Source organism: Mangifera indica, chromosome 13 (assembly GCF_011075055.1).
Source record: "Mangifera indica cultivar Alphonso chromosome 13, CATAS_Mindica_2.1, whole genome shotgun sequence".
NCBI classification, from domain to species: Eukaryota; Viridiplantae; Streptophyta; class Magnoliopsida; order Sapindales; family Anacardiaceae; genus Mangifera; species Mangifera indica.
Genome location: NC_058149.1, coordinates 9,693,913 through 9,807,542, shown reverse-complemented (window position 1 = coordinate 9,807,542; position 113,630 = coordinate 9,693,913). Strand labels below are relative to the sequence as shown.

General features: G+C 32.1%; 11 protein-coding genes across 21 annotated transcripts; 5 read left to right on the top strand and 6 right to left on the bottom strand.

The window, feature by feature from the left end:
- Positions 1-13,282: 13,282 nt before the first annotated feature.
- Positions 13,283-15,897, bottom strand: LOC123194092 (GDSL esterase/lipase 5-like). The gene is made up of 5 exons (XM_044607238.1): positions 15,492-15,897; positions 15,295-15,413; positions 14,983-15,213; positions 14,358-14,619; positions 13,283-13,660 (listed from the first exon to the last, which is right to left on the bottom strand). The coding sequence occupies exons 1-5, from the start codon at positions 15,757-15,759 to the stop codon at positions 13,371-13,373; spliced, it is 1,170 nt and encodes a 389-aa protein (XP_044463173.1). The 5' UTR covers positions 15,760-15,897; the 3' UTR covers positions 13,283-13,370.
- Positions 15,898-19,406: 3,509 nt separating this feature from the next.
- On the bottom strand, positions 19,407-22,012 carry LOC123194831 (GDSL esterase/lipase 5-like). The gene is made up of 5 exons (XM_044608267.1): positions 21,620-22,012; positions 21,423-21,541; positions 21,104-21,334; positions 20,536-20,797; positions 19,407-19,741 (listed from the first exon to the last, which is right to left on the bottom strand). Exons 1-5 carry the CDS (start codon positions 21,885-21,887, stop codon positions 19,449-19,451), a joined length of 1,173 nt encoding a protein of 390 aa, XP_044464202.1. The 5' UTR covers positions 21,888-22,012; the 3' UTR covers positions 19,407-19,448.
- A 603-nt stretch (positions 22,013-22,615) lies between these two features.
- On the top strand, positions 22,616-27,686 carry LOC123194830 (suppressor of mec-8 and unc-52 protein homolog 2). The gene is made up of 11 exons (XM_044608266.1): positions 22,616-22,779; positions 22,877-23,017; positions 23,105-23,154; positions 23,541-23,655; positions 24,030-24,078; positions 24,179-24,268; positions 24,953-25,021; positions 25,121-25,244; positions 25,958-26,316; positions 26,529-26,912; positions 27,209-27,686. The coding sequence occupies exons 1-11, from the start codon at positions 22,733-22,735 to the stop codon at positions 27,479-27,481; spliced, it is 1,701 nt and encodes a 566-aa protein (XP_044464201.1). The 5' UTR covers positions 22,616-22,732; the 3' UTR covers positions 27,482-27,686.
- Positions 27,687-29,492: 1,806 nt separating this feature from the next.
- On the top strand, positions 29,493-33,813 carry LOC123195279. Of its 4 annotated transcripts, none has more exons than XM_044608931.1 (5): positions 29,493-29,655; positions 30,772-31,683; positions 31,940-32,140; positions 32,308-32,515; positions 33,413-33,813. In XM_044608931.1, exons 2-5 carry the CDS (start codon positions 30,826-30,828, stop codon positions 33,598-33,600), a joined length of 1,455 nt encoding a protein of 484 aa, XP_044464866.1. In that variant the 5' UTR covers positions 29,493-29,655; positions 30,772-30,825; the 3' UTR covers positions 33,601-33,813. The 4 variants fall into 4 exon arrangements, with proteins under 4 accessions (XP_044464866.1, XP_044464868.1, XP_044464867.1 ...); XM_044608933.1 differs by having other exon boundaries at positions 29,495-29,655; positions 32,320-32,515; XM_044608932.1 differs by having other exon boundaries at positions 29,497-29,655; positions 33,416-33,813.
- A 1,262-nt stretch (positions 33,814-35,075) lies between these two features.
- On the top strand, positions 35,076-38,607 carry LOC123194122 (E3 ubiquitin-protein ligase RNF144A-like). Of its 2 annotated transcripts, none has more exons than XM_044607282.1 (5): positions 35,076-35,314; positions 35,647-35,769; positions 35,856-35,910; positions 36,086-36,888; positions 38,399-38,607. In XM_044607282.1, the coding sequence occupies exons 2-5, from the start codon at positions 35,648-35,650 to the stop codon at positions 38,484-38,486; spliced, it is 1,068 nt and encodes a 355-aa protein (XP_044463217.1). In that variant the 5' UTR covers positions 35,076-35,314; position 35,647; the 3' UTR covers positions 38,487-38,607. The 2 variants fall into 2 exon arrangements, with proteins under 2 accessions (XP_044463217.1, XP_044463216.1); XM_044607281.1 differs by having other exon boundaries at positions 35,077-35,314; positions 35,644-35,769.
- A 1,069-nt stretch (positions 38,608-39,676) lies between these two features.
- Positions 39,677-43,935, top strand: LOC123194617. 3 transcript variants are annotated; one of them, XM_044607909.1, is made up of 10 exons: positions 39,679-39,982; positions 40,079-40,162; positions 40,821-41,438; positions 41,508-41,692; positions 41,945-42,022; positions 42,140-42,241; positions 42,405-42,470; positions 42,924-42,989; positions 43,158-43,226; positions 43,526-43,935. In XM_044607909.1, the coding sequence occupies exons 3-10, from the start codon at positions 40,964-40,966 to the stop codon at positions 43,793-43,795; spliced, it is 1,311 nt and encodes a 436-aa protein (XP_044463844.1). In that variant the 5' UTR covers positions 39,679-39,982; positions 40,079-40,162; positions 40,821-40,963; the 3' UTR covers positions 43,796-43,935. The 3 variants fall into 3 exon arrangements, with proteins under 3 accessions (XP_044463843.1, XP_044463842.1, XP_044463844.1); XM_044607908.1 differs by having other exon boundaries at positions 39,677-39,982; positions 40,827-41,692; XM_044607907.1 differs by having other exon boundaries at positions 39,677-39,982; positions 40,821-41,692.
- Positions 43,264-53,719, bottom strand: LOC123194615 (AT-rich interactive domain-containing protein 4-like). 2 transcript variants are annotated; one of them, XM_044607906.1, is made up of 16 exons: positions 52,560-53,719; positions 52,264-52,455; positions 51,523-51,576; positions 51,250-51,338; positions 50,546-50,819; positions 50,385-50,441; positions 48,463-48,494; positions 48,150-48,285; positions 47,884-48,057; positions 46,761-47,309; positions 46,010-46,147; positions 45,838-45,936; positions 44,483-44,583; positions 44,296-44,386; positions 44,072-44,189; positions 43,264-43,755 (listed from the first exon to the last, which is right to left on the bottom strand). In XM_044607906.1, the coding sequence occupies exons 1-15, from the start codon at positions 52,710-52,712 to the stop codon at positions 44,094-44,096; spliced, it is 2,235 nt and encodes a 744-aa protein (XP_044463841.1). In that variant the 5' UTR covers positions 52,713-53,719; the 3' UTR covers positions 43,264-43,755; positions 44,072-44,093. The 2 variants fall into 2 exon arrangements, with proteins under 2 accessions (XP_044463841.1, XP_044463840.1); XM_044607905.1 differs by lacking the exon at positions 43,264-43,755 and having other exon boundaries at positions 43,871-44,189.
- A 6,802-nt stretch (positions 53,720-60,521) lies between these two features.
- On the top strand, positions 60,522-71,505 carry LOC123194070 (1-phosphatidylinositol-3-phosphate 5-kinase FAB1A). Of its 4 annotated transcripts, none has more exons than XM_044607204.1 (15): positions 60,522-60,776; positions 61,011-61,073; positions 61,567-62,251; positions 62,408-62,446; positions 62,543-63,268; positions 63,972-64,125; positions 64,303-64,647; positions 65,050-65,919; positions 66,046-66,377; positions 67,185-67,308; positions 67,397-67,561; positions 67,792-69,282; positions 69,751-70,017; positions 70,436-70,812; positions 70,975-71,505. In XM_044607204.1, exons 3-14 carry the CDS (start codon positions 61,626-61,628, stop codon positions 70,763-70,765), a joined length of 5,469 nt encoding a protein of 1,822 aa, XP_044463139.1. In that variant the 5' UTR covers positions 60,522-60,776; positions 61,011-61,073; positions 61,567-61,625; the 3' UTR covers positions 70,766-70,812; positions 70,975-71,505. The 4 variants fall into 4 exon arrangements, with proteins under 4 accessions (XP_044463139.1, XP_044463140.1, XP_044463141.1 ...); XM_044607205.1 differs by having other exon boundaries at positions 70,972-71,505; XM_044607206.1 differs by lacking the exon at positions 61,011-61,073.
- A 1,369-nt stretch (positions 71,506-72,874) lies between these two features.
- LOC123194379 (DNA repair protein RAD51 homolog) lies at positions 72,875-76,720 on the bottom strand. Its single transcript, XM_044607569.1, has 9 exons — positions 76,490-76,720; positions 75,231-75,375; positions 75,013-75,123; positions 74,775-74,866; positions 74,299-74,393; positions 74,109-74,222; positions 73,529-73,658; positions 73,314-73,435; positions 72,875-73,241 (listed from the first exon to the last, which is right to left on the bottom strand). Exons 1-9 carry the CDS (start codon positions 76,595-76,597, stop codon positions 73,118-73,120), a joined length of 1,041 nt encoding a protein of 346 aa, XP_044463504.1. The 5' UTR covers positions 76,598-76,720; the 3' UTR covers positions 72,875-73,117.
- Positions 76,721-85,180: 8,460 nt separating this feature from the next.
- On the bottom strand, positions 85,181-88,659 carry LOC123194257 (pectinesterase). The gene is made up of 3 exons (XM_044607414.1): positions 88,296-88,659; positions 87,475-88,071; positions 85,181-86,209 (listed from the first exon to the last, which is right to left on the bottom strand). Exons 1-3 carry the CDS (start codon positions 88,612-88,614, stop codon positions 85,518-85,520), a joined length of 1,608 nt encoding a protein of 535 aa, XP_044463349.1. The 5' UTR covers positions 88,615-88,659; the 3' UTR covers positions 85,181-85,517.
- An 18,774-nt stretch (positions 88,660-107,433) lies between these two features.
- Positions 107,434-111,674, bottom strand: LOC123195311 (putative pectinesterase/pectinesterase inhibitor 45). The gene is made up of 3 exons (XM_044608998.1): positions 110,645-111,674; positions 109,209-109,369; positions 107,434-108,220 (listed from the first exon to the last, which is right to left on the bottom strand). Exons 1-3 carry the CDS (start codon positions 111,577-111,579, stop codon positions 107,532-107,534), a joined length of 1,785 nt encoding a protein of 594 aa, XP_044464933.1. The 5' UTR covers positions 111,580-111,674; the 3' UTR covers positions 107,434-107,531.
- Positions 111,675-113,630: the final 1,956 nt, after the last annotated feature.

Here is a 113,630-nt window from a genome sequence, read left to right as displayed (position 1 = left end):
ATGTCTATTTATTTGATACCGTTTAGTCAAATAGATTACTTGTCATGGAAGAGTTTTTAAAAAGAACCGTATGTTCGAATATGTTTAGAATGCATGTCTATACACTTTATTATAGTTGGACAAATTATAAAAGGCACATTATCCCTCTAATGGGAAGGATTTTCCCTAATTATTGTATCACAATCTTATCCATTTGAGAGCAAGGGAGAAAGAAAGAAATCTGACTTGGTTTTCAGGTGGTGGGAGAGGTTTTCTAGTGAAGGTCAATCGGAGGATGACGACTTCAAATCTTCTTGCATAGGTGACTGGGTCTGCCTCTATATACATACATACATACATACATACATACATACATATACATATATATATATATATATATATATATATATATAAAATGATTTTTGCTAATGGTTTGTGTATGTTTGTTGGCGTGAACAAGTAACGTATTATCTGTGATGTTGAAGTCTTATTTGTATACACTCAAAAGCGTAAAGACATTTTAGAATATATAGGATAATGCTGGAAAAATTGTAGGTGCGAAATCTGATATAGAATGGACTAAATATAGGGTTGTGGACAGACTTGCATAGTTGTCTCAAGGATAGACACAATCGTAACACGTCCATAATTTTATTATCCATATGTTAAGTACAATTGTGCATAAAAATGTGCATACTCATATGCTTATTATTTATCTAGGTTCTTTGACAATTGGCAAATGTTCGGGTCAAGAACATGCATGATCGTTCATGTCATGTAAATCAGGACACAATTGACTACTAAAATATTTTGATCTAAGCTTTTTATTGAAATATTGATCAAAATATTTTGATTTAAAAAACAAATAAACTTATATTTATTTTACTATTTATATTTCAATCTTTCTCTTTATTGGGGATAATAATTTGAGTCTAACTTTAGGGATCTCGACTATTACCGACCCTAATGAGGAGGGGATTCTCTGATAGAAAAGAGGAAGGAGACAGGGACGAGGACGAAGATGAAAAAAATCTCAACAATCGGGGACGGCCCGAAGATGAGGATACATGTGTTCCCTCCTCACCTCGCCCCATTCTCATCCCTATCCCCATCCTTTTATATTAATCTATTTATTTAAAATACTAATATATTTTTTATAGTTTTAAATTATTTATGTTTTTAAAATTTATTTAGGTTTTTGTTATATATATTAAAGTAATTAATATATTATATTTGTGATATTTGAAATAGCGGCTTAATTTTAATTTTACTTAATTATATTATTTAACATATTTGTATTGTGTATAAAAGATAAAAAAAATATTTCTTTTTTTACAGGTACGGGGAGGGGATTTTTTTTCTGCGGAGATGAAGAGGAGATTTTTCTTTACGGGAAGAGGATGAGGAATCATTTTTATTCCCGTAACAAGGACAGAGATTGATATTCCTTATGGGGACGGGGACGGGGACGAGGATGGGGACGGGGATTGAGATCCCCTCCTCACCCCTCTCCGTTATCATCCCTACTCTTTATCGAATCGTTCTTAGGAGAACGAAGAATTGTAATAATTAAAAAGGAAAATGAATATCAATTATTCAAGAGTTCAATTTTGATATGTGTAAGTAAAATTTTGTTATATTTAAGTTTGCTACGTTCATATAGAAATCAGTTCCCTGATTTTCTCATCCATCACTCCATATTAATCATTTACATGTCAAATATAAATATAACTATATCCAAATGCTGGGCGTCATCAAATAATCATAAACGTCAATCCCCAAATCCTAAATACAATGTAACAAAACCAAATAATAATAAAATGTCCAAATACATAGTTAAGCATGTAAACATAATGAAATGACAATAATGCCCCTTATATAAGCCCACGGTACTTGACCATTTAGCATCAATGTCGACACGATTACCTATCACTTGCACAACAAAAAAAGAGGGAATTGAATGAGTGACAATACGAGTTCATCAATTGTTATAGGTTTACGTGAATTCAATGTTAAAATATTCAAAGAAGATCCCCCTTTATATAGCAAGTATGTCTAATTACCTTTATTAGTCAAATCTATGCGGTTAATAAGCATAAAAGGTCATTTCCATGAGCCCAAAAAATGATCATGGTCAAGTCTGCCATTACTATCATGTCTCCTAAATGTCACAGAATACCTCATATACAAAGAATTTCTTGGAAACTTTGCAAGTGCCCTTCCCATACGACTAGAATAAGCTATACAATTTATTTGTTTAATCATTTTACACACAAAATTAGGGGGCACTTTCTCCTTGACCTTTTATTATTCCAATAATTTTATTTAAATTTTTGATTGTGTTATAATTTTATTTCAAGTTAAAGTTAGAGAAAATGCATGACAACGTAATTCTGGTATATACATTCTAATGAAGGATGCAAATGATACTTGGTCTTTAAGATGCTCTCATTTATAAAAACAGTCGCTTTCACATAATAACACTAGTCATACTTCATGGAAAAGGAACGACTAATTAACGAAACCTACAAAAGAAATGCAAACTCACAATTGCAAAGGGCTATATAGAATCAAGCACAAGAGTAAAGAAATAAGACATTACCCTCATTCCATCCTCCATTACATGTTGCAATTTTGTAGGAGCTGTCATACCATGATCTCTTACCCATTCAATCTTAAGAATTACATTCTTGCATCATTTCTACAACAAGATAAATGCTATAGACTAATTCTTTGTTGTGCCCAAAAGGCCAATGAGAGGAAGACCAAGATGGAGGAATGGGACTACCTAACCTATTTGTAGGTGTAGTTTCCCTATAGCCACTTCCACACATACAAAGTAGACATTCTTTCTCCCGCATTCCTTTAAAAGGAGGTTCTAGCAAATCTATATTGTCAACCTCAGGCCTACATTCCTAAACTGTGGCTTATGTTCTGGAGGTTTAGACTTCTAGATGATGGATTCGATTGAACTCTCTCAACTACAAATTGCTTACCTAATCACAATAGTTGTTCATTAGAATCCTCATAGCTAAAGCAATGTTTAGATTTCTAGCAAAAATCGACATAAAGAAAGAAAAAACTACAAAGTAAACAACTTACTACGACACTTTCATGTAACGCTAATAGTTACATTATAAGGTTATTTTAGTCATTTTATGTTTAATATATGTCTACGGATTGAAAAATGGCTAACAATAGAAAAAAAAATGATTCAAACAGAACATAAATCTCAATTGTGATATAAAATCATCTTGATTCGTTTGGGAACCAGCATCATTGTATCATTTCACAATGAGCTCGTATTCTCTTTCATAAATTAAGAATACATCTATAATACTCAAGGTGTATGAGACATTAATCCTAGTAAATTTTGGTCTCCATTTAATTATTTTAATCATTACAGTTTACACCTTTAATCTTACAAACTAGCATTCAAGCCCCAATGGTTTCAAAAATTATTTTTTGGTTCACATTTTTGTCAACATGATTAAAATCACATTTTGAGCTAAAGCAAGGATGTGCAACCCATCAAAGTTGGGACTCATGCACACAAGACATTACTAGAATGAGACGGTATGGTTCGAAGGCTTATCTTATTCCAATAGCAACCCTAAATGTGCATAACGATGCATAATGAAGACGATTTCACATGATAATGCGAAACCTAAGCTATACAATCAGAATTTTCACAACCTGCATACTTTACAATTCATCCAACAAAATTAATGGCATAGAATTGAATAATTTGACAACAAAATTTACGTTCTATTATCTAAAATAAACATACAACAATATATCCATCGATCATTACAAAATTTTATGATTTGATCTCAAAATTGTATATACTAAAACATGTTATTAATCAAACAATCAAGATTGAAATTTTGCAATACAATGATGGTGAGAATTATATGCTCACATAAGCGATTGTTTTGAATACATTCGTATTATTGATATTTTCTTGACCAAAGACATGGATAACATGACGAAGACTATCATAATGTTAAACAACTCTATTAAAAAGTGGGAATAAATTTCACATGTCAAAACTATTCATGAATAATTAAGTGTAATGTATAGGTATACGTTGTATAGATGTGCCCACTGAACATACCTGTCAAATGGATTTTCTATCAATGGTTACTTTAATATATATAAAATTTATCATTTTAACAAACCAGGTATATTTAACAATTAGGCATGGCCCAAGGGGGGTTGTCTTGACCCATTATCATGTGTAATTTCAATATTTAAAACACTGGAAGCTAAAAAATGATTTAGAATTTCTGTCAGGTCTATGCTAAAATAATAAAATATTATTAAATAATTAATTATTATTTTATTTTTAATTTAAAATTATTTAATTATATAATAATATATTATTATTTATATATAAAATTATAAATAAAATTATATATATTTATTTTAAATATATAAATAAATTATATATTATATGATTAAGTATTATTTTATTTTTAATTTAAAATTAATTAATTATATAATAATATATATATAAAATATATATCTACTTTTATATATTTAAAATAAATATATAATTAATAAAATTATATATATAATTTGTGCATAGGAAATTGTCCCATTTTGAAAGATTTCTAATTTATTTATAAGGGAAAAGGACTATCTTTCACCCAAGTTTTAGTTTTATCTCAAAAGTATACTCACGTCTAATAAAAAATTTAAACACCCACCTATATCGAAATCATCATTAAGTTTTTCGTTAAATATAGGAGTAAAACTGTCATTTTACTATTTACAATCAAGTTATATAATTTTATCACATTTTCCTTCTTTGATTTTAAAAATTAACTTTTACCCTCACCCCTAAACTTTGAAAAGTGACTTTCACTCCCCCCCCCCCAAATCTCTAATTTTTTTTTCACTTTCCCTCCGGTCACTGACGATGACGTAACTGAAGGAAGAGTGATGAGCGTCGTCTAGATCTGGATGACACTTGTTAGCTTTCACTGGACAACGCTCCTACACTTGTTGTCCAGATCTGGACGATGTTTTATTGTCTAGATCTAGATGACGGTCATCCTTCTTGGACGATGATCGACCTCTGGACGAAAACTTCTCTTTTATCATCAGAGAAAGTAGCGGCATTTCAAGGGGAAAAAGTGAATTTTTTAAAACTTAATTCAGAGGACAAATGTTAGTTTTTCAAATTAAAGGAGAAAAAATGAGATAAAATTTTAATTATTTTATATTACTAATAAAATAACATATTTACCCCTTAACTCTAATAGAAAATATATGAGTGAATCCAAATAGATTAAACTTTAGGTGAATATTTAAATTTTTTAACAGAGATAGGGATACTTTTGAGTTTAGGCAAAAATTTGGGCTTTCCCTTATTTATAAATTTGTATTATAGGATTTCATGCAATTTAATGTACTAAATCCCGGGATTCTGACCTGTCGCTTTTTGGAGTTAGAGAATATGCCATTAGGGGTACAAGTAGCCGCGTGGCATGTACCGTCTGCCGTATCGTTAATCACATTCACATCTAATAATAATAATAATACAAAAAATATCCCCATTATTTAAATTTCCCGACGGCACACGTGTAAAATTACTGTGGTTAAGGCAGGCGGTCAACGAATTGATATGTTTGAAGTTTTGCTTTTGCAGGAAATTACATGATTATTTTATTTGTTTCTCACGAAACGTCCGCCTCATTAGCTGGGATCACCTGCCAATCATTCGGTTTTTTAAAATTGTCAATAAAATAATATTTTAATATTTTTATTATATTTAATTAAATAAAATAATTATTTATAATTATTAATTTTTATTAAATATAACAATAATTTATATATTTTTAAATTTTTTTAAAAATTTCAGAATTTTTTAAAACTAAATTAAAAAAACGGATTCAAAAATTCTCACAATAAACTGAAAAAATATATTTTAGATGTTCTCATCCACAGAAATATATTATACTGGCGAAAAAGCTGAAAATATCTTGTGGCTAAAATTGGAACAAATGACATCACATATGTCGGCATGTGACAGGGTTTCTAGAGGAAGGTTCTAGAAGAGAGCTGATGTTGTGAAACAAGTCAATACAGGTCAAATCATAATTTGGACATGTGGAAGTTGAGCACCAAATTAACCAAGTTAAATGCACGTGGATAAGCATTGACATTTTGTAGTACTAAGTAATAGGCTCGTGTTAAGGATGATGCATTGACATTTTGATAGCTAACGAGCTGCTAACAGCCTAACACAATAAAAAAATTAGGCCAAATGACTATTTCCCACCCAATGTTTGATGCAATTCCTTTCTCATCTGTTAATTATCAAAAATCTAAATATCAATTTTTTATTAATTTTGGATGTTATTACCAAAGATAAAATTATTATTTAGAAAATTTATTTAAACTCATAATTAGGATTATCTCTAAGTTTTAAAATTTTTATTTTTGTCTTCTAAACTTTCCGAATCCCCACCCCCTCCCCAAAAAAATCTAGGATTCCAACTCTTTATCTTTTACATTTTTAAGCTGCCCCTGCTTTCTAAAATCTCTCAATTTTCATGCTCTCTTTGATTTCAGTTTTCAAAGCAACTCAAACGTCGTTCTCCCTTTGTCATTGATGTCCTCTTCTGTCGAGACCAAGCCACCGCTGTAGTATCCTCCCTTCATCGAGTGACGAAGCCCACTAACAATGACATTTGTTCATCTCCAGATGAAAACACAATTCGTTTCATATGAAAAAACCCTAAGAGACATCATCGTTGTATGATCTAAAATTGCATATGAAAAATGTCGAGAGAAACTGTTTGAAATCACATCTTTGTTGCCATCTGGAATCATGTCTTCGTCAATTGGTGATGGTCAGTGAAGGGAGGATGCGATGGCGCCTTGGTCTCGGCAAAGAAAGATGTTGGCGATGGAGGGAGAACGATGTCAAAGCTGCTCTAAAAATTGAAATCAAATAAGGGGTGAAATTGAGAATTTTCATAAGGCAAGGGCAACTGTAAATGGGTAAAAGATAAAGAAATTGGAACCTAGACTTGGGGGAGGGGAGAAGTATTTTTTTTTAACTTGGAAAATATAAACTTAGAGGGTAAAAATAAAAATTTCAAAACTTAAGGGTAATTCTAATTATGAGTTTAAATAAATTTTTTAAATGATATTTTATCTTTGACAATAATAACAAAAATTAACAGAATAATGGATATCTAAGTTTTCAAAAGTTAACAGATGAAAGATTGGGTTTGCTACAAACCTTGCATGGGAAATAGTCATTTGGCCAAAAAATTATTAATTCTGTCAACTTTTACATTTTAACTCTATTGTATTTTTATTAAAGAAAATTAAATTAAGTATCCACTTTTGCATACCTCAAAGCAAAATTGCTTTTTTTGAACAACTTAAATTAATTACCCAAAATTAAAATTACTTAATCAAAATTTCCAAATATTTTTGTAAATGTGTACACTGAATTTGCGAGAACTCGTGGTTTGTAGAAATGATGAATATTTGTTTATTTAGGGGGTATTTGTCAATTCATAATATTTAGATATATTAGTTTAGTGTTGATAAAAGTGGGTAAATTTGCTTTATACACTTGATTTTTTGGTATTTAATTTAATTACCTTTTTATAAATGTTCTTAATTTCAATTTGCTTGTTTATATAATTATTATATTATGCACACAAAAAGATTTTTTTTCCATTTGTTCTGAGTCTTTAATAATAAATTTTCTCCTACAAATTTTAAAATTTTCATCATGATCTAATAACTTTTTAGAATGATTTTTTCTATCCAAACTTTAATGAAATAATAATTTTTTGCCCGTTGAATTAAAATTTTTTATTTTCCCACTTGTTTGTTGATTATGATAGTGTAAATGGTTAATTAGAAGGGCTAAAAGGTTATGGAGAGTAGTGATGAGTCAGTTTGGCCCAGAAAAAAAAACATAAAAATGAAATTTTTATTAGAGAGAAGAAGAGAAAATAACAAATATTTGACAACTGATAGTGAAAATGACATAAGGAGAGATCGAAAGCAAAAATGAATGAGTAATTAAAAAGATGAGCATAAATGTAAAATTTTCGTAAAAGAAAGAGGTTACTAATAATTGTTGGTATCGTTGATGAAGATGACAAATTTTTGTTAGAGAGCGCTAACTATGTTTGATGATGTTGGTGGTAAATATGACAAGAAAAAAAGAAATAAAAAATAATAAAGAAAAATAATATTTTAAAAAAATAAAAAATCATAAATTAAAAATTATTGGATAACAAATGGTCAACTAAAATCTCCATTTTAATAGGGTCATTTTCATAATTTCAAAAATAATAAGGACATATTAAATCTTGAAAGCATTTTTGTCCTTACACTAACAAAAGACAACACAATAATTTATACTGAAACCAAATGAAATTCACTGATAGTAATTTGCTCTTCTAATTAAACTTGCTTTTTGAATCCATTTTTTGCTTCATGACAAAAAGGAGGAGAATTATGAAGTTTTGTGTTGAATTGTCTTGCTTATAGGGGTGAAATATGCATATTTTAAACTAAATGAAAATGTATTAGTGTAAAAGGAAGCTTGCATAACTTAAAAGACTCATTTTACTTACATTGTCACTAATAGAAAATGAGAGATTGTTAACTTTTATGTACTTTGATGAGACAAATCAAGTAAATGATTATAAATTAGATTGACATTACTTAAAACATGACTTATTCAAACAAGAAACACTAGGTTTTGTTTGATAATGTAAAACAAATTGATAATGCAAAACATGACTTTTATGTTTGACTAATTTATTCAAACAATAAATTAGATTGACATTATCCAAAATATATCATTAGTTTGATAATGCAAAAATGGTTCAAAAAGTGTATGGAACACCTGGTTTATCAAAAAGAAACATCTGTTTTACTTCTACATTACTTATTCAAACAAGAAACGATCTTCTTTTCTTGGTCATTCAAGATTCTAAATTGAAGAATGACCAAGACAATCCTATTCTAGAAGAATGGAATAGGATTGCCTAAATTGAAGAATGAAGAATGGAACACCAGTTCACGACATCAAACACCTATTATAGAAGATTTCAAGTTAAAAACAACTATTTTAGCCTTTGCCTAAGACTGAAGAAGTCAAGATCAAGTTTAAAATTTCTGTTTTATATGACGAATGTCTGTTTTAGCTAAAAAAAAAATTAGGAATAAGCTTGTCAAAGAAGTTGTTCAAGGGTTTGGAAAATTTTGAGGAAAATTGAAGTGCAAGTTTAGAATGCTTGTTCCATAATTTGAACACTTGTCCCCAAAGGCAATCCTCAAGTCATTCCATAAAGAATGTAACTATTCTTAAAACTATTCATTAGTCTATCAAAGTTGGATAATTTCAGTTGAACATAAAACATCTATTCCAAAGAACTTGAATATTCGTTCTAAATGTAAGAAGACAAAAGTTTTATCTGATAGAGTTTAGAATTATTGAAAAAACTTTCAATATATCAAAAACTTTTTTTTAGGAAAACTTGTTCCAAGAAAGGGAACAACTATTCCTCAAACTATGTAGAACAAATTCATAGAGCTTTTTAATGATATTGACTTAAATTTCAATTCAAATGGTTAGTTTGCATCATTATTTGAACATTCAATATAAAAGCAAGCTTTGGAAGCACATTTAAGGGCTAGGATTCATAGGAAAAGTTTATACAATGTAAAGTGCATCAATTCTAAGTTCAAAGCTCATAATCTTCAACCATTTAATTTACAACATTTATATTTTTTTAGATTGCTTGATTAAATTTTATTCTATATTTAAATTTTAATTCCAAGTTGATATTACAAAATTCCTATTCACCCTTCTCTAGTAGTACACTAGCATTTTTAGTTACAAAAAATTAGAAAACAAAGATGAAGATGAAAGGCTTTTATCATTCCACTTTTGCCATTTAGGTGCATAGTGAATTACTTTTATGCCATTTTACATTAATAGTTCAAGGTAAAAATTGAATGATAGCTTAAAAAATGTTGTTTTTAAAGTTGGAGGATGGAAAATGTTATTAAGCAAAGTATGAATGGGGACAATTTATTTTTCCTAATATCAGTAACGTAACATTTACAAATTGATATAATACAACTCTTTTTGGCACATTATTTATCTATATTAATTAGTATTTACTAAATTATTTGTGTATAAGAATTCAATTAGGGATGACAATTTGAGCCCGATTTTAGGGGTCTTGACCCTAATGGGGAGGGGATTTCCCAATAGAAACGGGGAAGGGGACGGGGGCAGGGATGAAAAAAATTCCTGCAATTGGGGACGGGCTGGGGATGGAGATACATGTGTCCCCTCCCCGCCCCGCCCTCATCCCCATCCCCATCCCCATATCTTTATATTAATATATTTATTTAAAATACTAATATATTTTTTATAGTTTTAAATTATTTATGTTTTTCAAATTTATTTATGCTTTTGTTGTATATATTAAAGTAGATAATATATTATATTTGTGATATTTGAAATAGTTGGTTAATTTTATCTAATTATATTATTTAATATATTTATATTGTGTTTAAAAAGTAAAAAAAAAGAATTTTTTTTTACGGGTAAGAAGAGGGCATTTTTCCTTGCGGGGATGGAGAAGGGATGGGGAGGGGATTTTTCTTTGCGGGGAGGGGACGGGGAATCATTTTCATCCCCATAGCGAGGACGGGTCGGGGATGGAGATTGATATCCCCTATGGGAACGGGGACGAGGATTGAGATCCCCTCCCTGCCCTTCTCTGTTGCCATCCCTAAATTCAACTATTTATTTTAGGCCAAATGTCTAATCCCACACAAGGTTTGATGAAACACCGAGCCCACCCCTTAAGTTTGATAAAGTCAATTTTACACCCATCTATTAAATTTTTTAACAAATTTTGTAAACCTTTTGATAAAATTACTTAAAAATAAAAATAAAGTCTCAAACTAAATAGCACTTTACTACCAAAATTTTATCAAATAATCTTATACCCTAATTTATATTAATTTCAACTAAGAATTTTAAAAAATTATTTGTACAAATATAGATAGGGGTGTCAATGAGATATAATCATATGATTAAGGGTAAATTATAATTTTTAAAAATATTAATGGCATTAATGATTTTTAAGGAGGGTATTTTAAATTTGAAAAAAGCTTAGGGGTATTTTTGAAATTTTTTAAAATTTAATATGCTCCTTATTAGTTTCAAACTTAATAGTTACACCAAAAAAAAAAAAAAAACAATAAAAAAGGGATGTAAAATATATGGGGTGAATGTAATAATTTTTAAAACAAAATAAGAAAAATATTCATTCACCCTTGATAAATTTTAAAAAAATAATATTGACACTCAACAATACACAATTATTATAATATTTGAATAAAATGGTATAATAATTTTTAACATCAATAAAACTATGCATATACACTTTTAATTAGATACGTTAATTGGACCAAGCTAAATAGAGGCCAAGCCCGAAGTACAAAAAAAAAAGTCCGACATAAAAAGACCCGACTTGATACTGTAGCATACCAGGTTTAAGGCTTTAATATTAAGCCCATGAGTTAGCCTTGCCCGACCTGATATTGTATATAGGGTTGGACTCGAGCCGAGCCAGCTCGACTTGGCTCAGTTTGAGCCCGAAACGAGCCGGGCTCTGCTCGGCTCGATCGAGCTCGAGCTGGCTCTAGTTGGCTTGATAGATTTTTTTTTTTTAAATTTTTTATACAAAACGACGTCGTTTTGATCTATATATATAAAAAACGATATCGTTTTGATATGAAAAATGAGTCGAATCGAGCCGTAAACGAGCTGAACTCGAGCTGACCATAAATAAACCGAATCGAGCCCGAGCTGGCTGCGAGCCGAGCTTGGCTCGGCTCGAATCCAACCCTAACTGTATATAACTGCTAGCCGAGCAAGCTTCTGCCAAGGCAGAGGCAGAAATGGCAGAAGCCGTTGGCCTCTGCTTAATTTTTTTTATTTTTTAATTTATTTATTTATAGATAAATCCATTTTATTTTCTTTCATTTTCACTTTTATTTACAAATTTTTTAATCTCTCAATCTCAATTATTTCATTATATTTTCAATCTCATTTTCTTTTATTAACTCTCTTTCAAAAAATATCTGAATTCGTAAATAATAATTCTTTATATTTATAATTTTATTTTTATTTTTATTTTATCATTACAAAATATTATAAAATATCTGAATTCACAAATAATAATTCTTTATCTTTGAAGAATTCAGAGATTTAGATATAGAATACGAGTAGATAAATGTTATATAGTAGATATATTTTATTTAAGTTTTGTAATTTATACAATATGTAAATTAATTTATTTATATTATTTTATCAATTTATAATATTTTTCATCATGTAATTACAATAATCTTCTACCACAAGTGAGAGATTATAAATAAAATATTCGTAATACTGTTATCGGTTTTAATAATTAAAAAATAATTTGTGTTTAAAATTTTTCATTAAAATTTTTAAAAAAATTGATTAAATAGGCCGGCCCGACCTGACCCAATTAAGGCCCATTATTATATGGGTTGGATCTTTATATATTAATGGGCCAACCTAGCTCGAAGGCCCATTATTGTTTGGGCCTCAGACCCGACCCATTATCCCAATGGGCCAAGCCAAGGCCGACCTGACCTAACCTATTGACACCACTATTTTTAATATACAAATTAAGCACACAAATAATATGTTATCATCTGATTAAATAATTTTGAAATAAAAATAAAATAACACTCAATTTTATGAGGTCACATCATCTGTATATTTAAATTATATATTAAAAATATTTACATATAATATTACTCTTTAGCTATTAAAATTAATAGTTAACTTTGATAGAAAAGTGTGAAATTAACTTTTTCAAACATAAAAAAAAGTAAGAATCCGCCATTTTATCAACCCTTGGATGGGAAATAGTCATGTGGCCTTTATTTATATGTAGCATTATCTTTATATTAATTAACTTATATAACTTGTCTTTGTTCATTAACTTTCCACTCAATAATTCAATCATCAATATTCAATGATAATGTCGTATTCACAAATAAACCTACTCTTAGATGCTTTTGTTAAAATAATAATAGTTCAAATCTTAAATAATTAAATAAATAAATCATAACCACTATTATCTTACTCATTTAAAAGAAAATAAACTCATTATACGAACAAATTTATATATAAATAATAATAATATATTATTCATTGATTGAATTGATTTTAAATTAAAAATAAAATAACACTTAATTATATGATAATATTTTTATTTATATTCATTGTTTAAACATAAAGTGTTATTCAAATGTGCTAAATAAACAGTGGAAGCCATATAATATTAAAATTGGGAAATGTATCCATGAGGTTGAGGGGCATCAACAACATCGGCAATGGTGGGAAAGAAGAGATCCCGGAGATTGAATGGCCCCACAGAAGAAGAGGGTCCGTCCCAGAGGGTTTTTGCGAACTGCTCATGGATTTTCTCTGTTAGGTGGAAAGAGTCCCACCAAATATGATCATCAGGATTATCACACAAATCGTATGAACTTGTATTCTTGCTGCCGCCACAGGTGAACGTTCCCCTGTATGGCCCGGAACCGCAGCAAGCATTTACTCCGTCCTTAAAACCTGAAAATATTCTAAAATTTTGCAGAACGTACATATACCAACTTCAACATACAAAATAAAATATTTCAACCCATTTTTTCGTCAATCGTGAATAATTTAACAATTAGGGATGACAACTACAAAGATTCCCATTTATTACTTGCTCAGTTGGTTAGGGGCCAATCACCCTAATCTCTATCCCTCTCCCTTCCTCGTCCCCTCTTCATCCCCATCCTGAGATGATGGGGATCTCATCCCCTCCCAATTAAGAAAACATCTTTCCTTTTTCTCTCCCCATTTCTTTCCCTCATATCTCACACGAAAAATAATAAAATATTTATTAGATTTAAACATATAATAATTCAAAACTTTTAATAGTGATTCAATATAGAAGGGTATAAGAAATATATAAGAGAAGGAAAGAACTGGGAAAGAGAGACGGCTTGGGATGTCTTTATCCCTATTCCCACTCCATCCTTACCTACATGAATTTTAGCTATCCCCGTCTTTATAGAAAATTCTCTACATATTTGAAAAAAGACAGGCTGAATATCCAATTTCACAAGCTGAACTGTCATATTTGGCTCTTAGAATGAAAAAAGTTTCAAAAAAACCTAATCAACAATTATAGTTATAATCTAATGTTTTTTAATAGACATGTTACGAGAAATGCTCCTATTTTTGTTTAAGATAAGATCAATGAAGAATTAATACATACCATAGTTGCCAGGGTTGTTCATTCTGTCTTCAAGCCAGTTGTAGAAGTTGGCGTTGGAATATTTGAAGTCTTTGAAAATATATGCTAGGCTTGAGAGGATTCCTTTTAAAGCATTGTTATGTGCTTCTGCTAAAGAGGATGCTGCTTCATAGCAACCACCTTCACTTTCTTTATTGAGGTTCAAAGCTCTCCAGGATGGCATGCACCCTAATGGAGATACGCTCATAAACCCAAATTTTCTACCTCCTTTTTTATACAGCAGCTGATTATATGAGAAAATATTCAACAAAAACAAATTGCAAAGGCCTTAATATAACAGAAAAAAATCCAACTAAAAAGTCTATCCTGCTGGGAACCCTGCCAATTTCACAGACAATGATTTAATCCATAATCATTGCATCGGATAATCAAGAGTTTCATTTTGTTGTAGCATCTCACTAATCAATCCCACATTAATCAATACAGTTTTTTCACAAGAGAGAGATTATATTAGTTAAACCCTGAGCTTTCACATGGATCCTTTTGTTTAACCACTTAAGTCAAGCTAACCCTGGGTCTGTCTATTCCTGTTATTTGCCTAAACCGGCAAAACAACTTTCTCAATGTTATGTATTAGAAAGCTTACTTGGATTACTTCTGTTAAGTTGCCTATGACCATGGAAAGATAATCTTCCGGTTGATAATCTTGTTGCATTTTGGGGTTATCCAGATAGCCACCCATATAATCATTGCTTCCAATACTGATGAAATAAACAGCTCCTGATATAAGTTTCTCAGCTTCTGCTTCTCCTAGCTTTTCAGTTAAGGACTTCTTCACCTCTTCAAAATTCTTCAATTGTGTACGAAGATCAATCACCTTACAGTGACAGCACCAACATAAATACAAAAAGTTCAAAAGTATATGAATATTCAAGTTATTTGAGTTCTGTATAAATACCAAACCCTGATGGGTTTCAGGAAGTACACCAGCTCCACCAGCAGCGAAGTTAACACCATTGATATAATCAGCCGAGGGTTCTAAAAAGGGAGGAATCAATGGCAAATTTGCGTAGCTCGCTGAACAAAGGGAAGATTAATTAAAAATTAGCAATTAACTATAGTTAATCTTCCAAGCAAAAGGTGTTTAAAAGATACCGATAAAATCAACAATCACGCGACCGTCAGAGAAGCGACCCGTTGGTCCACCAAAGAAGCCGTTCTGGCCATAGGGCTTGAAATTTGCTGGGTTTTCAGGCATGGTGTTGATGTAATTGTTGTTTCCAGCATCTACAGTGGAGTCTCCAAAGACGAAGAGGGCGTTTGTCTTCTCCAGAGAACTACCTGATGAAGCCTTCACACTGATTAACAATAACAGAATTACACATCCACTGAAGAGTTCTAAGCGGAAAACTAGCCTTGCCATTGGGTTTATCGGAGGTTCAATATTAGGTGATCAGGTCTCATTCTATACATAAACCGGCTGCACTAAAGTTTCGAAAGGCGATTATTTGACAGGAATGAGACAATTTTGAAATAAAATAACGTCAATAATATGATTATTTAAATTATATAAAAAAAAATAGTGTATAAATAGTAGTAATCTTTTTGCTAAAGGGCCTTCATGGCTTTGTCATTCTTTACCTACTAATAGAGATGACAATTTAGACCCGATTTTAGGGGCCCTGACCCTCCCCGACCCTAACGGGAAGGGGATTCTCCGATAAAAACGGAAAAAGGGGCGGGGATGGGGATGAAAAAAATCCCCGTAGTCGGGGACGGGTCGGGGACGAGGATACATATGTCCCCGCCCCACCCCGCCCCTCCCCTCCCCTCCCCGCCCCGCCCCGCCCTGCCCCTCCCCTCCCCTCCCCTCCCCGGCCCGGCCCATCCCCTCCCCGGTCCGCCCCACCCCTTAAATCTAATATATTAATATAATAATTTCTAAACTATTAAATTCTAGAAATTTTTATATTATGATTTATTAAAACTATAATTTTAATTTTACAAATTTTTGAATTATCAATTATCAGCTTTTACTAATTTCTGAACTATCAATCCAACATATTAAAAAAACTCCAGAATCTCATTATCATAAAATACAAATGCACCAAATTAATTTTATTTCAACTTTAAAACTTAGTTAGTCAATCCACCAGGTTTTACACAAAAAAAAACAAATTATAAACTTGATAAAATCAATTGAAGTGAATGAAAAGTGTTAAATTTAATGTTATTATAAAATTACCCTAAATCACATACATGAAGAGCTACTAATGAAGAGATTGATTATTGCATATTGTTAGATTTTATGAAAACTTTGTATTTGAACTAAAATAATAATGAATATTTTGTAGCTCTTGTAGCAAGTGATATTTTGGGAAAATATGATTTATTTTATTTATTGAAATACATAAAGGAATTAAAATTTATATTTATGGGTATTGGGAGGGGATTTTTTCCCGCGGGGACGGGGCGGGGATGGGGAGGGGATTTTTCCTCACGGGGACGGGGCGGGGATGGGGAGGGGATTTTTCCCCGCGGGGACGGGGAGGGGATGAGGAGGGGATTTTCCTTCGCGGGGAGGGGACAGAGATTATTTTTTATTCCCGTAACGGGGACGGGGCGGGGACGGGGACGGGGATTGATATCCCCTCCCCGCCCCTCCTCATTGCCATCCCTACCTACTAACATGTAGTCGTCAATTTAAAAAAGTTTATTTTATGGCCAAATGACTATTTCCCACCCAAGGTTTGATGTTTTCTCAAGTTTCCACCCTTTAACTATGGAAACACCAAACACCCACTCATGACCGGTTAGATTTAACAAAACTCTAACAGTGGTAAGGGTAAAATCGTTATTTTCTCTATAATATTAAAAATAAACTAAAATAGAATCTATTTTGCCCCTCTAAACTTTAAAAACTAAAATTTTCCCCCAGCCTAAGTTTTAAAAAATCGCAGTTTCACCCTAGGGTTTAGTTTTGAAATCTCCGGCGACATCTCCGACTCTATTGCCGACGGTCTCTCCCTCCTAAAGTATCCTCTCCTTCCGACAATCTCTTTCCTCCCATTTGGACGCCCCATCGGAGTCAGAGAAGTCGTGGAAGATGAAGTCCTTCGTCTTCCCAGTCGTCGTCTTCTTCATCTTCCAACTGCGATCGAGCTTAATGACGAAGTTCTTCGTCTTCCTAGTCGTCGTCGTCTTCATCTTCTAACTACGATGAAAACAACTGCGATCGTCGTCGTCTTCATCTTCATCTGGGAAGACGATTTCTCTTCCCAGACGACTTCTCTCTTCGTCGGATGCATAGTACAAGAGTTGAGAGGGGCCGTCGGTGGAAGAGAAACCGTCGGGAGGGAAAGACGGCCAGTGATGGCGCCGGAGAAAGTGAAAGGGTTTGGAAATAAACCCTAGGGGGGGAATGTGATATTTTCAAACTTAGCTTAGGAAAAAATGTTAGTTTTTAAACTTTTAGGGGGGAAAATGAGATTAAATTTACCACCGTTAGGGTTTTGTTAAATCTAACCAGTCATGAGTGGGTGTTTAGTGTTTTCATAGTTAAAAGGTGGAAACTTGAGAAAACATCAAACCTTGGGTGAGAAATAGTCATTTGGCCTTATTTTATCATAAATATAGGGCCAAAAGACTTGTTCCTGCCATGGTATAGTGAAATTTGAAAGTTTCACTTTTTAATTTTTAGAACCTTAAAAACTTATTTATAAATTAATTTTTGTTAAAAATTTTAATTAAGATTAGACGTAAAATCGTTATTTATTAAAAAAATTTAAAAAATTAAAATTTTATCATATTTTTCTCTTTATATTTAAAAAACTCACATTTCATCTCTATCTAAAATTTGAAAAGTTATATTTTTATCTTTAGGTTTTTTTCTCCTTCTCCTTTGGTGACAGTCTCCTCTTCGACCATCGGTTGGCTTCCCACCATCTTCAAGGTTGGTTGATCTTCTCTTTTTAGTGGCCAATCTTTTGTCTTCAATGACCAAGTTTGTCGGACTTCGTTTCTGGAGATGCTGATCTTAAGATGTAATTTTTGTCGACCAAGGCAATTAACTGAAGAAAATGGCCGAACGAAGACACATGTGGTTCCTCTCAAGCTGGCTGGACGATTCTATGGTGGCTGATTTCTGCCAAACAAAGACAACTCATCTTTGTCCAACTGAAATTAGTCGTCGAAAAGAGAAGATCAACTAACCTTGAAGATCGTGGGAAGCCGTATCTAGTGGTGAAAGGGTAACTTTTCAAACTTTGAATAGAAGAAATTGTTAGATTTTTAAACTTGAAGAAGAAAATATAATAAAATTTTAATTTTTTAATAAATTAATGATTTTACCCCTAACTCTAACTAAAATTTTTAACAAAATTTGACTCATAAGTGAATGTTTAGATTTTTGAAAATTGAAAAGCAAAAAGTTTGGGTTTTCACCATACATGGGGTGGGATCAAGTCTTTTGGCCTAAACATAAATCTAATCTTTTCTGTGACTCGAGTTTAGTTCTAAACATACAATACGAAATGGATGTGGACATTAATTTTCATTCCACAATTTAATAAACAATATTCAATGATAATGTCGTATTCACATACAAACCTACCCTTGGATGCTTTTTTTATAAATAATAAAAGTTCAAATCTTAAATAAATAAATAAATCCTACCCACTGATCATCCTACTCGTTTAAAAGAAACAATAAAACTATGTGTACCCACTTTGGGTACACAAATGTATATACATTTATATGTGTCATCATATGATTGAATGATTTTGAATTAAGAATAAAACAATAACTAATCATATGATGATACATATGAGTGTATATACATTTGTGTACCCAAAATAGGTACATATAGTATTGCTCTAAAAGAAAAGGCCTCCCCCGTCATTCCACAGGTCAATTATTCGATTGTAACTGTTATAATAAAAATATACCTATAAATTTATATATAAATGATAATATATTATATAATTATATAATTTTAAATTATAAATAAATTAATATTTAATTATATAATAATATATTGTTATTATTTATATATAAACTAACACTCCAATATTTAGGTGCCTTCGTCAAATAAACAGTAAAAGCAATATACCATTAAAACTGAGAATGGTATGAGCGAGGTTGAGGAGAATCAACAGCATCAGCAATGGTGGTGGTGATGAAGAGATCCCGAAGATTGAATGGCCCTATAGAAGAAGAGGGTCCATCCCAGAGAGCCTTTGCTAACTGCTCGTGGATTCTCTCTGTTGGGTGGAAAGAGTCCCACCAAACATGATCATCAGGACTGTCACATAAATAATACTCACTCATATTCTTGTTGCCGCCACAGGTGAACATTCCCCTGTATGGCCCATATCCGCAACAAGCATTTACTCCCTCCTTAAAACCTGAAAAGATTTTCTAAAATTTTACATATATCTACATCAAACATATAAAATAGTAATTTTATATCTATAGACTTTAAACTTATAAATATATACATATTTATATATATTATTTTATTTTTATTTTAAAATAATTTAATTATTTAATAACACATAAATATGTATTTATTTATATACTTTAAGTGCTTATAATTTTATTGCATATAAAATAAAGAGCGATATTACATATACACATTTTCAGTACATAAAATTGATATACAGATTATATGTTATCATATGATTGAATGTTATTTTATCTTTAATTAAAAATTATCTAATATATGAATATACATTATTCATATATGTATTTTGTATATCAAAATATATATACATAGTTTTATAATAAAACAAAATCTAATTAATAACGATGTATTATCATGTAATTGAATAGTTAAAAATTAAAGATAAAATAATATCTAATAACATAACAATATATCATTATTTATGCACAAAATTATTTACTTAATTTTATTCATTCATTTTTTTACCCATCTTTTCGCCAATAATGAATAAGTCAATAATCAGGATGACATCTACAAAAAAGAATATTCAACAACCCGGAACCAGATTCCTCTTTCAGATAAGTTTTTGCCTACCGGAATGTCAAACTCCCATTTATCACTTGCTCTTGGAATGAAAAGTTCCAGAACAAACTAATCAGTAAATATAGTCATAATCTAATGTTTTTTAATAGAAAAAGTTACCAGAAATGCACCTATTTTCGTTTAAGATGAGATCAATGAAGAATTAATACATACCATAGTTGCCAGGGTTGTTCATTCTGTCTTCAAGCCAGTTGTAGAAGTTGGCGTTGGAATATTTGAAGTCTTTAAAAATATATTCTAGGGTTGTGAGGATTCCTTTTAAAGCATTGTTATGTGCTTCTGCTAAAGCAGAAGCTGCTTCAAAGCAACCACCTTCACTTTCTTTATTGAGGTTCAAAGCTCTCAAGGCTGGCAAGCACCCTAATGGAGATAAGCCCAGAAACCCAAATTTTCTACCTCCTTTTTGATACAACACCTGATTATATAAGAAAATATTCAACAAAAGCAAATTGAAAAAGGCATTAATATAACGGAAAAAAAAAAAAAAAAAGCCTCATATTTACATTTGCTTAACCCAACATAAATGCTTTTTCAATATTGCCACAGGTAACTTGAGTGGTAATAGCAGAAACTTTATGTATAAAATGATACAAGTTTAAGTCTTCAATTTGAGGTTTTCCCTATTCGATTTGCTTGATTCCCCTAATGTGACAATTTGATTTGAATAGAATCCCTCGTTAAAAAAAAAAAAAATCTCAAAATCATGTGCTAGAAAGCTTACTTGGATTGCTTCTGTTAAGTTGCCTATGACCATGGAAAGATAATCTTCCGGTTGATAATCTTGTTGCATTTTGGGGTTATCCAGATAGCCACCCATATAATCATTGCTTCCAATACTGATGAAATAAACAGCTTCTGATATAAGTACCTTTGCTTCTGCTTCTCCACGGTTTTCAGTTAAGGTCTTCTTCACCTTCTCAAAATACTTCAATTGTGTAGGAAGATCAATCACCTTGCAGTGACAGCACCAATATAAATACAAAAAGTTCAAAAGTATGTAGATATTCAAGTTAAAAGTAACTTGAGTTCTGTGAAAATACCAAACCCTGATGGGTTTCAGGAAGTACACCGGCTCCACCAGAAGCAAAGTTAACACCATTGATATAATCAGAGGAGGGCTCTAAAAACGGAGGAATCAATGGCAAATTTGCGTAACTCGCTGAACAAAGGGAAGATTAATTAAAAATTAGCAATTATCTACAGTTAATCTTCCAAGCAAAAGGTGTTTAAGAGATACCGATAAAATCAACAATCACGCGACCGTCAGAGAAGCGACCCGTTGGTCCACCAAAGAAGCCGTTCTGGCCATAGGGCTTGAAATTTGCTTGGTTTTCAGGGGTGGTTTTAATGTAATTGTTGTTTCCAGTATCTACAGTGGAGTCTCCAAAGATGAAGAAGGCACTAGTCTTCTCCAGAGAACTACCTGATGAAGCCTTCACACTGACAAACAGTAACAGAATTACACATCTGTTCAAGAATTCTGAGCGGAAAACTAGCCTTGCCATTGGGTTTATCAGTGCTTCAATGTCAGGTGATATCGTCTATTCATATACTGTCTGTACTGAAGTCTCAGAAAGCGATTATTTAAAAGCAATGGGACGATTTTGACGCGCTTTGTATTGTTCAGCATTCAATATTCCATTACTCTGAGTAGTGGCCAACCAGGATTTTTGTTAGGCCTACATGGCTCCGTCATTCTTTACCAATTAACATAAAAAAAATTTAACTTTACCTTAAATATCAAAATTTTTAAAATTGGATTAGTGATGGAATTGATTGTCTTACTGATTCACAGTTGAATGGGTGGACTGTCATGAGCTTTCTATTTTTGCAGAATTCATCAGGCCACAACCAATTAAAAAAACAGAAAAAGAAGATAAGGAGCAGCTGAAAATAAAACTTTCCATTAAACCTGAAGGAAAGAAAGAAAGAATACAAACGTTTGATGCTTGTTTGGGAAACTGTTGGAGGGTGACAAATAGTTGACAATACAAAGAAAAAGAAATGGATCAACATTGAGCACAAAAAATTTGCAGATATGAAGAGTATCTGCAAATTGGACTGGGCCCAATTCTCTTAGTTGGGCTCCGTCTGTAAACGAAAATCCTGGAGTCCTGGGCTCTAAGCTATCATTGGAGGCTGCCTTTCGTAGCAGATATGAAGAGATAAACGAGTTATTTTGTCTCATCATGTGAGCGCACGTGGCACGGTAGCGAGGCTATTTTTGGAATTCAGTATTACCTCCAAATCTTCTCGTCGCTCGTCTTTGCCTGTGAAGTCTCCCTCCCTCTGTAACTCTCTAAACCCTAACGAGAATAGCTAGCTGGGATAACACTAAAGATTCTCTCCAATGACGTCTGCTAAGAAATATTACAAGGAGAAAATCACCCGTCGCAAGTAATGGATTTTCTTAACTTTCAATTTTCTTTATTTTTTAATAAATGATAAAAGATTTCTGTTCGCTTATATAAGAATTTGAAATAAATTTGTGCAGAGAGGAGAAACCGGAGGAGCCGGAGCAACCGAAATATCGGGACCGAGCTAAGGAGCGAAGAGAGGATCAGAATCCTGATTATGAACCTACAGAATTGGGCTCGTTTCACGCTGTCGCTCCTCCCGGCACAGTTGATCTTCGGTTGGACCCCGTTGTCCCCTACTGAATTAACGCAATTATATTTATTTTTTTGCTGTAAACTATATGAATGTGCTTTAAAATTCGTAGGTCGGCTGATGCTAACAAATTATCCATCGAGAAGAGCAAGTACCTTGGAGGTTAGTGTTTCTTAAGCCTTTTTATTGATTTTGGGCTTCTAGATTTGTATACCGTTCTATGTAGGGTAGCAAAATGGCAGTGGCCTTCGTACGGCCCGCTGTGATAAGAATATTGTTATCATACAAACATTTACTGTTGTTTTCTTTGTTAAATGACATTACATTGTTTTACATTACGAGATGTAATGGTGGCTTACTGAACTGAAATTCATTGATTTCTTGTTATGTAAAAGTTAGTTAGCTTCAAGTGAAATAATGTGATGTAGAAATAAAAATTGGTAATTACTGTCTGTGGAGGGCAAGATATGGAGCAATTGTTCAAATTTATAATGCTAATTTTCATAGTATTTTTTTCTTTTTTAAATGACTGGATGTATCTCAATCAGGTGATGTGGAGCACACACATTTGGTGAAAGGGTTGGATTATGCATTACTTAACAAAGTGAGAAGTGAGATTGACAAGAAGCCCGATGCTGGAGATGATGCTGATGGAAAGTCAAGGTAACTAAATTTAAATAAAGTGTCTTTGACTTCCAAATTTGAGTTTTGAGTAGATGGTCATTTGTCTAATTGTGTTACACTTTAAGGATGTATTGACTGATGCAATTTTCATCTTTTGTTACCATCTTCTACCTTATTACCCCTGATAATTAAAATTATGGTATAGGTTTAAACATTATAATTTATAATAATATAAAACAATTTAACAGTGCCTGTTTTGACTTTGGAGGTTGAATCATGGTCAAGATATTTATTCATATCTGGGGTAATGGACTGGGGATGGCAAAATATATCAAATATGTCTTTTCTATTAATTTTGTAATTTAGTTCTGTCTACTCTTTCATTTACCTGTGATTTATCATTTTACTGGCAGAGCTTCAAAAGAAGACAACAAAGTGTCATTTCGAACTGCAATTGCCAAGGTTCATTTCTCTATTTAGAACTTAGCTTTAAAATAAGAAGTTTCTTAGTCTATGACGTTGCATAAATTCTTTGTAATAATGACCTATTTGCCTTCTTTAGTCAGTGTATCAATCTATAGTCAAGCCTCAAATTGTTATCAAGACGAATGAGATGTTCCTTCCAGGACGAATGTCATTTATATTTAACATGGTAAGAACTCCCTCCCTCCCATGCTTATTGTTTAATAGCAGTTGTTTAGCTGTTCTACTTTATGAATCTATGGTCGTTGACAAACTTGTGGTCTTTTTGGGCAGCTCATGCAGTTTTGTTCTTTTCAGATATGAATCTTATCATTTTGATCATAAAACAATCATCGTAATCTTTCTTTGGAAGTTGCTTGAAGTTGGTTTCTACCGTGCTATATTCCAACTTTTAACAATTGGAAGAATTTCTCTGGTTGATTGATCTTAAATTTGGGTGTGTTGCTGAGTTTAATGTATTTGGTAATGCAAATGGTGTTCCAATTGTTAGTTGATTTATTTCAAGGATTAGGTGGCCACATTTTGCATGATCCCACTGGCCATCTTTTTCTTTGGTGTTTCACCAAGATTTTTTATATGCAAAACCAGTGAAGATGTAGCCTGTTTAAGTGTTGATTTTCCCTGTAAACTAGGACCAAATATGGTTGAACTTTTAAATGTTGGATGTACTCTCTGAAGATTATTTATTTTTATTCGTAAGTTGGATAAAAGCATGCAAATTAAGCGTGTGGAGTTGTAGTAAGTATGAGCCTAGACTTAGTTATGTGTTTTTGCTTTTCTGACTATGTTTGAGAGTCATGTAAAGCTAGTTTTCTGACTTAAATTTGTCTTTTTTTTTTTCCTCACAATATAGGAGGGTGGATACTCTAGTGATATACCAACTACCTTGCAAAGGAGTAAAGCTGATTGTCCTGTTCCAGATGTCTGTAAAATTTCCACCCTTTTCTGTTAGGGTTTTTTTCAAGATGTATTAGTTCTAATGCTGAATGCTTGCTGATTTTGGTTTCTATTTACCATGTAGGAAATGGTCACTGTTGGTGTTGATGGTTCTGTGCTAGATCGAATTGCTAAAATCATGACATATCTTCGCCTTGGATCATCTGGAAAGGTTCTCAAGAAGAAAAAGAAGGAAAGAGATGCAAAAGGTAATGGTTCTCTTTGCTTTTTGTCGTAAGTAGCTGACACCATTTCTGGGCATTTCATTTAGGATCTTCATATAGTTTGGTGCACAATAGAAGAAGCTTTACTCTATAGTAGGTTGGATTCAATCCAAGCTGATTGAGCTTGAAGTTGAACTAAGATCAAACGAACGAAGTTGGAGCTTAGGAATGGGCTCGTTTTTATGAACAGGCCAAGTTTGAGCTAGTTCAGACTGAATCCAAAGTTATTATTATTTTTTTTTTAAGCCAAGTTTGAGCCTTAGCTTTTCGATTTGAAGCTGGTTTTTTTGGATTTGAGTCGATCTCGATTTGAAGCCCTACTTTAAAGAACTTGAAGCTATAAATCAGAAACATAAAATTTTAAAACATTTCATTGTATTTAATTCCTTGATGAGGAAGAAAAATGTCATTTTGGTGTTGTGCCTAAGAGACTGGGGATGTGCTTGAAGTAGCAGGGGCGTTAAAGTAATTGACTTTTTGCTTATAAAAATATTGAGTCTTTTAGATAATGCACATCCAGCAAAGCTTAATGACTCTGGCTGGTAGCATTCTGGTTAAGACTGAGAAAGAAATCTAAATCTGTAATCATTATTGGGATATTGCTATTTTCATCTTAGACATACTGTGGTATGCCAATCTTCTATAATTTGTGTGCCCAAGTTTGATTTTCTCAATATTGTCTAAATTTTCTGCTACAGGAAAGACTACAACTGTTATTGGTAATGAATATGATGAAGATGATAAGCCATTAAAACCTAATGGTGGGGTACTAAATAATAGAACTGAAAGAGAGATCTTGCCACCGCCTCCACCGCTTCCCAGGAAAAGTCATGTTGATTCAAGAGAGAAGCAAGGCCCAGCTGTTGCCAGGGCAGAAGAAGAAGATATATTTGTGGGCGATGGTATTTACTATGAGGTTCCTGGTAAGGACATCAGCCAAAGCCCTGTTTCTGAGGATATGGAAGAGTCTCCTCGAAATAAGGAAAAAGTTTCCTACTTCAATGAACCTGCTTATGGTCCAGCTCCACCTGCTGCACCTCAAGGCTGGCAAGATATGGTAAGCTGATACTCCCATTCATTTATCATTCCAGGTGTGTAAGCTAGTTGGTAGTAATTGACATTTTAATCACAACACTGGGGGAAAGAAATAGTATAAAAATTTGAAGCTACTGCACGTTAGTTGTGCCTTGTAATAATTATTGACTGTCTTTTCTGCTATGATTTTTTTCCTCTTCTTTTTTCTCTGCATTGACTCTTTTAAAACCTCAGAATGGATATGATGCCATGCAAGCACAAGTTTTGGCTAGTGGCTACCAGGGAGAGTGGCAGGACTACCAATATGCTGAACAATTGGCTTATCCTGAACAATACCTACAACCAGACATGCAGGGTTATGATATTCAACCAGGTTTGAATATGCCTCAAGATCCACGCTTCATGACTCAAGAAGAGAAGGATCGGGGCTTAGGTTCTGTGTTCAAGCGAGATGATCAAAGGCTTCAACAATTGAGAGAGAAGGATGCCCGAGAGAAGGATCCCAACTTCATCTCCGAAAGTTATTCTGAATGTTATCCTGGGTATCAAGAATATAACCGTGAGATTGTGGACAGTGATGATGAAGATGACTTGTCAAAAATGGATATGGGAGGGAGGGTAAGTGTTCTCTTTGTAGGGAATTCTTATGCATGATGTCTTTACTTTCATTTGAGTTGATGGTTTGGCATGGAATAAATGCATTTGGAAAAGAAAAGAGCAAGGCTTATAGCAGCTCTTCTAAGTCTTCAATCCATAAGAATTACAATATCTTAAAAGGAGCTACATAAGAGACTGCTAGTGTGAATAAAAGACATTTTATATTTTTACTCATCATCTCTTAATAGTTTACTCAAAATGTTTTGACTTGAAAAAAGTAATTGGTATAATAACATTTTCTAAATATTTTTCTACAGGCGAAGGGTCGTCTTCATAGGTGGGACTTTGAGACAGAAGAGGAATGGGCAACATACAATGAGCAGAAGGAAGCCATGCCAAAGGCTGCCTTTCAGTTTGGTGTGAAAATGCAAGACGGGCGGAAGACACGAAAACAGAACAAGGACCAGAAACTTAACAATGAGCTGCACAAGATTAATAAGATATTGTCTAGAAAGAAGATGGAGAAAGAAGGAAGTGAAGGGGGCCATCATGATGATGATTTACAGCCTGTAAAAAAGGCTCGAGTATGAATTAGACAGATGTTTGACTCTAATATGTAACTGTGAAAATCTTTATATGGATCCTAGAACTTGCAGCATTCTCATAAACTGCAATCTGTCTTCATTTGTTCATAAAACTGAAGCAACAGAAAAATTTAGGAAGCACGTGTGTCTGCTCTTTTAAATTGATATATAGTTTTGCAGGTGTGAAGAATCTTGTATGATTTTTTGACAATGAATTTTTCTGGGTTTTTTTCTTTTTTTTAAGGGCAAGGATGCTAATAAATTTTTTATTTTCCTTTTCCTCGGAAGATAAATACTTAATTTGAAGAGTTGCTGATGGATGAATGGATTGAACAATTAAATGAAGAGGCCACCATGATCAGTAGTTGAATTGGTGCCCGAACTGTACAAGATGGTTAGGTTACAGATTCCTGAATTTTTCTGATTAGAAATTAAATGAAGACTCCACTGCACCACATATAGTCCATACTTCTCGTGATTAGAAATTGTAGTAAGTAGGCAGAAATGATACTTGATATATGAATCCAAATTTCTAATAAATAAATTTAAAAAAATCTCGAAAGTCAACCTTATGGGTATGACTAGACGTTACCAATAGAGGACAATTACAAGTACTCTTCAGTTCGAAGCTTTAAAGAGTTGAATACTAAAACCAATTGATAGCAAGCAAATAATTTCAAATCTATAGAAGATGTTTCGCGGTTGTCAAAGAAGGTCTCAGATCGGATCTCACACTGCATCATCTTCATTACTCAACTTAAATGAAGTATTGTCATTCATTTTCAAAATCATGGGTCAAGACATGAAGAAAATGAAGTATTGTCATTCATCCTCAAAATCATGGGTCAAAGGCCTGAAGAAAAGGGAGGATTCAAAGGTATATTTTCCTCTCAAAATTTGTATACAAGGAAGAAGAAGATGAGAGGAGAGTGAGAGAGATGTGAAAATATGGATAGATTATTAGAGATTATTATATCTTTCTTGTACTGCATAAAAATCAAATAGAATGCCATGGAGGTAGGCATTTAGATCATCACCCGAACCATGCAAAAATTTCAGTGTTGCATCTTTGTCTCTTACCTATCTTCATTTATCTTAATATTTATTCTCATTTACTTGTAGCAAATTTACTCGAGCTTTCTTAATCACTAATAATTGTTATCATATCTTTATTTCATACAAGATTCTAAAAGTTATTATTTGAGCAAATAATAATTATAATTTTGGTTTAATAAAACTAAATAATTTCATAATTTCATAACTATTTAAAAATGAACTTAAGTAATTATTAAAGAATTAGTTAAATACACTTAAAAATTATAATTTAGATAGACAGTATTAGTATGGGCTGCAAGATTTAACTGACTTTTAAAAGAGATCTAATTATCTACTATACAAAAGTCATAATTTGAATAAACGGTATCAAAATTTCTTTCAATGTGTTGAGAATGGAGGTGGAAAAAGATAATGAAAGGGGAGGGAGAAGTAAAAAGGAATGGAGGAGGAAAAAAAAAAAAAAGAAGAGAAGGATTTTTTAAAAAATAAAGTAAAATTATCATTATAACCTTAATATATTATAAGAAAATTACAGTCGAAATTAACTATTTTTATTAAAAAAATAGTTTTACCAATTTTAAAAAATGAGAAATATTATTTTATCAAAGTTTGGGTGAAAAATTTTATAGTTTAAACTATAAGTACTAAATATCGTTTTAAGTGTTGTTTGGTGATAATTAATAAATTTGTGTAACCTTTGTAATAAAGGTATTATTATATATACATAAATGATATATTATCATATAATTATATTATATTATATTTTTAATTTAAAATTATTTAATTATATAATAATATATCATTTATATATATAAATTATATTTAAAAAAAATGTGTTATGATAAGATCCTGTTTTGTTGTGTTGTCTCTGTAAGCCCATGAACCAGGCCTGCTGTAATCCCAGCTCGGAGCCCAATTTTCATTTTGTTTTATTTCAAGGATTAATGGCACAGGCGGCTGTATTTCCATTATCTTTTAAAATTGAAAGAGTTCCGTGCGACTGAGGATTAAATTTTCCTTGTATCTTTCTCTCTGTTCTGCTACCTCTTCTTTGTTGTCTCTTCTTTCGTACAATTGAAGACTCAAAATCGAAGCTCGAATTCCAACGCCAAATAGACGGAAAGGTTAGTATATGATCATCCTTATATCCTCAATTATTACTTGTGATTTTTTTTATTAAATCTGAAATTTTGGTTGAGAATCCTAGACGAGGGTAACATCTAGAAGCTTTAATTGGAAGCAATTTTTACTTCAGATTAACATAATTATCTCCTCTATATCTTTTCTGATTGAAAATCACTCGCACTTTTATGAGAATTGCATTTTATGCGATTATAAACCACGAATTTTAATTATAAGTTTATGTTCTTTCATTCCCTGTCTTGTGTAAATAATATTGCTACAAACTTTGTGAATGAAATAAATGAAAATTTAATTCTTGCAGATGCTTAATGTGACTAACTGCAGTTTTTTTTTTTTTTTATACACACTGAAATTGCATATTCGGGATGCCTTTTTCTCCCTGAATGTTTATGTTTCATGCTGTGTTGTATGTGATTCGTTTTATTGTGTTTTCTATAAATTTCAACTAATGTATTTTGTTGCTGGAATTTTTCTGCAAAGTAGCATGGAAACTCACAATGGGGTGCGTTTCCACGTTTCAGAAATGTTTCTGTTTCTGAAACTCTCTGAAACTTGTAGGAAACGTTTCGGGTCATTTTAAAATTTTTGAAAAATTTTGAAATGCATTTCTTTTAAAAGAAAAATAATGGAATCGATTGAACACGCATCTTTTGTATTTTCAAACTAGAAATGTCTTTAAATCTCATATTGAATTCATCTCCTCTCCATTCTTCGATGTGTTACTCATCTCCTACTTAGCATATTATATAGATTAATGTGTATTGTTATTTTTTTCTTAAATATCTACATGTGTTTGCTCAAGAATAATTTACAATAGGTTTTATGATTCTATTTTATAGTATTTTTTCTCTTCATTTTGTTTATTAATTATTTCTATATTATCTAAGTTTATATGTTTTTGTTATAAAAAATTTGGTATTTATAAAAAAATCCTTATATTTTTCATATTTATAAGTTTCTTCACGTTTCCGTTTCTTATATTTTTTAAAAAATACATTTCTACGTTTCTGTTTCTGCGTTTCCACGTTTCTCCGTTTTCGTTTCCGTGCTACATAGTTTTTCTGAGCAGCTGATATGGTACCTCTTTCAATTTGCAGTGAAACTTGTGTGGCGTTTGATCATTAATCATTTGATTGCATGTGGTCTGCTGCATGGCGATAAATGATGATAGAGTTGTATATTCTTCCCTTCCTAAGATGGAAAAAAGGGAGGATAGTAAGTTCCCATATAGGGAACCTGTATGGGATGTGTTGGAAGACAAGAAAACCTACCTAAAAGACAAAAAATTCACCAAACAAGATTATACATACCAGTTTCCACGTCAATCTGAAGACTTCATTGATGAAGGATATGATTCAGGTGAGGATCAATGTTATGCCATGCAAAGTAATAATATGCCTCCTGAGGTAAACTTGAAAAATGTGCTGAATGGGATATTTGCAATCATAACTGGGCAAAACAAAGCTCCAAGTGTTTCCACAACTCAGGAAGAGCCCACTTCAAATGTTTCATTTCTTGGATCTGGGAAGAATGGTGATACAGACTTGCACTCCTCGGTGTACATACCAAGTGCACCACCACTTCTTGAGCCTGATGGAATTAAATGTACTGCTTACAAAGAGGTTTTGGAAGCTGATCCACCGGAGTGGCTTCCTGATAGTTCCACTACCGTTTGCATGCAGTGCACTGCTCCATTTACTGCACTTACACGTGGTAGACATCATTGTCGGTTTTGTGGAGGGATATTCTGTAGAGCATGCACCAAGGGCAGGTGTTTGTTACCTGTGAAGTTTAGGGAACGAAATCCTCAGAGGGTTTGTGATGCCTGCTATGATAGACTTGATCCTTTGCAAGGAATTCTTATTAACTCTATCAGCAATGCTGTGCAAGCGGCAAAACATGATGTGACGGATTGGACGTGTGCAAGGGGATGGCTTAATCTTCCAGTTGGTTTGTCTATGGAATATGAGATATACAAAGCTTCTAATGCATTAAGAAGCTACTGCCAGGTGAAGTTTCTGGTTTTCATTGAATTGTATATTACTATGGTCTTGTCTTCTTACTGTTCTTAGATATGATGGATTCATTTTGTTAATTCTAATTGTAATTGGTCTAGGTCTTAATTCCACATGAGAATTCTGTTTTTCTTTTTTTTTGTGACAGGTTTTTTTTTTCTTGTTGCAAGATTTGGTGCTTCAGCGTACAAAAACTATTTACACTTATATCTTTTTGCTAAATAATATCCTATATTTGTTGATATGACAGGTTGCTGCATTGAATTCTGAGAGGTCCATACCTATAGCTGTTCTGAAAGAAGCCAAAGGCCTTGCTATCTTAACAGTTGCTAAAGCTGGTGTGCTCGTTTCTTACAAACTTGGCACTGGTTTGGTTGTTGCTAGAAGGTCAGATGGCTCCTGGTCTGCTCCATCAGCTGTAATGTCAGCTGGTTTAGGATGGGGTGCTCAGGTAAATATTTTAGTGGGTCAGAATTCCTTGAGTATGTACTGTTTCTATAATTGAGATCAGTATTTATATGGCCAAGGCAAGTTAAAAAATAAATGTATATGTTTCAATTTTTTTTTTTTGTGTGTAAAAAATAAATGTATGTATCCTGTTTTGAATTGATTTATTAGTCTATTTGTCAGATTGGTGGTGAACTCATGGACTTTATAATCGTGCTCCATGATTTAAAAGCTGTGAAGACATTTTGTAGTCGCATGCATTTTTCTCTTGGTGCCGGTTGCAGTGCTGCAGCAGGACCGGTTGGGAGAGTGCTGGAAGCAGATATTCGGGCTGGAGACAGAGGTTCTGGCATGTGTTATACTTACAGTTGTAGCAAAGGTATTGTATCCCTATTGGCAACTTTGTTGTTAAGTAGAATTACTATCTTTTACTTTGGGTGATATAAAAATTTGATGATGATTGTATTAGTAAAAGTTGAGGACAGACATTCTTTGGAGGGTGAGCCATAAAACTTGTTTGGAGTTGTTAGTTTCTGATATTGATTACAATTTGCACCATTTTTGGAAAGTTCTTTTTAAATTTGTTTCAAGTTTCTGACATTTAGCATTTACTAGTCGAAGAGCTGTGTTTTGGGTATTCTATGATGAGAGACCAGGGTTCTTTTGCACATATTTATTTTTTAATTAGACTGTTGTGTATAGATTTTTCGGGTTTTTAAACCATCTAACTTTTGTGTATAGTAGTCAAATGAACTTAATTAGGATTATTCTTGTATAAGTTAAATGAAATTAATTTACCACAATTAGATCTTAGAACTAAGCAGATTAAAAAAATTGCTTTCGATAGATGTTTATATTTACAAAATCTAATTTATTAGGGATCCATGGTTGATGTGACAATTCTGCTGGATTCATTTCCTGGCGTTGTTTTGCCATCTGCATACTTTAGCAAAACCCTTTTTGTATTTGTAGTTGGTGGGAGCATTCATTCGATTAGTGTTACCATCACATTTTATGAGGGATGCTTGGTGTGTATTACAATTCTTCTGGATGCATGTCATGCCACTGTTATGTCTATAGATACCATAGATACATTTTTGCTGGTGGTTGTTAGAAGTATGTGTCAACTTAGGGCTAATTATTGCTGAACATTCTGTTAAGTAATACAAAATTCATTTGGTGATTTATGAGCTTGATCATTCTGATATTTCTTCTTTCTCTAATGTATTTCTGCTTCATTACTGACCCACATGATGCTTATGTTGTTCAAAATTAACAGGAGCATTTGTTGGAGTGTCGCTTGAAGGGAACATTGTCGTGACGAGGATGGATACGAATCTACGGTTTTATGGTGATCCTTATCTGACTACTGCAGACATTCTACTCGGGACATTGGACAGGCCGAAAGCTGCTGAGCCTTTGTATGGAGCCCTTGAAGATCTTTATTCCAGTCTAGGCTGTTAGTTTTAGCTTTCGGCTGCACTTTTACTGGGTGTGGCACTAGTCTGCTGAATTCTGAAATTAATTCATTACCCAATATGTGATCAAATCTGTAATTATAAATCTAAAATTGATGGGAAAATATAGTTTAAGGAGAGACCAATGATGGTCCATATGTATTTATGTTGTTTGAAAATTGAAATTAATATAAATTTGATTATAAAATTATTTAATAAACTTTGAGGGTAAAATGTCCTTTAATTTGGGATTTTTTTTTAATGGTTTTTTCAGTAATTTTATCTGAAAATTAACATAATTTGTTAAAAGATTGTATAGATGGGTGAAAATTGGTGTTTTTAAACTTAATAGGGAGCAATGGCTTTTTAAATTTTAAGAGAATCTTTATTATTAGACCAATGTTGACGTCTTTATTGCGCTAAATTAGGGCTAAGGGACTTTTGCCTACCCAAGGTTTGTTGAAATGATCAACTTTTATCTGTTAAATTGAAAAAATCTAAAATCTCATCTTTATATTAAAATATATTGTTTGGACTAAAAGTAAAAATATTATATCTAAAAATATTTAAAATATTAAAAAATTATTATATTTTTTTCAATTAAAAAATATAAATATTTTTCTTTAAAAGTTTGAAAAATGAACATTTTTTTTTAAGGTTTACTTTTCAGTAATCATTTCCTTTTTTATCATTGAGGTTTTCTTTCACTCTTGGTCTTTCTTGTCACCCTCCTCTATTGTCTTTATTGGAAATGAAGACAAAATTATTTTCGTCTCAAGCGAGACCAAGAGGGAGAAAAATGCAGACAATTAAAAAGAAAATAGTTGTAAGAAGGAGAATAGTCACTTTTTAAACGTTTGATGGGAGAAAATTGTTAAAATTTTAAACTAAAAAGAAAAAATGTGATAAATTTTTATTTTTCTAATATTTTTTGTTAAATAACATTTTTACCTTTAATTATAACAATGAATTTTAACAGAATTATAGGTATTTGAGTTTTTTAAATTTAACAAATAAAACTTTTTTAGTTTTAAAAAGTAGGTTCCCCCCTCCCCCCAAATCTTGAGGTTTCTTCCCTCTCTTTCCGATGATGGCGATAGGTGAGATGAGATATCGACAAACATTTGTTCATCTTTTTCTATAAAGAGACATCTCTTTGTCTATGCAGATGAAAAATCAATGAAGAGACATTTGTTACCATCTCATCTCAGCCACTATCATTGTCAGATGGTCGTTGGAGAAGGAGGGAACAAACCTAGGGACCTACTTTTAAAAACTGAAAAAGTTTTTAAAATAAGATAAAATTATTAGTTTTTAAAACCTGTAGAGAAAAATAGTGCTTATACAATACCTTGAGTGGGAATAAGGTTTTTGGCTCAAAAAAGAAACCTTTTGCCGGCTATGAATAGTAGAAACTTTTCATATGAAGATGTAATATCTTCCCATAATTATCTTATTCAAACCGGAGGTTGATTTAATCACTTTTAAAAACAAGATAATTAGGGAATAATATTAAGAAGTTTGAAAAAATAATATTTATTATTTTTCATCGTAGAAACTAGAAAGTCTTAAGCTCTTGGATTCAGTAAGCGACTAGAACAGCAACAGCAACACTATCACAATGTCATAAGAGTTAAATCTTTGCAGAAGTTCAGCTCGATTTAATTTCCTCTTTCTTTCTCTTTTGCTTGTTGACTTCTCTTCAGAGATTTCACTGCCAGGTACCATTTTCTTTATCGTATTTGTTGACTGATTTACTGGACTGTAAACAACCCCATATGGAAAAAAAACAAAGATCGTCTTGGGTTGTATAAGATTCTGCAATATGCACAAATTAAACAGATAAAAATTGAATAAATATGGAAACAGAGACGGGTATTTCACAAATAAAGAAATTGACTCTAAATTTTATTGGTTTTTGATTCTATTGTGATTGCATCTTTGTTAACAATGCACGTTTTCAGTTAAATTAATTGTGATTACTAATTTTTTACATTGATTCATCATGTTCTTGAGCTAAAATATATGAAACTGTTGACTTTATGTACAGTAGCATGACCAACTCCAAGAATAAGGGCAAAAGGCCCATGTTTGATACTGTTGGTGTGCACAGTAGGCGGAGATTGATCAATGGTGGCACAACAAATCTAAGTGGACTTGCTGGGACGAACCAATTGTAAGTAGCACCACAGTTTATTTGAATAAGGTTGTTTTTGGTTTACTCAAACTCTGATGGTTTTTTCGATGTTGATTAATGGGTAGGAGTAAAGCTCAGCCGCATAAGGAGATGGCTAGTAAAGAAAATGTGAAACTTGTAGTGAGTTGATGCGTATTTTTTATTTACTTATTTTTGGTGGAAGACTGAGATGAAGGTTTATGAAGTTGCTATGGGGCACAGATGGTTTTGGAAGTTCCTTATTCTTGTTATCATATCATTTTAATTTCAAAATGCAAGTATTTGTTCATTAGCACATTGTACATGTTATTTGTAGGTTCCTTCACAGCAACCTCAGAATGAAACAGTAAAGACTGATGAACAGCTAAATAAATATGGCCAGGACATTTTGGCAATGAAGGAGGATATTAAATCCATTAAGGAGGCAGTATTGTCCATGTGTGAAAAGTTTGCTACCTTTGAAGAATCATTCATTCAACTGCAAAAGCAAATATTGCTTCCAGGTTTTAAAGGATCATGTGGCAGTATTTCCATGACTGAAAGTGGGCAGCCTTCAAACTCTAAAAATGATCTTTTTGTTTGTGGGATTTGCACTGAAACCAAGGCTTCAAATGAATCATTCAGCATTCAGGGTTGCTCTCATATATACTGTACAGACTGTGTGGTCAAGTATGTGGCTGCAAAATTGGAAGAAAACATTACATCTATCTGTTGCCTAGAAACAGAATGTCAAGGTTTTTTAGAGCCTGAGTATTGCCGTGATATACTTCCTCACGACTTATTTGCTAGGTGGGGCACTGCTTTATGTGAGTCTGTGATTCTTGGAGATCAAAAATTTTATTGTCCTTATAAAGATTGCTCAATTCTTTTGATTGATGATGGAGAGGAGTTTATCGTGGAATCAGAGTGCCCTAGTTGTAGGAGAATGTTTTGTGCACAGTGTAAGGTCCCTTGGCATGCAGGGATTGAGTGCGACGTGTTTAAGGAGTTGAATGAGGATGAGAGAGAGAAAGAAGACATTATGTTGATGAAGGTAGCACAAAATGAGAAATGGAAGAGGTGTCCAAATTGTAGGTACTATGTTGAGAAGAAAGACGGTTGCTTGTATATCAAGTGCAGGTCAGTTTTACATTTCAGTGCTTTTCATAGTCTCTTGTGGATGTATTACTTAACTGGTTGTACCTTTACTGTGTCAGATCATATACACTGCTCGAAATCCTGTCATCCCTGGATTTCAAGCAAACCTCATAGCTGGTTTTAAAATGATCCCTTCCTTGAAACATGATTGAGTGTCTGAGTTCTTAACTCTTTCTATATTTGAATATAATTGTCATCCCCTTCCTAAACTGTGCTGTAGAAGGTCTTATTTCTGTGGTGGGCTTAGTTGTCTAACAACGTCTACGCTTAGGTAAAATTTTTTATCTTTGAAAGCTTTGGTTCTTTGTTCACCAAGGTGATATATCCATTGAATATGGTAGGAATATCTTCAGTGGTTTAATATGGTAGAACAAACGACTGTCAGAGAAATTAACTTTAATGACTTAGGCTTCTAATAGAAATAAGTTGATATAGGTTATGATAGATCATTGAAATTGTAAATGATCTGAACAAGGCTTGGTCCAATTAGATGGATATAGTAGTTGGCATTGTTGCTTGATTGTATATGACTCAGTCTTTAGACAGCAAAGTGGCTTCTTTGGCAAATAGATCATGAGGTATAAATCGTTGGAGTTTGAAGTATTTGGCTTTTCCTTGAATGATAATTATAGACCATCAAGTTTTTGCTGCTTGTTGAAAAAGTGGTTAGAAGGTTACAAGGATGGAACCAAGCTTTCTTTTGTAGATGTGGTACACTGACTTTAATATCTATTCACCATCTATACCTTTTTAAAAAATTCTTTTAAGGTTGCTTTTAGGATATGAAAAGTTAACTATGAAATTTTATTGGGTTGGAGTTGAGGCATTGGAGAAGATCGATTCTTGTGGAAAACAGTCAATGTATTGGTAATTTGGTGAAGTGAACGGTGTGTCTGTTAGATAGATGGCTATGGTGATTTTGGTTGGAATCAAATTCTCTGTCATGCAGTTATTAAAAGTGTTTACAGTATTTTGGCAATAGATCTGATTCTTTTTCGAAATTAGGGGCTGTTGTTGAAGTCCATGAAAAGTTGTATTTCTAAAATCTCATTAACTCTTCCCTTAGTTTGAAGCTATTTACAGCAAATGTAATTAAAGATTTTGTTCAGGAGGCTTCTTGATCAATTGGGTAAATCTCAGATTTGCTTGTAGTATTCCATGTTTCTGTGGATTATTGGCTTCTCAAAATGTCTATATAGAAAGTTAAGTGATATAATAATCATCTTCCATAGGATGTAAATATAATTTTAAGTTTGATGAAGTGGGAAGTAGGTGTAATTTTTGCCTTCTTTGATTGCTTGAGAATTTCTTTAAATAGTTTACAGCAGAATAGCTGATTTTTAGGGTTGGATCTTCAAGTTTTTTCTTTCAACTAGCTTTTATGTACAAATAAACTTAAAATGAAAATGATTTTCTCTTCTGATGTGATCCCTTATTTCAACAAATGCCATATTATTTTTTTTATTTTCTGAATGGCCATTATCATACACAGGTGTGGAGCTGCGTTCTGTTATAACTGTGGGGCTCCCTCAGATGAATTCTCTAATCTACACCATTATTGTTCCAAGTGTAATAATTAATATAGTATAAAATAATGTATATTATATTAATTTAAGCTATCAATTTGAGTTGAATGGAACTCGAATTGAATACTCTTAACTCGAGTTTGGTTTAATTTAAAAAATGATTCGAATTTTTTTATTCGAATTTTGTTTAAATTAGAATTAAACAAATTTGAGTCGAATCAAACTGAATCGAGTTAGTTATTTATATAAATAAAGATGTATTTAAGATTATTAATAATGATGTTATTCTACCATACTAATCATATTAGTTAAGAAATATTTTATTAATGAAATATTTATGTTTATTTTAATATAAAATTTATTTATATTATTCTAATAAATTTTATTTCTGGATTTGTCACTTGCTGAAGTCCATTGTCAAAATCACCATCCAGGCATCTACTAACTGGAACCACAATTTGATTATTCCTTCTAAAAGAGATATTTTATTTTATTTTTCAGAAATAATAAAATTATGCATATTATATAAATAAATATATATTTGATGTGTGTAATCATATAATTAAATAATTTTAAATTAAAAATAAAATAATATTTAATTATATAATGATATATATAAATATATATTTATTTGTGTATTATAATTGGTGTGCGATTTAATAACGATAGTATATATTAAATTACTCTATCACCTGTCTGGTTAATAAAAATTTGAATTATTTGTGTTTAATTTGTGTTTTAAATATATTATTCTGAATTTTTAATATATTAAACACGTATTTTATACATTTTTCATATTAAACACATGTTTTTATTGTTTTTTATGTTTTTATTTTTAAAATATTTTTTAAAGTACAAAAATATTCTTTACATTTTTAATTAATTACTATAATCTCATAATTATATAAAACAAAAACTTAATTTTTTATTCAAATCTCTAATCTCTTTTAATAATTTTTTTATTATAATTGAATTTTGATTATATATTATATTATATTAAATTTAATAGTCAATTTGAGATTTTTTATTTGAATTATTAATCAAAATATTTATAAAAAAATATTAAAATTATGTTTAATATTATCATATTTTTATAAATATATTATTAATAATATATCATATTAAATCTATATACACATGTTTCATATTATTTTTATATTTAAATTTTATAATTATTTTTTATAAATATAATTTTTATTATTTATTGTATTATACTTCTACAGTCACCTGGCACAAAATCTACTCAAATCAATAACTGAATTCTGCTTTATCGGAGTATAAAAGAACTTCTCTTCCTTAAATTACCATATTACCCCCAATTCCGAAGAATAAAATCCTAGTGACACGTCCAATAAATTACTAAAACAGAAAAGCATATAATTTAAAAATAGAAGCAAAATTAGCCTTCACTATAAAAATAGCGGTTACTCATGACAAGCTAAAAGTCGAACTCCTTTTCTTCTTCAATCAAACCGCAGAAGAGAAACAGCTGCTGCTTGTTTTTGCTTACTGCTTGTGCTTCTACTACACTCTCCTTTGTTGCTCTCTTTGTGAGTTTTCTTCTTCAATGCTTGAATCTTGATTGTTATCTTTTTAACGTATAATTTGTTTTTGTGTTCTATGTAATGTGGATATATGTCTATCAGGTTTTCCATGCACAAGCTTATAAGCTGTTCGCATGAAGTTTGTTGGTTGAAGTTACAAAATGTTGGTTTGACAAGTTGATAGAGGTACAGTTGAGCTGTTTACTGTGATCTTGTGATTGATTTTTTGTTTTCTTGAATTTTGGGTTTTGAGAATGGCGTCCGAGGCTCCTTTTTGTTCCTATTACTGTAAAGTTTCCTCTTGTACTTGGATGTGTGATTTGGCTAGAAGACAGGGGAAAAATGGAATCTTCTTTTATTGTTGTAGGAGTCTCAGTAATTTTTTTAATGAACTATGAGTTTTCAGATGGAGATTTATTAATCATTAAATTTTGAAGAGATTATTTGATAACATTCTTAATATTGTAGTTCTGTATGGCCGCTCAATAATTGTCAATCTGTCCCAAATGTTTTCCAATTATTAATTTCTTTATTAATTTAACTTTTTTTTTTATTGGTGGTGTTAAGAATGATTATCCTGGTTCAAAAGATTACATTATTCTTGTAGCCTAAGAAAAGGGGTTTATGAAGGAGTTTCCATGTCATAACTAGTGTTTTTTATATTTCATTTTTTTTTAATTTTTGGCTTGGATCAAGCTTTTTAATTTTGTAATTAAGCTCATTTGTTAGTTTTTTAGTGCCGTTTTTTTAAAGTTGCTTAAGATGATATTTTATCGTATTTCATGTCTTAACTTGTTTAGGGATTGTTTATACGCTGATTATGTCTGTCTTTCATAAACTGAAGGTGCAGCCTAACTGTATGAGCAGAGGAGCTTCATTTTATAGGCTCAGTCCTGATAACCGAAATTTCAGTTTCTAAAATTTGTTCAGTCCGTTATATAAACAGAGAGAAAAGGAAAAAAAAAACATTCTGCAGTGATATATGACATGGATGAGTATCTCGACCAATATTTCTCTTCTTCATCATGGTCAGATGTTAATGCAAGGGAAAGGTCAACTTGGGACTATTGTGAACAACAAAATGGACTGCTCCCGGTTTCACTTGGAGTATATGAAGATGATGAGAAAAATTCAACTGCAAGTATTGTAAGTGCAAACCAAACAATGGAGAGCTTGGCCTATAAGGATTTGTTGTCTATTGTTCTTGGTGAAGAGTCAGATTACAGTGATGACAAGAATCTACTTTCTGAAGATGCTCAAGCGCTAAAGGATTATCAAAACTGCAGTGGCAGCCTCTCAAGTAAGATGAATGGAAGTTTAAAACTTGGAAATGTAGGCCTGCGATGTGATACAGCTATTCCTGCCTTTGATTCAATAAATCTCAGTTATCCAAAGAAGCCTCCGGTGGTCAATCACATGACTTCATCTGATCTTTCTTTGAGCAACTCAGGAAACCTTGGAGGTAATGGCAGTGAATTGTCTGATATTCAGAGATCCATCAGAGATTTACACACTGTTTCTCCAATTCCAGGATTTTGGCTTCCGTCATCTTATAAGGAGGTTTCATCCTTGTCTGCTGTAAGACAAGATAGAATACAGTGCTTTGGTCTGCAAGCAGCAAATATAAGCAATGATAGAGATACTACTAGGAACAGATATGTGGGGATGCAAAAAATCTTGCAGTTTGATAACTTGCCTGCTTCAGTATGCCCCAAGGTATTCATATAAATACAAATGATATGTTTTTTGCTCAATAGTTGTATCAAACAGCAAAACTGACTTGACAAGATAGTAAACTTTCATGCCTTTGCGCCTTCCTTATATTCAATACTTTTGGCAATCGAATTAGTAGGGAAATAATAATTTAAGTTTTGGAGAAGAAAGCCTGACGCTCAGTGGCACATGACCATCTCCATGCTACCATCTTTGGAAGCATGAATTGATATATTATTCGTTAACATGCTGCAGGGGAAACAAGAATTGCAAAATCATCCATTATCATCCTTTGCTGCTGCACCCCAGATAGTGATACCATCTATACAGCAGGTTCTTGTTATATTGAAATCTCAATTTTTATCATACCTAATTCTTCGCAGCAATTAAAAAATTGAAGGGGAGTCCTACGAAGTATTCTACTAATAAGCTTTCAACCTCTCAATACAGACAGTATCAACAACTCCAACTGGTAACTTTAATGCAACTGGAAAGCCTCGCGTAAGGGCACGTCGAGGCCAGGCCACTGACCCACACAGCATTGCTGAAAGGGTTGGTTTTGATTGCTTATAAATATCATCAGTTATTTTTCTTACAACATTTTCAAGTTGGGAGTCAAGTTGCATAATTTGAAGTAGCTGTATCATCTGATTTGGTTTGCCAGTAACTTTAAATTTTGATATATTTTACTTTTTCCTAAAATGAACAACTGCAGCTCAGGAGAGAGAAAATTGCTGAAAGGATGAAGAATTTGCAAGAGCTTGTACCTAACTCCAACAAGGTCCTTCTATAAGCTGTTTCCATGATCATTTAACTACAATTCTAATATGTCTGTTCTCTTTAGTGATTATCCAGATGTTTTTTCAGAGTTTGAAACTGGGATCAATTTGTAGCAGATATGTCTAGGGATATTGGATAATTATGCAAGAATATTTTAAGAAGGAATTTTTTTTTAATTACAATAAACGGGAGATGTAATGATAGCTAACTCACGGGCTCATTTTCAGTGAGATTTAGTCTGATGAACACTTTGCGTTTATGATTTCACCGCTGGAATACACACACACACATACACACACAGTTTCTCCCACATAGACGGGAGTGCTTTTATCTCAGCTACCATAACTAAAATTTGTACCAGTACACCATACCTATAATCATTAACACACACATGATGATTTCAGGCTTAATCATGCAATATGTGGTTTTATCAGACCTCATCTTGTTTCTGCAGATAGGCAAGGCATCCATGCTTGATGAGATCATAGACTACGTAAAATTTCTTCAACTCCAGGTCAAGGTAAAGAGTCTCTGTAGTTTCATAGTTTAATTCCTTAAGAAATTGTTGTTAAATTTCAAGGGCAGCATTACAGATAACCATTTATTTTTAGTGACCCCCGGCAGAGTAAATAAATTTAGTCCAGTTACCTTCAAAGCACCTTGATATTGCGAGGTTTAACAATTTCAGGTACTAAGCATGAGCAAGTTGGGGGCCGCAGGGGCAGTTCTTCCTCTCATCACAGATGGCCAAGACGAGGTGCTGCAACCTTCCCTATGTTAAATAGATATAATCATTTTCTTGGAAATTGTTTCTTTAATAGGAAACTTTTTCTGTTTCTACAAACTGGGTAGTGATATTTGAATTAATCACGATTTACTCATTTCAAATACTCGGGCATTTACCCATGGTAATCCTCTGCTAGTTTGGTGTCACCATCCATGGTGAAGCTCAAATTGAAAGAAGACTACTTTTCTGCCAAGAAAATGACTCTTTTCATACCTAGAAATTAAATAATAACTTTTCACACAACCGACACCTTAATTTGTGTGTATTAGGGATCTAAAGGTTTGTCGCAGTCGCAACCAGTCAGAAAAGGAGTTGATATTTCTCATAATCCTGATCAAGTTGCCTTCGAAGAAGAAGTAGTGAAGCTAATGGAAACAAATGTGACTATGGCAATGCAACATCTTCAGACAAAAGGTCTCTGCCTCATGCCTATTGCTTTGGCTGCCACCATATCCAGTGGAAAGGCATCATCATCATCATCTACATCTGTTTCTGAAGACTGGAAGAAATTCAGGTTCAGCAAGTGTTGTTCAAAATAATAGCAGCAGCAGCAGTAATAACAGAAACTGGAGTCTCATCTTACTGAGTTGTAATATAGAGTTTACCAGAAATACTTGAGAGAACTACCTCATTAAATTTAACTAACTAATAAAATGTAATCTACAAATTACTCTTCCTGGAAAAAAAATGGGGGGACTTTAGTGGCATAATCTATATATATTAAACATAGCTAAAAGATACAACAATAGTTACATTCCTAATCCCATGCCTTCTCACGTATTTGTATTAGGAAAGAAAGGTTTTCAGAGAGGAACCTAAATTTTAAGTTAGGGCTTGTCAATAGCCATTTGATGTTTTCTGGGATTTCTTCTTGAAATTTGTGACGCTGCATTGTGGACACACATACTCCAAGCCATCTGTTTTTGCATAGTCCTGTCATTTACCACAGAAATGTTAAGATGATGAATCTGATGCAGTTTGCCACCTCAAGCAATGGAATTAATTTTTATTATGATGTAAAAATTGAAGTGCAAATAACCTTGAAGGCACCAAGCCCCTGCCGCCTATCGCAGCCGAAATGTGCCCACTCACCGCATATTCCACAGTTAACCCAATCACCTGCTGCACTACTGCAAGACCCAAAACATGCAATTATCAATAAATCATTCAATTGTGTAATTGCTGTATCCTTAAGCAGAGAGAGAGAGAGAGAGAGAGAGAGAGACCTGTGACACAATAAGCAGCATTCCCCATCTACATCATCATGAGCCAATTCATATTCTAAAAGGTAAGTTTCATAATGTCTTTTAAGAGTATTGCCGACACCCTGGATAACCAGACAGAAGGAATCAGTGAAAATCTCCAATGTCATAAGAGTATATAACAGTATTCAAAATGAGATTGACAAGTTTCAATTGAGAATGCCAGTAACATTTTCACATAGATACCCAGCATAAAATGAAGGATAACACTATAAAATCCAAATCTCATCATGCATGTACCACACCACTCGATGTGTCTTCCTATCTAGCATAGATAACAATGAGCTAGTGTGGCAGATGATCTGGTAATAAAACATTGGACAGCATGTCCCTTTTAAATGAAACTTGGGATATGTTACATTATTGTAAACTAAAACCTCGCAATAATGACACGATTACAAGGATAACTCTAAAGCAATAGATTATCTCCCGCAATAGTGATATCCATGTCCAACAACAGTAAAGACAGTATAATCTTTGCTGCATTGGACAGGTGATAAAAATATTGACTGTGCGGTGTCATCAGGCCTTAAATTAAAATCTAAGAGGTTAACACACTTATCTTTCACATCGAAATTACTTAAATTTGCAATCCTAGGACTCAAAGGTTTCATGTATGAGTGCATAACCCCTAACCAGCATTATGAATTGGCTTTTAAAACTTTAAATGATATTCACAAATCACCACGAAACATGGTATGAGAAAAGAAATGAAGCTAGTGACATCAGATCAAATCATATAATATATATATATTTGAAATAAAAAACGAAATCTAAAATTAAATTGAGAATGCATGTTGGAGAAAGGTGTAGCATAAAAAAACGTAGAATAGGAGAGGTAATATTTCCTGTTTGTTAAGCATATTATTACACATCATAAAGTTACCAAACTTTCAGGGATTATTAGTATGGTGTAAGACATTGGTTATAATTTACAAAAGGAAATAACAAAGCAAGAAGACAACTCAGAAATGAATAATGTGGTTTAAAGATATAGTGAAGGATTGAACATCAAGAGAAGTTTAAGTCAAATGAAAATAAGTTAAATGTAAACCAAATATCAGAACAAACCAAAATACTTTCAATAGTTTGCAACAAATATAATTTCACATCACAAATGCAGAGAGCAAACATGTAAGAAGAGTTCATGGAGTATATAATTCAAGTTCAGACTTATGAACTTGAACATGTCTCAAATATTTTCTTTAAACTCAGATAAAAATGCCCTTCTTTTTTCTTTTATCCCTTGATGCTTCATTTTCATATAGAGCAACATAAAACTAATAATAAGAATATGATTTAGTCGAGAGAAACCATACAGTCATTCTGTTAGTCAATGTATGATTGCGCATCTTTGAGAAAACTTGTCCTTTCCAGTTGATACCGTTTCCAACATGAAAGCCTCCCCTTGAAACCACCTGAAGGACCCAATAGCTCAATATTGATTTCTAGTAACTATTAAATAATATTAAGCACATCATTAGAGCATACCTCTCTATACAAGTTGAAAAGGTCAAGACGTTTAGCATTGAGAATGGCATCAGGAAACTCTGCTAACCCACCTTGAGGAACAAGACGAGTATGCCCACGAAGAATCAAAAACTGCATTACATCCCTCAAAAATTCCTCCTGCCAGAATACAAGAATCATAAGAAAATTTCTAATCAACCAAAAACAGATAAGTCCTATTCTTTATTATTAAGAGGCACTCGATCTAGTGTCTTGGCACATAATAAACTTTTTTATTTTTTTATTTTTGGTAAGGGATAAAGCAAAAGATAAAAAGGGTTAATTGATGAGCCCAGAGTACTAAAACCACACTCCAATAATAATTTAAAGTCAATTCAACCTATAATGTTATGGCCCATATTAGCCAGATGATTCTTAAGAAGATGTTACTTGCCAGTTAATTAAGACTAATACCAAGTAACGATATGAAGATACATAATGGAAGTAGCCAATTCCTGGGCAACTGTATATTAAGAAAACATAAAACAATTTCGAAGGATGCTATCAGATGATAGAATCAAGTAAGCAAAATAATAAAAATAAAGAGTGAATGAAAAAATTGAGACTCCTAAAGGCCCTCCCTTGCTAAATCGTAGCTCAATATGCTCCATCTTAACAATACCACAGTCCCCCCAAAAAAAAAGTTGAGTCCTATTGAGAAATTTAATAACACTCTACATACTAACATCATGAGAAAATCCCGAACCGCTTCTGAGAAGTTACAAATACTAACCTCTGAGCAAACTTGAATTGGGGCTCTACCACAGCCATGTTTCTTAAGGGGTAGTGGATTTAATGAAATTAGTTGTTGAGCCTGATAAGAGCTCGAAGGTTTCCTATGTGTCACAGGAGTAGAGCCCGCAGCACCATGCTTCACTGGGGCTACAGGCAAGATAGGCTTTGCTTGTTCACCATCATATCTTTCAGCCTCAGAAAACCCCAAAAAAGGGAGCATCTTATGACGACGAGTATGAGGGATTGGCCTCATTGCAGCAGCATTCACTTTTGGTCTAACATTACCTCCATTTTCAGCTTCAAGGCCTTTAGTTTCTCTGCAACATTCAGATCTCTTACGGCTAGGTGCAGGAGTTGTTAACCAACTAGGAGGCCTAGTGCGAAAAGAATTTTCAGTATGCAGTTCTTTTCCTTGTCTTGTACAAAAGAAAAGCAGGCGTTCAGCATCATCTTTTTCAAATGAAGCAACAGATAACCCTTGAATGCTAGCAATTCCAAGCATAACTAAGCTGCGATAAGATAAATCCGGTGCCAGTTGCCTTAAAACCTGTGAATGCACACCACAATAAAAAGCCATGAGTATAGAGGATATTGACCTCATGGCAAAATATTAAATGCAATTATAATGAGTATCTGAAGCGTTGAGTAGCAAACCTTAATTGAAACTGTTTACTAGTCATCAACAGTTTATTGCTACAATAAATTGTAATCATTTTTTTATGTCATAAGCACATCAAAGTTTAGAATTCCATCCACTATGTCAAACAAAGAAAAAGTACCAGAAGCTTAAACAATTTTTAAATCAAGCTGACCCGAAGCTTTCTGTCACTGAATCAATTATTCTCAAGAAAAGCCTTAATCCATTTATCTGTGGAGCACATCACAAAAAAAGTTCAAATTTCTACTCTGGGGATACAACGCACACTAGTTTTCGATTAGCAATAACAAGATACTAGATTCATCGCATCAGATGAGCAAATTAGTGTCAACCAAACAAATACAAGTGTCTATAACCAGCAAGCAACCAGGAACTCTAGAAACAGGAACTAAAGACAATTATAAAACATGAATCAAAAGAAGAGACAGATAGATTGGAAGTTACAACACTAGAGAAATCTAACCTGTGAAGCCCATGTGGAAACCTTCATGCAAACTTCAAAAACACTTGCCCCACAGGCTATTGAAGCAGATTTTCGAGGCTCAGATGAAGGCAGTTTGCTTTCCTCAGAGCTTGGCAATGCATGAGCTAGTTGACTATTCTCAATAATCTCATTTTTTATATGGTTTTCCAAAAGCTGAGAAACAAACCAAAAAGTGCACATATATGAACTTTAGAGATCTAACACTCAAACCATGGTCAAATCTTGTACAGATAAATAGTCCTTGCCTGATCATTAAAACAAGCCTGTGCACTCCCAGACACTAGAAGTGATATGTGGGCAGAACTACAGGTTGATAAATCACAGCGCATGGTAACTACACCACGAGAAAATGTTCCGGCCTGAAGTGGTGGTGGTGGAGCACTGGAAACAATGAGTTCAAATGATTAGCAGACTACCGAAACAAAAAGATAACCATTGCAGTGGAGGAGATGTAATCCAAAAATAAGTACACTTCATGAAGTCACTAACTCAAACACAAGTCATAGTATAAAAAGGAAGTGGAAAATAACATGTTTATGGCACATGATCATTATGTACCTTGTCCGATTATGGAGTTTACTTCCTCGCACCTGCAGAAACATCACCATGGTTAAAAAAAGGAGTTATTGATAGAAAACACGCATACACAGACACAGTGAAGAACTTTAGAGAACAATAACAGAATTGTGTAGTTTGGAATGGATTTTAAAAAAAAAAAAAGGATTCGTTTATGATATATATAATGAAAAAATCCACACATAAATCTAGACATGGCAGTTTGTGTCATTGGATTATGTTCGTGTCATATCATTTCGGGTTTCAAGTTAGAATCGTATCAAAATTTTCCAACCCTAGCACAACCTGAACTACTTCAAGTTACCGTGCCACAATCCGAATTGACCTGAAATTATCTATTTTTTCCACTCTCCTAATATTTTTAGCGTTTTAATTTCTTCATAAATTTACCTCATCCCACTATTCACAAAACACATAACATAACATTTTTCCTTGTTTACAAATAATATAAAAAATTATATATCAAGACCCTTTAAAACATGTCAATAATCTTAGTAACCAAATTTCATTCTAAAACCAAAAAATAAAATAAAGAGTAAATTACAATTTTTCACCCAAGGTTTGGCCTAAAAACACTTTTTCCACCCCTAGTTGGCATAAATAATATTTTTTTTATCCAAAATTAAACTCTGTCTAAAAAGAAAAAACTAACAGCATATGGGGGCAGTAATTTTTAAAAATAAAACTCTACAAGTCATGCTCAAATGTTTTTAATATAACAATTTAACCCTTTAAAAAGTTCAAAAATCACAAATCAATCCTTGAAATCACAAATTATCATATTCACTTTCATATATTTTAAACATATTATTATGGCCCCAATAGTTTATAATATGACATTTATACCTCTAATTTGTATACCCTTGAACTTTGTTCAAATTTCAAAAAAATCAAACATTTTCAAATATTACAGTGCACCCCCTAAACATACAATCATACGTCATTGACCACCTTATCTATACTTTTACTATTACAATTATTACTATCAATTGTCATCATTCCGACCTAAAATCAAGAAGAGATGAAGAAAGTGAAGATGGAAAGAAAAAAAATAAGTAGGTTCTTATATAATTTAGATATTTAAAGAGTTTATTTTTTATTTTTGTTAATTTAGGATTATATGATAATTTTGAAAAATGAAATAGTAGGGACAAAATGGTAGTATCACTTCTCAACATTTTTTTCATTAACAAAATTTGATTTTGGGTGAAAAAGTATTATTTCTACCAATTAACAGTGGACAAGTGTTTTTAGACCAAACCTTGGGCAGGAAAAGTAAATAACTGCAAAATAAAATTTCTAAATAAAATTCAAGAATAACCAAAGTAAATACAATTATATAAAGATGCAACTATATGCAATATGTAAGAATTTTAATTATTATTGATATTTGTCCGTCACATTTCTTCAATCTATCCCAAACGAATTCTACAATAGTGACGTCTCTCTAAACACTTATCCAAAAAAAACATCTTTCTAAACATTTAGGTTAATTTGGGTTACTTTCATGCTAACCCGAACATGACTTGATTTAACTCTGAGTCATGTCGTGTTGACCCAAATTAAATTTTCATGTATGAAAAACTTAACTCTAACCTGATTTTTTTCGTATCATGTATTAAGAGGTTATATTCAAAAAGCGGGTAATATTTGGATTGGATACCGATGATGATGACAGGGTTGAGCTTTTAAAGTTCCATTGATAAATTTTCACTTATCAAATTGAGGCCAGCCCTGTCATCAGAATTTGATAAGTGACAGTCCCATCCCCGAAAAGAGGCCAGCCAAAGAAACTCTTTGTTAACACCAGAATTTATGTACTGTGGAAGGCTCAAACAAATCAACTCTACAACATGAAATTGAGGTGTAATAAATAATTAAATAGAACTTTGCGTCAAACTTACTTCAATGTTTAAAAGAGCATTCAGTCCATCCTCCAAAGGTCCCAATAAACATGCAGCCTGTGAAGAGTATAGTTTGTCAACAGAAAATACTAGGAAAATAATATTGATGATTCACCAATCAAACAGCAGGTAGATCTGAAGATTAAATCAATAAAACCTACCAATGTACTTGGAACTCCACAAACAAGAAATCTCATGGTCACATCATCATCATATATCTTTATAGAAGGAAGATTCTCTGGAGAATCTTCTTCAACCTGCATATCTACCTCAGGTAGAGTAATATCAATCTTGGGAGGGTCACCAAGCAAATATGGTCCCAGCTTACTACTAATTTTCTGGCTGTTTGAAGACACATCATTGTTGTTTTGAACACAATACATCCGAAAAGACGCATGGGCAAGTTGGAATGCATCCCATGTATGGCTGCATGAACTGCATTGAACAAAAGGTGGTCCCAAACATTGTCTTTATTACTAATTATAAAGAGACATGCTGTATAGCTTTACCAATTATTACTAATTATAAAGAGACATGTTGTATAGCTTTGCCACAAAAAACTTATCCAGCATCTACATAAATAAATCTCAAAAGAAGTCCATTGGAAAAAGGGTAAGTACATGTTTCCACAATTGATAGGTCAATAATTGCATCAAATAAAAAGCTGAAAACCTGACCACTTTGATTGCATCATTACAAGTATATGCATTACTTTACAGAGTCAATCATCAAGAAAAAAAAACTAGCAGCAGTAACCCAGAGGAGCATAGATTCCTATCATGTTAGTTTACAATGACTTGTTAAAATTGTTTGTTACAATTACAAACATAACTAAATAGAAACAAGGTAGAACAGAAGATCAAACCTTTGCACCACTGATAAAAGTGCCTGACGAAAATGACAAGCTGCATAGCATGAAAATGAATGTTTCCAATATATAACATAGGGAACTCCCTGCAAGAGTGGAGACACCAGAGTGAGCAACTTTGGCAAAAAAGAGCTTAAAAACATATATATTGTAGATTCCCTTCTTCCAAGTAGGGCTTGGATTCCAAGATTACCAATACTTTCAGTGCCAAACATCTATTTAGTCCAAATTTTACAACAAAATAAAATAATGTCCCACAATGTCAGTGACCTTTGATTGAAGTGCCTCTGCCAGTTTTTCACCATTTGCAACCTCTAAATAAACCTGCACAAACATTTGATATTAGATTAAGAAGATAAATAAATGGGTTAGGCCATCAAAAGTAGATGCAAACACTGTAAAGAAGCCATTAGTAGATCCAGAACGTTAGAATGAATCAAAAAAGAAGGGTACCACTAATAACTTTTGAAACAAAGAACCACTCTAGAAAACTATAGTGATTTAAATGACCTCCTCAGACTAAAGTACTCTGAAAAATATTATCCACAACTAGTTTGAGATGATAAAATAGAAGGATCACATTCGGATCCAGAAACTAACTAAAACAAAAATGTTCAGTCCCACCTAAAATTAACCTTGTTCTTTCTTTGGCTAAATAGTCTTTATTGACCCTTTGTCCCGATAATTTAGAAGCTCAACCCATCACAGATTAGTTGAGAGCTAAAGACTTATGCTTTAGTTGAAGAAAATGACACCAAAGGTTAAACCACATAAAACAAAACCAATAGAGTAGCGATATTCATGCAATATATGTCATACACAGACATACAAGAAGAAGACTACAAGCAAAGTAAATCCTACTCCACATTTTTAGTGCCTAGTTAGTAAGTGCATTAAATATCACAACCTCAGGAGCAGATGTGAAATTCAAAACTCTCACGCCACTAATGGAATACATCCAATGATCAACATACATTACAACTGACAATCATAATTTGATGGATAACTCACAGTGGTAGGCAATGTGGAACCAAAGAGCCCACATAAGGCTTCTGGAGTGGACAAGTCGGCATCCCCCCAGACCAGAGAACCAATTTCTTCACTATCATCAATCTGCTCTCCTTGCAAATACACAATATTAGGCTCTGATGATTCAAGAAGTCTCTGAAATTCATCAGTACTAGGATTACTCAAAACTTGAACCTGCATTCAACGACAAAGAAGGACAATAATGTTGAAATCTGGTAAATTAAAAGAAAAAAAATCATAAAATAAGAAACTCATAGCCAAAATATTATAATTTACACCTCAAGTCGGCCAGATGAAGAGAGTTCTGGAAACGGGTACTTAGGCTTTTCATCAGAAGCGGCTCGTTTTAGCTCATTAATAGCAACTTTTCTGCTGAGAACTGCAAGCAAACTACAATGATTCCTTGAAGAACCTTGTGCATGAAACATCATGCATACATAACCACACCCTCAAGTGTTAAAAAGAAAAATAACTTAAACAACAAACCCAGAGCTTTGCAGCAACAGAAACGAATGTCAAATTAAATCAAAACCCTAAGATTTGCCACAAATTCAGGACCCCAGTTGTTGAAATTCAGAGAGAAAAACCCTCTAAAGTGAGAATTCCAAACAAAACACGAACTTTAAACACTTCGAAATCCCTAAAACAAAATAGTAAAGGCTCACAAAGTTGAAGAACAACCCAGATGAGAGAAGCAAGAAATTAAGCCACCAAATGGGTAAAATCACCAAAAAAAAAAAAAAGAGAATAAAATCCCTTAAAACGACCAAAATGGAGAAAGAGCGAGGACTAAAATTAAAAAACCCTAGGTGTGCATTAGGTCTATGCTAATAATGAAATCTCGAGAAACCCCGAAATGACATTTCTTTTTCCAAACTTGTTCGTCCAAATAAAAATCTAACAACAAAAAAAGAATAAATATAAAATATCAACCAAACACAAAATCAAAAATTCGCATTAAATAATTAAAACAAATCAAACTTTAAAAGAAAATGCTTTACTAATTAAATCAATCAGACTTTTCTTTTTGTGTCAGTTTTCACTACAGTTTCTTAAACTCACACCCAATCACTTCAATCCAAAACACATTGATTTCCAAAAATAAAAACAGAATAACCCCGTGTGATCTTTTTGACAGAATAATACCTCAAATTGAATACAAAAAATATATCTTTTTTACATTTTATTTTATTTTTTGTTCACTAGATTAAAAACCCAAAACCAAAATCTGTTAAATCATTTTCTTTTTTTTTTTTTGTTCTTCTGGTTCCTGGAAAAGATATAAAAAGAAGATTCTTAAATTAATAATATAATTTCACTTTTGGTTTTGTTTTTGATTTTTGACACGACACAATTCATGCGTCAGAGACAATTGCCATTGTTATTGTCCAAATCTTGATCACGATCATCATGATGATCATCACCAAATCTTTGCTCATTCTAGTAAAAGTTATTTTGGAAAGGAGTTAAAATTATGTAATGTTCTTGGTTGATCTTTTTTAACTGGGTCCCACTGCAAGGACTCATTCTGACTTATCTCCGTCTGTCTTGAATTTCTGCTAAAACTTCTTCGTTTTTTCATATTTTTTATTTTTTATTTTCATTCTTTTTATAATTTTCTTGTGTTTATGAATTTTACCCATAAATAGATTAGCTCGAAAGGGCTGGATTTTACCGTGACAGAGTTCGAAATTAAATTTAGTTAGTTTAAAATAAATTTAGTTTAAATAATTTTGTGATTAAATATATAAATTAAATATTTTTTAGTTTCAATTTAAATATAAAAAATATTAAATTTATAAATATAAAAAAATTTAATATAAATAAATTAAAATAATATTGTTTTAATTATTATATATTAAAATAATATCATTTTAATATTTTTATTTTATTATAATATCAAATTAAATTTAAAATTCAACTTAGTTTGATAATATTATTAAATTTAAAACTTAATTTTTCTTAAATAATTTAAGTTTGAATAACTCTGGATACACTCAACAAATTCAAACTCAATTTCACTTAAATCAAATTATATTGAGTTTATATGAACTAAATTCCATCCGACTAAACTCAAATTTAACGCTATTTGAGACTTGAGGATCGTGATATTAAATTTCTATTCCCTAAAGTCAAAGTTTCACTTCTCATCATTAAGTCTTAAGTTCCGGACCACTGCGACATGGAAGAATTTATGGACTTGCCAGTTTAGCTTCTCCGATGTTGTTTTATTGTATTTTATAAAGATCTTTTATCAACATTTGCTCAACCTATCTTTTACAAACAACAAATGACCACCTCTCCTTCAATAAATTATCTACTTTATCCTTTTTCTTTTAGGCCAAAAGACTTATTCCCACCCAAGGTATAGTGAATTCTCAAATTCTCACCAATCAACTTTTAAAAACTCAAACACCTACCTACAATTAAATTTTTTTAAAAATTTCAATTAACGTTAGGGATAAAATCATCATTTAGCAAAAAATTAAAATTTTATCATATTTATCTCCCTCATATTTAAAAACTTACATTTTCCCCCCAATCCAAGGTTTGAAAAGTAACCAAACCCTTCCTAAGGTTTGTTCCTCTTCCTCCGGCATCGATTTCTCCTTCCCCGATTGTCGATCGTCCTCCCTTCCCCTCTTATCTGTTTGTCGATCTCTCTCTATAGCCTCCGATCTCTTTGTCCCAACAAAGATGATTTTGTCTTCGTCTCTGGTCGAAGACGGTTAGAGAGGCTATAGAGAGAGATCGCAGGAAAGATAAGAGGGGAAGGGAGGACGACTGACGGCCTGAGAAGGAGAAATCGGCGTTGGAGGAAGAGGAACAAACCTTAGGGGGTTTTTGTCACTTTTTACACCTTGGGTTGGGGGGAAAATGTAAGTTTTTAAAAATGGGGGAGATAAATATGATAAAACTTTAATTTTTTGTTAAATGATGATTTTAACCCTAACGTTAATTGAAATTTTTAACATAAATTTGCTTGTGGGTAGGTGTTTGAGTTTTTGAAAGTTAGTGGATGAGAATTTTGGAATTCACTATACCTTGGGTGGGAATAAGTCTTTTGGCTTTTTTTTTATATTTAAAAAGCATTGAGAGTTAATAGCAAAGATTTATAAAAAAAAAAAAAAGGTCAAAAAAATAAGTTTAGAATTTAGTTGATAATATCTCAAACATGAAAATCATTGGATTTGCAAAGAGGTTAAATTTTTTGCTAGTAAGGGTGCTTCTCAAGATCATTAGGGGTTTTGTCAATGAGTCAAGTTGTTTTGGTAGTTGCGGCTGTGATTACGGTGAAAGAGAATATTTAAAAGGAGTAGGTTACATTTTCCATCAAAAGTTTGATCGAAAAACACTTTAAAACCCTTTGATAATATAAATTATATTTTTTAATTCAAAATAAAACTCTGTTTAAAAATGTTAAGGTTATAAGGGTAAAATAATAAATTTATTATCTAAAAGTATGAATTTAAAAGTAACATTTTCCAAATATTACCTTAACGCTTAAATATATATTTAGACTCTTTAGAGGTTTGAAAACCTGCAATTCAGTACTTGAAACTAAAACAGGATTTAAGTTGAGCTGAACTTGAACTTGGGTCAACTCAAGTTCGATTCGACTTAAAAAAATAAAGCTCCAACCTTGACTTGAGCTCAACAAGTTTCTTTTAAGTTAATTTGAGTTCAGTTCGGTTTGAAGAGAGTCAAACTTAAGTTCAACTATAGTACCAAGTTAAACTTTACTTGAGCTTGACTCAATGTTGTAGCTAAGGCGAAATTAATCAAAACAATGTTATTATAATATGTATTAGTCAAAACAACATTATTTTAGTTGATTCGAATCAAAATTTTTGAAATTTGCAAGTTTGATAAATCAAACACCTCCCAAGCTCAAGTTTGATATATAATATAAAACCTTTAAGCTTGAGCTTGACTAAGTTAAACTTGTTTCAAGCTTGTAGAGTCGAGCTTATAAACAAGTTTGAGTCAACTCGATTTGAATTTAGCCATATATAAAACCCTAGCTACTACTTTGATTAAAATCTTACCATTATTGTTGTTGCAAATCAAGCCATGTTGTAAAGAGAAGCAGAAGATGATGAGGGCTTGATACAAATAACGAACACCAAGATCAAGCATCATACAACTATCGAATATCAAGATCAAGTGTGATACAACTGACAAACATCAAGATCGATTATGATATAATTAATGGATGTTGAGATTGAGTGTACATGATACAATATCATGCCACATTGCAAACGTTGAGATCAAATCATTGAAGTTGACGATAGACATATGAGATGCAACAAAGAGGTATGACAAAGATTGAACCATGTCATGGATAAAGATTGTGAGGATAACATTGACAAGTTTCAAGCATAGACGATGAATGAGTAATTCGCAAAGATAAGGCAAAAGGTTGAAGATGGCAAGATTAGTCTCAAGACTAGGTGTGCAAGTCAAATAAACTCTCGAGATAAGTTGCCAAAAGTAAGAATGACGACTAGGGTTTAGTGGGCACATAACATAAAGAGGGTGAGGGTAAAAGAAAACGTAAAAAAGAGGGTGCTAAATAAATCTTATATCCAAATGGATTTAAATTAATTTTTATTAATTTTGGGTGATATGATAATTTTGAAAAGTGAAATAATTAGAGATAATATGACAATTTAATTTTCTAATACTATGTTAGGGTTTTTTTTTCGTTAATAGAGTTTGATTTTAGATTTTAAAAAAGTGTGATTTAGACCATTAAAAGAGTGAAAATGTGTTGTTCGACCAAAACTTCGGTGGTGGCATGTGATTTACTCTCTAAATAATAATTTGGGTTTATATGTTTTGACTATGGAATTTGCTCAATTGTGTTAAATGAAAAAATAATGTAAAAGATTTATTTATTTAATCACATATTTTGATGTTAGGATATGAATTTGTAATTAAGTGCTATATTTGTAGATGAATCTTGATTATTCCCATTTCATATGTTTTAATGTGTTTATAATTGATTTTATAGCGTGTTTGATTTTTCTATTATTTTTTTAAATTTAAGTTGTTATTGAGATTTCTTAATTATTTTTTCAATAAAATTATGTATATACATTTTTTATCTATAATTTAGGTATATCGGATTTAACTATTTTTTCTAAAGTTGTAATGTGTTTTGTTATATAATTGTAACAAGAAATGATATACATGTGTTTTTATCCATAATTCTGATCAACTATGTTGAAGAGGTAAAGAAATTTTGAAGTGTTACTCGCATTTCAAAACCTCAAGGTAATTGTTATGCATTAAAAATTCCTTCTTAAATAAACTTGTAAAACGAGTCCTAGTAATAAATAGTGATTAATAAATGAACATCATTTTAGCCTATAAGTCGTGGGACAAGCCTCGAGTACGATGTTTTTTTTCTTAAAGCTAGGGCACAAGAAATAAAGATTAATTTCACTATGATCACAATAATCATTTAACATTTCATAAATGTTTTTTATTATCAAAAAATCATTATTCTTAGAATTAATAATCATAATTGAAGTGTAAGTACTCTCTCAGTATATCAAAACTACAACGATATTCATCATGTCCTTAATCATTATATTATCCTAAAACTTACGTAAGTCTAACTCTTGCTGCTGTAAATATCGAACGGTGAAAAAGGGAAAGATCATATGATTCTTGCTTAAAGATACTTAGCAATATTATTGGTCACTTTATAATCATGAATTACCAAAATAATAACAGAACCGTAGATATAGACTATTAATTTTTTTAGTCAAAACGCGTAAAAGAGCTGTCGTTCCTCTACTGGCATTATTACGCTTACTTTCACTTTCACAACAACAAATTGATAATTATTTACCAAATCCTCTTGCTCTTTATTTTCACATAAAATATAATAATAAAAGCATTTTCGCTATTTCCCTAATTACACGGGGTTTTTGTTGTTTAATTTTATGTCATTAGTAAACCATAAATATTTATTCAAGCACTCTTGAAAATTATTTGATTAAAATTATTATTATATTTAATAAAAATAATAGATATAAATAATTATTATGTTTAGTTAAAAATTATAAAAGAATAATAATATATTATTTTACTTAAATACCTTTTGGTATAATTATTTTAAAATATTTTTTTTGCTATTTATTATATTAATTGAATATGAAATTATTTTTATCCCAAAAAATTAATAAATAATAATATAATTATAATAAAATCAAAATTACATTGATAATTTTTTAATACTTACGGTGAAAGTGGTAAATAGATTACCACTTATATTACTTATTACATCACTGTTAGTAATAGAAAATTATCGTAATATTTTATTATCGATAAATTAAATAAGATAATGTAAGTAATAAAAGATATATTATCGTATAAGTTTTCATAAAACTCCAACCAACAACCCTTAAAAATAATATTATGATAGTTTTGGTTCAGATAATATTTTATTATTAAAATTAGAAGATTGCATTAAATATAAATTATCTAAAAGATTACTGTGTATAAATTATTATAATATTTAATGAAATTTAGTTGGTATAAATAATTATTATATTTTGTTAGAGATAATAAAATAATACAAATATATTATTTTACTTAAATACTTTATATATAATTATTTTAAAATACTTTTTTTGTTACTTATTGTATTAATTGAAAATGACATTATTTTTATCTTAAAAATTTAATAAATAAAAATATAATTATAATAAAATCAAGATTATCCTAGTAATATTTTAATACTTAAACACCGTTTGGTTTGTATTATAGAAATAATATCTTGAAAATCTATCTTTTATTATTTACATTATATTCTTTGGTTTTTTAGTAAGAAAAAATTATGGTACTCTTATATTACCGATAGTGATGTGATATGTAATATAAGTGATAATTTGATTATTACCTCCATCTTAGATATTAAAATTTAATTTAATTTAATTTTTGATTTTATTTTAATATCTATCATAGGTGATGTGACATGTAATATAGGTAATGTAGGTGATAATCTGATGTGACATTTATTTTTGATTTTATTATAATTTAATTTTTATTTATTAATTTTTAGAACTAAAATACATATATAATATATTTTTAAATAATTATACATATTATTCACCTATTTTCTCTACCCAAATATAATTATTATTTATACTTATAAATTTTTACTAAATTTTATTAAATCTAGTAATAATTTATATCTAATAATTTTTTAGGTAATGTATCTTTAGGTAATATTTTATTTTTCATAATAAAATATTTCCCTAACCAAACGCCCTCTTAAAGTGAAATTACCTTATATATTTTATCATATTACCATTGTAAAAAAAATTATTGAAATATTTTATTATTGATAAACCAAATAAGGTAATACTAATAATACAAAATAAATTATCACAGTAATCTTTGATTATTTCTAAGCAAACGTTTTTATATATACAAATAATAAACTTAAATTTGTATATAAATGATAACATATTATTATATAATTAAATATTTTTATTTTAAATTATTAAATTATTAAATTATTAAGTCATATAATAATATAATAATATTTATATATAAATTTATATTTATTATTTATATACATAATTTTACTGCTGATAAAATAAATCTCTAGTTTTTCACATTTATTGACTTAAACTCGAGTCTTGAGGGTTGATGCCAATAATTTTTCATCGGCTTTTGAATGGTTCCAGGCCTCACATTTGTTTCTCTTTTTCTCTTATTTTTCAGTTGCCTTTATCGTGATCCTTCACGTTCTCAACCTTTGACTCTGCCTCACGTCACGCCTCATCGGTTTGCAGTCGTACCCCAGCGTCAACTCAATTCATATTAATTATAAACATTTAATTTAATTTAATTTAATTCATGTTAAATAAAATATTTGACTTGAAAAAAATAAAAATTTAGTAAAGGTTTTCTTTATATGTGGTTAGTTTTGAAGCATACGCGCTTACGTTTGTCTTTTTTTATTTTTTATAAAATGAAAATTAGTATTTAAATATAAGATAATTATGAAATAATTTTAATTAAAAGTGGAGTTGGAAATGAGGTGGTGATAAATAGAAAGTATTCAGAAGAAAAATACTTATCGCATGACACATGCGGTTCCAGTAAAAAGAGAAGGGAGGAGGAGGCTTTTATGTGCACTGGAAAATAATAATAAAAATAATTAAAAAAAAAAAAGGGCTAACAGACAAACCCAAAATAAAAATTATAGTAATAAGACAAACACAACGCAAAGGAGGCAAGGCTCAACTGCCATAGCTATAAGAAGAAGAAGGAATTGCAGTTTTAATTCTTCATTTCTGTTTGTTCTCAATTGTTAACCAATTACACTCTCTATAATCAACAGCAATTTTACCGGCAGGAATTTACAGGTGTCGGTTAACTCCATTTCTCGCGTTTATAATTTCATTGCCCTCAACAGTTTCGTCATCTAGGAGTGGAATTTCGTTTGTTGTTATCGATCATTTGACAAGGTCAGTTCTTCGAAATCTGGTTATGAATTTATTTTTTGTATTTTTTTCTGGAGAAGAGATCTGATTGCGGTTCTTTTTATTTGAAACTGACGGTTTCAGAATAATAATTTTAATTTTATTTTGGTCGAATTATGGTTTTTAATTGATTAGGGATTTTATTTGTCTAGTTTAGGTTGGCGAAAGAACTTTTCAGCAGTTGCATGAATTGATTTTTTATTTTTTTTTATTTTGCAGTGAACATTTGGTGAAGTGAAGTAACTGCTATAAGTTGTTAAAAAATTTGTTGCGGCTAAGCAGGTACTTTCACTACCAATTAGAAAATTGCAATTGAAAATGGAATGGAATGTGTAATTTTCTTTTCCTTTCTTTTTTGGAATGATTGACTATTGTGAGGAAGTTGTATAAATATGAAATAAAGCTTCGGATGTTTTTGAATTTGTGCCATGAATTGGAACTAGATAGAATTGGGAATGTTTTTGAATGGATTGACATCTTTAATATTTGTTGCTTATGAATATAAATTTAAAACTCTTTTACGTTTGTAAGCATAGCATGAAAACAATTCCAACTCATATATTTATTACAGGCTTAAAATTATGCAGTTTTTGGATCAAATTATGATGACTGTGGCTTTATTTCCATTAGACTTTAAGTTGCTTATCAAATGGATGCATGAAATTATGAATTAAATTTCATATGGAGTTTGCTTTTTTTAGTTTTTTTGTTGGCTTGTTTAAGTGTTTTTTGGGTTTGATTCTTACATGAAACTTTTATACTGGCTTGTGGATAGCTTATGAGGGTGGCCAATGAGTGTCTCATAATGATAAGGCTCAGGTGGGACCATTGCCGATGGGCACCCCCGATAACAAACTATCTGAGTTTCTAGACGTAGTGAGATCCTGGATCCCTCGTCGGGGTGAGCCTGCAAATGTGTCAAGAGATTTTTGGATGCCGGATCACAGCTGTAGGGTATGCTATGAGTGTGACAGCCAATTCACTGTTTTCAACCGTAGGCATCATTGTCGTCTTTGTGGACTAGTCTTCTGTGCCAAGTGCACTGCAAACAGGGTTCCTGCTTCATTTGATGAGTCAAGGATTAGCTGTGAAGATTCAGAGAGGATTAGGGTTTGTAATTATTGCTTCAAGCAATGGGATCAGGGGATAGGAGCAGTTGATAATGGGACCGCCCATGTGCCCAGTCCTGGTCTCAGCCCATCACCATCTGCTACAAGCTTGGCCAGCACCAAGTCCAACTGTACTTGTAACAGTAGCAGCTGTACTGTTGGTTCAACTCCTTACTCAACTGGACCTTATCAACACGTGCCATACACATCTTGCATTAGCCCTCGACAGTCTGCACAAATGGATCCTCCTACTGTCGAGCAGGAGAATCTAGCATCTGTGACAAGCAAAAGCCCAGATGCTGCTATATTGTTTGATTCCGCTCCTAATCAGTTTGGCTTCTGCATGAACAGGTAACTATTTTGTTGCATGATTTACTTTTCTGAGTAACTCACAAAGCAATATCACCCATGAAGTTTTAAGCTCAAAGTTTGTTCTGTTTCTGTATGAATGCTCTTGTTAAATGGTTGTCTAAGTGTGGATGGGAAACCATTTTTTTTCTTTTCTAGGTGTGGGTTGGAGACATGTGACAGTGTCAGATTCAGACGGTGCTCTTTTACTTAATGTTTATTTTGCTTTTATTTACCAATGCTGTCTTGACTGTAACTTAATCTGTCATCTGTTGCTTCTTTTCATCCGTGCAGGAGTGATGATGAGGATGACGACTATCATGTTTATCATTCAGATTCAGAGATGAGGCATTATTCTCAGAGCAGTGACTATTATGGTGCTGTCAATATAGATGAAATTGATCACACTTATGGACCACATGAAGTGCTACCTGAAGGAGAGAACACCAGTAGAAAAAATTTAAGCTGTTCACAGTTATCTGAGAGTTTTGATACACAGGGTACGGAAAAAATAAAGGAGCTTCGAGAAGATGACAGTGGTGATTGTGAAACTCCTTTATACAATGGGGAGGGTGCCAACAGTGCACCTGTGGATTTTGAGAATGAGGGGCTGCTCTGGATTCCTCCAGAGCCTGAGGATGAAGAGGATGAGAGAGAAGCTGTGCTATGTGATGATGATGATAATGATGAGGGTGCAACAGGGGAGTGGGGATATTTACGCACTGCCAACAGCTTTGGTAGTGGGGAGTGCCGTAGTAGAGATAAGTCGAGTGAAGAGCATAGAAAGGCCATGAAGAATGTGGTAGAAGGGCATTTTAGAGCTTTGGTATCTCAGCTTTTGCAGGTTGAAAACCTACCTATGGGTGACGAAGATGACAGAGAGAGTTGGTTAGAAATAATTACATCTTTGTCATGGGAAGCTGCAACACTTCTTAAGCCAGACACAAGCACTAGTGGAGGGATGGATCCTGGAGGATATGTGAAGGTTAAATGTATAGCTAGCGGACATCGTAGTGACAGGTAATATAATAGATATATCGAGAACTTGTCTATGAATGTATCTACAAATGCAGTTGTGCACTCATTTGGGATGTTATTTTGATGTACTGGTTTTAGAATGGTTGATATTTTGATGGCTTGTGCCTACTTATAATTCTGTGTTATTAAAATTTTTTGATAGCTAATAATTGATTGTACAAATACTTCTAAGATGTGGCCTCATTTTTAGGAAATGAACATAATTGAATGTTGAATTGCTAGATTTGTCCTCCTGTTGCTGGGACTTTTTTGGTGGGGCAGACAGTTCTGTTGCGTTCAAAAGATGTTTTAGATTTGTCGTTCTGTTCTTGCAACATGAATTAGATTTTTTTGGGTCTGACACAATTCTCCAAATGCATCTTACTGGCAATATTTTCCTTCACATCATGGTCAGCTATGATGTGAAGTCCATTGTACTACATAATACTCGAATATTAATTGTTGCTGTAGTGAACTCTCATGTATGATATGTAACTCTGAAGCAGCTGGGTGGAGATTGCAAAGAAGAGTAGGTTCTTTTCTCTATAAAAATTTAAGATAGATCTGAATGGTTAACAGCAAATGTGCTGCCAATGTCACTGCTTTGCATATAATCTTTAGAATGTTGTCTTAAAATTTTTGTGTTTTTTTTACAGTCCACCAAAATTAAAATTATACTGATGGGATTCTTATTTTTCTTTTCTAGTATGGTGATTAAAGGAGTTGTTTGTAAGAAAAATGTTGCCCATCGGCGAATGACATCAAAAATAGATAAACCACATTTTCTAATCCTTGGAGGAGCTTTGGAGTATCAGCGTGTCGCTAACCACTTGTCAAGTGTGGATACTTTGTTGCAACAGGTTTATATTTTTTACCATTCCTCCACTTTTGGTTTTGTAAAAGTATTACATTGAGTCTGTTGATTTCTAATAAGGAACCAAACCATAGGTGACAATCCTTTAATCACACACTGTTTGCCACATCCAGAAGCTGTAAGTCATAATATTTGTATTTATGGGCTCCTTTCTCTTTTCCAGGAAATGGACCATTTGAAGATGGCTGTTGCAAAGATTGCTGCTCATCACCCCAATGTTCTTTTGGTAGAGAAGTCAGTATCCCGGTATGCACAGGAGTATCTTCTTGCAAAAGACATATCACTTGTTCTGAATATTAAGAGGCCACTTTTGGAGCGTGTAGCTCGCTGCACTGGTGCACAAATTGTCCCATCAATTGATCATCTCAAATCACAGAAATTGGGGTATTGTGACATGTTTCACGTGGAGAAATTTCTTGAAAAACATGGTAGTGCAGGACAAGGAGGTAAACAATTGATGAAGACACTAATGTTCTTTGAGGGTTGTCCCAAGCCCTTGGGCTTTACTGTAAGTCTTGCTGCATTTACTTGCAATTTATGCAAGCACTGTGGTTTTGATTTTATTCTGATATATTTGAGAAAACTTGCCAGTGTATTGGTGTTCTATAGGACTCTTATTTGAATTTCATGCATGGAATTTTATACCATTATTTGTTACACCAAAAAAATTGCGGTCAATTTACATATATAATGCAGCAGAGATTAAGAGTAGTATGCAATCACATTAATTGCTTAAAGTAATTTTCTATATGTGATATTGGTTCTTCAGTGTCTGCTGATGCTCCAAGTGTATTTAAGTATTACTGTAGATCACCTTAGTCACCCCTTTGAATTATTTATAGGGCTATCATTTTCAGATTAAAAAGTTGTGAAAAGAATTAAGATGGCCTTATTGGTTTATTTCGTTCAGATTTTGCTGAGGGGTGCCAGTGGTGATGACTTGAAGAAGGTGAAACATGTGGTGCAGTATGGTGTTTTTGCAGCTTATCACCTGGCTCTGGAGACATCATTTCTGGCTGATGAAGGTGCTTCACTTCCAGAGCTCCCCTTGAAATCTCTGATAACTGTTGCATTACCCGATAAGCCATCAAGCATTGATCGGTCCATTTCCACAATACCTGGCTTTATGATCCCTGCCACTGGAAGGCCATCAACTCATCAACCTATTAGTGAATTACAGAAATCCAACAAAGACCTTATTTCAGATGGAGTCTCAAGCATCAATTACGATTCTGTGTCTAAATTGAAAGGAGTCAACTCAACTTCCTTATCTGAACCTTCTGCAGGCTCTATTGAAGCTGCTGCTTTCTCTGTTTCCTTATCTCCTACTGGGAAGAATATCTCATATTCTTACCACATTGATTCCTCACCCAAACATGCCTTTGAGGAGGAAAATAAAGTGGTTCCTAAAGAACTTGTCAAGGCTAAAATACTGGACCCTGGAGGAATTGCTCTGGATGATCATGCAGTTTCTAGTGGTTTTGGCACCTCAGACATATCAAGACAAGATGATGGTTGCAATATTGTGCACGTTAATCCCTTGGCAACTCCAGAGTTGTTGTCCAAGCAAGATAATGTTAATAACAATGAAGAGATAGGATCTTCAAAGGAAGAATTTCCTCCCTCTCCTTCTGACCATCAGAGCATTTTGGTGTCCTTGTCAACACGCTGTGTATGGAAGGGAACTGTTTGTGAACAGGCCCATCTTCTACGAATCAAATATTATAATAGCTTTGATAAGCCTTTGGGGAGATTTCTACGAGATCATTTGTTTGATCAGGTTTTCTTTTCTTTTTTGTTTTTTTAGTCATAATTATTGTTATAATCTTTTCCTGAAATATATTTTTATCCTTTGGCAATTTTGTTGCTGTCAGTTGAGTTTGATCTGCTTTGTCTCCTTTGTTAGAGCTATCGTTGTCGTTCATGTGACCAGCCATCAGATGCTCATGTTCATTGTTACACTCATCGACAAGGTAGTCTTACAATATCTGTTAAGAAACTCCCAGAGTTTCTCTTACCAGGAGAACGGGAAGGAAAAATTTGGATGTGGCACAGGTGTCTGCGGTGTCCTCGAACCAATGGGTTCCCTCCAGCTACTAGGAGGGTTGTAATGTCTGATGCTGCCTGGGGTTTATCCTTTGGGAAATTTTTGGAGCTTAGCTTTTCTAATCATGCTGCTGCAAGCAGAGTTGCAAGTTGTGGTCATTCGCTTCACAGGGATTGTCTCCGGTTCTATGGGTATGCTTTCTTTTGAAGAATGTATACACTGCACGCATGAAGCATATCAAGCTTCTTTCAATATATTGTTTAATATGCATCAACTACTTGAAAACATGCCTACATTGAGGATTGGTCCATTGTCTGTGCATATCGTATGTTCAATCTGTCACTGGTGTAAAAATATTATTAAAGAAAAAAGGGGACCTTTGACTCTCCTGTATAAGGTGATGTTTTTATATCGTTTGACATGGGTATGAAACGACTATGAGTATCTTTGATTTATGGGGAAAATGCAATTAGCATGCTTGGTTGCATGACTGCATAGTTTGGTTATGTGATCTTCTAGACTCTACCTGGAAATTTTTAGGTTGAAGTGACAAGAAGTTATTACCTAGGAAACAACATTATTTAGAACAAAAAGGCATACAAGAAAAGGCAAGCTGTCCCAAGAACCCAAAGACAACAAAAACCATACAAGATGAAATGACTACCTGTCTAGGCAGTTTAAGGTGAACACTGAAGTAAAGTTTTTTTGCTAATGAAAAAGAAAAAAAAAAAAGAAAAACCGGAAGAGTTCCAGAACTCTGAAGTAAATTTGCCAGCAAGTTTTTGCTTCTTTTGTCCAGAAAATTTCCTTGATGGTAATTACTAACATATAGGCCAGATAATGATGTATGAAGAAAATATGATGTGTTGTATGACATAATAAAGATTGTTAATTTTTGAAAGGACTCCAACGTATTGGTTGAAGCACCAAAGGGCTTAAGAACCAGAAGAGACAACTGTATTCTTAATTGTTGTCTAAAATAGTTGTCATATTTACAGTTTTGGGAGAATGGTTGCTTGCTTCCGCTATGCTTCAATTGATGTTCATTCTGTTTATCTTCCACCATCGAAGCTTGAGTTCAACTATGATAATCAAGATTGGATTCAAAAAGAAGCAAATGAGGTACAATGATTACAAATACTATTTTTAGTTTTAACCAGCAGTTGTAAATTTTTGCAATGCTTATGAGATCTATTTTCTTGCCTAATAGGTATTTAGCAAAGCAGAATTTCTATTTAATGAAGTGCATAATGCTCTACATCAGATTTCAGTGAAAATAGGGGCAGGTTCAAAGGATGGGGGCATGAAAAATGAATCAAGACTTCCTATCTCAGAATTGGAAGAGATGCTGGAACGGGATAAATCAGAGCTTAAGGTACTGGATTGGATGCTGCTTAAAATCAGACATCAGATCGTTGCTTAAGATCATCTATCCTTAGGCTACATTTTGATATTAAACTTTTAGTTTTATATGCGAGTATGTTATTCATATCTTAGTGATAACTAGGCAAAACCTGTTTCTTGTTGCTGCAAAAAAGATTCTCCATGAGATGAAGTTTCATTCCTTGAATTCCCTATTTCTGATAGCTGTATGTAATTTTTTAGGAATCTTTGCTGAAAGCGGTGTGCAAGGATGTAAAACTTGGCCAACCTGCAACTGATATTCTTGAGATCAACAAATTAAGAAGGCAGCTACTTTTCCATTCATATGTTTGGGACCAGCGCCTGATACATGCAGCCAGTTTATGTAGCAACAGTAGTACCACAAAATTCAAAGAGAAGCCAGTCAGTTTCATAGAGAAGTTTGCTGAGGGGAATGTGACTTCCAAGCCGGATAAAGGCTTTAGTAGTTGTGACTCTGTACTTCAGGACAAAAAGCCTTATATATATTTTACTCAAGGAGGAGTTTCTGGTGACATTAGTGAGCCAGATGGAGTTCACAAACAAATTGGTGTAGATCAAGACCTAAATTTCAAGAATGAGGCAGAGCATTGTCCAAGTGTTGGCAATAAATCTAAAATACAGGAATCTAGGAGAATTGTCCGACGATCTTTATCAGAGGGAGAGTTTCCTGTCATGGCCAATTTATCTGACACCCTTGATGCAGCATGGACTGGTGAAAATCACCAAGCAAACATCATTGCTAAAGAGAATGACTGTTCTCTTCCTGCCCCTGCCTTGTTTGGTTCCTCAACTATGGTTAATTCAGTATCAATGAGTAGTATCAATCAAGGTGGGTCTGAAGTGTTACCTACTCATAGCTCTGTATTATCTTCCAAGACAACTGACCATGAGGAATACTGCAAAAGTTGGGTTGGGATGCCTTTTCTGAAATTCTATAGTTCATTTAATAAAAATGCTTTACTTAATGCTCAAAAGCTTGCTGTTGCGGAGTACAATCCTACATATGTTTTGTCATTTTGGGAGTTTGAACGGCAAAGTGGTGCTAGGTTGCTTCTACCTGTTGGTATTAATGACACTGTTGTGCCTGTCTATGATGATGAACCTACTAGTATTATAGCATATGCACTTATCTCATCGGATTATCATGTCCAGATTTCTGAGTCTGAGAAACAGAAAGATGCTGCTGATTCTGCATTTTTTGATCCAGTGAATGTATCCTCAAGTTACACCTCTGATGATGCCTCTTTTGATAGTTTTAAAAGTCTTGGGTCAACTGATGAGAGCATCTTAACAATGTCTGGGTCTAGGAGCTCCCAAGTTTTGGATCCACTGTCATACACAAAGGACTTGCATGCCAGAATTTCTTTTACAGATGATGGCCCTCTTGGTAAAGTAAAGTACACAGTTACCTGTTACTATGCTAAGCGATTTGATGCCCTGAGGAGAATATGCTGCCCTTCTGAGTTAGATTTCATACGATCTCTAAGTCGTTGTAAGAAGTGGGGGGCCCAAGGTGGAAAAAGCAATGTCTTCTTTGCAAAAACCTTAGACGATCGATTTATTATCAAACAAGTTACAAAGACAGAGCTGGAGTCTTTCATCAAGTTTGGGCCACATTATTTCAAGTACTTGTCAGAGTCTATTGGCACAGGAAGCCCAACTTGCCTGGCAAAGATCCTAGGTATTTATCAGGTATAATTCTTTCTTTTTGCCACCACATCATTTAATACCTATGATAAACAATTCAAGGAAAATCTCCAGAGTGTAACATTCAATATCCTTAAACCATCTTCTTCTTTAAGTCATGTTTTGGGAATTTGCTCTCATCAGATGGTTTAGTGAAATAAATATTTGTCTAGTTTGCTGCACAGCTTGGTGCTTTAACCATTCCCCATGAGCCTTATATACGAGCCACATGTCATGTGTACCACATCTAATGCATGTTAATATAAACAGGTTATAGGGATAAAATTAACATTTCTCTGATGGTGAGACGTTGACTGTATTATTACTACTAACAAATAGGATTAAATTTTTTTTCAACTGCATTACGCTAGCTTTCACACCATTTATTTCTGATGTCAATTCAAGCCAGTTTTTGTGTTGATGCAACTCTTATGTTAATTTACTTTGTTGTCTATTGTTGGTTTTCTGTTAAAGGTTTCATCAAAGCACCTCAAAGGAGGGAAAGAAACGAAGATGGATGTTTTAGTCATGGAGAATCTTCTTTTCAGGCGCAATATTACTCGACTATATGACCTCAAGGGTTCTTCCCGATCACGGTATAACCCAGATACAAGTGGGAGTAATAAAGTTCTGCTAGATCAGAATTTGATTGAAGCAATGCCAACTTCTCCAATTTTTGTGGGAAACAGGGCAAAGCGACTGCTAGTAAGAGCTGTCTGGAATGATACTGCATTTCTTGCTGTAAGCTGGAATTGATTGCTTGACTTGATACTGCATAGACTTTATGTTTTCAGTGCCGGCGTATTGGATGAGATACAGGATTTTATTCTTATTGTTGTTTCCATTATAATTTTCCTTTGCCACTAGAATAAAAAACTGGTATATCTGTTGTTAGAGTAGGTAATAATGATATTGGGAAGGTGAATTTGGTATTGTTTTGAAACACCATTTGTAGTTGTTGTCATCTATTTGTGTTCATTTTCCGATTTTGGAAGGTGGAGAATTGTTGGAGAAATCTTCCGTGCCTTAATTTTCGTCTTCCCAGTGGCCATCTATAGGATTTAGTCTCCTCTAATGCATTGCAAAACTGCTAATGTTGCTCTTTATATTTGAGTTGCTTTATTTTTTTTGTGACATGTTGTTGTACACGTGGTTGCAGTCAATTGATGTGATGGACTACTCGTTACTGGTTGGTGTGGATGAGGAAAAGCATGAACTGGTGATTGGGATAATTGATTTTATGAGGCAATATACATGGGACAAGCACCTAGAAACTTGGGTGAAGACCAGTGGGATCCTTGGTGGACCCAAGAACACATCTCCGACTGTTATCTCCCCGCAACAATACAAGAAGCGTTTCAGGAAAGCTATGAGCACATATTTTCTGATGGTGCCGGATCAGTGGTCACCCCCTATGATCATTCGCAGTGAATCCCAATCAGATATCTTTGAAGAAAACTCACAGGGCACTTCCTCCCTCGATTCATAACGTAAAACCCACATCCTATGTTCCTTTTGCCTGTATATGTCAAAGATGTAAGTTAAATAGGAAAAACCCCTATTCTATTTCTTTCTTTTCATTGTAACCCCTGTTCTATTTTTTCTTTTCATTGTAATTTCTTTTTCCATGCCTGCTTAGTTTTATTTATTTATTTTTTAATATGTCCAGTGGTGTGATAATTTTTTTGTTATCAGCAGGGTAAAAATGGCTCTTTAAAGCCAACAATTTTTTTCTCACCAGGGACAGTGGCGGTGGATTTTCTCTGGAGTTACTGTACAATTCAATAATCTGTAGATTTTGTTAGCGTACCCACACAGATATGCGCACAGTTTATTTTTTAAGTAGTTAATGTTGTCAATGTAGTCTATTATGGGTTTAGTTCAAAAGTCTCCAGTCTTTCACCTTGGTGATTTCTGATTCAAGAGAAGGTTGCCACACGGTTTTCAACAGAGGAGGATTTATGTTCAGTTAGGGCATGAACAGATGGAGCGTTTTCAAGATGCCGAGAAATACCCAAATTGATGGGCGGTTTTGAGACCTATCACAGTGTTATTCTTTTGTAATTGTTTTGTATCAAAAATAGTAGGCAGTCAAGGAAGAATATGACTGATATCTCAGGAATAAACCTTGAAATGTGAGTTTGTACAACGATGTTCCCTAGAAAAACTGACATTCATAATTTGCAAGGACTTTACAGAAAAGCTGAGTTTGTCACATATTTTTTTTAACATTGTCTTTAAATTTTGCAGTATTTATATAGAAATAGCTTCGCGGCTTTTATTCTAGAGACTTTACAATGGTACGGTGTATTCAAAATGAAGTGTTGTTACTTCGCGGCAGAGTCAGAGAGACCTAATGACTGATTCCAGTCATGTGGCCATAAAGTCGTGGGATCCTCGCAAACACAGAATGCGTGCAAGATTTGTCTTCACCCCCAACTCCGGCTAAGCGCAGTGAGACTCAAACCTTACAATTTCAATTCTTGAGTGTGAATTCAGGCCTGGCGAAACTTTAGCCTTGCACATAAATGGCCAAAAGACTTGTTCCCACCTAAGGTTTGACCTATTCCCAAACTGCCATTCATAGAGTTTAAAAAACTCAATTATTCATAAAATTCTATATTAAATTTAAGAATAAAATCGTTATTTAATAAAAAAATTTTAAAACTAAAATTTTATTTCATTTCCCCTTTCACTTTTAGTTTAAAAAATTCATTAATTTTTTCTCTATAGTTTTAAAAAGTTATATTTTTCCCTCTAAGGTTTAATTTTTTTAGTTACCACTTTCTGGCAAACTTTATTGTCTCCAACCGCATTCTCTCTCCCTTTTTATTTCTGTTGTCTCCCTCTCTAGTTGTTTTCGTCAGAGACGAAGATGAATCATTTTTGTTAAATAGATAAAATATGAATAGTCTTTGTTTGAAAAATGATGACAAGATGAAGACAACCAAGGAGAGAGATGACAAAAACCAAGAGGGAGAGAGAATTGATTTTGTTACTATTATATCTTTATTTATTAATTTTTTAAGATAAAAATAATCTTATTTTCAATTAAAATAATAAATAACATGAAATATATTTTCTAATAATTATATCTAATAATATTTAAGTAAAATAATATACTAATATTTATTATTTCTAATCAAATAAAATAATTATTTATACTTATATATTTTTATCAAATTTTATCAAATATAATAATAATTTATATATAATAATTCTTCAAATAATCTATCTTCAAAATAATTTTTTAATTTTAATAATAAAATATTATCAAAATCAAATGTGCTCTAAGAGTTAAAAAAATTGACCCTTAAAAGTTTTTAATAACAAAAACCTCTTTTAACAATTCTGAAATAACAATACAACAATATTATATATATAGATTTTTGAGTATACAATTAAATATACAGATAATACATCATTATATAATTAAAAGTTATTTAAAATCACCTAATTATATAATCACATATTATTTATATAATTAATTATATATTCAAAAATATGTTGACAATTTTATTGATAACAAAAACCACTATTTTGCTAATAAATCAAAAGCGATCCATCAAAACATATACACGGTCAGAAGTCAATGATATCTCGAAATGAATATTTGCCATTTCATATAGGGGAAGAAAATTAAATAGAGAAAACGTTCTCTCAAAAGCAGCCAAAACACAAGAGCTATAATGCTTCAGGACAGCTATTCAGAAATTGGGCAAATAGTACACAAAAATCACAAATTTGTGACACATTGGGTTCTTGCAAATCCAGTGATACATACAAGAACATAAGAGGTACACACGGGCTCTGGAATAGGAGCTGAAATTGTCTAAAATGTTCAGTCCTTGACATCAGTAACACCATCAGTAGAGATCTGAAATCGAGCTTCTGCTTCAGCCAAACAAGGAGAGCTTATTACTTTACAGATGCGCTCCTCGCCTCTTCCCTTCCGAAGAGCAAGCCTATCATAAGCACAGAAACAGTAAAGAACCCTTCTTAGTTAAGAAGTGAAGTTTAGATGATAGAGATACAACCTTGTTGTAGAGGCATGAGCCATGATGTTTCCACCAATAGGTTTAATTTGAGGTCCGGCAAAGATTGCAGAACCATCCACTTGTGCAACTACTTGATTGGTAATCACAACAGCCACACCGAACTACAATAACAGATAATACAAAGGATATTTTGATGAACAAGTATGTTTATGTGCATGCTGCACAAGTATGATATACAGAGTATCTGATTCTACCTCATCAGCTAACTTCTGAAGGCTCCTGAGGAATTTCGCAAGATGCATTTGCCGTGCCGATAGTTCTCCTCTTCCAGAGAAATCTGTCCTGTAGAGAGCAGTAGCACTGTCTACTATCATAAGGGCAAACCTGCAGAATCCATTAATTAATAAATTTTTGCCCGAGACAGTTATCCTAAACTCAGGTTATATCCAACAAGCTACATGCATACAGTTTAGAAAAACCTCCGTAAATTATACATCGAGAAACTATAAAACGAATCACCCCTTAGCAAGGAGGATTGGACTAAACAGAAATCAATATGCTGCATTGTTATCATCACACATAACTGTTTATTTGTCAGGTTCAAAAACATGAACGTAGGTTGCCAAATGTCCTCGGGACCAACAAAGTGGCAATAAGGGAACTAAAAAATTTCACATGCTTGACACAGAAGCAAAGGTTCAATATTTTTATCAAGCCTGATTCCAATTTATAAAAGCCCAAACTCACTAAAATTTTACTAAATTTCAAACAAGAAGACAAAAGAGAGGAACTTGAATATATTCTTGATTGTGGTCACTAATGATGCAATTATACCTTGTTTCCACCATCATTGAGGCAGCTTCAAGCAAAAGCCGTGACTGATGATCAGTGTTATATGCTCTAGCATAGGCCACATTTTCCAAGACGTCAGCACCATTCAATCCAAACCTGCAGCATTTAGCAACATTCACTGTTAGTGCCACAAACTGAAAAGCGGTGATACATCTAAAAGTAGACATAACACCTGTCAGCTATTTGTAAGAGTCTCTGTGGCCTGAACGTGCCCTCAGCATCAATGTACATAGCTTTTCCCTCACCACCTCCTTGATCCAGTGGAAGCTGAAAAATCAAATGTCGAAGTGTTCCATAACTAAATTACTCGAGTAACAAATCAATGATAAGAACTTAGTGTCTCTTTGAATTCTTTTAAAGTTCCTCTAGTAAGTGATAAGACAATAATAGTTTGACAGGTTTGCAAAGTGATGGGAGGATCTTAGCTATCACAGTTGAAATCCCACTTAATACATATACATTTATGTAGTGAGAAACCGAACCACTAAAAAGCATTTTATCGGCAAAGGCACTGTTCACACCTCCAATATTGCTGATTTCTCTTTTGATTTTAGTCATAACAAAAAGTGTACAGACCTATTTCACATGGCAGTAAATTGACCAGTGTCTTAATGCCAAGGCAATAAAAAGAAAAAGGAAAGCACTTACTTGGCATGTGACACATAATGTGTGACACAACTGAGTCTTTCCAGAGCGAAACTCACCATATATCTCAGTGATAGATCCTGTCTCAATTCCCCCTGTCAAAGAATAATTACATGAGTGTTAGAACTTAGAACATCACTTGATCTGTACAATACCAACTCTCATTCCAAAATTGGTAAAAGAAAAACTCAATTTCCAAGCAGTGTTCGATTTTTAACTGGAACATGTGAACATGACCTACCTTCTAAAATTTTATCAAGCTCTCTTGAACCAGATGTCATCTGAATTATCTCAAGCCTCTGGGCATGAAGTTGGCTAGCACTGGTGAAACCCAATGGCACAAGTTTAGAAGCTGTCAGGAAGCAGACAGGCAAAAATATCTCAGTTTCAAGCTTAATGATGATAAATGCCATTGATAAAAATGAGAAGAAAACAAGAGTTAGTGTGATAAAGACATGCCTGCCTCGATGATCTTGTCAACTTTTGCCTCACTGATTCCCTTAATTTGCAGAAGTTCTTTCCTTGGGGAATAGGCAACCGATTCAACTGTGCAAAGACCTGCATCCTTAAGTTTCTTTATGTCAAGGGCAGCAATGCCTGACATCTTTAGTTCAACATTAGAGGAAACAAAAGTATTACTGAATGTACCTCATAATCAACTTTAAAACACGAAGGAGATATAAACAATCTGTAAGTAAATCAGAGATTTTATCTTAGTGTTACATATAGATGAAAATGCAATGAAGATACAGATTTAAGCTGTTACAATACATTTTAGGCAAAAAGAAAGATGGTTTATTGCATTCAAAGCACCATCCAATACAAAAAATAAAAATTAGGGTATGACAAAGAACTTAAACACTCAAAAATTTATAATCTTCATAAACAACATATAGCAATAACACACATACACACACATATAACCCACACACACACATAACCCACTAATGGACCCTTCCTGTAGCAAATGGGCAAAGAACCCATCTCTGGCTACACTTAGTATAAACTCAAGCTTGAGCAATATCCAAACACTCAAAAATTTATAATCTTGATGATAACACACACACTCACACATACTTATACCATACAAGACAACATATAAACATGTAAAAAATTTTATAATCTTAATAAACAACACACACACACACACACAAGCCATACCAGACAATAAAGGACCTTTCTGTAGCAAATTGGCAAAGGATCCATGTCTGTGTAAACTCAGTATAAACTCAAGGTTGAACAACATCAAACATGCAAAAAATCTATAATCTTGATAAACAACATATAGCGATTAGATATGAAAACTAAACACACACACAAGGACCCTTCCTGCAGCAAATTTTGGCAAAGAACCCATCTCTGGCTACACTCATTATAAACTCAAGCTTGAACAACATCCATAAATGAAAATTTTGAAATTAACAACAAAAATGTAAACACAGGAAGTTCATCAAATAGACCAAGATAACTAATAAAGAACACTTTTTTTAACAGAATGAAGAGGAACCAGTCTAGGAAAACCCCTTTTGTTGGCAACTCTAGCTAAAATTCATTATGATGGTAATACAATTTCAACAACTGATCAAGTACTGGGATAAAGAATTTAGAATGCTTAAAAAAAACCCGTCAACGAAAAACCCTTATTCATCTCAAAATATGATTAATTGAAGAAAATCATGGATTTTTTTTTATAAATAAAATTTTGATAATGTAGTTACCTGAAGCTGTTCGACAGGGAAAGGGCCATGCTGTCCCTCTTCGAGTTCCTCATTTTGTTGCTGTTGTTGATGTTGCGCCATTTTCTGGTTCCTCTGCTGCTGCTCCATCAGCTTTCAGTTTCAGATATCTCTGTTGAGCCCTAGAGAGAGAGGCCAAGAACGATGGAGGGAAATGAAAGAGCTGATGTTTTTGAAATAGAGTCAAGTGGGGCGCCAAAACAATAATGGTGGAGAGTAGCGAGAGATTGTCTTGGCAGAGAAGTTTCTAAAGAACTTAATGGGCCTTAACTTGGGCTGGACTTGCTTGGTAATTTCTTTCTTTTTTTAAAATTTTAGGCCGAGGGGAAAACCCACAGGAAGCACCCTATTCAGGAACAGCTCAAAGCCATGAATAAAGATTTTAAAAATATTTGAATCATCCATCTCGATATATGTCACTGTATCGGGATTACATAAGGTTATAATAGTACTCTGATTAAAGTATGAATGACTCATCGGGTAAACTTTTTAATTGATTTAAAGTTCAATTCTTGACATATCATGTTTGTATATATAAAATATTAATTTTCTATATGTCTATAATATTAGTAATGATTTCTTTTAATTCGTAAATATGGTCAATTATAATAAACATTGTTTTAAAATTTGTTCGAGTGATTGAGCACCAACGTATCGATAATGGGACATTATTTTATCTTAAAAATAAGTGTGGTCATTATTTAAGCAGTGTAGTTAAAAATAATTCACAACCTTCAATCGTTGTTGCCTCTGCCCATTATTAAAATTAGTCATACAAACATTTGATCTCTTAATGAGATTTAGTTGAACGTAAAACATTGTATTAAACCCACGCTCTAAGGAATGTCTTTTAAATACTTATTGTAGTGCATTCTTGTCATCAAATAGATTGGGTACTTTAAAACCCCTCTTGCCTAGTGTTGAAAACATCACTTATATCGGCATAAGGAAGATCCAAATAAGGTGGAAGTCAATGCATCAAGTTAGGAACAATGACATGCATATATCTTGGAGTTGCACATACTAAACTTTCATGTCTTTCACTAAACTCGACTCCCTTACTCAATTCCACACTTGTTGTACATGAATTTGTTTCAATGTGGATTGTATCATGAAACCTAGGATATTCCACCAAAATATCATTCATCTCTACTCTCTAATAAAAAGCAACCTAAGTTGAGACTTTATCCTTCTATACATGAACACCTTACTCAATAATCATTAACAATTCCACATTGGAAATTTCCTGAAAGTCTTTCGAACTAATATCAATGTTTACATTACACCTCTCCACTTCATACTGACTTGGACAATAGCAATCTTCTTCTGGGTCATACTACGATTGTATCATTTTTGCACCAACTAGAAAATAAATAATAATGGCCATCTTTCATTGAAGTGAAAAGTCTATCCATGGATTGTTTCTCGAAATCCTAAAGATGTGTCACTTGTTTCATTTTTATAGCTAATGCTATGAGACATTAAATATCATGATGGTCTTGAACGAGTTTTCAAAATTCATTATAATGTGGATACATTTCTGCCTTAGTTTATTCCCAAACATAAACTCAAAGTCTCGACTAATCCTTCATATTTTATTTATTGCTCAATTATCAATATTCTCTATTTCTTACCAACTTAGTTCATCGTGTTTATATTAGGAGATATGAACTGTCTTCTATATCCAACCATAAGAATTACTTCAAATATTTATCATAATATATGAATATATAATAGTATTTGACAAAATAATAATATAATACATCAGATGAAATTTCACATGCTAATGTATATAAATTAAACATTGTTTAAAAAAGCCCTATATTATCTTAAAATTTCAAATCACTCCCAATGGTTTGAAAAATTCACTTTGGCTCTCTAGGCGTATATGTGCCTCCCCCCAAATCATACTTACTCCAACCAAATTACTCCAAAGGTCCTACCCAAGATTCCTTTTAGTTTTGCACAAATTATAACTCAAAATCATCCCCATCCTTCATACCAATGGAGAAATGAAGTAAATAAATGGTTAAGTGTTATACTTATAACTAAAATTCACTATAAAAATGCAAAATTAACATAAGAAAAACAAGTTACCTTTTAATTAGTAGACACATCTACTCCTATCTTACTAATATCCAAGATTTCTTCACAATTTGCGTAAATTCTAACTCAAAATCTTATATGCTAGGCTAAAAATCATTATTATAATTAAGATTCACAATACAAAATTTAAATTTCTAACAAATTAAAAGCAAAACATAACATGATGAAGAATTGAAATAAGAAGGAAATTAAAACTAGAGTTATCCTTACTAGGAGCAAATCATATCTATCCTAAGAGATATTCAAATTTTAGACTAAAAGTTACATCAATTCTTGAAAAACATAAGAAACCATATAATCAAATACTTAATTACTTGGATTAAGGTGAATTTGTTATCAAATTTTGTAATTTTTAATTGAATTTTAAGTATAACTGTAGATGAAGATGAAAAGATACGATTAAACTTGACAAAATATTAGAGATGAGGTAAAATAAATATTACTTTGTTTTCTCCGCTATATTTATATATTCCCTAAAGGGTTGTTTAATATCATATAAACATAAAAAATAAAAAAATATTTTAATTAATTACCCTAAAAATTATAATTGTTAATTTAAAAATATATGGGCTTGGGCTGACTGGCCCCCTTGAGGAGCCGCCGACTTGGGTCCATTTGCTCAAGTCATGCTCCAATTTGTAATTTAAAAGATAAAATTGTTTATTACAGAATTACTCATAGTAGTTAAATCGTGTATCATATTATATACTGAAAACTTAATTTTTTGTATCGTGTATTATGGATATTGTATTATATGATAAGCCTTTTGAAAAATAAAATAATAAACAATTCTAATTGACAAATTATTTATTTTTTAAATATCACAAACACTTTTGAAAATTTAGAATTTTTCATACACATTATTATTATATCATTATTTTTTCAAAAAAGGTATATCGATTTATATCGATAATATATATGATATCGCATCGTATAATACGTATCATATCATAAAATATATCTACTATATTGTATTAATTTAATTCACTTTATGATATGTATCGTTTTTTACTTGTATTGTATAACTATAAAATTAATTGTCAATGACAAGACAAGGTATCCGCTAGCGAAATTCATAAAACCAGTACTCATATTTAGCCATACTTGATGCTACAACGGCCTCCCAGATTGGTGACTTATTATTATATTCCAACTTGCCACCAACAGTTGATGATTTGAACTTTGATTAATAATTTTGCTTATATTAATAATTGTAAAGCACAATCTTAGAAAAAAAGTGTTCTCTTTTAGAAGCATCAAAATAGGAGACAAAGACCACTTTATCCAAGATTACAATAATCATTCGGCACTAAATGAGTTTTTTCTATTGTCAATGAATCACCTACTTAAAATCGGTAATTACAGTTAAAGTGGAGTTATGTTCTTCCCACATCAAAACTATCACAACATACATTATGCCATGAATTATTGCACTATCCGAAAAATTATGTGAACCCATCTCTCACAACTTTAAATAAAAAGCGATGGGAGCAAAAAAATGGATCATCTAAAAAATATTGGCACACTCAATAGTCCATTGTTACAATTTATTTCTTTTTGTTTACACTATAATATCACATCATTGAATCAATAACAACACTGTGGATGTTGACAATTAATCTTTTTGGTTTAACAAGGTAAAAAAATCATCTTCATCATATTTACATTATCATGCCTATTTATATTTTTGCATCTTAGTCTTTTTGGTTCTATGTACTTCGTGTTAATGCACATTTTCATACCAATAATTTGGCTTTTGAGGGAGAATCTCCGACGCTTGTTTTTTAACGAGATAATTTTCAATATGAACGACCTTTTGAAAAACTATATGACTATATATACACGTAGGAAAAAAAAGGGGTGGGGTGAATATATAAGATTTATTAGAATATAAGTTTAACTAATCTATGTCCACGCAACAAGTATATAGCCCATATAAATAACAAACACAATGCAATCAATATAAAGAGTTAAGGGGAGAAAGATTATTTGGTCTATTTAGAGTGGTTCAAAGTTTCTTTTCCAAACCTTCTACATCAACTTTTCAAGGAAACCTTCTTAAAATTCTATCAGATCATATCTAACCGATACACTTAGTTTTCTTTGGAATTTTGCCTTACAATAACTGAATCGAGATTTTGCTCTTATAAAGTTTGAGTACAAATGAAATATTGTGAGAAAGTCCCTCTTGGTAGGTTGATTTCACATATGATGACAAATTTCTCCCAATTGAATACAAGTACATGTGCATGCGGGATAAAAGTTAAGAGTATAAAATGTAAAATTGAGTATTTGAACTTGAATAATATCTTGGTGCAATTCCTCTAACCTTCAAATGATCCCAAAGACTTCCTTATTAAGTAAAATTAAGCTCTAGAAGTCAAAGTAACTGTTCAATGAGACTATGTAGCCATTTGACTCTAAAAAAGACAATTTTCTTGTTGAAGTTAACTATAGAACAAGTGCTCTATCACATTGAATGATCATTCATGTATCATGGGAAGAGATATCTTCAAAAAGCAAAATTAGTCCAATAGTTACATTTCTTCAACGCCAAAACTTGGAATGAGCATCCTAGTTCCTCGAATGGGTGTTCCCTATTTCATTGATTTCTTTTGAAATTGTTTGAAAGTCTAATGAGCACTTGAACTATTTCAAATTTTGCTTCAACGAATTTCTCTCAAGAACATTCATGAGTTAAAAATGGGCGTTTGTGACTTGTCGACTTTCTTCTCATGTTTATCTCTTTTTAAAATGAATAACATATGTGAATGATTCTGTTTTTTAAGTAATGGTTTAGACTTTAAGTGCAATGAATATTTGTTCAATGTAAATAGGCATTCTTCAAGCTACCAAAGCTTGCGCGGTAAGTCAAAAGCCCGATAGGGTGATGAGTCATTCATGCCTTAGAACAATTATCTTATTTGGTTTAGAATGGACATTAGACATTCATCTACTAAGAATAGACGTTCATAAACTTTTTTCATACATTTTTAAAGATTTTTCCATTTTGCTCATGACATGAGTCATGCTTTAAACAAGTTAACACATTTTCCCCATCATTCTTGTCTTTTTAATCATTAAAACACATTAGGTCCAATTATTTTCCCTTTTTTAACTGATGACAAAACAAATAATTGAGAGTTGATTTGAAAGAAATGCAAAAGGATACAAGAAAATGACATATCTTCCCTTGCAACAATGTAGCTCCCCTTCACAAAAAGATTGGTGCATTTAATAAAAGAAATTCTCCCTCTATGTAGAAAGAATGATACCATTTATAACAAACATCAATTTGTAAAAAGATTTATACCATTTTGGTACCACTCTCCCCCTTTTGTCATGGATGAAAAATGGGTATTATTTTGCATCATTTCAAATACAAACATTTCAAACATTGCAACACAACCGTTCATCACAATTTATCCAAAGCCATCTACAACACCGATTCATCACAACTCAAGTATGTATTTCCATATTTTTTTTACTTTTAATATTCCAACACAATGCTTGAGACATTAAATGAAAATAACCATCAATAAGAAATTTCATATATTGCACAAGTGCAAAGTACATAGGGATTGATTAACCCAAAACAATACAAATGTTTCCCGAGTGCACGAAGTTAAAACAAAAACATGGGTTAAAAAAAAAAAAAACTAAGATTCAAAACATCATCATCTAATTCCTGGATGCCCATGGGGCTGTTGATCTTATAAGAAAGTTCTTGAACTTTGCCTCCAAAGAATTGTTTGAGTAGCAATGAAGGGGTTTCATCTATAAGAGAGTATAAGTTCAAATCTTCTCTGACAATATTTTAAAATTAAATTTTCAACTTACTTAGTACATTGGTAATGGAGCCAATTATTGTACTTGGGGTTTTACTTATTTAGTGTGGTCGATTCAGTGTCAAAGGGATGGTTCGACTTATGTGGGGTTTCTTGTTAAAAGAAAAAGTTCTCTAACTTCTTAGTTAATAATACTAGTTTGCTCCTGGAGTTCAACAACTTTAATTTCAAACTAAGCATATTCTCATCAAATCTGGTTTCCATGCTTCCTAGTCTAGATGTGATCGCCTATGAACTAGTTAAAATTCTTTGATTTTCGTTAGGTGATCCTTCATCAACTCCCATATTAATACCAACTCTTTTACCTCTTCTCTTCACTTTATTCGGGAACATTTACAAGCCTAGATTCTATAGAATGGGTTGGTTGATCATCTCCCATTTTCAAGCCTAGATTCTATACCAGTCTTATCTGAGATTCTTCTTAGTTAACCTTATTCGTTACAAAGCCTAGTCATTCAGGCAGTTAGCTTCCCTAAACTTTATTATAGCACTCTCATGTCAGCTATATAAAATGATGTGATGTGTTCTAATTTTTAAACCCATTTTTATATTTCTAAATGATATTAAATTTATAGCATTTCTTACAATATAAAAAGTTCTCAGTTCTCAGAGTACCCTTGGAATTAAGTTCAAGTATGCAACCTCGAGACTATTTAATGAAATTGTAACATGAGTAACACCAAACAAAACAACAAGATGACGAAGAAATAAAGATTAATCAAAACAAATAAAAAAAGGGATCAATATTTATAATAGTTTAGCTATCAGTTCGATTGTTTACATCCACTCCAAGGGCAATCAAAGAGAATTCCATTAACAATCATGAAAAGAAAATTACAAGAAATATACAAAGGAAGAACACTCTACAAAACACTCAAGCTCACTTCCCTCACACTCCTTTTTCTCTCTTTTCACTCCTTGTCCTCATCTATCCCGACAACTGAAAGAATATTAATCAGCTGAATTACACTCTCTCTCACCCAACTTATTTTGGATATTTTGCTAATAATCAGCTCAGAAATTTCTAATAACCAAATCTTGTTGCATCATTTTCTTTACGAAGTTTTACACTAGCAATCAAAAGTTTCATTCTTATCTTTTCAATTGACTATTTTGATGACATAAACTCTCAATCGAATTACTGGTCTGAAAATGAATTGATGCCATCTCATCGCAATTAATATATCATAACAGACGTTTATAACTTAAAAGCAGTGTTATATGTGGAAGGAATTTGTAGGTATACGTATAAGAATTACAGCTGTACGAACATGAAATAAAAATTTAAGGATGAATATGAGTTGATTATATGTGTAATACAAGAAATAGTAATTGAAAGATACAGGTGTGATTGATTAATTATTAGGGTGAAGTCATGAATGACATATTTAATTAGTTAATGGAAGCGTTGGATTTCCTTTTCCGACCCACTTGAATTAAAGCCAAACTGATGGGATGGGATCTCTAGCTACTTAGAGAAAGTCTTTGATTATAAAGCTATGAGGATGTATTATTTCTAGCTATTAGTGAATCAAGTCGTGTGCTTTATTTGTACTTTGAATCTCCACAATTATGATTAGACATCGTAATTTAATATTGTTAGATATGAGATTAATGATAATTGATTTTGATCCTTACCTACTACCTACCAATTATCCACTTAAGTGTAGTGAAGCAACAATACTATTACTAATTAGGCCAAAAGCCTAATTCCCACCAAAGGTTTGTGACATGTTCAAATTGATATTTATTAAGTGTTAAAAATTTAAATTTCTATCTGTAGACTATTAAAACTAATAGGTTTAGTTAGTTTTATAGATAAAATCGTTATTTAACTATTAATTATTAAAAATAATAAAATATTATATATATTTTTTATTTATTTAAAAAACTAATAATTTCTTCATATGATTAAATTTTAAAATATTACATTTTACCTGTAGGGTTTTCTTTCCCTTCTCCAGTGTCATCTCTTATTGACTTCTTTCTTCCTCCCCTTTTCTTTCCCTTTTTTGACTTCCCATTTTCTTCCCTTTCTCTAGGTTCACGTCTCTGGATGATGTCTTTGACGAAGATGATGTAATTGTCAGATGTTGACACCCAACAACCATTTTTGTTAGACGAAGACAAATTATCTTTTTGGGAAGAAGAAGAATCGTTTTTGTCTAACCAAATATCAACATTGTCTTTGTCTGGTCTTGTCAATTTCTAGAGAGAATGAGGGAAGGCAACCGTGATGTCGTCGGAGGATAACTCAAGCATTGGAAAGAAAGCAAGGTCGTTGTTGTCTCGATCTCATGCAAAAGAGGAGGCCAAAGATGAAGGGAGAGACGCTCGTTGGAGGGTGATTTGTAAACTGAAGAGAGGTGAAATTGAATTTTTCAATAGTTCGGGATCGCAATTGTAAATGGAAAAAAAATATGAAAACCCTAAAAAACTGAAAATTTTAAAAGAAATATAGATATTTAAGTTTTTAAAACTTAGTAGATAAAAGGTTGAGAATACGCTAAACCTTGGGCTGGAATAAGTCTTTTGGCCTTTATTTTATATACAAATTGCCGCAAGCCAAGATGGAATTTTCCACAACATTCAGAAAGATACACACTTCGAACAAACAATTTTGCATGTTCAATTGCTCTTGTGTGCATGCGAATTGACCACACAATAATTAAAAATAATTAAGCAATTCTTATTATTATACAGTAATGCAAGGCTAAAATAATAAGGGGAGAATCTTCTCAATTATTCAATTGATTAAATTATGAATTATACAGAGAGACACCGGCATTACACACGTCCATAAACGTATTCCAATACTTTTAAAACAATAAAATTATATGCACAATTTTATATATAAATGATAATATATTATCATATGATTGGATATTAATTTATTTTTAATTTTTAATTATCTAATTAAATAGTGATATATCGTTATTTATACACAAAGTTATACATATAGTATGATTCTTTTTAAAATTTAAATTTTTTTTTTTTTGGTCTGGCATTTCTACCTGATTATTTATTTACTTGGATTCAACTTCAACTATATTAAATCACCGCAAGCCGGAGATGAAAGTTACTCCGGTAGAAGGCAGCCATGTTGATCCCTTAATGAATTCTCCAACAGTGAATTTTACAGCTTCATCAGCTCCAATAACATGAAAACCAGGCCAACTAACTCTCTGGGAAGTTGAAGCTCCAGGGCCTACATTAGAGAACTCCGCATAGTAAACAGTTTTCCCATAACCTCCTTCTCCAGGCCACTCAATCCAGCCTCTCGGTGAGATCGCTTCGTCCAGATTCGATTGCATCACAACTGACCTTGAATATCGTTTCCAGGGCCTTCCCAAATACGAGTTATGGTTATGCTTCACTTGGGAAAAATCCTCGCCAACTGCAATTTTACAATTCTGTAAACAGAAGCCGGTGTTTTGTCCAGGGTCGGTTCTTCCTTGTGCAAGAATTACATTATATGCTCCTCTCGGACGGCGAAGGACAATGTAACAGTTCTGGAAGACTGCTGCAGCGTTTCCGAATATGAAGTCTACAGTGCCGTGGATATCGGTATCGCGATAGAATTGACGAAGTGCAAGTGCGTATAAACTGTCCTGGTAACCCACAATGCTGCACCTGTAAAAGACTGAATGATCGGAGGCGACGTAAAGAGCTAAAGCTTGTTTTCCTTCGGGGCCTGCCGTGTTTTGGAAGCCGATATCGCGTGCAATGAATCCATCACCAGTGATTGCTGCAATTTACATAAATTAATTGATTATCACATAGAGAAAATTTTTTAATGTGTTGACATGCAATAGGCATAACCTAATTGAAAAAGAAGTCACTTTTTTCATTTTCCTTCGTAACATTTAGCAAGGGTATCATTTTTTCAATCTCATAGACTTGTATATTATGATACTTATATATATAGTTCCTTTCTTTTTTTATATGAATGAATGGAAAACGACTTGTAGTTATGTATTAATAATTTAACTTAGATCAATCACATCACATTTTTATACAAGATATTATTTTATTTTTAAATCACTTTAAATAATTTGGATTGAATTCTAAAACACATATCAATCATAGAGGTTAGATTTTACCCTACCCATCCTGAATTTCCGAACTAAAAGGATATTCTATTTCTATTGCAGGGCCGTGGCCCTCCATAATTTCTCAAGATATAAAAACATATAGATGTTTAATTTTTGAGAAAAACTTATGAAACAGTTTTATCACATTAATAAAATAAAGGTATGTATAATTAATTTTTAAAACTTCTTTTTATGGTGGTTGTTAATTTTGGAATGTCTTACTATACAAGTCAAAGTGAGAGAGCATGACTGTCCCATGTAAAATTTTCTATTTCTCCTTTCAACCTAGTTTTCATTTGGACCCTTCTTTTTTTCCTTTTATATATATAGATAATGCTCCTTCATCCCCCTGGTTTGTATTATATATAAAATAATACTATATGTATAAATAAATTATATAAATTTGTATGTATAAACTGAAATGGTAACACCTAATTAAGTGATTAAGAAAAAAAGTGAACAATCATATTATTTAATCATAAATTATAATTTTAGTTTGTATATATAAGTTTGTACAATATATATATATATATATATATATATATAAAAGAATAAAACTATATATATTCACTTTGAGTACATAAATTTATACATACTTGATATATATCATCAAGTGATTAAATGGTTTTGAATTATGAATAAAGTAACATCCAATTATATTATGACATATTATATGTGTATTTATTTATATATACAAAAACGGTATGCATAACATGCTCCCTTTAAATTTCTCAGATTTATTTCCCAAAAAGTTTTAGTATATATATGCATATATAATTAGAGAGTCTTTCTCAAGTTAATTTCAACCTCCCGCGACTTTTTGTTTCCAGTTCTAATCAAAATCCTCTAAGGGTGGAAGTCAATAACGTAGACAAAAATGTAACAAGCAATACGAGAAAGTGAGAGAGAAAATACTGACTGAATGTTGCGGAACCAGGCATGGAAGAGCCTCCAGCTACACTACTGCTGCCAGTAATAATAGTGGAATATTTTCCATCTCCAATCAACGTAATACCATTCTTTTTCGTGTGAATTTTCTCCTTATAAACTCCTGCCTTCACGTAAATCACAAATCGATTTCCAGAAGCAGCATTAATGGCTTCTGCTACGGTTCTATAGTTGCCCGTTCCATCTTTTGCCACAACCGCATTTGCCTTTATGGCCGGAGCCTGAAGCAGTTTCCGATCTTTAGAGGATACCCAGTTGGGAAAAATTTGTTCCTCATTCAGAAGGCGATCGGTATTTTTTTGCCTTGAATTCCCAGTAATCCTGTTGGTAAGGGCCAGAGGATTACTCCCCAGTTGAGACAGATAATCCATTTTTTGAGATATCTTTTCATTAAGCTCGCCGGACAGCTTGAGGCCCTCCACCGAGTCTTTACAAGTTTGCTGGAAAGTCACGGCGGCGCTCAGCCATGTTTGAATGTCATGTTTGTTTTTCTTCGGAGATTCTTTCAGAGCTAATACTGATTTCTCCAATCGTTTCAAAGACATACTCATGAGCTCTTCACAATAATCTGCATGTACAAAAAAGCCATGGGCCTTAGTGAATAATAATGAACAGAGAAAAAGAACAAAATTGGCACCGACAGAAGTGTAAATATACGTATAAAATAGGTAAATGGCTTTTGTTGCTATCATGATGAAGATGCACATATACATATGCCATATAAATAAATTCTGAAACAGCATAATTGTAACAAATATATCTAAAAATTGAAGAATTGGTTAACAAAAGCACCTGTGACAGCACGAACACTTTGAGATTCCTGGAGCTCGGGAAACTGGGAGGAAAATTCGGCGGGGTATGAAGTAGGCAATTTGGTTTCGGAAATGGTCATGTTAACAAGAGCAGGTATAATATGAACATGCTTATCATCATGCCCAGTGCTCTCAAATTTCATCATGGTTTGAACACAAAGGGAAGGATATCTAGTGAAGTTGCACGCTTTCAGGATTTGTTGTTGAAATCCATCAATGGCAGCCGGTGCAATGGTGGCTCCCCAAAGCACAAATAATCCCACAAGCCAAAACATTGTAGACTTTAGCATTTTTCCCATGTTAAACCATCCGTTCACAAATCTCACAGCCACATTGGAGAAATGGGGTCGATATTTATAGTGAAAGGAGTTTATTTTATCTTATTATTATTCTTACTAAAGGGTTATTTAATTAAAAATGTATAGATTGTTATTTCAATTTATAATTAAGTGATAAAGTGCCATGTTATTTTTACAAGGTGGGCATTTGGATGTGGGCAAGGAGCATTTAGTGTTAGTTTGGAGGTCTATTCTCATGAGTAATGACAAATAAATTGAGCTAAAGATGTCACGTATATCTTTTTGAGTGTGGGGCTGATCTTAAGCCACTTGACAAATGATGGTGGTCACCAATATATTGAACATTTAGTGAGTACACGAGGAACCCTTTTTCACTTTGTCAGCACTCTTATATTATCACTTGTTTCCTAACATAACTTGAAAATTTTAATGTCTTTGTCCTATCCATTGTTTTGAAACCCAGATCGGATTGATTGATTCAATTAATTAAACTATGAATCACTCCATAATCCAGTTTGATTTTATAGTCTAGTTCGGTATATATATAAATATTGATTTGTTTAAAATTCAGTCAAACTCGATAAACTTTTTGAATCTAAAAAACTATTTAAAACCAATAAAACTGGATTTATATAATATTACATCATTTTTGTTTTATTAAAACAAAAAAAATGTTACAATTTATAAAATTTTAATTGAATTAATGTTAACATTACATATTTTATGTGATGAAATGTCAATTGTTTAATTAATATATTTAAAATTATGTTTTATATGTTTTATGTTTAAAAAATATGGTAATTATTTGAAATTAAAAAATATATAATAATTTGATAATAAGTTAAATCAGTTGGTTGTCCAATTGAATTACGAACTAGTGAGATAACTGATTTGATTACTGGCTGGTTTTAAAAATATTGATTCTATTTAATTAAATTAGCTAAAGGGTATCCTTATGGTGATTAATATTATGTATATACAATTTTTGGCCTATAATTAGATTTACATATAATTATCATTAAGTAATTGACATGAATAATTATCTCAATCAAGGTAACAAGATTAAAAAAGGTTAAGATGTGAATATGATAAAATTAATGTAGATAACCTTCAACATAAAAAAGCTTAATTGCTTTGACGTGGGTCATAAAGCTTTGTTGTTATATGTGTCCATCACTCAACGAATCTTTAATAGAATGGACTTAGATCAAACGCCATCTGAAAGAGACAAATCCTGACCCCTTAGTCTCACTGCCTTTCTTTCCGTCTCTTCATTTATTAATATTTTTATATTTAACGAAATTTTGAATTATCTGCATAATTTGTGTGATAATTAAAAAGGGTATTTCTGATACGTTTTAGAAAGCTAGAAATTCCGTCTAAAAAATTAAGTATTACTAAATATCTTTTAAAATTGATCTATCTTGGTTATATGTGATGGATGAAGTTCCATTAGTAAGTCTTTATTCAGAAAGTCTTGGTCTCCCTCTTTATTATTTTGCTCCCCAACCATTTCATGGCAATGTTAAAAGAACTACTTGGAAAGTTCTACTATATCTAGCTTGGCTTTGTTTGTTTGTTTTACGAATATTCGGCGAGTAAAAAGATAACGTAACTTTATAATTTGCATATAAGATTAAAGTTCACTTAGTGCTTGATTGAATATTGTGTTAATCTTAATATTGTGGAAACGTTTCCAGGTTATCGGTTGTCCAATTAACTTTAGAATTTACTATATACATATATTTCCTGTATATATCATTGGATTCAAGATACCGATCAAATTCATGTCAAAGGACTATTTCTCATTCAAATTTTAGTTCAATCTCAAAAATATATCCGTAACAGTTTAAAACCCAAAATACTAACCCATGTCTTAATTACTGTAAAATTTTTTTTTGTAAGAAATAAAAAATAAAATCGTTATTTTACTATTAATATTAAAAAATTATAAAATTCACTATATTTTTCCCTCAAGATTTTAAAAATCAACAATTCTGCTAAAGTTTTTCAACTTTGGAAAAGAACATTCGCCCCCTCCCAAAACCTAACATTTATTTTCAACAACTCTTCGGCAATCATCTCTAGCCATCGATAACTCTCCTTTAAACCCAAAGTCGTCGTTGTCCCTCCTAAGAGCAAACCTTCATCTGAAATCGTTCAAATAAGATGAATCCAAACGATTCGTCTAGACGATGCCTTTGTCGTGTTGTCCAAATGAAGTGTTTTGGACCAACGAAAGTCGATGTTGCCACATCGTACCATGCCTCTTCATCGTAGATGGGAGGCTAGATTTAATTAGCTTGTTGCACCGTCAACTTGGCTCAAGATGGTGGTCGAAGTTTCATCCACAACTTAAGGGTGATAACGTCGTCGTCAGTGGTCGAAGATAGTGGTTAGAGAGGAAAGAAAATAAACCCTAGGTTTTGGTGGAGAAAATATTACTTTTTTAAGTTAAAAAACTTTGAGCAATGGTGAAATTATTAGTTTTTAAAATCTGAAAGAGAAATAAAATGAATTTTATATTTTTTAATATTAATGAAAAAATAATGATTTTACTCATACATTTAATAAAAAAATTTAACAATAGTTAAATCGTGAGTGAATATTTAAAATTTTAAATTATTACGATATTTTTTTGAGATTAGTTTAAAACTTCGGCGGAAAATAGTCCCATGGCCTTCATATTAATTATACAACAATTGAGATTCAAGATCTCTTTCATTCTTATTTACACTAAAAAAAACAAGGATGATAATATGGTTGTACCTGTATCTGTTGTGAGATTAATTAAACAAATCCATACACATTATTCATGTAATCAATGAATTAAATTGCAACTAATTCTCATACATACAGGTTATAGAATATTTAAAATTAAAAGATTTAGAGATTTAAACATACTTGATATGTTATAATTGATATCAAATCAACTCTAAATCTAATTAATTATCGATCTGGTGACACTGATGTTTATTTTTTATATACTCTCAATATGGCAATATTTGAATGGATGGATAATCTCTCTCAATATGATGATATTTGAATGGATGGAAAATCGTGCATACATTAGAAAATGTGACTTAACCTCTTTTTATAATAGTTTATTGAATCCCTCTATAAAAAATCCAATAAATTCAATAATTTAAACTCACAAATTCATAACCCAGATTTTGTTTATTAAGTGTATGAAATATTTAACAAAATTGATCACGATATACCCACAAAATAAAATTCACCGGACTATACATTTATCTGAGTTTTATTAAATTAAAGACAATATCAATATTTGCTTTCATTTGATAGAATTTGTAATATCTGTAACCCAACTGGTTAATTATAAACTGCATGCAGCGTTTTTAATCAATTTATAAGCGATGAAAATATAAATCTCAAGAGATAAGGTAGAATTAAGGGGCCGGTCGTAGGTCTGTTTCGGGTAAATTGTCTAATCATACATAAATTCAAAATTCATTAATCATACATAAACATTGATATATATGGGGATTTGGACCACATATAAATTCATGAATCAGACAAAAAGACTGAAATCTAGAATAATACAATTATTTATTTCGTAAAGAATACCGTATTTTAAGTTTGAATAAATTTTTAAAATAACATAATAAAAATGATGCTAAAAACACAAGGATGAGATTGATACGATTATTAATATGCAAATGTTATATTCACAATATCACACAATAGACATAGCAAGGGGTTGGACCCCATTCGTAGCCTAGTATGCAGCAGCATGACTCACTATTAGAGCAAGCCGTATCAGACTGGGGGTTGTTCGGGCCATGCCATGGGTTGGTTTGACATAACTCAATATTGCAGTATGCCGATTACAAAAACCATAATGTTCTATGGGTGTGCAAGAACTTTTGCACCCACAAAACTTCTGTTAGGATAGGCCAACGGGCCACTAGCTGTTGGCCTTGCTAAAAATTTTAATTTTTTAATTTTTTCCTGTATAAACCACCTCCCTCTCCCAAAAATCATACAGTCTCAACTCAATTCTCATTTTCAATCTCACATTCACTCAACAATTTTATTTATCAATCTCTTATTCCCAAACTCTCTTAATTCTCAATCAATATTTGTTTGTGTATAGCAATTTTGTTTTTGTTTGTGTTATACTTTTGTTAATTATTATTTTTTATTCAACAAAAAATTATAAATAGATTCAAACTCAAATTAGTTTAATCCGTTTGAGCACTTTAGAGGTGATGATATTGTTGATAACACATCTAGAGCATCGACACATGAAAGTGTGTCAGTCTCAACAGAAAAAAAAGAAAACAATAATCAATGGTGTGTAACTAGTCGATCAAATAGAAGAAATGATCGAAGGTAGGTTAATTCGATAAATAATGTACAAACACTATTGTTTCTATTTGATATGTGTCAATTCGGTGACACTAGTCATCTTTGCCATTATATTACTAAATATTGAAAAAAAATATCACACAACATGAGAAGACAACAACAAATTACTTTTACCAGATCACGTTCAATTGACAACTCTAGTGTAACAAGTAGTCTGAGTAGTTCAGGGCACGTTGGAGAAATGATGCATTTCATCTACGATCAACAAAAGATGAGAAACTATATAGTCAAATATGTTATAGCTTTTGACTAACATTTTTCATATATTGAAGATGAAATAAAATGGATGAGTCAAAAGAGCGTTCAACCAACCTTTAGAAAAAATCCTAGGTTTGACATCGTTAGGAATAATGATCTCATGAAATTAAAAATTATAGGAGAACTAAACAACTTTAATAGTGTTATTTTAATTACTTATGATTTATGAACTGTAACTAATCAAGATATGCACAATTGCTTATAATGTTGATTCTGATTGACAATTTTGCAAAAAGATCATTTCTTTTATGTTACTATAATATCCTCATACTAGTGTTACTATTTATCAAATATTAGCTAATATTTTTTTTATAAATATAAAATTAATAACTTTATTTTTTCAATTACCTTAGACAATGTAAAAAATAATGATAAAGTTGTTGAATTAATACCGAATCATTTAGTTCTACCATTTGGTAGAAAATTATTCCATATTAGATGTGCATGTTATATCATGAATTTAATAGCTTAAGAGGATTTGAGCTTAGCGAAAGATCAAATATCACTAATTAGACATGTCATCACTTAAGTTTCGTCATCCCCTTCATGCATACAAACATATTATCAAATGTGTAAACAAATAAAGTTCAAATGAAAAAAAATTAAAAGTTGATGTTAGAATTAGGTGAAATTCAACATATCTTATGTTGAAAACATGTTAAGGATATGAAGTAGCTATAATGCGCTTTTTCAAAATCCAACCAAAAGATTTTGATAACGCACTTTTTTTGACTAAATATGATTGGGAGATTGCATGTTGCATCTCATTCACAAGTGCACAAATTGGCTATAATGCTCTAATAAACATGTTGCATCTCATTCACAATTGCACAAATTGGCAAGTATTATAAAAGATATCGATTCCATAGAGATTGGAAAATCAACTACTAATTTGTTTCATAGTCTAGATTAGCTAGGGAGTCTAAATTGTACTGAGATCAAAATCACTAATGTGATTAAAATTGTCCTACTACTACTAATTCTATTGATTAATACCACTAACTGATACGACTCTATTTCTACTAACAAAATTTGTATATCAACTATATCTAGGAAATAAGATTTCACCAATAATCCCGTGTAAACTTACAATCAACGATGAATGCTTTTTTTGTAATCACAATGTATTAATGGTTGGATATCTTGAGTTACCCTACTTTCCTTTTTGAGGTTGACTAAACATGTAAACATTAAACATGCACCAACTCTCATGGTACTTGATTAATATGAACCTATTAAGCTTTGTGATTCTGATGACTCCACAAAGGCTTAACCTATCTCTAGTATCAATGATCTAGGTTTGATGAATGCATGCACTAATTTTGCACCTACCTTTCAATAGTATACGTGAACCTACTAGCATGTGCAAAGTTGGGCTCTCCAATTGACACAAGGCAAAACAAAACCATTCATTAAATCAAACATCGACAATTTTTTTTAAAATGTAAAATTATTAAAGTTCACAAGTTTATGAGGATTAAAGGATCCCTCTTAGTTCCTAGGATGATAAAGTTAGCCACTCATATATTAATCATAGACCTATAATAGTAATTATAAGAACACATAACAAAGATTCCAAATCAAGTAAAATGATTATAGTTATCCCTCGTATATGCACTCGGATTACTAATTTGGTTATTGTTGTGTTATGTATTCATTGTTTCCTGGTGGCTTATGGAAATCCTAAGAGTAGAAGTAACTATCATCTACTGTAGGAGCTAAAATTTTGAATGTGAAAAACTCTAAATGCCAAAAGCTATTCCTTACGCGGCTTGGTAATTCTTTCATAATGTTCCTCCTCACAAGAGTAGGAATCTTGATTCTACTCGGATTTACTCAGTGCTATATCCGTGATCTTTCTTGATTTGTCCATATCCCTTTGCAACTTGGATTTGTTTCCTCTTTTGCATGAATCTCTAGTCTTTTCTAATGTAATAAAAAATTAGTTGTTTTCCATTTTATTTTGAAGCTTCTCTTCCTAATTTTTGTGAAATGTCTTACAAAATTAAAAAAAGACGACATATAAATAATAAAACCTGAAAATCAGTTTTAAAACTAATCCTAAACCTAAATATTTTGCCTAAAATGCAATAATTGGTCAAACCTAGACCATGTAAATATACTTAAAAATTAAGTGCAACACTCAAGTGTGTATTATCCTACCACATGTATAATTTTATATAATATAGTAAATATTAGTGATATTTTTAACAATAAAATTATATGTACCTATTTTGAGTATACAAATGGGTACATATTTAATATGTGTTATCATGTGACTGATTGATTTTGAATTAAAAATAAAGTAACACTATGTCACATGATAACATATATAAATGTATACTTATTTGTGTATTCAAAATAAGTACATATAATATTGTTTTATTTTTAAAGTATATAGGTATCATAATATTTTTCAAGAAATTTATAGACAAATGGGTGATAAATTTAAAAAAATATTGAAAACAAGTACTTTACTTTTTACTGTAGCCACGGTTTTAGATACTGAAGCCAAATTATTAGAAGTACAAAATTGTTTAGATGCTATAAATGAAATTTGTTACAAACAAACACTCATAAAACATAAGATGCTTATGATTTTTTTACTTAAAATGTATAATATTTATGAACATAAATATGAAATGACATCACATACTCTCAAACCAGAGGTAAGTTCATGTGGTTTAGGTAGAGAAAATTGCATATATGGTCTATCTTGTGCAAAGGCAACAATTAGATAAAATTCAAATTATGATGAGTTTTATAATTATATTAATATTGATCATTATCCCAAAATTATAAATTGATATGATGACAAATTCTATGTTTTAGTATGGTGGAAAACACATCAAGACACTTATCATGTGCTTTATATCATGACATGTGATTTACTAATGCCTTCGATGTCAATTGTATCATCATAATCAATTTTTAGTACATGTGAATACATGTTTGGATGACAAACAATCAAACTTATATCCTAACATGGTCAATACAATCATGCATATGAAAGATTGGGTGACCACTAACTTTAAATTACAAAATCAAGTAGTAGAAGATATATTTGAAGAATTCAAGAATTTGGATGTTAAAAATGACTAGAGGATATATAAATCGAACTTATATTTGTATATTACGTAAATGAATTGATTTATATTATCTTTAAATTTTTTCATTATATAATTACAATATTCCTCTATCACAAGTGAAATATTTTCAATAAATTTTCTGAGGTATTATCCTTGGTTTTAATAATTTGAAAATAATTTTTATTTAATTTTATATAATTATTAAAATAAATTTTTTTTATTAGTTAATTTACAAGCCAACTTGGTAAAGCCCTGTAGAGTATCCCGTTAAGGGTCAAACACGACATGACTCTCTAAAACATTGCTTATGTTGTGGGTTTTAGTATTTTTATAAGCCAACCGGTCTGCAAGTCCATTACTGTTAGACTTTATTTCGATACAACCCACTACGACCTCTATCACATAAAGTAAAAATAGATTTAGTAAAACTTTGTATATTAAAAATGATTATTAATTTATATATTAACGATGATATGTCATTATATAATTATATATATATAATTTAAAATTATTCAATTATATAATCCTATTTTATTTAATACACAAATTAGTTTTTATTTCTAATACTATTAATATTTTTTTTTTATATTTAATAATAATAAAATTATATGGATATATTATACCTAATTTAAAATTGTATACTCATATTATTTGAAAAAAAGTAATAACATGATAAGACTAAAAGGCATTGCCTTCAATTGTGGCGGCTGGCGAGTGGGTCACAAATGGCGTGCCACATGTTGGGGGTTAACGTTCTGCTGCGACAAAGGCACATGTTAGTGATGGAGAAAGTGCATCTACATGCAAGATTTGGCTTAATGACTTATTAATCAGGAATGCTTTTTCTTTACTAATTATAAGTTTATGGTTTGACTATAGACACGTCAAATCCTTTCAGTGCAAATCTAATAATGAATTAAAATTGCCAGTGTGAAAGCTTTAATTATTTAGACGGCATCGTCTTTGTCGTTTTGCTTAACGAACATGCCATGGATATGGTACATACACCACTGGACCCCAGTACGGGAAATTTTGACAAAAGTTCATATTACTTTTTTCTCTCATTGGCTGATTCTGAGTCCCTGTTGCTTCATCTTCCAGGTGACAAGAAATTGGATTCAACTTATTGCATGTGAGCTTAAATGTGAAATGTGTAGGGCTGAAATGAAATGAAATCGACTTGTTTAGAATCTTATTAGTATTACCTATGTGATGACTTTCCACAAAACGTGAAAGCAAAAAATTTATGGGTGGTTACTTGAATGTGAATACATTAAATGATTTTGGAAGATGAATTGATCTTACTTGGTAAAGGAGCGGTAAGAAATTGTATAAATAGGTTTCCTTCTTCTTCCGTCATGTTATTATCTTTATCTTCTCACTTTATTGTTCTTTGTTATTTTATAAAAATTTATAACAATTAGGAATTAATAAAAGTGGTGTCAAGTGGAGACATTATTATGGTATAATAACAAAACCCATGTGAGTACTGTTATGCGTATTCATTTTTATATACATAAATGAGTACGTATATAATGTGTCATCATATAATTAAATATTATTTTATGTTTAATTTAAAATTATCTAATTATTTAATGATACTTGTATAACTATTTGTATATTCAAAATACGTATATATAATTTTATTGAACATATGTTTATATTACCAAAGGTTAAATATTTTGAATTATAATTTAATGTCAATATTAATTATAAATTTAATTTCATAACTAATAGGTAGTAGAGTTCTATAAATATTATTTTTATGAAGATAAAAGACCTCCACATTATAGAGGCAATTTTTTTCTATTTAATATTAATGCGTTACATAAATTTAATTTGCATTTTTTAGATGTCAATGCCAAATTAACTTATCTCTTCTCTCAATCTACATTTGTTAGATTGGATTGGGTATCTCCGTGTATGGTATCTTAAACCCATATAAAATATTAATAAAGAGAAAACTAGATGAGAAGAAAATGTGATTAAAAATTGCTTGAAAGACCAAAAAATAAGGGAGGCAAAAAATTTTTAGATTTTGGGGTTTTAACTTGTTTTAATCAATTGCTCGGATTGAGGTCCATCTATGGTCCAATTAAATTGAAATTTTATTTGTAGATTTGTGACTCATTGCTCTTCATTCTAAATGGTAAAGATTAGCTTTGGAGTTTCGAAAAGAGTAATTGAGACCAAAATTGACCCCCTATTTTGGTGAGAAACTTCCTAGATTTATCTTGTTAAAACTTGTTCACTTTTGATTGTTTAACCTTGGAGTTTTTGGTACATGCCTTTGTGTTCTTGTGGGTGAATGTATGATTTATTCTTCTATATTGGAGCTTTATAGATTGTATATATCATTATTTTATTTATTAGTTTGATATTAGTTCACATAAAGAGAGAAAAAATCGTACGAGTGATTCTATATTGTGTTCTCTCCTAAAAAAGTAGTATCAAAGTTTATGATTTGTTTTTTGTCTTGGGTGTTCAATGTAGAAGCTAATACAAATGTAATGATTAATTTAAATAATTCAAATTATCATATATGGAATATGGAAGATATATTTTATATGAAGGATTATTATTTGCTATTGCTTGCTGCTAAGAAACCGAATATGAAGATTGATGTATAATGAACTTTGTTTCATAGACAAGTTTGTGGATACGCCATATAATGTTTAGATAATAAATACTGAACCATGTTAGTGGAGTAGTTGATGCTCACACTTTGTGGAACAAGCTTGAGGAGTTCGTGCTAGGAAAGTATTTGATAAACCAGATGATGGTTTTGAGGTAGGAAGATGGAGTTGTTATAATTGATCATTTGAATAAATTACAAGGAATTATCAATCATTTGGCTGGAATGAGAATCAAGTTTGATGATTAGGTACTAGGATTATGGCTACTTGGCACTTTTACTAGACTTATGGGAGACCTTCCAAACCTCTTTGTATAACTGAATATCAGTTGAAATAATTACAATGGACTTGGTTAAAAGGAATTTTCTAAATTAAGAGATGAGAAAAAGTCACAGTTTTAATTGCAGAAAAAAGGAGACAAGTAGTAGTAGAGATTTGAAGAATAAGATTACACTACAAAGAAGACTAATGTGTTTGCCAATATGGAATGTCATCTTTGTGACTTGAAAGTGCATATCAAGAAGTATTGCATAAATTAAGAAGAAAGAACAAAGGAAAGGAGAAGACTAGAAAAGTAAAGATAACAATGAGGGTGGTTGGGTTGCCACTACCTGTAACACCCTTTCTAAGGTATATACCCCAAGAGAGAATACAAACTCGAAAAGATGTATTAACTTAAAGCTTTACTTAGTTAAATAATCTCTAAACTTAACTTACATTTATGCATGATTAAAATTACTTTTTAATCTATGTACAAAAGGGTGTTTGGAAATGCACTAAATAACAACGTAAATATAACAATTCACATCACAAGACAAAATACATCACTATATGCTAAAATAAAAAAAAATATGCACAAATATAAATATAAAAAATGACATCCAAAGTCTGAAAATGAATCAAATACAAGACTAGAAATAAAATAAGTCTCATCCTTATGCAACTTGACTAGTTGGACTGCTAGCTTCCTCATATGCCTTTCTGCTGACCTCGTTTACTTGTAAAACAACAAAACGAAATATGTGAGTATTACAACACTCAGTAAATAGGTGACTTATTGAGACACATGAATAACAATAAGACTCAAGCTAGTGTTTCAAAGCTAAACAATATTTTTATACATATATGTAGCCTACTCTCGGATGTTTTTTAACATTTTAGATACCTATCTGGCTACACTATGACATTTCATATGCTCTATCTCTATAGGCATTGTCATCTTGAATGACTAAACCTAAGCTCATGGTATTGACTGGAAACCTAACTGTTGATCTTGAGCATCTCAAATGCCCTATGAAAGCAAATTTGAATGACATCCTAGATAGCTACTACTATTGGTGAATATAGAACATTACTAGTCAGACTTAAGGTTGACTAAGCTTTGACACTCTAGTCACGATAGAAAATTTGGTCATAGTCTCTTCTTTTTTATGTACACATAGCTACAAGACAACTAATTAAAAACTATCATTGGACTACCATGGAAGTGTACATGAAACTACTTGTTAACTATGTGAAGAATAATCTAGTGTAGTTCTCTCTTTTCATGTACACCTGAATAAAAGTGAGCTGCGAAGTACCTTGGTCCTAAGTGCATGAAACATCTTATGGGTATCTAGGTACAACCTAAATGTTTTTATCTTTTTTATACCACATTGCACATAGTTGGTGTTGTCTTGATGTACATAAACATTTCTCTCTTTTCTTATCAATTTTTTGAATTCAACCTGAATTCTCTTCGTCTAAGGCTTGTGATGTCTTCTATACAATCAAATACTCTTTATTTGCTAATTACCCTAATCTTCTTCTAGTAAGGTTTCTCTATACTTTTTTCTATTCTAGCACACAACATAGGGGAAAAATTATAATTTGTCTCTCATGTGCAGGTGTGACTTACCTTGTACATCGATTCACCTTGATGACTATGCACATATGTATGGTTCCTTGAGTCATGACTATGCATCACTATGTTGACTAATGGTCTTCTAATGGTTCCGTAATGTCCATTAACCTAATTCTAGCTCATCACACTCCACTAACACACAATTGTACAACCTAATGCTCTATATATACGAGTGTGCACCCCATAAGGCATGTCTACACACTACTTTTTTTTATATAAATTTACATCAATGCACCCATGCATGACCACTTCATCTTTTTCCTAAGCCATGTACGACTGTTCACCCTTGTGTGCACCATCTAATATTACTTAGTTGAATGGTCTAGTTGAGAGAATTGACATTGAACTGGTTGAAATAATGAGATGCATACTCTCACATTCACAGTTTCCAAGATCTTTTGGGGGAGGGGGGAGGGGTGAGGGGTGAGGCATTGAGCCAACTGTACATGAGCTTAATAGTAAATCATGTATTCCATTAAGACATGATGTCTTAGAAAGAGTTTGGATAAGTGGAGATGTCTCATATGATTATATGCATATCTTTACATGCAAGGCAATTGTGATGTTTCCTCTCTATGAGCAATGCTCAAATTTAATGCTATACTCGTGAGGCCTTTGAGAATGAACATCTCACTTACAAGATATAATCTTAGCGATTATGTGCACATGTACAATAAAAGGTTTTGTTACATATAAAAAATATCAAATTTTGTTGTTGATTGATTTGCCTTGTTGATGTACTCAAATGAATAAACGAGCTCAATAAACAAAAACTAACTATAACTTTGTTAAGAGCTTTGCATGAATTTCTAACATTTTATATAATGAGAGCAATTTTTTTTAAATGGAATTGAATCACATGTTTGTGTGAAATGATATGTGTGGTTTAAGCCAAGACATAAATCTCTTTACTTTTGAGGGACATTGGCATTTGGGTTCTAGTTGTTATCTACAGTTACAATGAAATAATTTTAACAAATTAAAATTCAAACATGTTAAATTGGAGGCATTGGCTATGGAAACATAGAGATTGGCCTAACATAGAGAAAATATAATAAATAAAGTAAAAAATATTAGAAAAAAGAAATATATGTTAGGAACTTGACCAATGGTAACCTATGCATGCAGTGAAACCCTAACAAATTCATTTTGTTGTTTCTTATTGTCTTGACCTTACTTTTCATTTGCTTTGACTTTTTTCAAGTTTTTAACTTCAAAGAAATTTAATTTATGTTATACAATCAAATTGAGCATTTTGAAGTCAACCCACAAAGTATAGTCAAATAAAATGACCAACTAATAGTAACTAATTAACTATTTAGCTCGAAACCCACAATGAATTCAAGGCTCATATATCATGGATGCATATTATGTAGGCATATCCACTAGATTGAATCGCCAAAAGGATTTCATATGGATGATTGCTCTAGTGTTTAAGAAATATATTTTCTTAACAAACGGTGGTACATGTGATTCTTTGACTTAAGGTCACTAGACTATCATATATAAGGATCAATATGGTTTAACATTAACTAAATGTAGTCCTTGAGAGAGAGTTTCCAAAAAAGTGGTGATTGGCCACATGGAAAGATATATAAAAGCTATAATGGATCAAAAATGATTTATCACTTTTGAGTATGAGAGTTGATATCTGTTATAGGCTTACTGACAAATATCAATAACCACCTGAATATGTTCTCACAATAGGATTGAGTTGCTGCTTAGCACAATACCATTTGGTCACTGACACAAATGTTAGTTCATTCATATTGAGGGTTCATAATTAAGGTAGACACTAAATCTTTGTTTCAACCTTGAAAAGATATTGTATGACAAATGAATCAAATTTTATGTGCAACCTTATTGTTGACAGGTTAAAAGTCAATTGTTAACACTTCATTAATGGAGTGTTCATGATACTTTGCTAGATATCAATCTTAATTTATGTATAGATGACTACTAGATTGTAGGTTTGACATGAATTCGTGTACTATCGACCTAACAAAGAACCTATAGGTCACACATAATTAGAGTTGATCAAATTTTAGAAGAATTGGATTATTTTAGATGAATGAGGTCTAGTATCCAGATAGTCGTTTTTGCGTCTTGAGAGGTGTTTGTGCTCAAAGTGTGAGTTATCACATGTTGAGTATCAAAATTTAATAATCTTGAGGTGCTTGGATGCAGAAGAAATTATTGATGTTTGACCCTATCTAGGTGGACATATTGTGTTCATTTGAGCCACCATTAGTTTGTGTTTCGTGTGGATACTAAGACATAGTCCTATACTAGGATTGAAAGCCTCCATTAGTTCGTTCACAAATGTCTTAGCAAACAAATTGTGTTCATTTGAGCCTCTATATTGGTTTGTGCTTTGTGTGGATACCAAGGCACAATCCTACACTTGGATTGAGAGCAAAGATGTACTTGTTTTAGCAATTAAAAAATGAAGGAGCCACCCATGTATTTCTTCAAAAGCACCCTATGCTTGCCTATGCATGTTTGTGGTATGATGACTATAAACGGATCTCAGTTGAGATCATGACTTTGTGTGAATTATTTGTAAAAATTCTAAATTAAGATTCCGCTATGCTTGCTTTTGTATTATTCTATAATTTCCCTACAAATTACATGGAAGACTTCACATTTAAGGACGAATATAATTGATATTCAGCAACAAATTAACACTCCCAATGACGGGAGTTTAGATTTTATATTCCGTAAATTTTTATTTTAGATCCTATTATATGCAATTCATATTCTGTAGATAGGTAGAAGACTTACTTATACATGTCTAACACGCCAGACAAAGAAAAAAGCTTTGTCAGTTCATTGACTGAAACTTGCATGGAGAGCTCGAACAACTCTTCTAGATTTGAGTTCCAATCAGCGATTTTGGTGGACCTCTTGAGAGATGCAATGCTAGAAACACTCGACTTCGGATACTAAGTAACATTGCATATAGCAGTGGTGGATTCCGATGATTAGGCTGGCGGAGAATTTTTCAATTTGGCATTTCCTGTTAATATACCCACTAGAGCTACGACGATGATTATGATCAAGATAATGGTGGAAACTGTGATGATGATCAGACGCTTGCGGGTTCTTCTGCGATACTCTTGCTCTTGATAGCGTTTGAAAGAGTTCGTTGTCTCCATAGCTCGGGCTTTCTTTGTTGTGTTGAGGTGAGAAGGTTGAAAACTAGAGTTTTATACATGGCAGTTGACATGGAGGGAGCTATGAGGTTACCCAGGAATCGGTCATTAGAATTTTCAAACTATTGATACATTAGACGAAGTCGTCCCTGAACTTTTTATATTGATTTCTTAAAAGGAATTTGCAAAACCTCAAACCATACGAAGAAAAGTTTTTTTTTTTTTTAATGATAGGAGAATTCTATCTGATTTGATTGAATAGGTAAATCTCAGAATACAATAACTAAACTCATAATCCTAACACCGGATAAAGTTTAGGTTTTCTTATAACTCAAACATCTTTTAAGTGAATCTTGTAACCTACCAACTTTTATTAGTTCCTGCTGTTAATATTGGGTAAGGTTGGTTTAACTGCCAGAAAGGTTAAGAAAAAAAAGGATTTGATAAATTAGAAATTCTTTTTTTGATATTTTCCAAGATTAGGTAGTGTGCAATTACTGCCTGATTCAAACCATGGACCTTTTCTTATCTGGGGATCATATATTTCTGAAATAATTATTAGTTTAATTTGTGTTTCTAATCTTATAGAAATTTAATAGAAGTGTTAGGCCAGTTGATCATAAAGTCTAAATTTTGTCGCTATCTAGTGCTGTCGGTCTTCAACTTGGCCGCACTGCATGCCAAATTTGAGGAAGTCAAAGAGGGATTGCAGTTCAATTTGAATATAAGTTACAGGAGGCATCCAAGATAATACTTGGATTACACATGGCCGGCAATAGCATTGCTTTCACTCAAGTGAGTTATGTCTAAACAATAAGTTGCCACACTTGAAGTCGAAAAAAGATAGTCTTGAAGATATTGTTTGTATTGATCTTGAAGATATTATTTGTATTGTTACCATGTACTTTTATTATAAATTTCTAGAATTTAGATTGTAGTTACGTTTCTATATTTTAGGCTAAGATTAGTTAACGGATTGTCAAAATTTTCTATTAAATGTGCTCTTGAATGTGCAATGTGTGTTAAGCAAGTTTGAAATCAATGAAACGTTGTGTTTCTTCCAAAATGCGTTCACCTCTTCCATCCTAATTGCATTGACTTATGATTATTCTTGTTCAGTATAATTATTTGTCAATGCAAAGTTTTGGAGGCCACATGTCATCCATTCAGGTGATAAACACTTGAAAAAAATTTTTAATACCCATTTTTTAGGCGTCTATTAAGTTAACTTAATTCCCTTTTCTGGTTAAAATTAATGAACATAACTGAATAAGAGATGAAAACAATGATTGTTCAAGCTTAGATAGTAGAAAAAAAATGATATTTTCATAAAACTTTGTGAACGTAGGTAAATATATCAATCGGGTCTATTGAATATGGTTTGCCTTTTAAATTTAGGCCCAAAAAAATTATAGGGTCTAGCTTTGAGCATTCCCATTATGGCCCTAAAATTTTGGTTCAAACTTGGTTTATTAATGGGAATTAGACTTTAGTCTTTTTGGATCGGCCCTACAACTTTAAAAACTATAAAATGTCTTTACAATTTTAAAAATCTATAAAAACATCCTAGAACTAAATTAAAAATAGCTAACACAAACAATCATAAACTACCATTGTATTTAATCTTCTTTGAGGACTATCAGGCAAAAATAATAATAATAATAATAGCTTCATTCATCAAGTTAATGTGTTAAACAATTGAATACTAATGTATAAATAATTTGGAGAGTAAGTTATAATTAGGGAAGTCTCATCATCCCATTAAATATATATGAATAAAAGCTCAACCGGGAAAGTAAAAAAAAAAAAAAAACCTTTAGTTTTAGTTAAAGGCCAAAAGACTTATTCCCACCCAAGGTATAATGAAATCTCAAATTTCTACCTTCTAATTTTTAAAAACTCAAATACCCACCCATCAACCAATTCTGTTAAAATTTTCAGATAGAGTTAGAGGGAAAATGACAATTTTAATAATAATATTAAAAATATATATAATTAATTACTTTTGCCCTCGTAAGTTTTAAAAATTAATGACTTTATCTTTACTTAAAGTTTTTTAACTTTAAAAAGTCACATTTCTCTCCAAAACCCTTTTCAATTTGAGCCACCCCCCATAACTTTGAAAAATTATAGTTTCATCTCCTCTTGAACTTCAGTTTCTGGTATTCTTTCGGCGTCCTCCTTCAATTGAGCCAAGTTGACGTTAGCCTTGTCCTTCCCGAGCTATCCACTAATGATGTCAATAATAGGAAACTATCGTGCAACAAAAAGAAAAGACGTTTATTAAAATTAGTAACTAAAATATTAGGCATTAAAACCAATTTTCAGAAACTATTTTAATTTAGTTTCTGTATTTTTTCCTCGACAGTAATTCTACAACTATTATGCGACCAAGTTTTAATAGACGCTAAATATATTCTGCAACTAAATTCGAATTTTCAACAACTATTTACTTAGTTGTTATATGCTCATTTTCTTGTAGTGCATATTGACAAAGTTTTTAAGCTTCACGGTCATACACAAACAGGAGTTCAACAACTCCACGCTGCCTTCATATGCCATTTTGTTTAAACCTGTAATCGTAAAAGTACAATTAAATATGCAAAATTCTAAATGAATGATATTATTTTAACCCATCATCAATAACCTCATATCCATAAAAGATCATATAACCCTCAATGCATAATATATAGTTTAACTCTTATTAATAAATTATCATTTAACCCCCTAATATGTAAAATATTATAATACCCCCAATTTTAAATAACAAAACGAAAATATTTTTTAGTCTGGTAAGCATAAATTCGTCTAGCAGAGCATATCATGCCTACCTCTCTCCCAGTCAACTAGTCAATTTCCATTTGAATCTTATAAAATAATTAATAACAATGAAAAGCAATAAAAATACATCTTCATACCTTGATTTTGTAATTTTCTTAATGAGAATTTTATAATAAAATTGTTGGAAGTGATAGTTAAATTATGAAGAGTGTTAGGGTTTTTTTAAGTGTTGAAAGATAACGAATAAACGTAAATATATCTTTGTTGAGTTGTTTGTATCTGTATAACCCCTGGATAGAGACTAATTTTTTAACAAACACGTTCTTCTCTTCTCTCTCAAGGTGTCTCTTCTAAATTTCATCTCACGGCCACCGTTTTTGTTTCTTGGCTCATGTAACAGTACATTAAATCCTGGATCCGACCTTGTATGTGCACAATTTTTGTTCATATAAATAGGGGAAAAAATCTAACTTCAATAAATGTCCTCATGTTTATCTCAATTTCAAAGAGTTGAGATACATAGAAACCATATGATAGAATTTCTTCTTCGTTTTCCAAATGGACAATTGTTCTTCAGACAATGGAAACAATCAGTAAAATCATGATGGAAATGAAACAGACTCAAGAACATAACCCTCATAATACTCAGTCTTAGTTCTTAAATAAAACTAGTGATAATCTTTAAAAATCAAGAAATTAATTATTAATACAAGCCTAGGTGAACAGGAGCACCCATCTTGGTGATCCAATCTCCCGGGAAGAAACTTCCTACTGTGTAATTAACTGCCTCCTTCTTCTGAATCACCTTGAAACCCGGCCACTTCACCCTGGAATCTGTATTCGCCCTTGATCCTTTGTTATTGTACTCCGCAAAATACACTGTCTTGATTCCGAAATCTCCCTTGTAAGCCACCCACCCTTTAGGGTCTATCAAATCATTGATTGTTGATTCCATTACAACACTTCTCGAGTACTCCTTCCAGGGCCTGCCAAGGTAACTTTTGACTTTGTTTTTTACAGATTTAAGCGAATCGTGAGGCTCGATTCGACAGTTTTGTAGTACAAATCCTGTGGTTTCAAATTTGTCTACCCTTGCCTGTGCTAGAATTGAATTTTGTTTGCCGTCAGGAGGCTTTCTAACTTGAATCAGGGTGTTTTGGAAGATTGCCATGGCGTCACCGAAGATGATGTCAATGGTGCCCAGAATTACATTATTGAAGTAGAACTGGCGGTGAGCCTGTACCCACAGTGTGTTTTGGTACCCCTCAAAACGGCAGTTGACGAAAACTGAATGGTCAGCTTGCACTCGAGCAGCCACCGCCCGACGCTTATCCGGACCAGCATTGTTTCTGAAACCCATTGATTTAGCCATGAACTCTTCTCCTATAACCACTGCAAAACAAAAAACAAAGGTAAATTCTACATTTAGATATACTTGGCTCAAGTAATCTTTGATTACAAAAAATGAAAGATTATACAAACATAAATTATCTTGGATATTATTGAGAATAAATTATTATTATTTTTGTGTTTGGTTGGACTATAATTCCAAAATATTATTTTACTTAAATTTCTTTGACAATAATTTTTTATAATTTTTTTATATTAATTAAAAATAAGATTATTTTAATTTTAAAAAATAAAAAATAGATTATCCACATAATATTGGTTATCAAAAACCAAACGCCCCTTACTGTCATGTTCTTGCTAGAAGTAAAATGTATAAATACCACTTTAATTAAAAGCTAATTGTTCAAATTTCTGCAAAAATTGTGTTTTGTCATCATATATAAGGTCCTCATAAAACCAAGGCCAAAATACTTATTCCCATCCAAGGGCTAGTGCATTCTCAAAGTTCTACGCATAGGATTTCAAAAACCTAAATACTCACCCATCATCCAACTTTTATTAAAATTTTCAATTAGTTTTATGGGTAAAACAATTATTTTACCTTTAATATTAAAATAAATAAAACTAAATTTTATTTTGCCCCCTTAGTTTAAAAAAATAACATTTTCACCACATCAAAAAATTTGGAAACTTGCAGTTGATCGACAACCTTCTCTGGAAAAATCAAACTCTAGGGGGAAAATATAAGTTTTCAAACCTTTGAATGAGGTGAAAATATTAGTTTTTTAAACTAAGAGGGTAAAATGAAATATAATTTTATTTATTTTAATATTAAAAGTAAAATAACGGTTTTACTTTTATAATTAATTGAAAAATTTTAATAAAAGTTGGATGATAAGTGAATAGTTAGATTTTTAAAATCCTATGAGGAGAATTTTGGGTGTGCACTTTACCTTAGGTGGGAATAAGTCGGAATAAGTCTTTTGGCCTAAAACTAAAAGTTGCAAAATATTTTCAGTGTCAAACATACCTAAAGTTGCAGTATCATACATATTAACTCGGTCAGCAACATTTTTCTTTCCACTGACGATGGCTTTCTGAGATCCAACTCCAACGAGGGTAACTTTTGTCATTTCCTGGGTGATGGTCACAGTTTCCTCATAAATTCCATCTTTAACATAGATGACATACCTACATTGGCATTAGAGTGGATGAAACATTAATCTCAATACGCTCTTCCATATATACGATCAATATTTATAGTTGGCCAAAAGACTTATTCCCAATTCCACCCAAGGTTTGGTAAAAACCTAAACTCATATTTATTAATTTTCGAAAATCTAAATACTCATTCTTATGTTAAAATTTACTATTAAGATTATGGTTAAAAATATTATTTAACTAAAATTATTTTAAAAAACTTAAAATTTATCACATTTACCCTCAAGTTTAAATACTAACAAATTTCTTTCATCTAAAGTTTGAAAAGTGACAACCTCTCCCCTAGGGTTTCATTTTTTTTTTCTTTCCTTCTTCGACGACTATTCTTTGGCCAACCTCCCATACCGACAAGCCCTCCAATCTACCAAAAGAAGACGAATTATTGGTCAACCAAAGGTCGGTTGAAGTTTGTTCAACGCACAGATTTGTGTCGCGTATAGATCTATGCGTCAACCGATCCACACAAATTAGCCAACACACAGAGTTGTGTGACACACAAATTTATGCGTTGCACAGACTTCAGTTGATGAATCATCGATCGACCTTTGGTTAGCCAATGATTTGTCTTCATTTGATAAACTGGACACTTGCCGATATAGGAGGTTGGTCGGAGAAGAAAAGGAAACAAACGAAATCTTAGGGGGAAAATTATCACTTTTTAAACTTTAGATGAGAAAAAATTGTCAATTTTAAACCTAGGGAGGAAAATGTGATAAATTTTAAGTTTGTTTTAATAATTTTAATTAAATAATATTTTTATCCTTAACTTCAATAGTGAATTTTAACATAACAGTGAGTATTTGATTTTCGAAAGTTAACAAGTATAAGTTTAAGTTTTCATTAAATCTTAGGTGGGAACAAGTGTTTTGGCCTTTAGAATTAGAGTAATACTATACGTATTCACTTTAAGTACACATTTATGTGTATCATCAATTGATTAGGTTTTCATTAATCCTTTAAAGAGCACCTAATAACATGATGACACATATAAGTGTGTATCTATTTGTATACTCAAAATATGTAAACATATGTTTATTATTATAATTAAATTCGGAAGAATGATACTACGTATACCTACTTTGAGTACCCAAATAAGTACATACTTATGTGTGTCATCATGTAATTGAGTGTTGTTTTATTCTTAATTCAAAATCACTAATTACATGATGACACATATCAAGTGTATACATATTTATATATTCAAAATAAGTACGTATAATTTTTTTAAATTCAAAATGAGCATACCGGTCCTTGCGTTGTTTTGGCATTGCTGCCAATGCAGCATTAATTGATCTAAAGTTGCCGCTTCCATCTTTGGCGACGGTGGCATCTGCTTTAATATTATCCTTATCATCCTTTTTATTCCCCTTCAATGCTCTCCTATCTTCATGGCTCATCCAAGAAGGGAGTCCATCGCTGTCTAATGAATGAGGGATGGATTCAAGAAGGCGGCGAGATGTTCCTATTGTTTGTTTCAATGATGAAAGGTAACACGAGAAGTTTTTAATGATAGCAAGGGAATTGCTGGTGTGTTGCTTGGTCATATTCATGTTCTTCTCCATCTGAGCACTTGAATCCCCTTCAGGAAAAGCGTCAACACATGTCTGTTGATAAGACATAACTGCGCTTAGCCAGTTATTCAACTCAGGAGATTTTTCATGGAGCTGGTCTAGCAGATTTTTGGTGTCAACTTGGGAAATAACTTTCTTCAAGTCCTTTTTAGCATCGTCAATTACTTTCTTACAAACTTTCAACGCGGCTTTCTCTTCTGGGGTTTTCAAATTGAACCCTTTGGCTTTGTTGAAGGCGTTGTCAATCTCATCATCAATGGCTGTTACAGCAACTTTGATGAATTGATGGGGTTGATTCAAGGAACTATTCTTCTTTGCTGCATCAGAGAGGGTGCGACTGCAAGAGGCCTGGTAATTGGTACCATTGCATATAGTTTTAATCAATTTTTGAACCCTCGCAACACTTTTAGGGGATGAATCTCCTGATGAGCGAGCCTCTTTTTCTTTTTCTTTTTCTTTTTCTTCAGAACTGACAACAGCAAATATCCCAACAGCAATTAAAACAAGTAAGATAAAGGCAACAAGGGCGATGGCAACTCTCTTTCTAAGTTTGCGTTGTCTGTCAATCCTTCTGATTTCAGATATATGGTCAAAATCTTGAAATGCCATTCTAATAGGCCTGAGGCAGAGACGTCTCTGCCTTACATTCAAGCCTAGAAGGCTGAGAAAGAAAGAGAGGGACAATGTAAAAAAAAAAATTCCTTAAATTTGAGACTTCAATTATATTAACCCAGGTGCAATGCCCAGAAACAGAAATGGACAGGAGAATTTTCAGGTGTTGTCATTAAATTTTGGGTAGGGAAAATGAGTGATACAGAATGTTGCCCCTTAAAATCGTTTTTCCCTAGTTTCTTGGCTTCAAATGTTGTATACATAATCTAAGTCTATAAATGAGAAAAGTATAGTTAGTAATAAGAGGGGCAGTCATGTGAATTGGTGTAGGGAAAGATGGGCAAGCCGTATTTCTTGGTGTGGCTATGACTTATTTATAATAGTTATATTATGTCATACTATGTCCCTGTTAACTTTCAGGAATTTGAAGCTGTGGCATTTTAAAAGAGAAACTACAATACTAGATTATTTTTTTCATGATTGAAATCAGTATTACTCAAGGAGTGGACTTGTTGGTACCACTGATTAACTAGAGAAACCACATTTCTTAAGACATTTTATTTCCAAGTTTCAAAATTAAATTTATTTCGTTATGTTATAGGTTTAATTAATTCCATTAATACCCTTTATTCAATTATTTTTATATATTTTAAAGGAGTTAGAATTTAATTCTTGTAATGTGGTTAAATTGAGCATTTCAAAGTTAACTCTCGAAGTATAATTCGACATAGTACACTGTAAATAATTAACTCTTGAACATGAAGTCCATAATGAATTTGAAACCCAAATATCATGAGAAGTGACTAATAACAAAATTATACAAAATATGCAATTTATTAAGCGATTGTTGTCTTGTTGTTATTAAAGGAAGGGCTGAGTTGAATCACATGACATAATATTTTTATATCAGTCATCCAACAAAATATTCATCTCCACAAAAATAAAAAAGTCATTGATATAAGCTTAAATCTATCCATTTAGACTTAAAAATCATGGGTCAAAGCCCTAAGAAAAAGGAGTTTCAAATGTACTTTTCTCTAAAAAAAGAAAAACTTGTATATATCGAGGATAGAGAAAAGAAAGAGAGAAAATATTAGTATATCACTTATGTGTATGGTCAAGGGTATTTTTTTGTCTTTTTCTATGTTTGATTTTCATCTATGTGAATTATTGGAGTCATGTATGGTCATACACAACGAGAGTGTATGCTTGTACATGCATAGTTGAAGATATAATAGTCATTGTGTGTTTATCACAAGAATTGATTAAGTGTGACTGATGTATGCCCACATGTACTAGGATGTACGATTATACATCGACTTCAAAAATTGGATAAGATTGATTTCCAATGATGTCGAACTATGGTTTTTTAGTAGCAAGACATATGGAGGAGTCAGTGGTCTAACTCTAAATGTTACATGAGGTGGAAGGGCATTAATGTTTTTATGTTATTTTGAGTTTTATGTATTTTCTTCATTCATAGAGACTATGGGATTTTGTATGCACTATTTTAATTAGTTTTGGTTTTAGACACAATGATTGTATAGATGTTATGGTTTTATGAGATGGTGTATGTATTCCACTTAGGGGTGTATATTTTGATTGGGGTGTTATTACTAAACATTTAGTATCATAATTTGTATAATCCTTGTACCATGTTCAAACTAATGAGAATATTGTGGACGTAGAAATTTTGATCATTGAGTCAAACCATTTAAACAGTCCGTTATCATAATTATTTATCTAACCTATTTCAATTCTTTGCCTTAAATATTCTTACACACGTCACATATTTGTTGGAGTCTTCTTATATTCTAATCATATGCTATCATAGCTTATCATACACAAGATTCAAAATTGCATACATCACTTGATAACAAGAAATTACAACAATAGTTTAATGTTAGAAAAAAGGGCATATGCATATCTTACTCTCTTATAATTTCAATGATGACTCAAGGAATTTGACATCAAAAGATACTAAACAATTGGTCCTCAAATAGTTCGAAGTGTGGTCAAAGGCCTTTATCCTAAGGCCATTTCATCTT

Bases quoted from the DNA above. Each gene is read 5' to 3' on its own strand.
- LOC123194092 (XM_044607238.1), bottom strand. From the start codon at position 15,759: ATGGCAAGGCTAGTTTTCCGCTTAGAACTCTTCAGTGGATGTGTAATT. The intron at 15,414-15,491 runs GTATCTTTTAAA...CCCTTTGTTCAG, and splicing joins CGTGATTGTTGATTTTATCG to CGAGCTACGCAAATTTGCCA. The intron at 13,661-14,357 runs GTATGTATTAAT...GAATATTTTCAG, and splicing joins GAACAACCCTGGCAACTATG to GTTTTAAGGACGGAGTAAAT.
- LOC123194831 (XM_044608267.1), bottom strand. From the start codon at position 21,887: ATGGCAAGGCTAGTTTTCCGCTCAGAATTCTTGAACAGATGTGTAATT. The intron at 21,542-21,619 runs GTATCTCTTAAA...CCCTTTGTTCAG, and splicing joins CGTGATTGTTGATTTTATCG to CGAGTTACGCAAATTTGCCA. The intron at 21,335-21,422 runs GTATTTTCACAG...TGTCACTGCAAG, and splicing joins CTGAAACCCATCAGGGTTTG to GTGATTGATCTTCCTACACA.
- LOC123194830 (XM_044608266.1), top strand. From the start codon at position 22,733: ATGACGTCTGCTAAGAAATATTACAAGGAGAAAATCACCCGTCGCAA. The intron at 24,079-24,178 runs GTTCATTTCTCT...TGCCTTCTTTAG, and splicing joins TTCGAACTGCAATTGCCAAG to TCAGTGTATCAATCTATAGT. The intron at 24,269-24,952 runs GTAAGAACTCCC...CTCACAATATAG, and splicing joins TGTCATTTATATTTAACATG to GAGGGTGGATACTCTAGTGA.
- LOC123195279 (XM_044608931.1), top strand. From the start codon at position 30,826: ATGGCGATAAATGATGATAGAGTTGTATATTCTTCCCTTCCTAAGATG. The intron at 31,684-31,939 runs GTGAAGTTTCTG...TTGATATGACAG, and splicing joins CATTAAGAAGCTACTGCCAG to GTTGCTGCATTGAATTCTGA. The intron at 32,141-32,307 runs GTAAATATTTTA...TTGATTTATTAG, and splicing joins GTTTAGGATGGGGTGCTCAG to TCTATTTGTCAGATTGGTGG.
- LOC123194122 (XM_044607282.1), top strand. From the start codon at position 35,648: ATGACCAACTCCAAGAATAAGGGCAAAAGGCCCATGTTTGATACTGTT. The intron at 35,911-36,085 runs GTGAGTTGATGC...TGTTATTTGTAG, and splicing joins AAGAAAATGTGAAACTTGTA to GTTCCTTCACAGCAACCTCA. The intron at 36,889-38,398 runs GTCAGTTTTACA...TATCATACACAG, and splicing joins TGCTTGTATATCAAGTGCAG to GTGTGGAGCTGCGTTCTGTT.
- LOC123194617 (XM_044607908.1), top strand. From the start codon at position 40,964: ATGGATGAGTATCTCGACCAATATTTCTCTTCTTCATCATGGTCAGAT. The intron at 42,471-42,923 runs GTCCTTCTATAA...TTGTTTCTGCAG, and splicing joins TTGTACCTAACTCCAACAAG to ATAGGCAAGGCATCCATGCT. The intron at 43,227-43,525 runs GTGCTGCAACCT...TGTGTGTATTAG, and splicing joins TCACAGATGGCCAAGACGAG to GGATCTAAAGGTTTGTCGCA.
- LOC123194615 (XM_044607906.1), bottom strand. From the start codon at position 52,712: ATGATGTTTCATGCACAAGGTTCTTCAAGGAATCATTGTAGTTTGCTT. The intron at 51,577-52,263 runs GTGAGTTATCCA...ATGTTTGTGCAG, and splicing joins GTTCCACATTGCCTACCACT to GTTTATTTAGAGGTTGCAAA. The intron at 50,820-51,249 runs GTTTGATCTTCT...TGTTCAATGCAG, and splicing joins CTTTTATCAGTGGTGCAAAG to TTCATGCAGCCATACATGGG.
- LOC123194070 (XM_044607206.1), top strand. From the start codon at position 61,626: ATGGGCACCCCCGATAACAAACTATCTGAGTTTCTAGACGTAGTGAGA. The intron at 62,252-62,407 runs GTAACTATTTTG...TTTCTTTTCTAG, and splicing joins TTTGGCTTCTGCATGAACAG to GTGTGGGTTGGAGACATGTG. The intron at 70,018-70,435 runs GTAAGCTGGAAT...ACGTGGTTGCAG, and splicing joins ATGATACTGCATTTCTTGCT to TCAATTGATGTGATGGACTA.
- LOC123194379 (XM_044607569.1), bottom strand. From the start codon at position 76,597: ATGGAGCAGCAGCAGAGGAACCAGAAAATGGCGCAACATCAACAACAG. The intron at 74,223-74,298 runs GTGTTATGTCTA...TAAATGCTGCAG, and splicing joins CTCTTACAAATAGCTGACAG to GTTTGGATTGAATGGTGCTG. The intron at 73,659-74,108 runs GTATAATTGCAT...TGGATTCTGCAG, and splicing joins TCAATGATGGTGGAAACAAG to GTTTGCCCTTATGATAGTAG.
- LOC123194257 (XM_044607414.1), bottom strand. From the start codon at position 88,614: ATGGGAAAAATGCTAAAGTCTACAATGTTTTGGCTTGTGGGATTATTT. The intron at 88,072-88,295 runs GTGCTTTTGTTA...TTGTACATGCAG, and splicing joins AAGTGTTCGTGCTGTCACAG to ATTATTGTGAAGAGCTCATG. The intron at 86,210-87,474 runs GTCAGTATTTTC...TGTAAATTGCAG, and splicing joins GCCTGGTTCCGCAACATTCA to CAATCACTGGTGATGGATTC.
- LOC123195311 (XM_044608998.1), bottom strand. From the start codon at position 111,579: ATGGCATTTCAAGATTTTGACCATATATCTGAAATCAGAAGGATTGAC. The intron at 109,370-110,644 runs GTATGCTCATTT...ATGCCAATGTAG, and splicing joins CCAAAACAACGCAAGGACCG to GTATGTCATCTATGTTAAAG. The intron at 108,221-109,208 runs GTATGTTTGACA...TTTGTTTTGCAG, and splicing joins GTATGATACTGCAACTTTAG to TGGTTATAGGAGAAGAGTTC.